The 144,179-nt window shown below is 32.8% G+C and overlaps 1 protein-coding gene across 1 annotated transcript; it reads left to right on the top strand.

Annotated features, from left to right (window-relative positions):
• Window positions 1-34,873: 34,873 nt before the first annotated feature.
• LOC118187022 (homeobox protein MSX-2-like) lies at window positions 34,874-104,168 on the top strand. The gene is made up of 2 exons (XM_035357206.2): window positions 34,874-35,560; window positions 103,330-104,168. Exons 1-2 carry the CDS (start codon window positions 35,038-35,040, stop codon window positions 103,770-103,772), a joined length of 966 nt encoding a protein of 321 aa, XP_035213097.2. The 5' UTR covers window positions 34,874-35,037; the 3' UTR covers window positions 103,773-104,168.
• Window positions 104,169-144,179: the final 40,011 nt, after the last annotated feature.

Genomic DNA, 144,179 nt, shown 5'->3' with positions numbered 1-144,179 from the left:
AAAGAAACCATGAGTAAATCACGAGGAGAAATGTTTTTAACCTTTTTTACAAACTCTATTGAATTTTTTATGGTGTAAATGTTATTGTCTAATAGAGTGGAGAATCTAGAAACTAAATATTTAGCTAATGGATACGAGGCAGTACCTAAATTTGATACAATAGGGCGGAAAGGAATACCACTTTTATGAATTTTGGGAAGAGCATATAATCTGGCACAATTCGCAACAGATGGGATAAGCGAATGTTTTAAGTTGCTTGAAATGATTTGCGAAGATTTGATCGCAGTTTTTATTTTGGATAAGTCCGAAGGTGAAGGATCTTTAGGGATCGGATTATATGGTCCTTCGTTTAAGAGTTTAGTGACACCATCACTAAACTTTCGTTTAAGAGTTTAGTGACACCGATGGTGTCACTAAACTCTCAAACGAAGGACCATATAATCCGATCCCTAAAGATCCTTCACCTTCGGACTTATCCAAAATAAAAACTGCGATCAAATCTTCGCAAATCATTTCAAGCAACTTAAAACATTCGCTTATCCCATCTGTTGCGAATTGTGCCAGATTATATGCTCTTCCCAAAATTCATAAAAGTGGTATTCCTTTCCGCCCTATTGTATCAAATTTAGGTACTGCCTCGTATCCATTAGCTAAATATTTAATTTCTAGATTTTCCACTCTATTAGACAATAACATTTACACCATAAAAAATTCAACAGAGTTTGTAAAAAAGGTTAAAAACATTTCTCCTCGTAATTTACTCATGGTTTCTTTTGATGTAAAATCATTATTCACCAATGTCCCAGTGGAGGGTACATTAAGATGTCTAGAAACCAGACTTCGCGAATTTCATTTTTCTTGCATCGAAATTGATGAGCTAATTTCTCTCACTCAACTCTGTTTGAAACAAACACATTTTGTTTTCCAAAATAAATATTACAAGCAAACTGAGGAATTAGCCATGGGAAGTCCCCTCAGTCCCATCCTGGCTGATATCTACATGCATTATTATGAATCAAAATTATTTGAAACTTTAAACTTCCCGGCATGGTTCCGCTACGTAGACGATACTTTTACCCTGTTTGAAAGTAATAAAGATGATTTAAATAGAGTTCTTTCAACAATGAATTCTATTGATCCTGCTATTCAGTTCACTTTTGAACTTGAGACTTGCAATTCTCTTCCGTTTCTCGACATTCTGGTCACACGTAACACATCCAACTTCAGTACTACAGTTTACCGTAAACCTTCATCGGTTTGCCTTCCACCACACTTTAAATCATGTCATCCGACTAAACAAAAGTTAGCTTCATTTTATTCCTATGTTTTCCGTGCTCTTCAAGTTTGCTCCTCCAAACTAGCCCTTGATGAAGAACTAAATTATTTAAAAGCAATAGCTATTGACAGGGGCTTTTCACCCAACATTATTAATCAAGCAGTTAAAAAATTCTCATCTCAACACACTAAAAGCCCCACTCTTATTTTAGGAGATTATAAAAATTCTGTTGTCATTCCCTTCTTTCCATGAATTAGCTATAAAGTTGCACATATTTTGCAGAAATTTAACTTTCGGGTTGTTTACTCTCCCATCAATAAAATTCCAACTTCTATACTCAAGGACCCCATTGAATTCCTGGGGTATTTATAGGATTCCTTGCCAGTGCGGTTTAATTTACATTGGCCAAACTAAGAGAGCCTTAAAATTTCGCGTCAAAGAACATGAGGCATATGTTAGAAAAAAGGAAACACAGAAGTCTTCTGTTGCTCAACATTGTTGGTCCGAAAATCACACTTTCAATTTTTCTGCTGCCAAAATTATTCAAAAAACATCTTCCATTGGAGAACTGGATTTTCTAGAGGCATTTCACATTCATAAAAATCTTTCTGTTCTAGTTAACGATCCTAATTCCAATCCAAATTTGCCTTCGGCTTTTAGAGAAATTATGTTTTAGTTCTGGTTTCGCCAACAGATGGCGCCACTTGCTTATTCTTGTCCAGGCTTTCTTATCTTATCTAAACATTATTTCCTATCTTGTTCATTTGCGGTTTTGCAGCTGAAGATGATGGTTCGGTAAAACCATCGAAACTAGTCCTGTGAAAATTTTGTAAATTAACGCTGATTTTTGTTGTTTGACTTCTTAATTAGTATTTATTCGGCGTGTTATTGTGTCTTAATTAATTCCATTATATCTCTAGAAAATAATTAAAATGATAACCATCTTCTTAAGATAACACTTTTCAGAGAGATCAGCATTTTCGAGAATATAAGCATTGGTACAGAACATCGTCTCTCTAACACCGCCACAACTACAAAGTTCTAGCTTGCAACTCTGCCATGAGTGCATTTTCGCCAAAGAATTAGTTTTTGCGTTAGTCACCTACTCAGATATCCCGAAGTCGAAAATTCCTAGAAATGTTACTTTCGACTGCCAATCATAGATAGCTTCCAGGTCTGACATTCATTGAGCTGCTGGTAAAGGTTCTTAAGATTGAAAGCATTAATTTCAACTCAGCAGATTCCAGAAGGGTTACAATCTGCTTTGTTAGAATTCTGAATTTGGATTTGTAAGTTATGTAGTTTGAGTTCATTCAGCGAAAAATAAATAAAAATAAAGTACCTGCGAGTGGTTTTTTTTTCTTTTCATTATTATTATTAATATTTTTTTTTAGCCCAAATGGGAGGTTACTCCAGAAGGGCTGTTTGTATCGAAACGGCATTTTGCGTCGTATCACTTTTCAAATTGTTGCTACCAACTATTATCGCCCTATATTATATTTGAAGAAATTAAATAACGAAGAATCTCCATGAATGTATGCATATTTCTCGCATTTTGCAAAAACAACGATACCTAGAACCATCAAATTTTGAATAACGTAGTCCTCCACCCGAGTATGGAAGCCCGAATTTTGAATTTCGAATTTGTTTCATTGTCTATTTCATATTTTGTAAAACTTTAACAATTTTTGGTTAAAAAGCTCAACGATTTCAAAGCGAGCAATAGCAACACTGTCAGGAATAAAATCTTTTTATCTCCAGCGTGAGACTGCCTATCGGAAATTCTATAGATATGCTGTTTTTAAATATTCTTAGCTCAGAGTGGCGTTAGCCTAATTGCTCTGGAAACTTGCATATGTCTGTAAATGCAAAACATGCCCACTTGGGCGGGATTCAGACTTTATTATTATTATATTTATCTATTTATTTATTTTTCTTTTTTTGCTGCGATAAACCTAAGATATGGTACGTTTTTTTTTTGGGGGGGGGGGTACTTCTTAACAAGTTTTTTTTTCTTCGCTCCCTCCGAAGTCAGCAGGAAGAGGAGAGGAACTTCGCTCGCAAAACTGCATAATAAATTAATTACTATTGTTTTTACTCTTTCAGATATAGTCTTTTCTTTAAAAAATAGGAGGGAGAGAAAACAATCTTTGTTGCCAGAATATTTGAACAAAAAACCTATTAAATAGAAAAAAATAAAAAGTGGTTCCTCCGGACATGCTTGCTCTATTGAAAAAGCCCCAAAGCTCGGAAGTAGAATATCACGATAGAGAGGGGAAAAAAAAATCAAGGCATGTCCTTAAAAATAAATTTTAAAAAGGCTCTTAACAAATAAACGAGCAAGCTATTATATTCCATACTTTGCTCAGGCCTTGAAAGGACGAGGGGGGGGGCGCTTGGTACCTAAGCATTATGCTGATAATAGCTCCTTTTAAGGATGTATGACTATAAAACGGTATTTTCATGTAAAAAGTCTGGATCCTGAATTAGAAGCAAAAAACGTTTACCGCTCAACTTTCATCCGGAATAGAAACCTGAGCATAGCTTAAATATATGAGAGGATTTTTTTAAAAATTTCCATATTTAAAGATTGGAAAAAAGAGCGTAGAATGTACATTCTTTCAAAAAGAAAACTAACATATGAAAAATGGATATAAAATCATAAAAGCATCACTAAGGGTAAAATATTTAAACGTATCAATTTGGTTATGATAGTAGCAAAATTCTGTAAAATCTTGGCCAGTGATGTTCTTAAGCATTCCGATGTATGTAAAGCTAAAAGAGTTATATAGGTAATGTTGCATATGTGTTATTTAGGTAAAACTTCAATTCATCAGCTTGCAAGAGAAGCTACAAATAAGTAGCTATAGGTGTTATTTTATTTAGATATCAATGTTTTTCCAGGAAACTAACAGTGGATTTTGCCTTGCTTTGTCTTGACTCACTTGAATTGATTGATGGCTGAGTACATGAAGAGTAGACATTTCATATTTGAAAATTGGGCATAAAATATGTTCCTGATAATATATGGAGTTGATTTTAACAAATTCTTCCACTCTCTTTATTTTTAATTTGCCTTTATTTGAAAAACCAGTAACAATCATATATCTCTTTGAAGAACTTTCTTCAGATTCTCTGAACCAAGTTTCAAGATTTTTTGTCTCCCTTTTGATGATGAATCTCTTTTTATTGAAGTCATTAAAATACACCAAAGAATTATCTATTGAATATTTTTTCCACTTCTGTTCGGATATATATTTTACGTAAAGAATTCTGCAGCGTGTTTTGCGTTCTACACTATGTCGTGGAGAGAGACGATGCATATTATGTTTCCAGCTTTTTGAAGATTCCATTTAGCATTAACCACTTTGCTTGTAGTTGACATTGAGCATTTTAAGGATTTTGCAACTGTCCTTTGACTTGACTGGCGAATTTTCTTTTAATATAAAAAATCGTACCATTGTAACATTCGAAACATGCCTTTTTTTCCTTGGATACGTATTTGGAATAATTTTCCCACATGAAGCCAAACTTTGAAGTTTCTTCCCTTTTTTATTGACAATATTACCTATCGTAGCTTCAGATATCAAAAAAGAGGTCTGATTTTGTAAGATCAGAGCATTTTTTAATAACTAGATGAGAATAATTTTCTTCGGAAAGAGAACAAACATAGCCTTATATCCATTACTTCTTTAAAAGTGCCATTTTGTATGAAACAAAACTGCCAAGAAGCAGACGATTATTTATACCTTCAAAAATATAGCTGCTGTTAAAAAATTAATTTCCAAGCAGTTGATTTTTTTTTGTAGCAAAACAAAATCGTCTAAAAAATGTGCGAACAACCTCTGTGTTCATTACACTATCGTATATGTTAAAAGCAAAACACTCAGTGTTTTACCCATCACAGAGAACTTTTATCTCCAAACCGAGTAACTTCTGTTTTGAAGTTCTTTCCTAGAGGTCTCAGTGAGTAAATTGACTCTATGATATTTTCTCGAATTTGGCACATAAAGCGCAATGAATTCCAGAATGTATTAAAATATAATGAATATTTTATTAGTCCAAAGGTACTTTCTTCCTGAAAGACTATTGTTTTCGTTTTGCGATTTTGCGTTGAATCACTATAAATGTCCGTTTCACTTTTCAAGCTGTTGCCACCAAATGTTAGAGTCCTACATTATATTTGAAGAAATTAAATAATGAAAAATCTGCATAAATGTATGCCCATTTCTCGCATTGTGATAAAATAACAGTACATAGAGCCATCGAATTTTGAATGACGTCATCCTCCTACGAATATGGGCATGTGGAAGACCCAATTTGAAATTTGGAATTTGTTTTATTATCGATTTCATATTTTGTAAAACTTTAACGCATTTTTGATTAACAGACTCAAGGATTTCAAAGCGAGCAAAGCTCTACGGGGGGAAAAAATCTTTTATCTCCAGCGCGCGAAACTGTGTATCGGAAATTCTAAAGATATGCTCATTTTAAAATTATTTTGCGACGTTGCTATTGAACTGAATTTTATGATTTAAGTGCGAAGAACGTGATGTTTAATCAGTAAATGCTCTGACAAATTTTCATTTATCGTTTTTGTTTTTGGAAAGTTTTGTGAATATAAGCAAGTCTGGTAGCAAAATGGATTCTATGACGGAAGGAAGTTTTATTTCCGATGAATAAATTTCTTACTGCAATATTTCTTTTCTTGAATTTAAAAAAATCGGAATTAATATATCCTAAACAATACAGAGTATTTTATTCACATAGGCAAATTATTAATAAATCTTCAGAGTTTCGGTTGATAGACAGTTAATTTCGCTTAAGATGAAATCTGAAGAACTTTTATGAACAAAGAGAACCATTTAATTAAAAAGACAGAAGAAAGACAAATCACGCAATTTTCCATTGTGTTTAAATTTCATCAAGACAATTCAGATTAAAAGTTCACAAAATAAAGCGATGCATTTTCCATGCTGGTTAATTAAAATGCAAGTTTAAAAAATTGAATACACACGTAACATTAAATAATATGACTTCAAGTATAAAATTTACAAATAGAATAATTAATAATTTGAATAATTGTAAAAACATTGAATACAGGTACTAAATTAGATAACTTGCTAGACAGAAGTTTAATTTCTCTATCACTATGCAGAAGCCGACCTTAAAAGGTAACTGTCAAACTTATTGAACTTCTAAATTTTTAGAGGCAGTTTAATTAAAAAATTCAGGCTAAACTTCTAAATTCGTAGTAATAACTTAATTAAAAAATTCAGAAATTACTTAAGGCCTTGGTGAACGCTATTCTTGAGCTGTCATCTCAAGAATGGCTTTAATTATAGACAGCAGCTTTTCAGAATTAAAAAAAAAAAAAGTTAAGTGTAGCAATACGGGCCAGGGCGATTGCCTTTAAACAAATTTAGCTTGTACTGGTTCTCGAAATATTTAAGACTAACTTTTGATTTGCATAATTCCGTTTCATGCGAGAAAAAACGTGAGTATGTGAAAGAGAACAATGATTGAGTATACAGGGAACAAAAATTTATAAATTAATAAATTTAAATAATCGCTATCATTCTTGTCTCACTAAAAGTGAAAGAATGACGCCAAATAAAAGAAAATAAGCTGGTCTTAAATAGGAACTAAGATGAAATAATTTGTAGAAAAGGAAAATCTTTAAATTCTTCCTTCAAAAATAGATCTTTTGAGCATTTGCCTATTACGCTTAAAACTATCAACCACGGAACTGTTGTCAGACACCACAATATGAATAGAAGAGATGCTGTTCCAATGTCTAAGGTCCTTTGACTTTCTAAGCTCAGGAAAATTGTAAGACATTCTATTTCAGCCTAAGACTGTTAAGCATTCAATCATGCCTTCCTCTAAATTCATTGTCCGCTATGAAGTTCCCGTTCCAAAAAATTCTCAAATTCAAAAGGAGAGGAGGGATTTAATGCAAAATTCTGGGTGGTCCTTCTCTCTCTTTGCCATTGACCGCAGCTTTGATTTAAAACAAAGTCCAGTAATCGAATTTTTCCTCTCAAAGTCAACCGACCATGGAATGCGATTACAAGAAAACCAAACGCCTGAATGGTCCCTCAGGTGTGATAGCCACGCGTTTGGCGCGAGTTGTTGATCATGTCACTTTCCTGTTTTTATACCCAGTAGGTGGGATGCGGGGCACTAAGCTCTTTTCAGTTTAAGACTACCTGCAGTGAGACATTGAGATGAATGAATGTGCACTTCCTAAAGACTAATTAAATACATATAAAGAACTGTCTGAAAAATGTTCAAAAGATTCAAAAGAAGCCAATGCAAATAGAAATACTAAATTCCGTTAGATGGAAAGTGAAATCTACACAAATATTTGAATTTTGTCCTATACAAAAGCTGTATTGTGAGCCACTCAAACTGTATAAAGAAGAAACTTTAAGAATGAATTGGCATGAATTGAAGTAGGAATGAGTATTTAGTCTTTAAGACTTAATTTTAAGAAGCAAAACCTTTAAGCTTATACAGTGTCTCAAAAAAGTGATGGGACACTTGTGCTTTACAAAAGGAAACTGCAATAAAATAAATTAAAAAAACATGTAAAATTTTTTGTAGGTGTGTTTCATACTTAAATTTAGTAACAATTATTACATAACATACATTTTCTCAAAATATTAAAATATTAATTTAATAAAAATACAATTGTTTAGAACGGAGCAAAAAAATGGCTCACATAAGTCATGGGACACTTACTTTTCCATCAAATATTTATCCAAAAATTCTACTTTTTATAAGGTTTTAATATTTTGTTGGATATCCTTTTACTTTTAAAACATGATTTAATCTTCTTGGGATGGTTTCGACTAATTTTTTTATGATTTCTGGAGTGATTTACCCCATTCTTCTTGAAGCACCGATTTTAATTGTTGTTTTGAAGAAATGGTGTGTTTGCGAATTCTTGATTCCAATTCTTGCCAAATATTCTCTATGGGATTTACGTCTGGAGAATTGTGGGGTTTTTTTATTATTTCAGGACAGTTATACAGCAGCCAGAGTCTAACGTTCAAAGCAGTGTGCTTGGGGTCATTGTGCTGGTAGAATTTAAAATCGTTATGAAAGTTCAATTTTCGCGCTGAAGATTTCAAATTTTGATTTAAAATGTCAATATACTTCTACTGATCCATTATACTGTCAATAAAAACAAGAGTATCAACTCCAGCGGACGACATACACCCCCATACAATAACTTCTCCTCCACCATGTTTTACTGTTGGCACCAAGTTCTGTTTTCCAAATTCTTCCCTGGGTTTTCTCCACACCAAGATTCTACCGTCAGAACCAAATAAGTTAAATTTACTCTCATCAGAAAATATAACTTCATTCCAGTAATCAAAATTCTTATTTATGTTGGATTTTGCGGAAGCCAGTCTGAGTTTTCTATTCTTTTCACTTACGAAGAATTTTTTCCTGGCTGCTCTACCGTGATATCCAGCAGATCGAATTACTCTTCTAATAGTCTCAGGTTTAACAATTATTCTATATAATGCTTGTAAATCAGCAGCAACTTTAGGAGCACTCATTCTTGGATTTTTTTTAATATTTCGAACGATAATTCGCTTTATTCCATTGGATAGCTTTGATGGTCGGCGAGGTCTTCTTTTATCCTGAAACATATGATTCTTTTTATATCGTTTAATGATATTGTAAACTGTTGAATGACTCAAGTTAACTGTTTCAGGAGTTTCTCTAATAGATTTTCCATGTTCAATATGCAAATTAATAACTAATTTTCGAATTTCAGGGAAAGTTTCTTTTCGTTTATCATTCATGGCCGCACAGAGCTAAAAAACACAAAAATTCCAAAACAAACTAGAGAGAAATACTGCAGACGATTTTACAAATTATTGCCAATTGCTTTTGAGTAAAAATAAAAACCCCAAAATTATTTTTATTGTAGTACGTAGTAGTATCTAATAGTGTCCCATAACTTATGTGAGCCATTTTTTGCTCCGTTTTAAACAAATGTATTTTTATTAAATTAATATTTTAATATTTTGAGAAAATGTATGTTATGTAATAATTGTTACTAAATTTAAGTATGAAACACACCCACAAAAATTTTTACATATTTTTTAAATTTATTTTATTACAGTTTCCTTTTGTAAAGCACAAGTGTCCCATCACTTTTGTGAGACACTGTACGCATCTACGAAATCATTATTTCACAAATACTGAAGCAGGTTTATTAGTTTATTTCAAAGAATCTTCCGTATAAAAAATTTCATTCCTTCTACAATAATCCTTATTATTAACTATTTTCAATAAATTACCACCGTATTTACTCCTATATTTTTTCCCAACACGTATTTTCTTCCCTAAACATGTTTAGAGTGTAATTTATGAACTTTTGATTCCTTTGCGTATTTTCAACTTTTCAACAACTTCTCAACAAGAACGGCTTGCTTTTAGATTTCTCAGGCTGATATTCCTTGAGAATGAATTTCAAGAGGATTCGTTTAATATTTTTGCAATTCAGCATCTCTTCCCATAAAACGAAAATGGAGTGGATAGAGATTATAAAGACAGCATCCTTATAATTACAGTTTCCAATACATGCCGATAAAAACGGTAGAATACATCTGTATACTCTGTTGAAATGGACAAATTTTTCTCCGAAACGCGCAAAGTAATTAAAGACAGTGAAACGACATTCTCTGCATTAACACCCACATTCAGAGACTTGTTACAATAGGGTATTCCTTTTACTTGTGATACTTGTTTTTATTCTGAGAACTCAAAATCGTCTGTTTTTTAATATAAAAGCTAAAGATTAATTTCTAAAATTTTTATGCGAAAAGCATACTAAATTTTCCATTTGAATCTTGTGTAAAATTCATGCACTTGGTCAAAATCTCTTGAAATTCTGGTAAATGATTTACGAAATCATTCATGCACGCAAACAGGAAGATTATACTCCATTTAAAATCCACATGAATATAACTTCTTCCTTCCCTATTCATTCTTTAAAATCCCATAAATGCACTTTATGTTCATAATATTAATAAAGAAATATAAAAATATATTTATAAATTAAAATTTATAGATATGCATAATTATACAATTAAGCAGTACTCTAAACATAATCATCGCAATTTTAATGGAGACAATGAAAAATGTTCTCATAATTTTCCTACAGTTTGATATTTTCGTGTAATTTTAAATTTAATTATTTTTTAAAAAGTTCTCAAGTCAGAAGCATAATAACTGGCCGTTATATACAGGTATAGTAAGTTCACAATTAACATAAATTTATTTAAACTCTGGTCAGCCAGTTAAAAACAATCAGCGGATGATTGGTAAAAGCCTCTGAATAATCATTGTTCGTTCCGGAGATCGAATCCCGGCGAATGGGCTGGATGCATGTGCGTTTTCGTAGATTTCCTGATGTGTAACGTGGATACGAGCCAGTTTTCCGGGCGAGGCACGTAATTAGTCAAAAAAGAACGCGGAAGAATCACATTTTTACGAAAGCTTAATTGAAGAATGAAATTGTCTAGAAAGCTTGTTAGACACATTTCCTTCTTAAAATTAATAAATGTATAGATAGATATGCTGATAAATTAATTTTCTATCATGCTTAAGCATCTATTTATACAGAATTGTATATAAAAGCATTTTACGTATATTTACTATATGTAAATGCAAACGAACTATCCGGCTCTTTAAATAGATATTTTTTCTATTTATTCTACCGCGAATTTTTACATGCGACTGGTTTCAAAATGCTTTTAAGAAATTAAATTTTCATAGAAAACCATAAAAGATGCGATTTTTTTTATTTAAAGGTACTTGACCCTTAAAATATCAACTAAAGTCATATTAATATCTAATTCATAAATACTTTTCTGTTATGTAAGTTTTTTTTTCTTTATTTCTCCGTTTGGAATTGGTAAAGAGAGCAAACGAGGCAAGATTAATAAATACGACAAATAACAATGTTATTTACAAAATTAATCCAATTTTAAAAATATAAGTATAAATTTAAAAATATAAAATATAAATTTAAAAATGTAAATTATTCGGAAGTATTTTAATTAGCATAGTATAATTATTAGTTTTATTGTAAGATTATCCTTTCTAGCACCTTGCACAGGTTAGGTATTTATTATATGTCATTGTAAAAAGTACTGCATTTATACTAAAAACTGATAGCAAATTTGGAAATAGTTAACAAATAACATTGCAAGGTTTTAGCCCAAAGAAGCTTTATCCCAGAAGAGCTAGTAGTCTCGAAGCAGCATTTAGAGTCTGTTCACCATAAATGGCGTATCACATTGAAATTGTTGCCACCAACTATTATCGCCCTATATTATATTCAAAGAAATTAAATCTGAAGAATATGCATGAATGTAAGTATGTTTCTCGCATTGTGGAAAAACGACGGTACCTAGAGCTATCAAATTTTGAATAATGTAATCCTCCACCCGAATATAGACACCTGAAAGCCCGAATTTTGAATTACGAATTTGTTTGATTAGCTATTTCATATTTTTAAAACTTTAACGAATTTTGATTGAGAAGCTCAACGATTTCAAAGCAAGTAGTGGCAACACTGTACGGAAAAGGCAGTTTTATTTCAAGCGCGTTAGTCTGTCTATCAGAATTTCTAAAGATATGTCGTTTTTAAATATTTTGTAATGTTTCTGTTGAATTGAATTTTATGTGATTTAGGTGCGAAGAACATGATATTTAATACATAAGATAACACACAAAACGTTAAAGAACGCCTTATAAGGTATTTCTTTCGCCTTCCTAGTAGTGGTCCTGCACGCTGGGCCGGTATTTCAGAGGTCCATAGTTCGATTCCCGGCAAAGGCGTTGTCAATTTTTCATCTTTCCTGCTACCAAAAAATACTTAATGTCTCTACAGCCTCTTTGGGAGTAATTTAAAATATGAAAGCTTTCCGACTTTTTTTCATTAGCGAATTACATATTATGTATTATGGCAATACTTTTTCTTAACCACTGAAAATATTTCTTACAGATATATCTTAAAATGCATTCATTTCAGACTAAACGAAAACGCATATTCATTCTGCAAATGCCGAAGAATAACCATCTTTCAAAGAAGAATCTGATTCGTAAAACACGTCCTCTATGGACAATACAAACAAGATTTAGAAAGCTGTAAGTAGATATCTGCCAAGAATAATCACCTCAAAATTCGCGACAAAGAAATATTTTTGGGATCGTGTAAAATAAATAAATTTCAAATAAAAAGGCTTTCCATTTTATACCATCCTTGTTCAGATAACATAAGCGCAAAGGGAAGAAGAAAATCCATAATATCAAATCAAAATGCATTTTTATTCTGTATATGCCAAAGAATAAGAAGCCTTTTTGGAGTACTTGGGGCTCAGTCATCTTTTCACAACTCCCGATGCAAAACATCTTTTCGTGTCGTTTTCATGGCTTCCGACATATGATGACAATTTTGGTGTCATCCTCGGAATGATTTCTTTTCAAGAGTGTCTCTCTCGCTTCTCGCCTTTCTGTCTGCAAGAAGTGGACCGAGTCGTGGACTGGGAAGTCGTTTTTTCATTTCCCTCCTCTTCTTTTCTTTTTGCTGATTCTAAAGAATGCAATGTTAAAAAAATGCGGAAGATAAAAAAGACGATGGACCTTGACTCCCGTTTAGCATGTTGCGGAAGTGAGTATCTCAGAGAAGAGCTTTTTAAACGGAGCGTTAATCCGTCTTCAGAGGTTCTCCCCTCCTATTGGATCCCATCCCTGTTCGGGGGACGGGAATCTGATTCAAAATAATAACAATAAAAAAGAGCTGAATAAAATATCTGCAACCATTATTTCTCAATTGATAATACGAACAGCTTTGTTCCGGAAACTCGCTGTGCTAACTCTTTATGCTAAAAGACCGAATTCCACTCCCAACTGTTTTTGAGTTCTTGCTCCTTCGTTTCTCCTTCATTCTACTATTATCTCTCATCTCTCAAGGAAAATATTTCATTAAATAAAGCGATGAAATATGCAGATTTTACCATTATATTTAGTTTATTAAAATATGGAAAGGAAATGAAAATATTTACATCTTTAAACGATGGACCAAATAAGCTGAGAATTCCACAAGCTTTGTGAACTTGATGATTGGCAAACTAAGCGATGCAGAACGAAATATTTTTGCAGCTGCGTTAAGACTGCTCGAAGAAATTAACATATAAGTGTAGGAAATTTAATTGAAGTCTATATGCATTTTGTTTTATCAAAGTGAAGGCTGTTAATTTTTCTCCAGAAGTGATGTAGAATCATTAGGTTAATTGGAAGCAGAAAAGATCAAAAATATGCAACCGCCTTCGCCGGGAATCGAACGACGTACCTCTGGAATACCGGCCCAGCGTGCTACCGTTACACCACGAAGGCACGCTAGGGAAGTGGGAGAAATAGCTTGTAGTGGAATCAGTCCAGGTATTGATCTAGCCAGAACGTCGGGATCCTCGGAGGAGGAAGCATAAAAACAGGTGATCATTTAGTTGTAACAGCTCGGTTCAGTACGGTGTTTATAGACAAGCACTTCTGTCTAGCATTCGCTTTTGCTTCTGAAGCTTCAGCATCGAGACTAACATTTTACAGAAGAGTTAAAAAAGAAAGCTCCGCATGCAGAAAGCCAAAAATTATGCTTTATTCCCTATTTCTCACAGAATCTTACTACTCTGAATTGTTGCAGGCAAAAACAGAAGCTTACAGCCGAGATGAGAGAGCTTATATTCTCTTCATTGAAGAGTCTACCTTCAGCTTAAAGTATGATTTTTGAGCAAGTGCTCGAGAACGGAGAAAAAGGGAATTTCACAACGCTTTTATATTTGTAAATGAAACTATGCTATATTTGTCAACCTATTCTGATGATACTGAGAATTGAGACATTCTATCAAATGTTGCGGAAACGTATTTTTTATTGTTAATGACCCTATTCATACATATTGATCATCTTATTGTTTTCAGATACAGACAGAAACTTTCGGCTTTGGATTATCAACTTCTTCATATATATAAAGCATGAAATCGATGAAGTAACTTGCTGCTTAGGATATCTGCTTGTAAACCACCTTTGAGGTGGTAATTACACTCATGTCCATAAATTAAGGATAATTCGGACTCACGCGGAAATCGAACTCTAAAATAAATATATCACCTGTAAAATCACTACACACATCTTCAAGAATCATATGCAAATTTCAGGAAGTAACCAGATGACACCGATGGTACGTCACAATGACGAGAGTGTAAGAGAGTGATATATAAGGAATACAGGCAAAGAAGTAAAATTGTTCGCAGGCGCTTTATAAGCATTTCAGTGCAATAACGGAATAGTTATTACACAAAGGACGCATTTAGATGATTTTTTTACGTGGTAGAATTATCGGCCGTCTGGAATGTGGGCGTACCCAACTGGAAGTATCAGATGAACTTGGAATTGCCCATAGTGTCATCTCCAGGCTTTGGCAACGATTCCAAGATGATGGTAATGTGAGTAGACGTTACAGCACAGGTCGCCCCAGGGTTACAATGCCGAATGAGGACCGGTATTTGGCAGTTACTGCCAAAAGAAACAGGCGGAGCACAGCCTCAGACTTGTCTCGTCAGCTCTCTTCAGCCACTGGTGCGACAATTTCAAGCCAGACCGTGTACAGACGCTTAGAACAGATTGGTCTATATGCTTGTAGACCTGTCAGATGCGTTCCACTTACTGCAACTCACTGTCGCCTGAGGTTAGCCTGGAGTAGATAGCATGCATTGTGGACACCGCAACAGTGGGCTTATGTGATGTTTTCCGACGAGTCCAGGTTTAGCTTGCAGTCTGATTCTCGCCGGACTTTCATATGAAGAGCTCCAGGTACCCGTTACCACCAAGAAAACATCATTGAACGACACCGTTACGGTGGTACAGGAGTGCTCGTTTGGGGTGGAATTATTCTGGGTTCCAGAACTGACTTGCATGTTCAAATTGGAACCATGACAAGTCAAATCTATCGAGACGTCATTCTGGAACAATATTTGTTTCGGGGCGCCATGGGCGCACAATTTGTTTTTATGGATGACAACGCCCGTCCTCACCGTGCAAACATCGTAAACGAATGCCTTCAATTGGAGGATATCACCCGTATGGACTGGCCAGCATTCTCACCGGGCTTGAATCCAGTAGAGCACGTGTGAGACATGCTTGGCCGACGAGTTGCAGCCCGTCAATCTCCTCCTACATGTCTACCGGAACTTCGGAGAGCGTTGCTTTTTGAGTGGTGTAATATCCCCCAAGATCAGATCGATAATTTGATACGCAGCATGCCTAAGCGTTGTACGGGCTGTATTGCATCGTCTGGGAGACATATTAACAATCATACCAACCATGTAATATTGGTTTTTTGTAAATAGGTTTTATTTTTGTAATTTGCTCCAGGGAGAAAAAATCGCTAATTTTTTTAATAATATCAAACATATAGCATCTTTTTTTGCTCTTTATCTTTTGTTTAATAAATAAGCTTTACAAATAAGAAAAATTTGTTTTGCTTCTAACTCTTCCTTTGCCTGATTTTGCATTATCCTTAACACTAGAAGCGCCAAGCTTTCTCCCTAATTAGAAGCGCCAACGGCAGTCAAATTGACTGCTCAACGAATTAATGTATATATTCAAATGTAAATTCGTTATAATGCTTTTAAGAATATTAATTACAGTTGTTGAAGAACTTTAAAGAATAACAGATTATTTTAATAAAAAATAGAGGATATTTTATTATAAATTTCAGCCTACCCTTAATAAAACACATTTTACAGCTTTTCGCAATTTTTACAAAACACAACTTTTTCAATATTGGAAGGGTATTTTCCACACACATAATATGAACATTTTTTACACACATCACTTGTTTTGTTGTTGTTACAAAGTCCAATCTGGCACTGATGTCTTTTCTTCGAAAGTCTATTGCTAGATTTGTAAATTTCCTGGGGTAATTTTGCGGTTTTTCTTCTGTTTAAATAAAGCTCTCTTAATTCCTCTGCTAATTGAAATAGGAAGTCGTGCCTTGTAATATTTTTATCACTCAATTTATGGTAGATAATGTAGGCATTCGTACTTGCTAAATCCAGCATATTATAAAAAACATGCACAGGCCATCTACGTGAAGCAACGCGAACAGAATATTTATGTGTCATCTTGTCAACGATATCAACTCCACATTTGGTTTTGTGTAGAACTCTACTGTTTCTGGAAGCTTTTTCTTATTTTGTGAGTCTATATTTCACTTTTGGATGTAAGGTACTTAGTAATAGGACATTTTTATTCCTTTTTCCCTGATAGACAGTGAGCGTAGTTTCACCATTCTTTAGCAAAACTGTTTCAAATAGCCGGGTTTTTGATTTCCTTACTTCATACGGAATTTCTTGTCGATGTCTTCTTACTGTGCCGACAAAACTTGTGTTTTTCATTTTAAGTCTTCTAGGTAATGATAGTGAGGAAAATAATTGTTCGTTGTCAAATTTCGACCTGAATTCAGATAATGGCTTAGAAGACGCATTACTACATTTTCAGGAAGACTTTCAGTTTCACTTCTTGATGTATTTTTTCCAAGATATGGAAAAGCATTGCACATATACTTTGAGTCTACATCGACTAACATCCAAAATTTGATACCGAATTTATCCGGCTTATTCGGCATATACTGTATAAACTTACACCTGGCTTTAGATGGAAATAACTGCTTATTCACTAGATTTTCTCCTGGTTTATAGGAAATCGCACAGTTCTGTATAAATTTATTCCAAATATCGGAAAAAAGTACAAACTTATCACTTTCTAAACGCTGAGTCCTAGTTGACTTCAAGTCAAATCTTAGATAGTTCATAATGTCTCGAAACGATTGCGAGACATTGTTTCTCGGAAAATAATGTAATTCTTCTGTAAAATAATGTAATTCCTTCTGTAAATAATCAGTGAATGAAAGGAATGTATATGTATATGGTTTTCCATATAGTTTCCAAGAAAAATATTTTCTGAGCGAGAATACCATATAAATCTACCCAGTATTACTAGCAGTCATTATGACTGCTCGTGGCGCTTTTAGGTATAACTAATAATATCTCCGTTAATTTTAATTTCATTCGATTTATATTTGGTACCAATAATTTTCGACATATTTTAGGAAAATACCAATGACTTCTTAAGATAAAGGGCTTTTAAGGAATCCAAGGTCAAATGACGAAAGCAGTCAAAATGACTGCTCTGGCGGTTCTAGTGTTAATTTATGGACATGAGTGTAGTTTAGGACTACTATCCAAATATACATCTTTAAAGCTCGAAGTAGCTGCTACAACATCAACTTACGAAGTCAACGTACCATTTCTGATAACAATCGTTGTCATAGCCATATAAGGAGCATTTATATGGTATTTAAAAAATTTCCTGAATTCCTAATTTTTAAATTTGCAGCAGGATTCGGAAAGTGAAACTAAAGAGCCTTAGAGAATGATAGGAAAGAAAGACAATGCAATCTCCATACTCCATATTATCTTTATGACAACGCATTTCATAATCTATGGATAATCTATGGAATCTTTGGAAGATTACGCTATCTTGTTATGGGATCTAATTATCTATTTCTGTTCCAAATATAGCTCACGTTTCGTTTTGTAAATCATTGCTTGCTAACAACTTTTAGCTTGAAAGAATTGTACATAACTCAGATATATGATCATGCGTGAATTCAAAGGCGTGTTCAGATCAGGCAGCGTGTTTAAAAAAAAATATACGCATTTCGAATGCATGTATATATTGAACTGTATGACATACGATTATGAAACTTTACACACATATGTACGAACCTCTCAAGTTCAGATTACAGATGTTCAATATGTCCTCCATCAGCGACACAACAATATCACATCGATACTCAAATGCCTCCCATACTCGGGCAAGCATATCCGTCGTCACGGATGTTATGACAGTACGTACGGATCCGGTTCTTCACCTCTTTCAGGTTCTGTGGGAGTGGTGGTACACAAGCGTTGTCTTTAATGAAACCCCACAGGAAGAAGTCTTTTGAATGTCAAATCCGGTGACTGTGGAGGTCAGCTGAGACATGCTAAGTCGCCAGCTCCAAGACGACCAATCCAACTGTTCGGTAGAGTTTCATTCAGATAATCGCGCACTTGGCCACACCAGTGAGGGAAGCCGCGTCTTGTAGAAAAATGAAGTTGTCTTCGTGCAGCCTCGGAAACAACCAGTTTTGTAACATAGAGAGATACTGCTGACCGTTAACCGTGTTACCATCAAAGAAGAATGGGCCGTAAACGAATGATCGGGATATCGCACAAAACACATTGATTTTGGTCGAATCTCGTACATGTTCAGTATCTGCATGTGGGTTCTGTAGGCCCCAAATTCGAAAATTGTGTTTGTTTACATGACTACTAACATGAAAAGTCGCTTGATCACTGAACACGATGCGTTGTGCGAATGTGTTATCGTTGTCAATAGCATCAATAATTTCGTTACAAAACGACAAATGTTTGCGTTTGTCATCAGGACGTAGAGCCTGTAACAAATGTAACTTCTACGGCTTCATAACTAACCGATGTCTCAAAACACGCCAAATTTTTGTTGTAGGCAGTTATAACTGACGACTGGAACGACAAGTTGATTTTGAAGGACTACGTAGTAACGCAATTTGAATTTGTGCAACATTTTCGTCGGGAACACGAGGGTGGCCAGGACTCTTTCTTTTACATACACATCCTGTATTTTACAAATTGTCAATACCATTTGCGAATGTTCCACCCATTCGGAGGATCACTTTGGTACCTCAACTTGAAACGTCTTTGCGCTGTAATCACGGAGTTGCACTTCGCAAACTCGAGAACACAAAATGATTTCTGGTGCGGAGTCGCCATTTTAAACACCTGACGGTTACCACGCAAAACGGAAGACAATTGACATCTAGCGGCTATTAATATAAACTATGTATTCGTTTCGCCAATAGCCGAGCCGAGGAGCAGTGGTCGATAGTTTGGACAAAATAACACTTTGTAACACGTATATTCTTTTTGAAACACTCTGTATATAATTAAAAAAAAAAAAAAAAAAAAAAAAAAAAAAAAAAAAAAAAAAACAAGGAGTTTAAATTAGCTTGTTAGCCGCAGTTCGGCCAGGCCTGTTCTATATACTTGAAAAATTAAAAAATATATAACGTTATTCTGTGAAGATATTTAATGATTTAAATTAGATATTTCATGAATAAAATATATTTTTATTTAAAGCAATCTAATTATAAATAAAAAAATAATGTCTTTAAGAACGGCGTCTGTTGTTTTTAAATGGCTTAGCTTGTAATCCATAACAGACAGATTAAATTTGAGAGATAAATATCTTACATTTTGCCGAATGGCAACAGACCAGAATGAAAAATTAAACACCGCATTTACAGGGGACGACATTTAAAGTAAAATCGAAATCGAGTTTCGAAACTAAGTTCCTTTTTTAGTTTTAAAAACAAAACTGATTTAAAAGAAAAGAGTACGTAAATTAAATGGCAAGAAGGGAAATAAAGGATTCAGATTTAAAAATCTTTAGTTAAAAATAAAGTTTTTGGTATCTCACGCGTCACCACTAAAAATTTCACGTAAGTGCGCCATTCTGCTTTAAAGCTTCTGAAATGTTCAGCATTTAATTTTCAAAACTTGTTCATTATGACCCCAAAAAATTATTAATTAAATCTCTAAAAAATGTCGCATTAAAAAAACGAAGGTGCAACGAAAAACTGTAATTAGCCGTTACGCACTCGTTTTAGGTAACTCATACTCTTTATTTGTTTGTTTATAAGTGTTTTTTGTGTCTTATTTTTTTTTTTTTTTTTCTTCCTGTTGTTGGGAGGAAGCAACTTCCCTTCGCAGTGTAAGAAGGGCCGGTCTTAAGGTTCAGACGTCCAGAGTGATGGGACTAATTTCCTGCAGCCATTCACTCGACTCATTAGCAGCTCGTACCCTGGGACTTCCCCCCCCTTACCATTCCGCTTCCTTCCTCCTCACATTCCCCACCCTTGGGAGTTTTCTTTAATGTCTCTTTTTTGGAAAAGAAAATATTTTTGTGTTGAACGATAGAGCAGTTTTGTTGATTTACCGGAGCCTACCCCAGTTACATAATAGTTAGAAGCACACACAACGTGCAACTTACTTGGAATAATTATGCATTGTTTCAATTTTTTTTTAGTAGGAGAAATGGCTGAAAAAATTCACTAGTACTATCACTGTAAGTTAAAACTCGATTTTATCACAATTAGCATTTTATCAGAGTCAAAACCTATTAACTAATAAAATGTAATTTGACATTGGAGGGATGAAGTCGAATTTAAAAGCTAATCCGAGTTTCAGAACATTTGTTATGCCTTAAAATTTCATTTCAAGCTGAAGAACTATCTGGTTTGAGAGCAGAAGAAAAATGAAAAATGTGTTTTTACCCCAAAAAGAGCATTAGCAAAAAAGGGCTATTTGTCTCGAAACAGCATTTTACGTTGAAACTAAAAATCTGAATAACTTTTCAAAAGGTTGCCACCAAATATTATCGTCCTGTATTATATTTAAAGAAATTAAATAATGAAGAATCTGCATGTATGTATGTATGTATGTTTCTGGCATTGAGAATAAACAACGATACCAATGATAATAACAAATATATTTTGAACAACGTAAATCCTTCACCCGAATATGGCAGTCTGGAAGTCCGAATCTTGAATTTCGAATTTGTTTTATAATTTATTTCATATTTTGTAAACCTTTAAAGAATTTTTGATTAAAAAACTCAACGATTTCAAAGCGAGCAATGGCAACACCGTAGGGAATAAAACAGAAATTCTAAAGATATGCTGTTTTTAAATATTTGTGATATTGTTGCTGTTGAATTTTGTGGTTTAAATGCATCATAATGAAATTATATTTACATAAAATTAATAATTTTTCATCTCTCAGTAAAATTAAGCTTATTAGCCAAAAGGGGCGTTAGACCCAAAGAGATCCAAATCTTAAAACGACATTTTGTGTCGTTTCACTTTCAGCATTGACTTACTTTTCAGACTATTGCCACCAAATATTATCGCCATGTATTATATTTAAAGAAACTAAATAATGAAAAATCTGCATGGATGTACGTATGTTTCTCGCACTGTGACAAAACAACGGTATCTAGAGACATCAAATTCTGAATAACGTAGTCCTCCTTTCGGATTCAGATTCCAGATATGGACATTTGGTAGCCCAAATTTGGAATTTGTTTTATTACCTATTTTATATTTTGTAGAACTTATGAATTTATGATTAACAAACAAGTATTTCAAAGCGAGCAATGGCAACACTGCATGAAAAAAAAAAAAAAAAATTATCTCAAGCGCGCGAGTTTGTTTATCGGAAATTCTAAAGATATGTTCATTATAGAATTATTTTGCGATATTGCTGTTGAACTGAACTTTGTGGTTCAAGTGCGAAGAACATGATATTTAATAAATAAAGGTAACCCACAAAACATTAAAAAAACACCCCTTTGGGCGTAATGTAAAATCTGAAAACTTTCAAATTTTTTAAAAAATTTTGAGAGGTATACAAATTTATAATAATTTACAAATGAGTAAATTTTTAATGTCTAAAAATAGTTGCGTGGCAATGAAAAAAGAGTAATAGTGACATTTCAGTCTATGTTGACGTGACTACATATCGTTTGAAAAACGAAGGAGATTTATCCAGGACACTGCAGAAAGATTTGGGTGAAGAGTTCCTGCAAGGAAGATTTCTGATTGAACACGAAATTTTCTAATCTATGTAACCAATTACAGATAGCAAGTTACATTCCCTACAGCTCGTAAGAAACAATCAATCAGCCTTATGATTTATTGACACGATTTTCTAAAAAATAGTGTCCCTTCCTGCTCAGACTTTTATATTTCTGATAACTATAATCATCTTGCTTTTGTGTATGATTTCTCGGAAACCACTAGTAAGAATTTGAAAACATTTGACCAACTTTATAATCACTAAGTGAGTTTAAAACTGGCAACTATAATGCCTCTCACCTAAAGATTTCAGGAATTATCTTTAATTATGTTGGAAAATAATTAACGTCCGAGTTAAGGAAGTAAAATAAATAAATGAAGTAATATTTGTTTTAATAAGATTCTGTTATTTTAACTAGGTCATTTTAATTGTACATTATTTGTTTATTTTGGAAAATAAATCAGCTAAAATACTGATTTTTTTTTATATAATTCTATGATAGGTCTATGATAAAAAGTGCATTTAAGAATATTTTAATATTTGAAATACAAAATAAAAGCAGCAAATGCATTATTGCTCAAATAAAATAAGTATACAAAATGAGTATACCAAGTAAATATGCCAAATTTCATGCTCATAAATTAGTTATAAAGATATTGTGCTTTAAAAGGCATTGTATTTTGGGGATATTATGATATTTTAAAGGTACCTGACTTCTTAAGGTATTCATCATTCTTTACAAGTTAATATAAACATTTTGGAAAAATTTAAATTTGTGCAATCCTGGAGTTTAAAATATTGTAAAGCAAATTAATACTCCAAGTTGCTGTTTCAAGTTATCGAAAGAGAATCAAGAAAAAGTGGTTTTATGCGGAAGTGTTACTGAACCATACAGACTGCTAGCATTCATTCAGCAGTTGATATTGCTTATGCGCAAGCGTCCTTGCTTTTCGATTTGTGCGTACGTGTCATTGCGCAAGTGTCAGTAAACCAATTTTATTACTGGATAACACAATTCTTTAATACATTACATGTGTAACGTGTATACGAGCCAGTTTCCCTTAGAAAGTCCTCCACGAAGGCATCCCTCCCTTTAGGCAGATAGCCCTCGTGTGCTTTGCCATAATTAAATAATCCAATCCAATCCTTTATTACATTACACATTATGGACGCAATATATACTTCATCATTTTTGTATGCTTTCATCTCAAGACATACAATGGATGATAGGCAGAAACGAGTGACGACATGTTTCTTTGATGCAGGCAAGTGGGAAAAAGTGTGCATTCAGAAGAAAAACGTGGGAGAGATAGGAAACGTTTTAGTTTTAACAGTAAACTTCAGTAAAGGTTTCAGTAATTGGTAACCTTTAACAGTAAAAGTTTCAGTAATTGGATAAGAGATGTCATGAGTCGGTAGGATTTTTCATTTGCCTCGTAAACCTTCAATGGAAAATTCATCAATGAAGAATGTCCTTACCTTAAGTAAATATGTCTTTACCTTAAGGGGGCTCATACACCTTAAACCCCTTAAAACTCTTCGAATATGTGACTATTTCAAGAATTGGGATATTTTATTTATTTTAAAAGCAATTACTTCCAACTTCTTACAGCTGAGTACATAATATAGCTGCTTTGGAAACTAGCAACCAGAAAGTTTGTGTTGCCACAAATATTTTTGTAATTTAATCCGCTTCGGGACAAAATTTTTCGTCATGTTTCCACCTTGCGCGCATGATATTTTAAAAATGGCTAATGGTACATACTTGAAATTTGATGGAGTTCTTTATATGGGCCCTTTTTTTAACTGAACCAAAAATCTGATTAATATTTTAATATTAAAAAAATTTATGGACGAAAACATGACAGATTTTTTAAATAAAATACACTTTATAAACTCCTCTCCAAATAAAATAAAAATTTAACATGAAATTCTTAGAATTTTTGCTTTACAGTAGTTTCCAAATATTATAAAAGCTATATATTAAATATGGAATTAAATTATGCAACAGAATGTTTTAAACTGTGCGCGCAAAGTGAAAACATGACGAAACATTTTGTCACAAAGCGGATTAAATTATAAAAATATTTGAGGCAACACAAACTTTCTGATTACTATTTCAGGAAGCAGCTATGTTATGTAAGGAGATGTAAAAGTTGGAAGTAATTGCTTTTAAAATAAATAAGTTATCCCGATTCTTGCAACAGTCACATATTCGAAGATCTTATGGATTTTAAGGTTTACGAATCCCCTTAAGTAAATATTCAAGTAAATATGTTTGTTAATCTGCAAGTTCAAAAGTTCTAACGTCCAGTGAAGATATTAGGATACTTATATTTTTGAAATTTATTTGCAGAGATCTTGTACTAAATACAGAAGCATAGGTGAAAACAACACCACTAGGCAGTCTACCCAATAAACACAGCATCCAATGGTTCTCGAACTTAAAAATTTTTTATATCATTGTATTTGCATAATAGTATTTACATTAATAAGGTGGACCAAGCTGCACAATCATATTGCGTAATGAACCGATGTGGGGTTCTTTATTTATTATTATTATTTTTTTTACAATATATAGCATTCACCTGCCAATATACTATGAACCAAAACTTTTTTCTTGCTTACATTCCATCCGCTGCAAAGCATCGCCATCTCTCTTCTCATCATTTCTTTTTTGAAACTTCCCACTTGTGAACTTTTGAGTTCACACAAACCGAAAATAAATCAATATTACTAAATAGACCACGAAGTTTTAAACAATATTTAAACAGTATCAAATAGCAAATAACAATAAAGCAAAGTTTAAAGACACTAAAGCAATTTAGAAGTTTAATTACTTAATAAGAAACGCGGAATAATTATACTGAAATCAAAATTCACAAATAATTATACTACTCAAAGATTCACGTTTAAGAACAATCAATAACTAAAATCAATAAATGATAGATATGCAATGAATTAAAATCAAATTACGGTTAATCTTTAAATTATGGTAACTTGGCGATTTTTTGGCGAAAATTTGGGACCAACCCTGCTACAGCAACCTACTAATTTTTGTTTGGACGCCATTTTGTTTTCACGAAGTAAAGGCATGTTTTTTTTTACTCAACATTTTTTTCCAACAATCTGCTAGCCGAATTACGCTTATGCTAGAACTTTTATGGAACAAAAGTGCTTACTGATGACGAAGATTAGGTGAGAAATTGGGAGGAAGTGCAGAATCGCAAACTGCTTGCTGCGTTTTTAAGAATTGCACATACACGGTATCCATGTACACGTCGACCTATTTTCACTTAAAAAAACATAACAGAATTGCACAAAAATGGTATTGCGCACACTCTTGACTTTATCCATGTACACTGCTAAAGTCCTAGCTAGTAACCTTTATCGCCTTACCATAATGTCGCCAAACTACCTGTTACCATATTCCAAAGATTAGCCCAAATTACTTACACAGGTGCCCTTTACTACTTGAAAAGAATTTTAAGCAACAGCTGTCGTAATTTACTTTTTAAACTTCAGACTGCTGGCATTTTGCAGTGAAGGCGAGCAAAAATTTTAACTGTTGAAAAATGGCTTAAATCTGCAGAAAATTAAATAGAAGAATAGTGCTCTTCCAAGACCTGGAAGGGTGGGGGATTCTGAAAGGTTCTGCTATTTGAGAACGTTTTGTGTTTTGTTTCCTATTTGTTTGATATTTACCTGAAATATTTATCTGCTTAATTTTCGGTAACAGGTCGCTTATAATATTGGAAACTTCGCGTCAAAGGTCAGATTCCATCTTCTTCTTCTTTTGCTTTTTTTTTCGGGGGGTATGTACATTAAATAACCTTTTGATTTAACTACCTCACACCATTATAAACTTAAAATTTACTTATTAATTCGAATGTGAAGACATTTTTTTATATCCGTACTATAAACAGGCATATAAATTTCAGAATCTACACTTGCAATTTTACAAGTCAATATGAATAGTCAAGTATGAAAAATAGTTCTTGGCACATCATCATAAAAGTAAATTTAATATTTTAAAATATTTAATTACTTTGTAGTGTTCCTCCCTTTATTCTACTAAGCGTATCAGGACTACTATTTCTTCTTATCGGTTTTTGGAAACATGTAAATGTCCTGAGTAGAACAGGGAGTTTAACTAAACTATGTTCTTTAAACTGTAGAATAATCGTACTTCTACGAATAATCGTAGAAGATATGACAAGAAAGAGGAAGGGTTTAACTACCCTTTATTCTTCACAATTCACAGGTGCTCTCGCACTTCGGGATACAAAGACCACCACTTGTGGTCTAAACATAAGAAAATAAGAGCTACAACTAACTAAATTTAAATAAGATCTAAACTTGAATACTTTACAAAGACTAGAAACATTAAGATTTGGCCTTTTAGATGTTTACGTATGTAATACCTAGAATGCAGGGAAAACTACATGTCTTCAATATCAAGTGGACTAAACCTCTGGCTTTATAGGCGGACAGCAACTGACTGAAAGCACGCGTGAAATAAAATGGCGAGAAGGCTTATTACTCTCTAACTTTCTCCTTGGCGAAAAACCACAACTTAAATACTTAAGAATTTGCAAGCACAATTTGGATATAAACAGACTAACGTGTTTATTCTGGCCGGAAGTGGAAAATGAGAGAGGACAATAAACTTTTAAAATAAAATAAACGTTAGTAAAACTTAAGATCCTTATAAGCGAATAATCGTTTAAGTCCAAGAACAAAAATGTAAACTCAAAAACGGTTAATTACCCTTTATTTGCTCCAAATAAAGATATACATTCGGTTCCTTTCTCAGGGCGTACAATAATGCTTCCACTTGGGCTTATACACATGTAATAAATAAGAACTAACTAATGACTAACTAAAGAGATTTAGCAGAAGCTAACACAGTTCTAAACTAGTTGGCCCGTAATATTAAATTAGCCAGCGAAGCTATCAAAAAGCGCGTAATACAGTCGAGCGTAGTAACAGCTTGGAGTAGCGCGCGTAGCTTAAAGGCAAACGCGCGCTATTCAAGAATCCTAACTCTCTCGAAGACAGTGGAACTTTCATTTAAATACTTTCTACTTCTCATTTGCATTTAACGCAATACTAAAAACTCATTCTGGTGCGGAATTGTAAGTTGAAGCTGGAAAAGATAAGAAAGGTTCATAAATTTAAAATAACTGTTATAAAATTAGAATATACGTTACAACTTACATAAATTAGCATTTACTTGTTAGATTGTTAGATAGCGTTGTTCGTAATACAAATCCTCATGATCCCTGTTTTAGAATTTTAAATTCTCTAATCAATATATGCTTTAAGATCAACACCAGAAAAATAGAAAAGGAGCATGACAACTCAAACAATAACAATTCAAAGAAAATGTAACTTTTAATCAAAATTGCTATTTATAAATGCTCTCTGTATATATCCAAATCTTCTGCACACTGGGCCGGTATTCCAGAGGTCCGTGGTTCGATTCCCAGCGAAGGCGGTTGCCTATTTTTCCTATTTCCTGCTTCCAATTAACCTAATGACTCTACAAGTTTATATAGGGCGTTTCAGCAAACCGGTTACAAACTTTCAGGAGATATAGAGTACACCTAGACGATGGAGAATCACATAGCAGTGCATGGTCGAAAAGGCTTTCCCGGCGCGGTAGTGACAACACAAAGCACAAGAAAGGAAGAACATGAACAGGGTGAGGAAACACCTTTATTATGCTTAGTACAGAAGAAATCAAGAAATAAGAACAAAAATATACAAAGATCATCAAAGAAGGTGTTCGAAATTACGACCCCCGGATTCTGATGCAGGCTTCACATCTCCAGCACATGGAAGATCTGATGTTCTGGAAAATACCGGGCGTGTCCTGGAGTTCCCCAGCAGTTGCGTGCAACAAGTTCTTCAGCACTTCTAATTTTGTACACCAGTGTCTTGACATACCCCCAGAGAGGAAGTAGACAATGCAAGTGAGGTCTGGCGATCTTGCTGGCCAATGCACCGGACCACCCCTGCCGATCAGGATAATTTCGAACACATTCTTTGATGACGATTTTTTGTTTTTGTTCTTATTTCTTGGCCTTCAACTGCACTAAGCATAATAAACATATATTCTTACTCTCGTGTCCTTCCTATCATGTGTATTGTGACAGTTTTAGCGCTTTTCCGACCATGCATTGCTACGCGTTTTTCCATCGTCTAGGTTTACTCGATCTCTCACTCGTCCGTAATCGATTAGCTGAAACACCCTGTGTAATGTCGTTGGCTTCGTACCCTACTAGAAGGTACTAGATCTGTTTGTTCAAACTCGGGTGCTAATTAGCAATACTTGTTCAAACTTTGGTGCTAATTAGCAATGCCTAGACTTACGAACTTAACTTGCTCCGACCATGCATTGCTACGCATGTTTGCATTGTCTATGTCTACACGATCTCTCCTGAAAGTCTGTAACCGAATAGCTGAATAACCCTGCATAATGCCGTTGGCTTCATACCCTACTGCAAGGTACTATATCTGTCTGTTCAAACTCATGTGCTAATTAGCAGTACCTAGACTCATGAACTTAATTATTTCCGTTCTTGGTTTGCATCTGGAAACCCATTTTTTTCTTTTATCTTATAGGAAACTGATTAATCCGTTTCCAGGTTTACAATTTAGGTAAAAACTGAAAACATATGTATTTATATAGAGATGAAATATAAATTTATATACAAAACAGTAACAGTATATGTTTATATTTATATAGAAAAATATGTTTTATCTGAAAAATCTTTGTCTTACAAATGATTTGTATAAAAAGAATTATTAAAATTAAAAAAAAAAAAAAAAATAAGAATAAATTTTAAAAATCAATTTTCTTGTGGCTGCTTTTATATTTTGGTTTTGTTGTGGTCAATTACTTCTTTTAGTCTCTTGAAGAAGGAGATAAAAGAAGTGTACCCAACAGTGACAGAATTTATCTTTCGTTTAACACCTTTCTAAAGTCCAAACTGCAATTTCTTTTATCATTGGACATTATATATAGAAAGTAACAACTAAATTACGATATGTACTGCGGAAGAATTAATACTGACCTCGTTAAAAATACAATCCATAATATACTAAATTTAATAAAACTATATTAAAGAACATACTATTATAATGACTGTTTCCATAACCCATCTTCACTATTAAAAAATAAAAAAATCTCTCTCTCTGTATATATATATATATATATGTTTGTATGTTCCTTACATTGTGGAAAAAAGGCCGCATACAGAGCCATCGAAATTTGAACACAAGTAGTTCTTCACCCGAATATGAGAAAACGTCGAAATCGAATTTTGAATTTCGATTTTTTTATTTATTTCATATTTTGTGTGAATTTAATGAACTTATTAAAAGCTCAGCGCTTTAAAAGCTATGTGTTGCCATTCTGAAATACGTAAGATATTTGTTTTGAATTTTGTCAGAAATCTCAGTGATATACAAGAAGTGTGTTGCCACTCAGCAAAACCCAGTATATTTGTCTTTCGAATTTAATTGCAATGTGAAAAAAAAGGCGAATTGTGAATTTCGAATTTGTTTTTCACGCATTTCGTATATTGTGCGAATTTAAAAAACTTTCGATTAAAAACTCAGCGATATAAAACTTTTGTGTTGCCACTCGCTAAGCTATATTTATATTTCAAATTTAATCATAAAACTCTGAGATAGGAAAGAAATGTGTTGCCACTGACCAATATAAAATAATTTAATTTTCCTAGCGCCAGTTCGGTGTTCATTTGGAAAAACGTTAGCTATTTAGTTTTTCTTTCACATTTATTCTGTAATTAATTAGTTAACAGACTACACAAATCCAAAGTCATAAACGCTGATTCATGGCAAATATTATTAATTATAAGCTGAATCAGAGAAATAACTTTAGATGGATTCGTCAGAATCATTAATGCATTTTTATTATTATTTTGTAATAACTGTTTTAAGCGACTAGTACAACAAAAGACTAGAAAAATACACCACCTATTATGAATTCTAGTTTCTGCATTTTAGTAGTTGAAAGTTAATTAACGAAGAACTTTGCTTAACTAATAATTATTAACGTAGATCTTTAAAGATTATCAAGAATAAGTAGTCTTTATCACATTACATATACGTATATAGTATTTTCAAGAAATAAATGAGGCACAATATATATTTTTATGAAAATGAGAGAAAATATTTTACAAATCCCTATTGTGATTAATACAAATAACGACATTAAAATGTTTCAAAGCTCTAGAATAGTTTCTGATCTAAAAGTCAAAATGATGTATAAAAAATTTCGTACCTCCAGTGTAAGTTCATATTCCACATGGAATGTAAAAAAAGGTCGTATCTCGAAGCGTTTGCTCATTAAGTGGTTCGTAAGTCAAGGTACCACTGCATATGTGAAGGAGAAGCCATTTTCTAATTTACTTGTAAGGTAAATCCTATGTTTATAACAGTTATTGTCAAGTTTGTTACACTTTCCTATCTCAGCTTACAATTCCTTACCAGAATGAGTTTCTAGAATAGCGTTAAATGCAAATGAGTAGTAGGAAATATTTAAATCGAAGTTCCATTGACTTCGGTAGAGAGAATTAGATTTCCTGAATGGCGCGCGTTTGTCTTTTGGTTACTAAATTGTTACTACGTTTACTTTTGGTTACTAAATTGTTACTCTAAATTGTTACTACTCTCGGCCGTATTACATGCCCTTGATAGCTTCGGTAGCTAATTTAATACTACGGGCCAACTAGTTAGAAATTGTGTTAGCTTCGGCTAAATATCTTTAGTTAGTCTGTAGGGATTTATATTTATTTTGAGTTACGCTTTCCTATAAGCCTTAATTCCCCTAATTGTCAATGACAAAATATTTAAATTTGGTAGCGCGAGTGAAGGAATGTTGAGGAGAAAAGGTTTAAATACCGAGTTCTAGAAGGGAAAGTTAGAGAGAGAGTGGGCAAGCGCTGTACCTTTGTAGCACGAGCTTCGGATTCTGTATTTATTTATTGCTGGTTAACATGGCGTAACAGATATAACTTTTGCTACCACTAGTCTTCGACGCGGTTTTAGGTAACAGAGTATCTGAGTCCTGTAAAGTAATTCTACTGTTTGTTGATATCTTCGAATTTTTAGTTTAGTTCGTGTTATTTGAGTTACCGCCCGAGCGAGGCGTAGTTTGTTAGCGTCAAATCGACGTATTGTGAGTTTTAAAGAGTTTTAACAACGGGTACTTTTTACCCTTTCCCTGTGTGGTTCCTACGCGTACTTCAGTTGTCATATCAAAAGCTATACAAGTAGATATTACAAGTGAGTACGTAAGTTCTTATTTCTTACATTTTTGAGTTTAAGCCTAACTGGAGACTTTGTTCTACGTTCTGAGAAAGGGATCGTCTGTACATCTATACTGTGAGCAAAAAAGGATAATTAACCCTTCTTGAGTTTTACGTTTCTGTTTCTGGACTTAAGCGATTATTCGCTTAGTAGTTCATTAGGTTCCTCTACACAGATAAAAGGTAGGCTCCCTATATACTATTAATGAATTTAATAAATTCGAGAAACATTTTAATTTGATGACGCATAAAAAACTGAGTACAGCAATGTTTATATTATTTGTGGGCTGCATTAAACTGATTATTATTCTTTAAAATGCTAATTAGCAAAAATCATTGCTTTAACTATTGCTAATTAGCAAAAATCACTACTTTAACTATTGCTGTACTACTAGATATTTAATCAGAAAACGTACTTTGTGAAAATGGCCAAAAATATAGAAATTGGTAATATGAGAAGTTAAAGCTATTTTCCTAGTAGAGTTGGGATTGGATTATGGCATATTCAGGCCTGATGGGAAATATGGAGAATTGTGTGAATAATATTTAAGAGAAAGGTGTCTCGTATTAACATTACATCTGAAATAAAAAATCTGAAAGGTTTCAGATTTTAAATTACGTCCAAAGGGGCGTTTTTTTAACGTTTCGCGTGCTAACTTTATTTACTAAATATCATATTCTTCGCACTTAAACCATAAAATTCAGTTCAATAGCAATGTCGCAAAATAATTTTAAAATGACCCTATCTTTAGAGTTTCTTATACACAGTTCCGCGCACTGGAGATAAAAATATTTTCTTTTTTCCCCCCGTAAAGTGTTGCCATTGCTCGCTTTGAAATCCTTGAGTTTGTTAATCAAAAATTCGTTAAAGTTTTACAAAATATGAAATCCATAATAAAACAAATTCCAAATTTGGTCTTTTCCACATGCCCATATTCGTAGGAGGATTACGCCATTCAAAATTCGATGGCTCTATGTACCGTTGTTTTATCACAATGCGAGAAACAGACCTACATTTATACAGATTTTTCATTATTTAATTTCTTCAAATATAATGCAGGACTCTACCATTTGGTGGCAACAGTTTGAAAAGTGAAACAGACATTTATAGTGATTCAACGCAAAATTGCAAAACGAAAACAATAGTTCTTCAGAGACAAAGCCCCTTTGGAATAAAAATGCTTTCTTAAAATTAAGAAATGATAGAGGGAAAGTTAAAATGATAAGTAATCTTATCTTTATTTATTTTTTATTTTTAGCCCAAAGGAGCGTCAGACTGTGTATCGGAAATTCTAAAGATATGCTGTTTTTTAATACTTTGTAATATTGCTGTTGAATAGAATTTTATGCGGTTTAAGTGAGAAGAACATAATATTTAATAAATTAAGATAACACACAAAACGTTAAAAAACGCCTCTTTGGGCGGAATTTAAAATCTGAGAGTTTTCAGATTTTATTTATTTATTTATTTATTTATTTTTTTTCATTTTCTACCACTATAGGTTTGGGTTTAATGTAAGATTGGTTCATTATATATAATAAAGCACTCGAAGGCTAATAACCTAGGCAGAAATATTTTCTCTGTCAATTTATATTCATATTACACAGACTCAAAAAGTATCAGGTGCGATATATGTTTGTATAGATTCCGGTGTATTATTTAAATGATCGCAAATAAATACAATTGTTTACCTATCGTGCGAAAAAAAAAAAGTTTCATAATATTTTATCTCAGTCGTAATACTGATAGCTTTTGCAGTTTATTTATAGTCCTGAAATGTACAGTTCATTTATCTTAAACTCATATTTCTTTTTCTCTACTCAACTGAATTACAAATATGTTCAGCTTTCAAAACTTTAGCTATGAACTTGAGAAAATTTATCAATTAAAATAAGTACGGACTATGAGAAAAATTAAAATTTAAACAGGTAAGTACTTTATACGTTTTAATTCGTAATAAATAGATTAAGTCTATAAACAGCGGTTTGTCACAATAGGTTGATGGAACTTAATCTATCACGTAATAAAGTCTATAAACAGCGGTTTGTCACAATAGGTTGATGGAACTTAATCTATCACGTAATGAAAAATATTTCCGATAGAAAGAAATGAACATACCTTATCAATCTAACTTAAAAAAAAAAAAAAAAAAAAAAAAAAAAAAAAAAAAAAAAAAATCTGAAATGTTTCAGATTTTAAATTACGTCCAAATTAAATTACGTTGTTTTAACGTTTTGTGCATTACCTTTCTTTATTAAATATCATGTTACTCGCACTTAAACCATAAGATCCAGTGCAACAGCAATATCGCAAAATAGTTTTAAAACGAGCCTATCTTTAGAATTTCCGATACAGAGACTCACGCGCTGGAGATAAAAATGTTTTTTCTGCACAACGTTGCCATTGCTCGCTTTGAAATCCTTGAGTTTGTTAATCAAAAATTCGTCAAAGTTTTAAAAAATAGGAAATCGATCCTAAAACAAATTTCAAATTTCAAATTTGGTCTTCCACATGCTCATATTCGTTGGAGGATTACGTTATTCAAAATTCGATGACTCTATGTACCGTTGTTTTATCACAATACGAGAAATATACATACATTTATGCAGATTTTTCATTATTTAATTTCTTCAAATATAATGCAGGACTCTAACATTTTGTGGCAACAGTTTGAAAAGTGAACCGACATTTATGAGTCCGACGCAAAATGCCAAAACGAAACTAATAGTCCTTCGGGATTCAAATCCCTTTGGACTAAAAAAAAAAATTAAAATTAATTACTCTTGCTTAAATAATGCACTAGGGCTGAAATAGACACTTGCGCAATCAGAAAAAATCGTGTTGATGACAGCATAGATAGACTAGACATTGAATATAATTGAATCTAAATATACATTTCTCGTACATGTCTAATACAGCTTGCTTAGAGAAAAATCATAATGCCGCTTTTGCAGTATTTTCCTATTGTAATTATTTTCAGTCATCAATAGCAATCCATGTCCCTGTCACCGTTCACGAAGAGTTACTCTAACCTGTAGCTCGTTTTCCCGTCTCTGCAGTTTCAATTTTCGACGTCTTACTTGACTGCCAGGAAAGAAAAACGACCTGTCATTTGCAACAACGGGCGTTTTACTCAGCCTGCAACGGAAACAGATCGAAAAAGGGGGGAGACGCTGTGATGTGTTAATTAAGAGCACTTAAAATGTACACGACACCTGACAAGCTATCTTTTCTACTTGCCCGAGGGCTGTGGCATAGAAGGATACTATGAGGGGGTTGTTTATTCGCCCCTCCCATTTGGAGGACGGCCCCCTCTGCGCACTAGTGCGTGTGTCACGATCAATAGCCAATGGGAATGGCGAGCTGAGTGATGTTACCACCTCTTTCAAATGCCGCCGGTGCGAGGGGATTCAGATGATACTAGACTACATACTAACATCGGTAACCCTCGACTCGTTGGGCCCCAATTTCGAAACAGTTTCGGTTTCTGTCGGACTTTTTGGGCGTGTAGTGATCATGCGCCGAATTCGAAGTCTCGAATACTCAATTGGATAAGGAAAGTCTTCCTGTTGTTACAGAGGTATACTTTTATCGGTGTTCTGGAGATGCAGTTAAGTTGTTCTGTTGTCCAAAATATGGCAGAAGTTAACATGCCGTCACCGATTGCATCTTCTCCGTCTCCTCCAGTGTCGGGACACTTTGATGATACGGATGATTTGTCACACAGTCCTTCACCTCCTTATAGAGTTGCGAATGATCGTCTACAACCCCCGCGGGGTCCTGAGAAATATTATACTTCAGCAGTACCTAAATCATGCATTTCATTCTCTGTAGATTATCTTTTAGCTGATAAAAGTCGAACATTTAGACGGTCCCCGTCGCCTGCAGCTCTTAGGCCTGTAGAACAAGCACCTAAGAGATTTACGGTTGATGGTATCTTAGACTCTACCGATGACAATAAAAGACTGCAAGTGACTGGGACTGCATGCACTGTTGGACTAGGGTCTCGGCCCATTACTCTTCAGTCTCAGAGTACAGCAGTACCTATTGCTGCCCCTTGTTGGGCACATCCACTGGGATCTGCTTTTCCCTGGCTTCAAGCATCTAGGTCGCTTTCCCCACCAAACAGTAAGTGATATTTTTGTAAAGATTTTGTAATTATGACTTAAGTATTTTTGCTCACGCAAAATACGATGTTTATGGACTGAGTAAAACAATATTAATACTATTGTACCTGCAAAAGGTAAAGACAAGAAGAAGATAGCAAAAAGTAAAGAAAACAGAAAATGCAGTCCCTTCTGTCCTAATTCCTTCCTCCTAATGTAATTAGGCTAAATTTATTAACCTATAAATTTAAATTATAGGCTAATAAAACTGCGTTCTGCATTACTTTTGGGATTGTTTGCATATCTTTGACTGTTCTCAGCAGTTAAAAAACTGACTCCATTTATTATTTAACTCTTTCAACTGCTAATTTTTTAGATAGTTTAAGAACAGAGAGTTTAATTGTAACAAGAATTATGGTTTTAAATGATAGTTTTTTTTTTTTTTAAACCTAAATGAACCAAATATCAAGGTGCAAAAGAGTAAATTTGTATAAGTCACAATTAATTAAGAACAATATATGAGTAAAATTCTTTCTTTTTATTCTTTTTTTTTTTTTTTGAAGTAAACTCAATTTTAGTTACCAAAACCCAATGTTCCAAACGTCTTTTAACAAAAGATGAATTAATTACTAATATTAATGCCGATTCATTTAACAAAATCATGAAACTATATACGTATTCTTTCGTATCTTGTTTTTCATCTACAGTACATATAACAAGATTCCAGAGATCTTGAAAAATGAGTTCTCTTGATGAGAAAAAGACATTAATAAAAAACAGCGATAAAAACATTTAAGGAAGATTTAGAAGATAGATTATTATTGAAGAACTAAGGGTTACCTAAGTTTCTGATTAACTGCACAGTCTATGTTTTACATATTTACATGCACAGAAGTTATTAAAACATTCAAATTTGTTTAAATAATTTTTGTCTTCTATACTTCTTTATGTTATCATAGGTATTATGCTAATTATGGAGATATATAAGAAAAGTGTTATATTGTCATTATTGCAATTTTCAGCGTAAAAATACACTTTTCAGAGTAAATTTAATTAATTTTTTTTGGTCTGCTATATATCAACGGATTTCAGAGATGCGAATTATAACAAAAGCCTACTTTTATTATTTAAAATTATGCAAGATATCATAATTAAAAGGAAATTAGCAGTGTTAAACAGTTTCAAAAGTTTACAAACAAAATCAAGAATTTATACTTCAGCTGCACTTAAATAAATAAATGAAAATGATTCGTGAATAAAAATAAGAGTAATGGAAATTACTTTTATCTGTATTAACGGAATTTAAAATTCTTGGTTGCTCATATTTGACTTGGTGTAAAGAAATCCCCTCTGTAGCTCGCAATGAAATATTAGAACAGAGCTTTATATGAACAGGGTGGTTATGACTGTTCAGTTTTTAAATCTTGTAGAGACATTTTGGAAGCAAGAGCAGTGAAAATTGAGCAATCGCCTTCGCCGGGAATCGAACCGCGGACCTCTGGAATACCGGCCCGGCGTGCAGAATCACTACACCACGAAGGCACGCCAAAAAGGTGGGAGAAATACCTTATAATCTACCTAATAGAATTTGCTCTCGCAATAGAAGTTTGGGCATTTTAAAAATAGAAATGCTTTGGATTGATGTTATTTTACAACTATGGAAGAAAAGCATTGCATTGCTAATCATAAGCAAGAAAGAGAAGCTGAAAATTCAGACATTTAGAAATCAAATATATAATTTCCTATTTAAAAAGGTAAAATAAATGACGTCAGGAAACTAAATCTGGACAACTTTTTTATTAAGAAACTAGTCATAGTACAGGCAAAATAAGTAGCCTTTACAAATTGTATGTTTTATATTTAATACATAACCGATTGATTAAGTATTTTAGCAAAAAAGGTAAAGCTTGTTAAATATGCTTGTAAAAAAGCTTGGTAAGTGGCTTATTCAGGGGCTTTTGTGTTTGTCAATATAAAATTTGTGCCCGAGAATAGCAAAATTTTGATAATAAATTCATTTTTTATGTATCGTTAAAGACAAGGCTTAAGGTTTATGCCACTTCACGTGCACTAATGTGTTTGCTGCCTTCCTCACGATTCTTAAAAGTAATACGTATATTATAATTAAAATATAAGTTTTACAATAGTAAATACAATTTTTTAACTATATTTTTCATATTGCAAATATTTTAATAAAAATCGGCTTTTTCTGCAAAATATAAAAAGTAAGGCATCGATTTCTTTTCCATTTCATTTTCTTTTCTATATCAGTCATTTTTTTAACCCAAAGGGCGTTAGCCCTGAAGAGCTATTAATTTCGTTCCGGCATTTTGGGTTGGATCAATATCAGTCTGAATCACTTTTTAAATTGTTGCCACCAAATATTAGAGCCCTGCATTATATTTAAAGAAATTAAATAATGAAGAATCAGCATGAATATATGTATATTTGTCGCATTGTGATTAAACAACGGTACCTAGAAACATCAAATTTTGAATAACGTAGTCCTCCACTCGCATGTGGGCGTCTGGAAGTCCAAATTCGGAATTTTTTTTATTATCTTTTTCATATTTTGTCAAACTTTAACGAATTTTTGATTAACAAACTCAATGATTTCAAAGCATTCCATTAACATTAACAACATAGCGTGCATGTTCAAGCTCGGATATTTTATGCGCGAGGTTTCTTTACATTTCTTACTTGTATTACGCTGGTAGCATAACAAAGACGTTACAATGTCTAACGGTGTTCTGCGTTGATAATACTTCATTTTTTTTAATATTCCTCATAAATTTTAATTTCTGTTTTTCACGCTATAAGGCTGTTAAAGGCTGATCAGACAGCATGTTTCAGACATAGATGTTCTTACGTATTATAAATAAATTTTAATACCTTTATGAATATTATTTATTTACATCTATGGATATCGGATTCATAATAAAACATACGCTTTGCATACGCTTTGTTTGTTATTTTCATTCATTTATTTAAATGATTTGCACACAATGCCATAAGACAAAAGTATTTTTTTAATAAATATAAAATTTTCCTATCGTCAGTAATTGGACAGCTTATAAGTTCAGATAAAATATACAAATTAATTCATGAAGCATTTCTTGGCAATTCACATTACGGCCCTTTGTACAAAACTTTATTTTTATTTTCAAAATTTTATTTAGAAACTTCTGTTTCAAATTTAGTTTTGTTCAAAAGTTCGTTTTTTCAACACACGCTAAAAAATGCAATAATCTTCTGCGGCATAAATATTACTAATCTTCTATGAAATCTAATAATATTCTATGAAAAATGCACTTATATCTAAAATGTGGAAAATTTCTGTTTAAATCTTTACTTTCAGTTTAAAATAATAAATGGATTCATAAGAAATTACATTTGAAGGCGAATCGTTTTCATTCTTAAATACGAAACAGCATCAGAAGATTTTGCAGATGTTATTTTTTGACTTCACTTTGAAATACTTAATTCGATGCCACCTAAAGAGTATCTAATTCGATCTAGAAATGTCTTTGTTAAAAGAAAAAATCAAGCAATATTTTTTATAACTTCAGTACCAAACTGACTTTTTTTTTAAAAAAAATGTGAGTGTTATATTGCAACAAGAAAATTCGAATTTATTCCCATTTTTAGAGAGAGATTCAGCTCCATGTTATGAAGTGCTTTTTCTAGTGATTTCGAAGTAATCTGTGATAATGTAGATTACTTTGGACGAGCTCGAAAATGCTCTAACAGCATTAGTTCTGGGTTCCATATCTGTTTGACTTCAAATATTCAATTGAAGTTGAATAAGTTGGGTTTCAAAGACATTTACCTGCCATCTAAGTTTTACAAGAAATTTTTAAAGAAATTATTTGAAATGTGTAACACGGTGTCATTGAAATACTCTATTTTATTTTCAATTAGACAAAATTTGTAGTAATATAGTTAACAAAATGTCACTAAACGGAGTTTAAAAAAGATAGCTGATTAACTATTAATTGGTAGACTAAACTTTCAAACCTAACATTTTTTAGAAAATATCTTCTTTGGCATCGCTTATTATGGGAAATGTATGTCATAGTTATTTAAGTTGTTAAGTACCTTTAAAGTACAAAATATTTTAAAGATAAATATATTTATAATTTACTGATTTATGATAGTGAAACTTTTTATATTTATTTTGATATCCTTAATATTGTATTTACATTTCACTTTTTTCTCCAAATATTAAAATATTTTAAATAAAATTAAAAAAAAAAAAAACATTTTTTATCATCGTCATGAAATTTCCATATTTACGAAGTGCAACATTGTGGATAAACAAATCACTGTTTTTAACTGATTTTTTCCCTCCAAATTAGAAAGCAATGTATGATTGAAACGACTTGCTTTATAAATAATAGCATTATGTTTTAATGGAAAATAACCTTTTGTTTTTGAAACTTCCTAATCGATTGTGATTTTGCATAAAATTAAAAGAAATTTCTAAAACTTTTATGCGAGAATCATAATAAATAGTCGGTCGTTTTACACTGACATAGGATTTATACAATTGGGCGAAACTTCTAGAAATGCTGACCCATGATTTTAGAGAAATGATGATGGAAAACAGGAAAATTACAGTTTTTAGATATCTTAACTTATAGGTATAATTAATTACCATCAAGTCATGTAAATGCGTGTTGTTACTTTCTTAAAATCATTAACTATACAGATAGATATGCTAATAAGGCTTTTCTGTAATATAACTTTGTATTACAGTATAACTCAAAAAGGAATTATTTTTTAATAAATTATCCTATCTGAGAAAAAGTGTGTAAAGCCAATAATTGTGTCTAGAAGAGAAAAATTTTTTTAAGCCTGAGATGTAAACCAAATTTTTGTTATGAAATCGGGGAAAAAAATGTAAGAAGTGGTGTAAACAATTAAATTAAAGAATCATAAAAAATAAAAAGACTGTAAAGAAACTATTAGTCACCTTTTTACTTCCTTGTACGGAGTAAAAAGGAAGTATTGTAATTGCGAAAAGTTTCAGGCAGCATATTTCAACGAAAATATCCATTTTGAACACTTTCGAATGCAATTTAACGATGTTTTTGCATGATATCTGTAGTAAGGACAGAATAAAAGACTCTTTTCCTCCAAAAAAATTATAAAACTGCTTTAAAATGAATTCTGAAGAGAATTTTTCGTGGCGTCTGTACGAACGTATGTACGTACGTATCTCGCATAACTCAAAAATGAGTAGCCTCAGAAAGTTGAAATTTTGTATACAGGACTACTATAACATGTAGATGTGCAACTCGTATTTTGGTTTCAATCGGCTGCGCCAAACGTATATAAATATATTTATAAATATATCCACTCTGTTACCCGACTCAATGATCTCATTTTCTTTACTCTTATATGTTTGTAAATTGTACATTTTTTGCTTCAAAAATGATTGAATTATGTTGTTCTTATCTTCTGGTTAAGGTTTTTATGTCTTTAGTAAATCTGTATGCAATATTTTTAGAATTATCAATAATTTAAAAGTTGTTTAAGTGCCGCTAAGCCTAATAATTTTTTTTGATTGCTTGTTTACATTTGAAACAGCAGGGTAATGAATTTGTTGCTAATCTACAGAAACGTAGCTTCGCAACAACAAAGATAACGCCTTCATTTATTATTGCGATTTAAATCATGCTTAATCCTTTCTGAGATTTTTTCGAGGAAATAAGTGTTTAAGATTTACTTAATTTTTAATATTTTAATTTTTAATAATTTAATTTTTAATAATTAGTATTTTAATTTTTAATAATTAGTAATTTTTAATACAGATATTTTGGGTTTTTATGTATTTTTGCCTTGTCGCAAAGTGAGAACTGAATTAATTGAATGACAAATACTCAATCGTCTGTAAAAAAACTGTTTCTTTTTTTTTTTTTTTGCTTAATTTCTTTTTTACATTGTTCTAGCTTTATTATAGTATTTGAATAGAACATGTGGCAACGATTAGATAATTCTTTAAATGATATAAATTTTGTGCATTCTGAGTTATAATAGGAACAAAATATAATACTGTTAAGTGAACCTAGCGCTAGAGTGTCGCTATGGTAAACAAATACTAGAGTGGATTTTAAAGAATGCCTTTATTCTATTGTGGTTTATGCGCTGTCGGCGTAGATTTAATTCCATCCAATAAGTTTAAATGAAATGCAAGAAAAAATGCGTATAATTTAATATTCCGTACAAGGAAGTCATGTGGTGTACACATCAGATTTTTTTCAATGTTTAAAACAGAATTTTTCAAGTGGTTAGTATTTAAAACATTAACCCGGGACGATTAATAATATTAAAACATAAAAAAGTACGATTTTTTTGCCATTTATTTTAGTATAAAACTAATATTATATTTACCATTTATTTTAGTATAAAACTAATATTATGGTATTAGTTTTTTATGTATATTAAACATAAAAAAGTACGATTTTTTGCCATTTATTTTAGTATTATAGTAATTAAAATATTAGTTATTTATGAATGCGTCGTATATTTAAACATTTTAAATCATGGCCTTGCACTGAATATATTTGTTCTATTTTCCTCCTATTATTAACACGATCTTTAAGTATAGAGTAATTATTACAATTTTTGAAAAATTCAATGTCATTACGCCTAATGTTCAACATATATTTAACCAGTTTCTTTGCAATTTTCTTGTCTAAACAATAGCCCTTAACTTCTTTATCCTTGATACCTGGTACGGGTTTATTTTACATCCTATGAAATTTTGGCAATAGTTTTCAAGGAGATATCTTTGTCATAGTCGTGTCATATTACAATACTGACATTCAATACAAGACGTTCTTCTGCTAAGAATCTATTAATTGTAAATATTCGTTGTAGTGCAGCTTGTTAGTGAAGTTTCAGCACTTATTAAACATTAATGCTATAAATTGCTTTATATCATTTATCTCTGTTAATCTATTTATTAATTCAAGGTAATTTGTTAAGATGTAGAAATGATTATTCAAAGTTTCAGTATCGATGAAGAATGTTGAATATGTTATATTTAAAAAGGAAAATAAAAATAGAAGAAATTTCGATTTAAGAATTCCGCGTTGCTGAATCAAGAGCTCCAAAAACTACCACTCAGTGTTACTTCCTTGTGTGGAGTAAAGGAAACATTGATATCGCGAAACATTTCGAGTATCATATTTCAATGGAAATGCTCCCGAATTCATTTCGGCGATTTTTTTGCATGACGTCTGTACATACGTTCAAAATAAAGGATTATTTTTTTCAGAATGGATTATAAAATGGATCCAAAAAAAGGGTTTCTTCGTAACGCCATATATACGTACGTATGTGTTTATGTATCTCGCTTTACTCCAAAAACGATTAGCCGTAGAACGCTGAAATTTTATGTATGGTAAAGACTGAATTATTTTATATATGGTATTGGACTGCTAATAACAACTACCGTATATACTCGCGTATAAGTCGATACTGCGTATAAGTCGACCCCCCACTTCGACATAAAAAATTCGTAGAAAATAAGAAACCCGCGTATAAGTCGATCCCCCACTTCCGAAATCGATCGAGAAACTTCGAAAAAAATTTTTCAAGTACTACATTTATTCAAAATCATCTGAGAAAAAAAGTAAATATACGATAAAAAATACCTTGGTAAATAAACAAAATCAAAATCCTTCAACGTCTGATTCATGGTCAGATTCGCCAAACATTTCATAGAACTCTTCTGTCGTCATTGGCTCGTCATCATACATATTTTCAGTCTCGAACTCTGTATTGTTACAATCACTACTACAGCCTTCGTCGTCATTTTCACTTTCAAAAACAGCATCATCTTCCGTGCCGTCTAGTTCGTTGCTAATACAACATTTTTTAAAATGATTTTATAATCATTCAGAGGGTAATTCGCAGGCATTCGCATTTTTCAGGGGCAAAAACATAAAAATTTCCAAAAGTGTCCACAATTTTGGCCACCACTGTAGTTCGTCACATAATTTAAGTCATGAAATTACTTCAAGTAAGTGACTTATTTGATAAGTCGTCCAATTCGAGTGCGGGAAGAAAACAACTGCATTATACAAAGAAATTTTTGAACTTCCGATTCTTTTAATTTTTTATGGCCCCGCGTATAAGTCGACCCCCCCACTTTGAAGTCTTTTTTTTTGCCCAAAATATCTCGACTTATACGCGGGTATATACGGTAGTTATGCACCTCCCTTTTGTATTGCAATCAACAGTACGAAAAGTGTATGTATACATATATTGCAGAGTCATTAGGTCTTTTTTTTAAGCAGGAGAGGTAAAAATATGCAGTGGACACACCGAGACACGAACCTGGGTCCTCTTGAACACAGGTCGAGTATGCTTCCAATTATACCATGAAGGCACGCGGAAAAAAGGGAGAAAATACCTTCTATACACCCCCTTTTAAAGGGCGACTGGGAATTAGGAGACTCACTCGCCAAATCCTGGTGGCGACGAATTATTGTCCACCACCTTTGAGTTCGGGCGCCACTTGTGGCGTCATTAGGGATTTTGATGCTGGAGACGTGAAAAATGTGCAATGCCCTAGTCGGGAATCGAACTCCGGACCTTCCGAATACGCGTCGAGTGTGTTTCCACTGAGGTATGCGGAAAAGAAGGGAGAAAATACGTTATAATATATGTGTCATGCATAACGGCTCCCTTTCCCGGCTTTTATTTTCGCAATCGTTGGTCGTAGTCATATACTTCCAATTACAGAAGTGTTTTAAAAGACAAAAATATTCACGTTTTATTAATTTCAAAATAAAAAATATAATTTTCGACAAAAAACAAAATCTGTCTTTTAATAAGATTTCTCGGCTCATATACTCATATTTTGGAAAGTTTTATATTCATTATGAAAAAATAAAATTATAAAAGTATTACTCACTTACGACAAAAATTGATAAAATATTTAATTTACAAATTTTCCATTTTTGATCTCCTTTTCAACTTGTCTTGAAGGATCGGTTAATTAAATTAGAATAATGCGAGGAAATAACGTTAAACAAAGTGCAGCAAAATGTGAAAATGTGTATAATGTAAATGTGCATAATTTAATAAGAAGAGTGTGGTGTGGAAAGAAGCCATATAGTGTCCCCATAAGATTTTTTATAAAGTTGTTAGGACTTGTTTTTTGTAAAGTTTGGCCACAAAGAAGAGCTATTAAATTTATTGATTTATGTGGTCTTTATTTCTTATTTTTTTGCTTTGTGCAAAATAGAGAGTCTATCGCATAAGCAGTTGCTTATTTTTCTTATGCTTTTTGAAGCCTCATCAATATTCTGTAATACCTTTCTTTATATCATCAGCTTTAGTTTCAGGGATAATTCATTAAATTTGCTTATTCACTTTGTAGGGTTTATATTTATTTTAACTAACATTTATTTTAAGTTTAAACTATCTTTCCTGCCAAGCCTTACTTTCCCCTAGAATTGCCAATGCCAGAGTATGTAAATTTTAGTAGAACGCGCAAGGATTCAAATTGTCAGCGGAAGTAATCTAAGTTAAATAGAAGGGAAACGAGTTCGAAGGTGTGCTTTCTTGCTTCACGAGCGTGGAGGTGGCTAGTTAGAAATTGAAGAACCACGCGTTTCGGCCTGTGTGTTTGCCTCGGCAGATTGTTAATCTTTCAACGTATTATTCAGAGTTTGCTGAATTATCAGCGGTATTTTAGAACGCGGTGAGGTTAGTTACGTTTAGAGAGCCTCGTAGTTAGTCACTTGTTATTATCTCTTTTCAGTTTCTTATTTTTATTTTACCGCCGGGTCGGCGTAGTTTGTGAGCGTCAAGAGCACGCATTTGTAATTTCTAAAGTTGAATAAAAAGGGATTAAAACCCTTCTCAAGACTTTGGTCTACTTCCAGTTCTTAGCAGTCACCACTATTGTTGCGTGCAGGTTGGAAGCGCGCAACGTTACAACTTCTTTTTTCAAAATTATAAAATTAGAAGAGTTCGATGATTAATAGCGACAGTAGCAGTAAATTAGTTACGCAACAATTTCAAATTAGCATTAAATTTTAATTCCCGTTTATAAATAAATCTGAGCTAAACATAAATGAATTTTAAAAGCATTTATGGCAGATATTTCGAAATCGATTTTTACGGTATTCGGCTAGAGATTAGTGTCTCTGATTTCATCGCAATAAGACACTCTATTTTGAGATTATACAATAAATTTCTTCGCATTTATTTGGCATCATAAATTTTACAGAATGTGATAGAGTACTTTGATATAAACCGCAAATTAATATACCTTTGATCAAGAGAGTACAATGTTGATATAGCTATATATTGTGATGTATTGGATGATTAAGGTTTTATGTTTTTATACTGATAAATCTGATTGAATTTATACTGATCTTTATACTGACTAATTTTTATTCCTCCGTTTCTTAAGAAAAGAGTAAATAAATCCTTAATGAATATTTTCTGTATACTCAACGTCTTTTATTGCCCGATCTTCTGCGAAATCACGAATGTTTTGTAAAAGTTATCAATTACAAAGATTAGATTGAAGGATCGGGATTGGAAAATACTTTTTAAATGAACTACACGGATATTCTTGATGAAATACAGAAAAATCACAGCAACTATACAAGCGAATAAGAATTGAAGCCATTTCCAAAACTTTAACAGTCATTCTGAGAGTTTGCTAAGTGGATATTCTTTTGCAATCATTTTTATCGTTACTCGTCAAGTCCAAGCATAATTTAATTTGATTTTGTAAAATTAATTTGGTTGATTCTGAGGGACAAAGTTTTTTTTTTTTTTTTTCAGAGTTTTATCAGAAAAAAAAAATTATACCTCTTTCTGAATTGTGTATTGAGATTTTCCTTTCACTAAATGACATTTTTAGATTTGGAATATGGAGAAGATGAATTTATAATTCTGGTTTGACGATTCCCTACAAGAAATAAGTTAGCTCGGAGTTAAAAGTAATACGTGATTAAATCTATCAATCAATTAATGCCATTTTATTTCAAAAGGAATAATGTTCAAAAATTTACATAGCGCCTTTTTACTTATACTAATGCGCCTTTTGTGAAATTCAGAATTAAAGCAATAAATAAATTAAAAGATTATAACGACAACCAGGGTTTTATTACTACAGTGCAAATTGTGGGCTCCATGAAATAATTTTAGGATATGTCATAATATTTTAGGATGTCAGTTTTAGAGATAATTGAGCGAAATAATAATCTCTTTTTTATCAATTAATTAACCATGCATAGATTGACGACAAATAAATTAAGATATGAAGAACACTTAAATTTTCGAATTTCGAAACTATAAAATTCGTAAAAATGCAAGTATTTTGTAAGTGTTCATAGCAAAGGGTAAAATTATTCTGTTCTCGTAATTTGCTTCCATGTTCAGTAGCTGATAGAAGCAGCTGATAACAGAAAATTTTCGAGATTGTCTGGGTGTCAGACAATCTCGAAAATGGGAATACAGAATCAAGGTCCTTAAAAAGACCATCACGAAAGGCACACTTCTAAGAGAGATAAATGGACTTTAGAATAATTTTAATAATCTAAACGAATACCTATAATATCACATTAATAAATATGATAGAAATTAAGTCCTGGTGTTTAGCTTTATAAATGACTATTATTTTTAACAGCCAATTTTGTTTCTGTAAATTAATTTGGGTTGCTCAAGTAAGATAATTATAAAATATAAATTATATAAAAATATACATTTTCCCTTAATTACCAAAAACTTTGAATAAAAATCATTTGCAACAAAATTTGATATTTATATTTGAGATCTTATCTAAGTACTACTTGTAAAACTAATTGTTTTATATTTAAGACAATATGAGTAAAATATCGTCTGTAAGTATGAGTTAAATAACAAACTGAAATTTTTTACAATGCATTTTATATGACACGAAAGACAAACTCCGGCTGGTCATAAACTCCGGTTCACTAATTTCACAATACTTTGATTCTACTGATTTTATACCGAAGGCCGACTTAATTTCTGATACTTATCTGTAATTTTTTTTAAATTAACAGAAATTAATAACACAGCAGTACATCAGCTTATGAACTTATTTTTCTTTCCTTGTCAGTTATATCTCAAAACAGTTATATCTCAAACAAGTTATATCTTCGTTACACAGACAAAACAACATAAAAAACAGTTATGTCCTCGCTCGTATATAACAAACAGTTACATCCTCGTCAGTTATATCTCAAAACTGAGGTTTTTTAAAAAAATCTTGTGGAAAACAATTAATTCGATTCATTTAGAATTTTTGGAAAAAATTAAATAAAAACAATGTGATTTTATATAGAAGTTAATAATTTTATTCATATAATCTTTGCTTAGTGTTTTGCATAAGAAATTCAATCTTCAATTCGAATTCCGTTTTTTTTTCTTTCTGCATAAAAAATTGAATTTTCTTCTTAGTTTTGTTGTCATCGGTTGTTTTATTCTCTCTGGAAAATGAGATTTAAAGAAAAAAAAATCTATTCAATGATAACCCTGTCATATTTGTTGAATACGTTTCCAAAAACATTAAAGACATCTTCATTGATTATATTGGTTAGATATACCATCCATCGCGTATTAGATAGAAAGTAACAACCGAATTGCACTATACTTTAAGGAAGATGATGTATTAAAGTGCAGTAGGCCACGATACTACAAACAGTTCCACAATCCACACACAAAACGAGCAGACAATGCACTACCTGCTGTGAATTCAAGTTTCGGCACTTTTGGAGCGGAAAATTAAATAGCAAATAGCTTTATATAACTAGCAGTTATGACATAGATTTTAAAATATTATCAGACTAAGCGGTGTTTATCATATTAACCGTTACACATACATCTTTATTTTAAAAAATAAATGAGATATGTATTTTTATGCAACTTATAGTTAATATTTTACAAATCTATATTGTAATATTAAATACTTATTATAATGTTAAAAATACTATAACAATTTTTATCTCGGTAATAATTACGAATCTAGGGGCCGAAATATGATGCAGTTCACATTTCGGACACAAGTTCTTGTCTCAAAAAGTTGCATGTAAATCGATTGGAAAGTCGAGGTGTCACTGTACTGACAAAATGCTGCTTTATCACATTTTGCAACAACACGCATTTTAAAATTTTACTTTACAATCGCTCGTTTTTCAAAGCATCTGGAAGCAGTCTATAATAATAGCCATTTATTTATTTATACAAATGGAAAACATTTGGCCACTAAGCCATTAACCTTGATCTTGCTTCCCAATACTTAAGAAAAAAAATCTATTCAATGATAACCCTGTCATATGTGTTGAATACATTTCCAAAAACATTAAAGACATCTTCATTGATTATATTGGTTAGAAATACCATCCATCGCGCATTAGACAGAAAGTAACAACCAAATTGCACTATACTCTAAGGAAAAGGTTTAACAATAGAATTAAAAGATAATAGTGCAGTGCACTGATCAATATGCTCCTTATCCAAGGATTGTCCAGACTTACAAAGAGTACATACAGAACAATCTTTAAGTCGAATTTTAAAAAGATGGCATTCAGACAATCGTGCCCAGTCAAAAGACGAAATAACATCACAGCTACAGAGACCGAGGAAAATCTGGAACCACTGGCTTTGAACTAGAGAGACACTCTGGGCCTTTCCCTTAGCTTCGTTTGATAGGTATAAGGCAAATCTTCCCTTAAAATTCTATTTTAATTAGGAGTTTTGAAGAATTAAAAGCCATATGGTTATTAGTAGCTTGCTTTCTTTGCCAGGAAATCGGCTCTTTCATTTCCCTCAATGCTACAATGAGCAGGAATACACTGCAAGACAATTGAGCCAGCCAGAGTGTTTAGAATCTTTCTACGTTCGTAAAGTCGTTCGAAAGTGCAAAATTTATTTCTCAAGTCATTATAATAATAGTTTTTTTTTTAAGGAAAACTGCTTTCTCTGAGATTTGTTTCAGCCACCGTTTAGTAAAGAATCGAAAATAACGTGTTGTTGAATAATTACTGGTGAAAGAAGGAATGGCCGCTCTCCGAATACCCGGTAATAAAAGTATCCTATTCACCAAATATACAGGATATCGTCATCTGTAAGGAGCCGTCGCGGCGAAAGCTTTTTAAACTACGAATGATGTTGTATTCAAACTCTATTCCCTTGACGGCTAAGTGAAAGGATATCATGGCAGGAGGGGTTGTCAAATGACACTTTAAAACGTCAATAACTCCAGAAAGGGGAGGCAGTGTTATGTCAAATGTGGTGCCAGAGGTGTTCCGGCGGGGAGATTTATGGAAATACCTCTTTGGAGCCGCGGTCCGCCTTTGACCGCTCCAGGCGAAATGAGTAATAGAAGATAGATGTATCGCCGTATAGCTCCAACAATGATATTCGCAACTTCCCAAGTAGATCGTGCTATTGAATAGTCTTATAATATACAGTGAAACAGTCTTATAACAGCATCATTAGCTGTAACTACTACTACTAATATTATTAGTTATTAGAGTTCTTTTTATACGAAGAAATGGTTTACTACTGCTATTACTAAAGAATGGTGTACTAAATGGTATGAAAACTTTACTATTGTAGTTTACTCTCTATTATGCTGGCTAATGCCAGGGAAGCAGGTCATAGATCACTGGAAACCCTTGATAATCCAAGTTAGCAATTTTCATGTATATTATATGCATTTATTTCTTAAAAAATCAGTAATTACTTTGTTTTTGAGAACGTTTAAGTATCTGTCGGGTTTCACTGTGTATTTTTCGAAATACTATTACTTTATTTGAATCTCATTTCGTCGACGAAGTCCAACAGTGTTTCAATAGAAGTCATTGCTGTCTCAGAACTGATATAATGAATTGCCAGGATCTTTTTATCTTCTATTTTCAGTGTCACTCTCTTCTATTCTTGTAACTTTTGAAACGATATCCGCATCACTCTAGCATTGAAAGTCCAGCTCAATCGAGCATCTATCGAAATATTTCTCAGTTTTTCTTTCTAGACATTTTCGAAGAATTTTATATTTTATATTTTTTGGTATACAACTTTAAAAAATAATAATAATAAAAATATATGCTATAGAAATAACTTTGGTTATTACCTCAACTTCTTCACAATTAAATAAATCTCCGATTTCTACATTAAATACAATATTTCTTCTCGCTCAGATTTGCACGTGTTTGTTTTTTACACACTCCGGCGCATAGGCGTTAAGTGTACGAGCCTGGCAGAGGCTACCCGCAAACCGGATAATCCGCACCCAGATAATCGAGAGTCCACCGCTATCTTATTTGTGCATATGAAAAAGAAAAAAGAAGAGGATGGTTTCGAAATTACAGTTTTCTTCTTATTTCATGATTTTATTATGCTTCTGTTAGAATAAATCAATGTCACTTTTACAAAATAAAACTTGGCTACGTCAGAAAAACAAATGAAGCACCAAGCGCTATACATACAGTGGCTCCCAAAAGTGTTCGTACACTTATGATTTTCATTGAAATAGGGCTCTATCCATTAATTAAAAATAAACTTTCTGAATGAGATTTTAATAATAAGATCTATAATCTATTTGTAACAAAATTAGATGAAATATTTTTTAAATATAGCGAAACTTTATTTTTAAGAAATTAATAATAAAAAAAATGACATACATTTTATTTAACAAAAGTCTTGTGTACACTGAAATATTTTGGGATAAAATCAAAATTAGAATTATCGTTTGCCGCTTTTTTTAATTTTTTACATTGTGGTGGCATTTAAAAAATCGTTTGCTTTAATTTTTTTATTGTTTACTTCATAATATTCTATTTATTATTAAAAAATAGCTCGCAGTCGTAAAGAAATTACAAAGAGCTTTCGAAAATTGATAATTTTTCATAGTAGTGGTAAATCAATTCGAAATATCGCTAAATTAGTTAATTTATCCCATTCTACAGTGCAGTATGTAATAAAACGCTTTAAAGAAGAAAATCGGATTGAAAACAAGATAAGAAAAGATCGACCAAAAACGTTAACTAAACGTGATGAGAGATATAGTATCATTAGAAAATTTGTGAAAAACCCACATTTGAGTGCTGTAAAAGTTTCTGCAGAATTTAATGCAAAGTTTGTAAGGATCTTAAGTTTTACTGACGTTTATTTTATTTTAAATCTTTACTATCACTTCTTATTTTCTACTTCCGGCCAGAATTAAAAGCTTTAACTTATTTATGCAAATTTGTCTTGCGAACGCCAAGTACTTAAGTTGTGGCTTTTTGCCAAGCAAGAGAGAGGAAGGAGTGATTAGGAGCGGGCCGCTTGCCATAGCAGTTTTACTCGGTTGCTGGTTGCCTTCCAGGCCAGAGGTTTAATCCTCTTGATAATTTTAAACGTATTGTAGTGTTACCAGTTCTCTGTACTACATACGGCTTCCTGTTAATATACGGCCAATCTTCAAGTAGGCACTTGTTTATTAATCCAAAGTTAGTTTAGTTAGAGTTTAGTTAATATTTTTATATTCTTACGTTCAGACCACAAGTGGTTGGTCTCTGTATTCCGAAATCCGGAAATCATTGTAAAGAGAGAAAAATAAAGGGTTTCGTATACCCTTCTTGTGTGTATTGTCTACTTCCCACACTTATTGAACATAGCTTTAGTAAGCTCCCTGTTCCGAGTCAGGTCATTTAATGTTCCCAAAGCAAGTAAGGAGGAACACTGAACCTGATAAGTTTTCTACTTCAATTTTACCTGAAACTGTTCGACAAGTTCTCGGTAAAGCTGGATTACATAGACATTCTACCCGTAAAAAATTTTTGTTAGTGAGAAAAAGAGAAAGCTTAGGCTTTCATTCGCAAAATCAATAATAAATACACCCGAAACGTACTGGAATAATGTCCTATTTGCTGACGAAAGCAAATTTAATATTTTTGGTTCCGATGGTCGAATAACTGTATGGAGAAGAAAAAATGAGGAACTTCGTTCTAGGAACTTAGTTGGAACAGTTAAGCATGGTGGTGGGGGTGTTCTTGTGTGGGGGTGCATGGCAGCATCAGGACTAGGTAATTTGGTATTTATTGATGGCATAATGAATCATTCTCTTTATTTAAATATTTTAATAATAAGTATATAAGTATAATGAGACAATTTAAAATTATCAGCCCAAAATTTGGGTATTGGAAACAACGTTATTTTTAATCATGATAACGATCCTAAGCATACATCGCTGAATGTTCGCCTGTGGTGTCTCTATAATTGTCCACAGGTTTTGAAAACACCACCTCAGTCGCCAGATTTAAACCCCATAGAACACATTTAGAAAGAACTGGAGGTCAGAGTACTGAAACATGACGTCAAAACGAAAAGCGAATTCAAGACAGTCATGATGGAAGAATGGATGAACATTGATACAGAAATTACAAAAAAAACTAGTAAAATCTATTCCCAGACGTTTAAAAGCTGTTGCGAATGCTAAAGGATATACTACTAAATATTAATTTAACGAAAAGTGAAAATATTTACTAATATGTCGAGATTTGTTTGAAATGTACGAAGACTTTTGTGAGATAAAATGTTTGCCATTTTTTGATTATTAATTTCTTAAAAATAAAGTTTCGCTATATTTAAAAAATATTTCATCTAATTTTGTTACGAATAGATTATACAGCTTATTATTAAAATCTCATTCAGAAAGTTTATTTTTAATTAATGGATAGAGCCCTATTTCAACGAAAATCATAAGTGTACGAACACTTTTGGGAGCCACTGTATATTGGCGAGAGAGGATTCTATTTACGTTCAAATGCAAAAGCGTTAAAATGATTTTGCACTTACGTTACACTTATGCTTCATTCTTTTCAGCATGTTAACCTTCTTGCATGGAATATACTCCTAATAATATTGCTTAATAGGTAAGCCTAATGCTATTAGAAACTTATAAATGAAAGTCTTGTAAGTTCTACATTTCAACACGTCGATTTAAATGTTTGTAAAGACTGTTAACTTTGATTTGTATTCTATTTGTGTTCTATCTGAGCTAAGCAAACTCTCCAACTTGTCCAATAAAAATTTCCTAGTTATTTTAACTTAGAATTCTTTAATAAAACTGTGCTAAATAGAGGATAGTGTACTGAAAGTTTAGTTTTGGTCCCACTCAGCAAACAGATACTGACTTAATTCACTATTCTATTAAGTTTGAAATGTAAACTAATTGCGGCTTCGTTAGGCTTAGCAAGATTTGAACGATATTAAAATTGTTGATATTCTACAACTACTGCATGCAGATTAACTAAATCCTAAAAACTTTAATCGTAACACATGAGCAACATGCTTCAATCTCTTTTAATGCAAAAAATGCAAAATTTACCAACATATAAGAATAAAAAAAAATCTTAGTTCACCGAGCCGGGTAACAGAGTGGGTATACATGTATGTATATTCATACATGTTTGGTGCGGCCGATTGCAACTAAAAAGGGAAATGCACAGCTACATGTTATAGCAGATCCATGTACAAAATTTCAAATTTCTGAGCTACTCGCTTTTGAGTTATGCGAGATAAGTAAATATGTACAGACGTCATGAAAAAAATCTCTTATGAATCCGTTTTAAATTCATTTTACAATACGTTTTGGGAAAAAGAGGTCTTTATTCTGTTCTTTACATATACCCCTTATTAGCATCCTTAAATTGCACTCAATAGCGGTCAGAAGGGACTTTGAATTTCGTTGAAATATGATTACAAAACTTCCTGTACTTTCTACCAGGAAATAGTAAAAAAAGAGTTAAAAAATTAGCGGCCTTTTCATATAATGAGAAAAATTACTTAACAGAAAAATACGTAATAAAATTGCGTTAAGTAAAATTACGTGTGCTGTTGATCGAGATCTTTATTAGTGACTAAGATCTTTTATAAATATTTATTTTTCAGTATATGAAAATAAATCTAAAATAACACATCAAAGAAGGTCAAATTACCTTAACTTTACATTTATCTTTTCAGAAGTTTCTAAGAATTTTGTAAAGTATGACATCAAACTATTTTAGAAATTGATTTATAAAATCAGCACTTTCAATAAACCATGTATTCGTAGCCATTTTTGCATTTTAAGATACTGTAGTCATTACTTTTCGTGTTATCTTCTTCTCAATGAAATATACTGCATCAGCTCTCCATGCATAAGAATTACTAAATAAAACATTGACTTGAGTGGAGTTCTGAGCTAATTTGACGCAAATAGCAGCAGGTAAACACGTTTAAGAAATAAAGAAAATTAACGAGAACTGGCAAGTTCGTTTTGTAAAGAAGGAGGTTATCTTCCCAGAAAGCTTGTTGTTACATAATCGCTAACTATTCACTTACTCGACAGGCTGCTTCATTACAAAGATGCAACTAAACTGGAAAAGAACAACTTCCTGCGTTTATACATCAAAGCGCAGCTGACGTTCTTTTTCAATTGTTGCCTCAGGGACACTTTTGCAGAAAAAGGAATAAAGGCTTTTCGCAACTAGTTGCCGATAAATAAAAGAAGCAGAATATGTGCAACAAGTATGTTACGCATTAGTAGTTATGCTAATGCGTACGTTACTATACGTATGTTATATTCTCTCTATACGTGTACGTCTCTATACATTGTATACGTCTCTGTACATTCTATACGTATGCTAAAGAAGAAGAATTGTGGTATCCTTTTGTAAATAGTTTTACACTATCTCTACCACACTGTTGCATTGTTTTAATGAAGAATTACTTCAAGAGCTGCATTACGTGTATATGTATATGTAATGTTTTCAGTTATTCCAACACATCGTGGGCGAATGGTCAGGCTATTCCATTATACGTTCTGGCAGATGGTTGACGAAGCTGGGATGTTTGAAGCATGGAGAAAAATGAAGACTCAGGACTTTTCACTTTTAACAGCAAACATATCATTATTTTAATTTACAGCAGATGACTTTTTCCAGATGAAGTTAATCAAAGAACTTATTCAGTAATTGAACTATTAGATACGACTGACTTTAAACTTTAATACGTCATAACGGTCTAACAAAGAAAAGAGGAGCATAGCGGAAGCGTTAGCAGGACGAAGGCGAGAAGGCATCTGTTTAGGAGAACTTATGACGCAGCATTTATATGAAAGGTTATGTAACAGAGTAGCTTCTAGAAAAATGTAGAAAAACTTATGACGCAGCATCTATATGAGGAGGTTATGTAATAGGTGCGAATGTTCTAGAAGGTACTGGGTTAGGGGACGATCCTGAATTGCAGAAAATTAATTAAAGGTTGCTGGTTCGCAAACAGCAAAGCCATCGTATTTTTTTTATATTTTACATGTTATTAATTAGTGGACAGGATTTATCCTCTACGTGGGAAAAAAGCTCCTGGATTTATTTCTAACGAGCTTCTAAATTCAACAGTGGGTCAAGGACAGTGTGTGATCGTCTTATGCTTTCGTTTCTTTTCCGGCGATGCTTAAGTGTTTTACCTCGCCTCCAAAGTTATGCGTTTTATCAAGTGCTTCTAAAGTGATTGATTTTAGTGTTCAAATTGATGTGTATGTGAACTCTTAAATTCAAGATTTTGTGATTGGAATGCTAACACGCTCAAAAACGGCAAAAATGTCAACTGATAAGCAAGAATCCGTAGCTATTGTGGATACAGTGAAATTTCAATTCCCTATTTTTGACGGCACAAGTACAAATTTTCCAATAGACAAATATCTTCTATTGTTTGAAGAGAAATGTGCCGCAAAGAACATTCCAGAAAAGGAAAAGAAATTTGTTTTCTCAGAGTGTATTAGAGGAGAGGCTTTAGCCCTCTATTTACGTGATTGTTTACATAAAGACTGGAATAACATAAAGGATGTTTTCGAGACATACTTCACAACATCGGAATCTGTTACTTTCAGTGATTTTGTGTCTTTAAAATACGAGAAATTTAATAATATTGATATTTATTTTCGTAATAAGTTGAAATTAGGAGCCAGCTTGAAACTAACAGATTCCACAATGGTGGAAGCAGTTACGGAAGGACTTCCTGAGTCTCAAAGAATGCTGTTAACAGTGCAAAAAATAGACACACCGAAAGACTGGATTACTCTTGCTAGGAAACTGTTTCCAGTTCAGATGCCGTTGGATGGTCTAGGAAATAGTAATTACCAATTTGTTTCTCCAAGACAAACTGTTCCGAGGTGTTATTATCCCAGACCAGTGCAAGCCACTCCTTATCAAAGTTTTCGTAGTGTGAGACCTTTCAGTTATCAACAAATGCAATACCGACCTCTACAGTATACGTATCGGCCAATTCGATATCCACAATTACCTGCTATTAATTATAACACGGTTCCTAAAAGAGAAGTTAAAAAATGATATTACTTTACTTTAAAGTGAATGCCCAAATTGGACAAGAAAAAATTCCCAGTATTATTGATACGGGATCGCAAATTAACGTTTTACCGTTAAAAATTTTTAACAAAATTGGTGATAAATTTAGATAAATTTCAGTGAAATCCCATGATAAAATATTTTCAATATCTAGTCAAGTTCATATAGAGAAGATTAATTAAAGGTTGCTGGTTCGCAAAGAGCAAAGCCTTCGTATTTTTTTAATATTTTACATATATCATACCTTATTTATAAAGAAGAGCCATTTTGTTTTAATGCGAAAGTAGACAGTGACGTACGAAAGAAATTTTCGAAGTAATTTTCTCTTTTTTACTTTACCCTCCATCATACCTTCGTTGCGTTAAGGTTGAATATTCGGCGCGTATTCGAGAGGTTCAGGTTCGAGAACACTATACATTTTTCACGTCTCCAGCATCGAAAGATCCTAATGTCTACAAAGGGCACATAAATAGGGACTAAAAGGTGTTGGACACTAATTCGTTACAACCAGGATTTAGCGATTGGGTTTCCTAATCCTCACTTGCCCTTTAAAAGGGAACTAGTATAAATAAAGCATTTTGACTCTTCTTCCATCATGCCTTCATGGTATAACGATAGCATACTCGGCGCATATTCAAGAGGTCCAGATCGAGTGCCGGCAATGGCGTTGCTCATTTTTCACGTCTCCAGCATAAAAAAATCCGAAAGGCTCTACAACTTTTTCTTTCTTTTTTCTTTATAAAAAATCTGAATCTGTACATCATATGCCTTCCTCGTACGGTATATTAAATTATACGCATTTTCTCTTGCATTTCATTTAAACATATTGGATTGAATTAAATCTACTTCGCCGACAGCGCATAAACCACAATAGAGTAAATGTATTCTTTAAAATTCACTCTATTTGTTTAACATAGCGACACTCTGGCGCTAGGTTCACTTAACAGTATTGTATTTCGTTCATATTATAACTCAGAATGCACAAAATTTATATCATTTAAAGAATCATCTAATCGTTGCCACAGGTTCTATACAAATACTATAATAAAGCTAGAACGATGTATAAAAGAAATTAAGCAAACAAAACAAAAAAGAAACAGTTTTTCACAGACGATTGAGTATTCTCATTCAGTTAATTCAGTTCTCATTTCGCGACAAGGCAAAAATACATAAAAACTCAAAATATCTGTATTAAAAATTACGAAGTAAATCTTCCTCGAAATTTATTTCCTCGAAAAAATTCCAGAAAGGATTTAGCATGATTTAATTCGCAATAATAAATGAAAGCGTTATCTTTGTTGTTGCGAAGCTAAGTTTCTCTAGATTGGCAACAATTCCACTATCCTGCTGTTTCAAATGTAAACAAGCAATGGCCGCCATCAAAAAAAAAATATTAGGCTTAGCGGCACTTAAACAACTTTAAAATTGTTGATAATTCTAAAAATATTGAATACAGGTTTACTAAAAGCATAAAAACCTTAACCGGAAGATAAGAACAACATAATTCAATCATTTTTAAAGCAAAAAATGTACAATTTACAAACATATAAGAGTAAAGAAACTGAGACCACTGAGCCGGGTAACAAAGTGGATATATATATAAATATATTTCTATACGTTTGGTGCGGCCGATTGCAACCAAAATACGAAGTACACATCTACATGTTATAGCAGTGCTATAACATGTAAATGTGCACTTATGTTATAGCAGTGCTATATACAAAATTTCAACGTTCTGAGGCTACTCGTTTTTGAGTTTTGCGAGGTACGTACGTACATACGTTCGTACAGACGCCACGAAAAATTCTCTTCAGAATGCATTTTAAAGCTGTTTTATAATGTTTTTGGAGGAAAAGAGTATTTTATTCTGTCCTTACGTACAGATATCACGCAAAAACATCGTTAAATTGCATTCGAAAGTGGTCAAAATGGGATATTTTCGTTGAAATATGCTGCCTGAAACTTTTCGCGATTACAATACTTCCTTTTTACTTCGTACAAGGAAGTAAAAATTATTGAAAGAGCCCCTTTTAAAACACAGCATAAATATTTAATGACTTAAATTTAATTTGTTTACCTGCCAAATTTGTGTCTTACCGTGTTAGAGTATGAATTTTCTTTTGAAATATGGAGATCTCCACGATTTGTATTCATACCTATTTTAATTTTGCTAAAAGTAACCCGTGCGAAAAATTTAAAATCCTATTGTTTTGAATTTTGATCTGCTTATTGCCAATTCCTTCTTTATAATAGTAGTATCTTCATATGCCGTCCAATCGAAATAGTGGCTAGTGACCTTGATTAAAGTAGCGATGTCCCCCCGGGCTTGAATCCCAGAGAAGGCATGGTCGTAACTGTGGGTCCCTTCATAGGAGACCACGGTGACCAACTATTAGAGCTTTCGTAATGAAATGGCGACCCCTTCCAGCCTTGTAGTGGCGCAAGGCTAATGGTTATTAAATAAAGCGCGCAGCCGTTAAAAAAAGTATATTCATATTCGCCTGTGATAACGTTTTGGATGGTTATTACCTCTTGGTTACTGTTAGGGTGAGCATATTACAATACGATCTGCATTTGAAATCAAAAAATTATTCTCATAATTACCGCATTTTGGAAATACAGTGAAACCTCGCTAAGATGACAATCCGCATTTCTAGGCGATTCTGGTCTTCAATAGAGACGATCGCCTTGGAGAAGTGCTGTTTAGCACCTACGTTTATTTATATTCTAAGAAATATTTGTTACTTTCAGAGATGGTCATCCACAGAAAAATGATCTGTATGAGAGGTTTCTTTGCTTCTAAATTCAGATATTGTTATTCTTACATATCACTGCTTTGAAATCTTATAATTAACTAAAGACTTTTCCAGACAAACAAAGACTTTTGCAGAAGCCTTAAAATCCAAAGGTCGGTTTGTAATTAATTATTAGAATTAAGAGACAAACTTCAAAAGAACGGTGTGCACAATAAAGAAATTTGTATAAAAAATAAACGAGAACATTACCAACTCATTCTCTGTCTTGATAAACAAAACAAAACAAAAAAAATTAAAATGTCTACAAATTAAAAAGGAATTAAACTGATACCTTATTATGCCACTTTCATATGCGTGCCCCGTTTTAATGAAGGCAATGCGGTTAGTAGGCTATTCCGAAGGCAAAAGCCTGGCATCTAAATTTAAAAGTCAAATATGTGCTGAAAAGTACTTATCTTGAAATAATTTCAAGCTGATTTGGATTGAAATTCCATGATGAACCATTTTATATTGATAGCTCGAAACAATAAAAAAATCTGTATAGAAGCTTCAGTTTCAGAACTGAAGTGAGTCAAATGTTAAAGATAGTACAACTGCTAGCGTTACAAATTCTAAAGCATTTAAAGTTGGTGGTACGACCTACAAGTTTTGACGTTTTAACTTAATAAAAACGTTCATTACAGTTTAATGAATGAACGCTTTTGCAACGACATCTTTAATTCAAAAAACAGTCTGTGTGGTTTTATAATGAAGTGCTGATACAGTGAAATGACGGTAAAATGATAACCTCTTAGCTGCTACCCTGGTTTTAATTTAAATCTCGAAAATCCACGAAGTTCTTGAATATGGAAGTATACTTACTTAAGTACATTCTCTCGTCTGTACATTTCATTAATAAAATTGAAAGGTGTGGTGTATTTAATTATGGCGAAGCACACTAGGGCTTGCCTAAGGGGAGGGATGCCTTCGTAGAGGACTTTCTAAGAGAAACTGGCTCGTATACACGTTACACATGGGGAAAACCAACGAAAACACCCATGCAGCCAGATCGTTCGCGGGATTTAAACCTCGGACCGAACTATTACTGCGACTTCGGAAAGCTTGAAAAAAGAAAATTTCAGGTATTTGTAAACTTAGCCAAGAGTGTAAAAAAAAAATGCAATTTGCATCGCCTTTTGCTGTTTAGAGTAAAAATCCGCTTGATGAAACATTTCTTTAAATAAAATGGCGAAGAAAAATATGGAATTAGAGTCACGTATATTTATTAATATAACATATAATCATTCCGAAAAACCAGTCATATATATTATTATTATTTTATTGTTTCCCTTGCTGTCTCTATTTTAGAGGAAACACACAATTTGTGAATTGAGCAATTGGTCTCGGCATATTATTTTCAAAAACAATGAATTGCGAAACTTCTGCCCAGATATACACTTTCACAGATGAATCATGTCAATTAAAGGCCGACTATTGGTTATCCGGAAAGGGAAGGATGTTATTTGAATCTGCTGTGCTCCAATTAGTTTAGATAAGTGGGAATGTATTGTACTTGTATTAGACAACTATGTATTAGAAAGATTTGATTCTATTAATTATTGTTAACCACAGTTATAAACCTCACTTTCTGTAAGCTCAATAAAATTTTATACTTTCCCGCTTCCTTAATCATTTTAAGATTATCTTTATTGTGAAGAATGCGAAAAATCAATTCAATTTTTAACGCATTGCAGGTGTATTTCCTTAAGTGAATAAACCACTAGGACTAGACCACTGGTACTAGTTCATCCATAAATTGGGGTTTCGGCCAACTGGTTAACTGGACGGGACTTTTGTGGCTTTCCCCGACTGAAAACAAGTTCTGAATCAGTTTTTTTTTTTTTTTTTTTAAATTAGATCTTTGTAAGGACAAGCAGCCCTTCCAGTGTTGTGCTATAATAACTCACCTAATCTAATTCATACAAACTCAAAATAAATAAATAAATAAAATACTGTTTTTAAAAAAGGAAATTTATTGCTACTAAAAATAAACTTTCAAAGCAAAAGTCTTATTTCTAACCAATTTTTTAATCATATCATTAAGAATATTGCGATCCTAATTTAAAGCTTATCATTTAGTTCTAGTTGACGCTAATATTTATTAAAATGATTGCTTAAAATACTTGCAATTAAAATATTAGCCCAAAGGGGCAATTTGCCCAGAAGGGCTATTAATTTCGTTTTGGCATTTTGCATCGTCACTATAAAACGACGTTTCACTTTTCAAATTGCTGCTTGCAAATATTAGAACCCTTAATTATATTTCAGGATATTAAATAATAAAGAATTTACATGTATGTATGCATGTTTCTCGCACTATGAAAAAACAACAGGGCCAAGAGACATCAAATTTTGAATAACGAAGTCCTCCACTCGAATATGGGCGTTTGAAAGTCCAAATTTGGAATTTGTTATATTATCTCTTTCATATTTTGTAAAACTTTAACGAATTTTTGATTAACAAACTCAACGATTTCAAAGCACTCAATGGAGAAACTGTGCAGGAAAAAATTAAATGAAAAGATTAATAAAAATATTTTTAGCGCGCGAGACTGTACACTAGAAATTCTAAGGATATGCTCTTTTTAAATATTTTGTGATACTTCTGTTGAATGAATTTTATAGTTTAAGTGCAAAGAACGTGATATTTAATAAATAATGGCAACACACGAAACGTTGGAAAAGAAAAAAGGCCTTTTGAGGGTAATATAAAATCTGAAAGTTTCAGATTTTCCACTTTTCTTTTATTTGCTTATATATGTATAAAGTAAATGCACCTTTTTGGTTTTAACTCTGTAAAAGTCAGACAAGTGCGAAACTGCAGCAATTGATTTTTTTCTTGCTTGCTTGAAGTTCCTGCTTCTTTAGAATTGTTCAAATCTACTGAAAACAAGAGCACGTTTAAATTAAAATTCTACCGTGGAAGATTACATTTCCAGCGTGTGTATTTTAACATACACATTCAAAATATTCCCAGAAAAGTTTTTTTTCAGCTCTTATATTATTCCATGTTGTTATGATATTATTAAAAATAGTATAAAACTAACTATTGTAAATCAATACAAGTAAGTTTTCACTTTTTTATGGTATATATATAACAGGGGCCAGTAGTTGGCTACGAAAAGAGTTATTGGAATAGGTTACTAAAATATAGGAAAGCATACGAGGGCTATCTGCCTGAGGGGATTGATGCCTTCGGGGAGGAGAAGGGAAACTGACCCCCCCCAAATAGTTAGTAATTCATGAAGGAAAATCTTAAGCTGGAACATTGGAACTTGTCGTCATTTGCAATATGTCTGTTAAGGTGAAAGATAAAGCATGGTTGAGAGTAGAAGAGGTTAAGTTTTTTAAATATCTCTTAAAACTAATTTTAGATCCTAGATACTTTCTATTAATCTAGCTTCCTAATATCTTTCAAACAAGATAGGTTTATTCAAATTTCTTACTTGGAAAGTTTAATTTGTTTTATGGACATTTAAACCCCAGTTAAATGAAAATGATCACTAAAAGGGATTTCATATTTCTTTCGCCGGCTAAAGCTATACCATTAATTCAGTTTAGTTTATCATTATATCTTCATTTTCATCCACCAAAAAAGGGCAATAAACATTAGAGGTGTTATTTATAAAAATAAAGTAAGTTGATTGCCAGTTAATGTAACCGAATTACCTTTCCTATGCTTAAAGCCATATAGTACACAAGTTATTATCATAAATATACAGTCATCGGAAAAATCAGCATTCAACTGTAATTCAGTTTAACCGTTTTGAAATGGTTAACAAATGTTTATTAAAACTAAGCAAATGAACTTTAAGATATTCAAATACAACTAAAACATAACTGGGACTATGACGTCAGAAAGTACTAACTTTGTTTCTTCTTATTTTGTTTATAATTGTTATAATTTCATAAAAACAAATAGTAAAAAAATTATAAGATAAAAATTAAGTGTTCAATAAATTAACAGATCTATGAAGAAAAAACAAGAATATAGTTTTCTAGTTATTCGGAACTTGATGTTTGGCTTTCTTTAATTTGAAGTGCTCTTTTAATTCCGTTTTAATAAAATCATGGTGTTTCTTTTCATCTAGTATCCTGTGATAAGTGCATTAATTAGAGCGAAGTATTATCATTTTTGGCACATTACATCAAAATCTCAATGATGTGTGTAAATTTTAATCTCTTGTCGAAGAAAATCAATCAATCAATAGTTCCAATGATCCTTTGATTTTCCTAAACTTTCATGACATCATTCGTTGTTTTCTAAAGTTAATATTTCATATGAAAAAAATTCACAGCCGAGACCGTTACAGTGAAATTTCATCGTACCATAGAACCAAGTTAAAAATGTTAGAGACACGAAGAAAACATTTTATTCCTTTCATCTTTAAAGGATAATACATAACTGTATTATTTTAACAGGGAAAAAGTACTTAATAAGGTATTATCATACTGTTTCAAACTTTCGCGAAGATCTTGCTTGGAATCATGTGGAAAAAACCATAATGCAAAATAAAAAAAATATAAACTTAAATATATAATAACTGATAACTGAAAATATATAATAACTGAAAATATAAACTTAAGTTTTGTAATTGACTCAAATTATTGAAGCAAATTAAGAAGCATTTAAATTTTCAGATCTTGGGAGATAATTAAACAACACTCAATGACATACCTTTTTAGTCTATGCACAGTATCTGAACATTGATTTTCGCAATATTTCATTGTTAAAAATTTTGAGAAATCCTAAAGCTGATAATATACAGCTTCAACCTTTAAACTTCTAAAGAATTAAAGTATCAATGTAAGGCAAGGAGAAGAATTTTCTTTGGCAGCCCAACCGGGATAGTGGTTAGCGTGGCTGACTACCATGCAGAAGGGCTCGGTTTCGAAGCCCGAGAAAACAAGCGCCTGGCCCCAACCACCACCCTAAGGTCTTATTGGACACGACTTCTGATGTCATACAGTGACGAAAAGAATTTTTGCAGCATTTTTGTGCGCCAAAAGCTTGAGCTCGAGGTCATTTTAGCGCTGAAACAGGCGAAGCAATGGAATAATTTGCCATATTTGCGAAAAAATTACAAAAATAAAAAGTAGCTTCAGAAATATATTGTTAATATATTGTTACGAATTTGGTATTTAAAAAGCTAATGTTAGTTCAATTATAAATTAAATGGTTTTATTTCTCGCGCAGTGCAGCGCGTGACGAATATTAAAAGAAAGCTAAGCCGGAAAAATTAAAAATACAAGAGCGCGTGCATTAAATAAATAAATATCTCTTTTTGATTTCGAGAAAGTACTGGAAAATTCTAGCGCGTGATTTTAAAATCTTATAAAAGGAGGAAAACATCTCAGTTTGTGAGTAGTTGCTTAGTTTGTTGTTGTTTAGAAAACTGCTCCTGTTGATTGTAGCGAATTCGCGGATTAGCGTTCTTTAGCTGTTTTGAATTACGTTCTATTGGATATTTGAGTAGTTAAAAGATAGCTACTGTGAGATATTGTAATACTGCATGATAATTTGAGAAAATTTAAGCATTTTTGTTGTGATAATAATAAATTTTTGTTCATTTTTCATCGGACTTGTGCATTCATTTCATAACGAACCCGTACGCACGCAACAATTTTTGGTGTCAGGAGTGGGGTTTGAATGCCAATAACAAGAGAGATGGAAGAACAATTCAGGCAAATGATGACTGCATTTGCTGCTTTCCAAGAAAAGATGGAAGGGGCCGTCAACTCCGTTAAGGAAGAAATGAAATTGGGCCAGGAATCCGTTAAGGAAGAAATGAAATTGGGCCAGGAATCCGTTAAGGAAGATATGAAATCGGGCCAAGATTCCGTTAAAGGAGAGATGAGATCCGTTAAAAAGGAAATGGAAGCCGTTCACGAAAAGTTGGAAGCTGGTCAAGTAACTCTTAAAGAAGACATAAAAGCTGTACAAGAAAAGATTGAAGCAGGTCAAGTCGAAATGAAAAGAGAAATAACCTGCGTAATAGAAAGTAAATTTGAGGCTATGGAAGACAGAATAGAAGCTGTCGAAAATAAAGTCGGGCAAATTGAAGAAAAGGTTTCTTCTGTCAAAGATGAAATAGAAGATAGAGTGTCGGCTGTGGAGCAACGAGTCGAAGGAAGAGTTTCGGCCTTCCAACAACAAATTGAAGAAAGAGTTTCTGCCGTCGAACAACAAATTGATGGTAGGGTTTCTGCTGCCGTCGCCAAAGAAGTTGACAGCCTAAAGAAGTGCATAGCGACGGTAGGAAACAATTCTGAAGGTTTCAAATTTTTATCGATGCCTGCTCGTTCCGTTCTGAAACCATCTACATATGATGGGAAGACCTCCTGGCAGGTGTATAGGACACAATTTTCTATCGTTGCGGATGCGAATGGATGGGATTCCCAAGCTAAGGCCTGTCATCTCGCCGCTTCTCTGAGAGCAGACGCTGCGGATATCCTGCAGACGCTTCCCGAAAACCAGAGACTAGACTTTGAAGCTCTATCCGGCGCATTGGAACTACGCTTTGGTGAAAAGTGTTTGAAAGACTACAGCAGGCTTCAACTAAAATCCCGTCAACAGAAGCTCACCGAAACGCTTCAGGAGCTCGCCACGGATGTTGAAAGGCTGTCAAATCACGCCTTTTCGGAGTGCCCGACAGAAACAAGGGAAATCCTGTCCCTGCAATATTTCATCGATGGCATCCGGGACCCTGAAATACAGAAAGCACTGCGAATGGCGGATGTAAAAGATTTGAAAAGCGCTCTGTTGTACGCCATGAAGTTCGAGGCAGCCCAGGAAGCAACTAATAGAGATCGCTACCCAGTTAGAGCTGTGCGAGTCCATGAGCCAGTGGATCAACTGATGGCTCGTTTAGATGATTTAGCCAGACAAGTCGAAGCTTTGATACGAAGTAGGAGCGAGAAGAAAGTGGCTCCAAGGTGTTGGAGATGTGGTAGTGAAGGTCACCTAAGACGGAATTGCAGAACGCCCCAGGGTACGGAATATAAAGCAGATGATTTTACCAGACAATTCAGTGGCTTGAGACGGAACAGAAGTGAAAAGAAACTAGTTCTAAAGTGCTGGAACTGCGGAGTTGAAGGCCACATACGAAGAAACTGCAAAACACCCCGAGGTACGGAAAATAAGACCATTTCTCAGCAACGACGCAGTAAACAAATTAGTGACCATATCGAGGAACGGAGGTTGCCAGATAATGAAAAACCTTGTTTTAAAGCGCTTAAAATTTATACAGTGAGTGGCAACAGTAACGGACTGTCCATTAATGGGAATATCGATGGAGTTCCTTGCAATATGATCATTGACACAGGAGCTAATGTTACCATCATTAGGAAAGACTTAGCTGAACAGTTTAAAGATAAACTTATTTGGACGCCATCCTGTGTTACCCTTCAGACTGCGTCTGGTGATAAGATCGACATAACTGGGAAGTTAAACGTAAACATCACGTTTGGAAGTGCCGCCTACCATCACACGGCTTATGTGGCGGATATCACAGATCCATGCATACTCGGATTGGACTTTTTAAGGAAATACAATTTTTCCTTAGACTTCAAAAACAACAAACTGCTTTCAGCATCTGGTGACATGACTATCCATCCTCAGAAGAGATCCTCACTTGGAAATGCCGACGCCTTGTCCGAAAGACCCAGCTCGGGAAGCCGCCGAAATCATGCTAGGGTCGAAAAGAAACGCAAGACTACCAGCTATTCTCCATCTCAGAAGCTCTTCGGTCGAGACCTTAGTCTGCCTTGTGACCGCCTGTTTGATCGCCGTACGGATGCGCCTTCATCGCCTGAGGAACACATCCAAGATGTCCAGGCCCGTTTTGAAGTGATGCCCCGTTTCGCACGAAAGCGAGTGAACTTGGCGACGGAGAAAGTGAAGACCAGATACAACACGAGAGCTACTGGACATAGATCCAACAAAGGAGACAAGGTTAGGTTGTGGAACCCGATTCAACGAAAAGGACTCAGTCCGAAATTACAGTCACCTTGGGATGGCCCGTATACAGTCCTAAAAAGACTGAATGACGTCGTGGTTCGGATTCGTAAGTCTTCGAACTCTAAACCTAAAGTCGTTCATTACGACAGGTTAGCTCATTACTATGGCCATAGTACGTAATGTAAATAATTGTAAATAGTATCAGACCATGGTCCTTTTTGTTTATAAATGTGTATTTGATTTGATTTGTATTTAGTATTTGATTTGCATTTAGTATTTGATTTGTATTTAGTATTTGATTTGTATTTAGTATTTGTTTTGTATTTAGTATTTGATAGCATTTGATTTGTTTAAGTTAGTTATTGCATTTATTGTTTATATTGTTTGATATTGTAATGTAATGTTTATGCCTCAGTTGCATTTATGCCACAGTTGTAAGTTTAGCTTCCTGTCCAGGGATTGTACTGCCCCGGACGTGCAGTCCTTGGGAAGGGGGCAGTGTTACGAATTTGGTATTTAAAAAGCTAATGTTAGTTCAATTATAAATTAAATGGTTTTATTTCTCGCGCAGTGCAGCGCGTGACGAATATTAAAAGAAAGCTAAGCCGGAAAAATTAAAAATACAAGAGCGCGTGCATTAAATAAATAAATATCTCTTTTTGATTTCGAGAAAGTACTGGAAAATTCTAGCGCGTGATTTTAAAATCTTATAAAAGGAGGAAAACATCTCAGTTTGTGAGTAGTTGCTTAGTTTGTTGTTGTTTAGAAAACTGCTCGTGTTGATTGTAGCGAATTCGCGGATTAGCGTTCTTTAGCTGTTTTGAATTACGTTCTATTGGACATTTGAGTAGTTAAAAGATAACTACTGTGAGATATTGTAATACTGCATGATAATTTGAGAAAATTTAAGCATTTTTGTTGTGATAATAATAAATTTTTGTTCATTTTTCATCGGACTTGTGCATTCATTTCATAACGAACCCGTACGCACGCAACAATACATAATATTAGAAAAAAAGGTGCAATTCGATGTGCAGTCGATAACCGTTTAGCAGTATTTTGGTCATTAGACGAATATCGAAGTCATTTGACAATAAACACTTTTTATAAGATATAAAAGTTAAGAAACAAAACAATAATACATAAAAAAAAACAGAATGATAACTCCAATTGACAAAGTCAAATAAACGATATTATAAGTATTTTACGATTTAAAAGTATCTTATCACTTTATCTTATTTTTAACCATAAATGAGGAGAAATTAATGCCTAGGATTAGAAAGTAAAAAATTAATCTGACTACGAACAATTTTGATACCAAACAATCTCTATACAACAAGCAATAAATGAAAGGAAGGTAATTTAATTATCAAACAGTTCATTTTTATAAAGAAATAACTAAATTTTACATTTATATCACTTTTAAAAACACTTTTCTGCAAAATAAACCGCTAATTCATGAAAACTGCGGCAGACATTATTTACACAGTAAGAGTTAAGTGCTATTTCTTGACATTGCTGACGAAGTAAATCTTGTTAATGGTCTCCTTTTATATGAAATTATAAAATACATTTCTTAAATATCAGTATAGCGCTATGAATTGCATTGAATACAGATTGCTTAGCCAAACACTATTTACGCATTATAAAGTTTTATCTATCCCATTAACATGATTAAACAATTTATATAAAAAGTGCCGACATATTTTCTTATACTGTTAGGTTCCTTTTAGTTGCAAATATTCTGTTACATTGCACAAATTCACATTAACACAGGAGAGAACCAAATCCCAAGTAGTTATAAGTTCCCCTTGACATAACTCAAACGAAACAGATAATGGAATCTTTTCAGCCTGACGTCATAAACGGCAACCAATAAGAACAGGGGTGGTGGCTGGGGCCAGGCGCTTGTCCCGAGAAAGGCTTGAATGTTTAGAGTTATAGAGTCTGACGGGCTGGCTGCATGGGCGTTTTCGTGGTTTTCTCCATGTGTAACGTGTATACGAGCAAGGTTTCTTTAAAAAGTACTCCAGGAAGGCATCTCTTCCCTTAGGCAGATAGCCCTCGAAGCTTTATCTTGATTATATAAACCAAAAATCTCCCTACCATTTTAATGTATGCACGTGCGTATGAAAATGTGGAGAGTTTTCACAAACTAGCTATTAATGAAAATCCTACACACTAATAACTTTGTAGGGTTTATATTTATTTTAACTAACATTAAGTTTAAGCTATCTTTCTTGTCAAGCATTTACTTTCCCCTAGAATTGCCAATGCCAGAGTATGTAAATTGTAGTAGAGCGCGCAGTATATTCAAATTTTAGCAGAAGTAAGTTGAGTTTAAATAGAAAGGAAACGAGATTGTAAGTGTGCTTCTTGAATCGCGAACGTGAAGGTTGCTAGGTAGAAATTTAAGAACCGCGCGTTTCGACCTGTGTGCCTATCTGGGCAGTTCGCGGAATATTTCAACTGCTTAATCAGCAAGCTCGCTGAATCTCAGCTGTATTTTAGAACGCGGTTATGTTAGTTACAATTTCAGAGACTCGTAGGTAGTGATCTAGTTGTTTATTCATCCTGTCATTAATTTTTAGTTTCACACTTCTGTTTTTGTTAAAACGCCGGGTCGGCGTAGTTTGTGAGCGTCAAGTGAACGCAGCTGTTATTTCTAAAGTGGATTAAAAGGGATTTTAAACCCTTCTTACGTGTTTGTGTAAATTTACAGTTCATAGCAGTCATTAACACAGTTGCTGACAAGTTGGGACTACAACTTAGACGCACTAGTTCTCACCAACACTCTATTTCAAGATTGTACCTAATTTTCTAACCGTAGTTTTCCTTTAATCTTATAGTGTTTGCTGAAGAAAACTTTAAACTTTTTAATTCACCATGCTAGCTTTTGCTTTACTTCGAAACATTATGGATTACTAACTTAAATTTTAGGGAATTATTTAATGGTATGGCATTTTATGCGCCACCCTATGTGTGTGTGCAAATATATATATCTAAATGTGTATTTATATAAAACTGATGAAAGAATGATGAGAATTTTGACATTAAAGGGGTTATCGTGTTAATAGAAAATATTGTTAGTTAATAAGATTGAAGTTACAAAATTCTCGGTTGAGACTCGGAATCAGCTTACAAAGCGAATTCTATGATAATTACATTATGCATTCTATGTTCTATGTCTATTATTCTATGTTAATAGACTACAGAAACCTAAAGGAACAAAGAGAAAATAAAAATAAAATAACTCATCGAAACACAGCCAAAGTATTCAAAATGTAAACGAAATGTGTGTCATAAGTGAAAACCGTGCTTAATCAAATTAAAAATAAAAGTTTTCTTCACTAGGAAGCTCGAGGCTAGGCGTATGGAAATACTGATGCTGTTAACAGGAATTTTATTCTATGAAAAAGTTAGTTTATTTTATTTTTATTTTCTTTATGTAAGTGTCGGTGGTCTCTGTGCATATTGCAGTTAATATGTATGCATAAATAGAATTTTTAAAAATTCTTTTTATTCAAAATTTTATCTTCTTTATTTTCGAAACTAAGCAAGTTTACATTTCCGTTATTAACTTTCTTTAAGAATGCCTGAAATTATTTTCCTAACTTTTACCTTTAATACATGTTCATGGCAATCTAAGAAACTGAATCTTTAGCCAGCTACTAGATAGTGACTTTTCCCTACAAATAATAATATGGATTAATGCCAGATTTTTCTACCAGAAATAATGTAAACTGCACAGAATGCGAATCGAAAACAGCTCGAAGAATTTCTTTCCTTTCTTTGACTGGCGAGAAGTATCATAGCGCTACTGTTTATTCAAGTTAGAAAGCGCTTAACAGAATACCAAATTTTTATTTTTATTAGCCAAAAGGGGGAATTTGCCCAGAAGAACTAATTTCATTTTGGCATTTTACGTTGGTTCACTATAAACGACGTTTCACTTTTGTTGCCATCAAATATTCGAGCTTGTATTATATTTAAAGAAATTAAATAATGAAGAATCTGCATGAATGTATGTATGTTTCTCGCATTCTGAAAAACCAATGGTACCTAGAGACATCAAATTTTGAATAACGTAGTGTTCCATCCGAATATGGGCACCTGGAAGCCGAATTTGGAATTTGTTTTGTTGTCTGTTTCCTATTTTGTAAACTTTAAACGAATTTTTCATTAATAAATTCAGCGATTTCAAAGCGAGCAATGGCAACACTGTACGGAAAGAAACATTTTTATCTCTAGTGGTCTATCGGAAATTCTCAAGATATGCTGTTTTAGTGTTTTTAAATATTTTCTGATATTGCTGTTGAATTGAATTTTATGGATTAAGTGCGAAGAACATGATATTTAATAAATGAAAGTAACACACAAAACGTAGGAAAAAAAAAAAAAAACTTCCCCTTTGGGCGTAATACGCTTTTTTAATTATACTGTATGTACGGGTATTTTTTATTTCTTACTTTTTACACAGATATTTGTTTTATGATGGTTATATTAACTGTTTCAAGTTAAGTATTTGCGGAATCAATAACTCAGTAAGCAAATGATTGGTAAGCAAACCAATTTTCTTGGGGAATTTTTTTTCAGGCTTATGTAAACAAAAGTTAGGCATTTCTCGTATGAACACCAAAAGCGAAGAAATTTATCGGTTGTCTGGCTAGCTTCAACAGTGGAAAAATTTGTTGAAAAATGGTAGTTTTTTCTTGTACGTTTACTAAAATGAGTTGAGTACTACAATCTACACAATACAGAAAACTTTATAAGTTTTACGTGTTAAATTATAGCAAAACAGATTCGCGATATTTGCTTAGAGAAGATGGTTTTCATGAAAGGAAATTTACAGAAAATCGACCAGCATTTGTATACGAAAGGAAACATAGCAAATTTTTCGTAACCTGTTCCTTCTATTTAATACCAAGAAACATCTTCTTTCATCCAATACACGATGATTTCACCGCTGTTAAACAATTTTACATAAGTCTGGCCTCTATCTGTAAGCGTCAGAATTCGACTTCTAAATTTAGAGTAACCCTGATTAAAAAAATTTTTAAAAGTAAATTTCTTCCGTTAAATTTCGAAAATTGTTTTCAAATACGCAGGAAAAAAAAATTGTAGTAATTTTATATATACTTTGCAGGGGTTTATTTTAATTTCCTAATAGTTATTTTCATTTTTGAATAAGCTTTCCTTTAAATTCCTGTTTTACCACATACAATTCCTGCCGGAATGAGTTTTCGGAATCGCATTTTATGTAAATAGGTAAAATTAATAGGTAAGGTGAAGTGTCCATCAATTGAGTAGGGGAGCTTAGAAGTCCGTAGTAGAACGGTTCAACCGGTATAGCGGTTAGCGTTGCTGACTGCCGTGCTAAAGGCCCTGGTTCGAATCGTGGAGAAGGCATGGGTGTTTGTAAATGTATAGTGTCCGTGCGGCATGGGGTATCCTAAAAATGCGCCGAGCCGAAAGTCATCAGGAGAGGTTGGTGGTAGGGGAAGAAGGGTGGGAGCTTTAAGCTCTAAGCAGGCTCTTCAAAGCCATAAGTTTGAGTATATTGATATCCTAGTATTTTTACACTCTGATTTGATTTTAGTAAATTACACCAAAGCTATGGAAGATTATCCACCTGAGGAGAAAAATGTTTTTATGAACGACTGTTTGAGGAAACTGACTCGTATTCAATTTCATAAGCGGAAAATTACTAAAACGGCCATGTAGTCAATATTCTTATCATTTCCGAGGTCGAACTACCAGTGCTCAATGGTCTTAGTCACTCGAAAAATGATGGGCTTTTCGAATTCGTAATATACTGCAAAAATATCAACCCATATTAATTTAATCAAGGTTTTACATGATGTATCTGACAAATACTTACTGGAATATTTACATTTGAGATGTTGACTATTGCAAAGGGTTTTGCAAAGTATACAACTAGTGCTTACTGGAATATTTACATTTAAGATGTTGACTATAGCAAAGGGTTTTACAAGGTATCCAACAAGTGCTTACTGGAATATTTACATTGGAGATGTTGACTATTGCAAAGGGTTTTGTAAGGTATCCAAAAAGTGCTTGCTGGAATATTTACATCTGAGATATTGACTATTGTAAAAGTTTTTGCAAAGTATCCAACAAGTGCTTACTGGAATATTTACATTTAAGATGTTGACTATTGCAAAGGGTTTTACAAGGTATCCAACAAGTGCTTACTGGAATATTTACATTGGAGGTGTTGATCATTGCAAAGGGTTTTGCAAAGTATCCAACAAGTGTGGAATATTTACATTGGAGATGTTGACTATTGCAAAGGGTTTTGCAAGGTATTCAAAAAGTGCTTGCTTGAATATTTACATCTGAGATATTGACTATTGTAAAAGTTTTTGCAATGTATCCAAGAAGTGCTTACTGGAATATTTACATTTGAGATGTTGACTATTGCAAAAGTTTTGCAATTAAATAAATACTATGAGGATCTGCAGACCATTTCACTACTTGCTTCACATGCCATTAGTGTCCCGGAGAATCCTATGTCAGAAATAAGATTTCATAAACGTTTAAATATCGGTTAACTTATGCGGCTCACCAGTACTTTAAAGTTTCAAATCTACGAGAACCATGCAGACTGTCGTCCCGTCTATTGCAACTCATGTCCCGTATATTTAAAATAATTTTTTTTTTATTTACTCGGTAACCTGAACTGTATACTATAAGATATTTTCTCCTTTTTTTCGGCATGCCTTCGTGGTGTAATTGGAAGCATACTCGACGCATATTTGAGAGGTCTAGAGTTCGAGTCCTGGAGAGGGCATAGTCCAATTTTTCAAAGTCTCTGCATTAAAATAATCTAATGGTTCTACAAGTGGCTCCCGAACTAAAAAGTGGACGACGACAATTCGTCACTGTCAGGATGTGGCGATTGTGTCCCCTAATTCCGAGTCGCATTTTAAAAGGGGGGTATATAAGGTATTTTCTCCCTTCTTTCCGCATGCCTTCGTGGTGAAACTGGAAGTATATTCGACGCGTATTCGAGAGGTCCAGAATTCGATTCCCGAGGCTGGCATTGCCTATTTTTCACGTCCCTGCTTCAAAATAGCCTAATGACATCACGATAGAAAACTCAAAAACCTAACAGAAAATGATCTTCGCAGCTTGCGGGAAATTCAAAGCAAATGGGCAAGTCAGGTTTGAAAGTGAAATCAAAATAAAGGCTCCTGAAAGCCTTGTCTCGGCTGTAAGTATTCGATAAGTATATATGGCATGTCAAAGTCCCAAAATATTCGACTGGTCGAAGCCATTGCCGATAAATTCAATTCAAACAGCAAGGAAGAGTAGTAGAGTGAAGTTCAGCAAATGCTGCTAAAACTTCTCTCTTTAAACTCAGCAACTGTGCGCTTATTTATAGTTTAACTAATTTGCCTTCTGGTGAGAGTTGTCGAAAGTAAAAGTGAAGGTACATCCAAACTAATAAAATAATTGAGTTAGTTAACATAAAAAATCTTATCAACTTAAGTTTATTAAGCTCACAATTTGTAATTTTAACTAAAGATAATGTACAAAACAAGAGTGAGTTACCGGTCGACAGGAGCGGGCCTCGTAAATTTACACTAACAACTTAAATCGATAATTCCACTTATTCCCTAATGGTGTTTTAAAATAACTGGCAATTACAACTCATGAAACAACCACACATTTTTATCCCCAATTTACCAATATGCCTTTGTATTCAAAGGCAATCTCGCACGTGCTGCAGTTAAGGACTGCTGTGCTGCAGTTAGACTCACAATATTTAATCCCGCATGCGGTGACTTCAATATGCATAACATCCTGGTTTGAGAGAAATATTATGTTGGAAAGCAAGAAATGATAAGGCAGGCTACAATTCATGCTGAATAAAAGATATTGAGATAACTGACACAGCGTATCCCAGTAAAATGAATTGCGGAACAAGAGAGAGTATTAATTTTACATTAATACGAGAGAGATTTATCTGAGAAAGAGATTTATTTGAGAGAGATTTATCTTATCCAAAAGAGATTTATGTGAGAAACTCTTCGATTGTTGAAAAAACTGTATAAAAATAATTTAGTTTTAATTACACAGTAACAGAACGCATCACAAATAGACTACGCATCAATTATTAGTGATGAGTTTTCATTAGTCGTTTTAAGCAAGTCATATATCCTAAATTCGAACCAAATTTTGTAGCAATTTGTGTGGTTCCAACCTTTTGTCTAATAGCTAAATGGGCAGGAACAGATAAGCGAATGAACAGAAACAGATCAGAAACAGAAACTTAAAACTCAAGAAGGGTTAATTACCCTTTATTTCTCAAAATAAGCACTTAAAGTCGGCTCCTTTCTCAGAGCATACAGAAAAGCCTCCACTTGGGCTTGAACTTAAAGTAATAAGAAGTAAAACTTAACTAATGCTGAACTAAAGAGATATAGCCGAAGCTACCAAGATTTCTAAGTAGTTGGCCCCTAAATATCAGATAAACTTATAGAGACATTAACTATTTTTGGAAGCAGGCAAGATGAAAAATAAGCAAGCGCCTTCGCAGGGAATCGAACGATGGACCTCTCGAATACGCGCCCAGCGTGCAGACCACCACACCACGAAGGCATGCCAAGAAGGTGGGAGAAAAACCTAATAAGCTGGCGAAACTATCAAAGGCCTGAGATACGGCCGAGCGTAATAACAGCTTAGAGAGAGAGTAGCCAAAAGGCAAACACGCTCCGATCAGAAACTCTGGCTCTCTAACGAAGTCAGTGGAACTTCGACTTAAATACCGCTCTTACTAATTTGCATTAAAAGCCATTCAAAAATCACATTCTGGTAGGAAATTGTAAGCTGAAACTAGGAGGGACAGGAAATAGCTTTAACTAAAGATAACTGTTAAAAATTTAGGATGAAACCTTACAAATTATTTGCAGGTTTTATTTGACACTTCATCTAAAATTCTGATTTAAAACAACTGTTCACAATCAGGCTTCTTTTTCCTTTTACAAATTGTTTTAAACCAAGCATTTCAGATTTTTTTAGAACAGTTCCAATGTTTAATTTTTAAATATGTAATAGCCACATTCTGGGTAAGAAACAACTTTATTATAAGATACTTTAGCACATTTTCCTCAGTGGCACGGGAGAAAAATGGTAGTTGAAGATGGAAGCAAAGGAAATTAAAAATGTACTAGTACAAATAATTTTTTAGATATTTAAGAAAGTTTAAGAAACAAAACTCTCAGAACAGTATTTATTTTCATGTTAAGAAGTTCAGAACTGAAACAAGATATGTGTACTAAGATACAGAATTTTGAAATTCGACATCTGGTTCTCACCGAGACAGATAAATTTGTTCAAACACCTTTCCTCAAAAACTAATCGGTATATGGAAGTCATGGTGTTTTTTACGATTGTGATAAAATTAAGGAAAAATTGAAAAGTGTAAGAAACTTGATGTAATATGTCTGCCTCTTATCTTCATGCTCAGAGGTTCTAAATTTGATGATTTGTTAATAATTAATTTAAAGAACGTTTTCTTAAAATTTTAATTCTTGACTTTCAAAAAGGAATATTTTTCTCACTAACTGAAAATAAGAGAAAAGAAATATATGCAGGAGTTTTACTGTAATACAACTACAATATTCTCAGCGGCTTGAAAATAATCTATCTTACTAATATATTAACATCTTTTTTAACAGCTCATAATATTCTCATATTTTATATTCTTGCTCAGAAAACTCACATTTGTTGTACTTTTCGACTAATATTTCCTTCCAGGCCTTTACTTTTATTTCTCTCGATCACACCTGTTTAACGAAGCGTGCCGAAAACAGCTAGATTCTAATTAATTTTGAATTTCCTTCCCCCAACGTTTGTGTCATTCTTTCTAACGATGTAGTTTTCGAACTGCTAGTTAGAGTATTCTAATAATAGTTTTATGCGAATGTGAAATCCCATCTTGTTGGACATAGGTGTATAGACTGATTGGCTAGAGAACGTTCTTATTTTTAAATTCGAGGTTCGCAAATAAAATTATAACAGCTTTATTTTCTCATCTATGTTAATGAGTTCTGTTTTGATAATCACGCTGTGAAAATGTAATATTTTGTTACTTATATTAAAAACCTTAAAGTGATTTTTCATTCAAATAATACTATTAGCCCAAAGGGGTTAATAATATAAGTCTAAGGCAAATAATAGCCCACAAGGGCTATTAATTTAATTTTGGCACTCTGCGTTGAAAACTTTAAACGCCCGTTTCACTTTTCAAATTGGTACCACCAAACATTATCGCCCTATGTTATAATTAAAGAAATTAAATAATGAAGAATCTGCATAAATGTATGTATGTTTCTCGCATCGCCATGAAACAATGATACCTAGAGCCATCCAATTTTGAATAACGTAATCCTCTACCGAATATGGGCATCTGGAAGACCTAATTTGAAATTTTTAATTTGTTTTATTATAGATTTCACATTTTGTAATAATTCAACGAATTTTTGATTAACAAACTCAGCGATTTCAAAGCGAGCAATGCCAACACTATACGGAAAAAGAAACATTTTTATTTCCAGCGCGCGAGACTGTGTATTGGAAATTCAAACGGTATGCTCATTTAAAAATTATGTTGCGATATTGCTGTTTAAATGAATTTTAGGGTTTAAGTGCAAAGAACATGATACTTAATGAATAAAGGTATCATACAAAAGGTTTAAAAAAAAACTTTTGCAGGTTGAGGCCTAATTTTAACTTGAAACTGAAAAAACTACCTTTAAGTTTTTACATTAGAAAGAAAACAAAAGCAACAATAAATCACATTGTTTTTCCTAAGTTCAAAGGAATGCTGGTCGCTGACTAGATAATTGGTGTTAGTTCAAATGAGCTGTAGACCAAACTTGACGACTCTATAATACCTTCATTAATTATACAAAAATGTTTCCTCTTCTGGTGGGGCTGCTAAAAAAAGGGACGTAAGGTGTTTCTATAACATAGCTATTTCAAATACGAATTTTTCCTAACTCTTAGTAATGTTATGGCCTATGCATCAAATACCTTCTTAAATGGACCACCAGCGCTGAGCGGTAAAGTCGCTGAACACCGGTAGTTCGGCCCGAGGTTCGAATCCCGCGAGCGGGCTGGCTGCATGGGGTTTTTTCGTGTTTTCCCCCTGTGTGACTCGTATAAGCCAGTTTCCCTTGTATAAGCCAGTTTCCCTTAATAAATCCTCCACGAAGGCATCCCTCCCCTTAAGCAGATAGCCGAGTGCTTGGCCATAGTTAAATAAACCAAACCTTCTTATATGAAGAGAATAACAGCAAGAAAACAGTGATGTTTCCAACAAAGTTGAATAATAAATCAAAACTTGAGGGACTATTTTAAGAAGCTATCCATATTTAGCTTGTAGAGTTTTTATTTTAATTTTATTGTATTATTAATTTAGTTTGTATTGTTTTGAGGAACTTTCTAATAGTTGCTCAAAACAATCTGTGAAGTTTTTATTCATTTTTCAATAACATAGCTTGCAGTTTTATCAAATTTTATGATCCAATAAATTTAAAACGTAGTTGTTGATTGGAGTTGAGCAAATGATCTACAAAAAAACTAATGGCGTAATTGCAGATACAGAGCTTAATATTTTAAAAATTGCAGAGGGGGGGAAAAAGGGGAAAAAGGCATGGCTTGAAAAAAATTAAAGCAGTATAGGATTAGGACAATGAATTATTGATATAACATCTGTAACTCATTTTACAGAAGTTGTTTTGGCAAGTATTAATACTAGTCGTTAATAGAAATGTCAAATTCTACATGGCAACTATATGGCGCAGTATTTTTCACTGGTTTGTGAGAATAATAGGTTTGTATGTCAAGGGTGATAAGATGTTGTAGATGAGATTTCAAGAGACTTAAAACTGTTTGTTTTCATAAAGAAAAATGCTAAAAAAGGTTTAAGAAAAACACAAAATCCAGATATGTGTTAATATATTACTGGTTATTAAACTCGAATAGACTGATATGCAACCACTCGCCAGCCAGTACGATAGATGAACTTTGGTATAGAGTTGAAGCCGCGTGGAATGATGTACCCATATACATGCAAGTTCATTTCGACTGGACCCCAGCCGGAATACAGTTGTTCTTTTTGTCCATTGTACACTTGTACACTTGTTTTGCACTTGTCCATTGTACACTTGTACACTCTTTTGTACACTTGTTTTTTTAGCCATTGTCAACCCCTGGCACGACAAGCTTTCCAGTGTTGGCTGGATGTGACTGTATGCTGCTCACTGCAGCTTCGCAGATGCTCTCCGTCCATTCTGTCAGCCTCACAGAGTGGGCATGTAGTGCTGTCCGTTAAATTAAAGCGGTGCAAGTGTGCTAGCCGTTAAATTAAAGCGGTGCAAGTGTGCTAGCCGTTAAATTAAAGCGGTGCAAATGTGCTATCCGGTAAATTAAAGATGCAAGTGAGCGGTGCAAGTGAGCTTGGAGATAATCATGCCCCGTGCACAGCTCTTTGAAACTCCATACCATATAGTTGAAACTCCATAGCTAAACGTTCTGCATGTTATGTACCCCAAACTACCTGCAGATTTAATTATGTCTTTCTCCCGCTACACTGCATATGTACACATTTATGCACAGTAAATACGATTCTGTTATCTTCTTTCCTTCCTGGCTTTGAAATTTTGGTAGCCACTAGAGTAGTGACATTATAGTATTTTAAAATATGTAACTGTGAAATAAGTAAAATAAAGATTTTTCAGCGATTACGCACTCAAAACTGCTGAATACAAGCAGCTCCGATTCGAATTTTCCCAAAATGGGTTAGCTAGGTTAAATTTACTCTATTTCTTTCTTGTATAACTTAAAAGCACGTCTTTTAGAAAGCCTTTTTGAAAGACACCTTTTCTCAAGGACGGTTCTTGTTTTATCGTACTATCTATTGAGTTTAATTACGTGGAAAATTGAGATATTTAACTTCTAATCACTAGGTTTCCTAAATAATCATAATCAAGTAGAAATAATTTGATTTCAACTTTAAAAAAAATAGTGATTTTCTTTCTTTTCGACAGCTGAAAAGCCAACAATTTATTGCCTTTTCTATCAAATCTTAGAGAACAGCTTAATCTTTATCATAATCACGTTTGCTTTCTTTTACTTTACAAGCAGAACTACAGAAATGATCAATTTTTTAAGAGTTCGTGAGGTTGCCTATAAAATGAAGAATCACGACAAACATTATTTTAAAAATTAAATAATGTGTTTCAAATTTAACAAATATGCGAAATGTTTAAAGAGTTACGAAAAAAAAATAAATCGATTAAACAAGAGACAGTAACAGAGTAAACTGTAAACTAATGATTAATTAAGTTTATAAGCACAACTGAGATCTTCATATATATGTTACGGTGAAACACCGAAATCTGGAAAATGTCGACTTTCACCGGTGAATGTCAACATTAACATAGTCTCTTGGTGTATGTCCGAAATATTTTCCAAATACTCTTATTTCTGACTTACACCGGTCAATGTCGACATTCACCATGTACTAATGGTGAATGTTGAACATATAACAATATTATATTTTCTTCTCCGTAATTCAGTCGCGAATAAACGCACTTGAAACTTGAAATAAGAACTTAAGAACATGAGAACCTAAAACACACAATACATTCAAAACGAGAAAGGAAAACAATAGAAGTTAAAAACTTACTTAATTATACAGTACGTTCTAAATGAGAAAATAAAATAACAGTAATAAAAAACTTACTAAATTATGTGATTCAAATATTATTTATTGCAACAACTTAAACTATTATGGCATTTTATGACCTCTCTTTTCGACTTTCACCAGAGCATATCTGTGATTGTCGACATACACCGGTGAGGGTCCGAATATACAAGAATGTAGTGAAATATTCGGTCTTTCACCGACGTATTTGGTTAATGTTGATATTCTCTGGTGAAAGTCGACATTCTCCAATTTCGGTCTTTCACGGTAACATATGTACTATAATACCAAATGAATTTGCAAAGTTTTGAAAAAAAATTCAGTTATTTTACTGAGTGAGATAAATTAGAAACAAATGCTAATTTTAGTGATGGAAAGGACTGTAATAAAATAATGATAAAACAAATATTCTAACATAAAATTGCGGTTCTTTATAATTGGTGGAACAAAAGATTAAAATCACCAATAATTGCCATATTTCAGTACTTTTTAAAATTCAAAATAATTAAATTTGAAACTCTTTAATGGTATGAACAGTTTAGCTGCTTATCAGATAACACTTTGTTTTCCGCTATTCGTAAAAAGAATTACTTCGAAAAAAATCTTCTGAAATCATTAAATAGCCGAAAAAAGATTTTATCTTAACGGAACGCGTAAAATATGACAGCTTAAGCCAAAATGCTTTAAATATTAACTGCGTTTTAATATATAAATTGTTGCAGCTTCATTTTATGACAGTGGAAGATAAGTTTCTCGTTATTGATAACGTCAACACGTTTCAGATATTTTTAATCATTTTTGTTGTTTCTTCATGAAAGCCTGACAGCGTGTAATAATTGTATTTCAATTCATTTTGCAATATATTTATCTTAAGCAAAATGGCAACGAAATAAATTTAATTTTCACTAAATTTTTGTGAAACTTTAAAAATGCAACGGAAAAATAATTTTCTGCATTCAACATGTAACTTAAAAAATTTAAATTTTTATATCGATATGTATATGTGTGTAAGGTCTATACCGCATTATAAATTGAGCAAAATGAAACCGCTTCCTAAATGTTGCGAGCTTCGGAGAAAAATCTGCGCATTCTTTTGCAGTAATCTCTGTTTCTTATATTCGTTGCCTTGAGTGAGTCCAGAGAGGCATATCGAGTGAGTGTATCATAGTGAGCGTATAGTACTCTGTGGTTTCGTTGCCTAATATTTCGGTGTCCCTAATAACCACTGGAGTTTAGCCTAAAGTTGCTTGGAATGCTGATTAAGAGTTTTTGATGCCTACTAGCTGAAGGTTGACTCAAAGAGCTGTTGCTAATGGCAGCTATTTCTAACCCCAAAGTATGGGAAAAAAATAATAACTGTCATATTTTATATTATGCCCAAACGGGCGTTATTTTAAAGTTTTGTCTGTTACTTATTAAATATCATGTTCTTCGCACTTAAACCACACAAAATTCAATTCAACAGTAATATCATAAAATATTTAAAAACATCATATCTTTAGAATTTCCAATAAACAGTCTCGCGCGTTGGAGATAAAAATATGTCTTTCCATACACTGTTGCCGTTGCTCGCTTTGAAATTGTTGAATTTGTTTGTAGAGACATTAGGATTTTTTTAGAGGCAGAAACGCCTTCGCCGGGAATCGAACCACGGACCTCTGGAATACCGCCCCAGCGTGCAGAACCACTACACCACGAAGGCACGCTAGGGAAGGGGGAGAAATACCTTATATACTCCCCTTTTTAAAGGGTGACTGAGGTTTTAGGGGACCTAGTCGCCAAATCCTGGGTGGCGAGAATCATCATTCACAACCCTTTTAGTTCGGGCGCCGCTTGTAGAGTCATTAGGTTAACTGAAAGCAGAAAAGATGAAAAATATGCAACCGCCTTCGCCAGGAATCGAACCACGGACCTCTGGAATACCGGCCCAGCGTGCAGAACCACTACACCACGAAGGACGCTAGGAAAGTGGGAGAAATACCTTATAGGTTATTCAAAAATTCGTAAAAATTTTACAAAATATGAAATAGATAATAAAACTAATTAGAAATTCAAAATTCGGGCGTCCAGGTGGAGGATTATGTTAGTTAAAATTTGATGGCTCTAGGTACCATCGTTTTTTCACAATTCCAGAAACATACATACATTCATGCGAATTCTTCGTTATTTAATGTCTTTACATATAATACAGGGCGATAATATTTGGTGGCAACAACTTAAAAAGGGAAAATACACTACTATTTTGACTAAAAAACTATATTCACTTAAAAAAAAAGCATTTCATCAGATTTTATTTACATATAACTTTCGTATAATGTTTTCTTCTGCTAATACAATTCCTATTTTGGACCTTAATGACCTATTCTATATGTGAACGTTATAGTTTTAATATAGTATTCTTTCTCAGGGTGTATATATGTGTGTAATATGCGCATATATATATATATATACACACACGCACACATACACACCATGCTTGATCCAAAATTAACAGAAAAAGTATCAACAAGATTCAAATTTCAAAAGTACCAATAGTAGCTTGATACGGTTTTCACAGAAATTTGCAGAAAGACGTGAGATTGTCTTTAAATAACAAAAACTTTTATTTCTTTTTATGAAGTCTTGGAGGCCTTTCAGTGTATTTGCGCAGACTAACACCGATTTCTGATATTTTGCTTCCTATTTGAAACTGTCCTGAGGACGTCTAGCTCGAAGCTTAATCTATATGGAGCTTATAAGCTTAATCTATATTTCTATATCTGTAACCTTAATATGTATTGATAAAAATGTCTTCATATATGGATAAATTACGTAGAGCTGCATCAGAAATTTGATAGCTTCATAGCGATAACAAGAAATTTCAGTCTTTCTGCTCGAAGTTTCATGACAGATGTGTTCGTGAAACTGGAATCTAAAGAGAAATTCAGCATTTATTTTTCGCCAGTAGGTAAATAATCAGTAAACAGTAATTTCGCTGAAGAACAAATTCTGACCCACAGAATTCTTTGGTTAAATTTTTTGAAACTTGTTATCCGCTTTAGCCAAGTTTAGAATAATATGCTTTCGTGCCGTTGACAACAGAATCGTAAACCACGAGTCCCCTTTTTATTCTTTGGAATTTTCTAAGAAACGAAATAACCATAATTTATAATTGCCTTTCTGAAGTTTTATTTTTATCTAGTGAAGGGTGTTGTATGTCTACTCTGTCTGTTTATATATATATATATATATTATGTACCAGCTTTTGTCCGGAATAAATAAATTGGTGAAGAATCATAGATGTAGTCGTAGCTTAAATTATCGGACGATAAGTTTAAAAAAACAGTATCCATTTATTATTGGTCAGGAGAAATAGTAGTTACAAAATCAGATATCCGGAGTAAATAAAAAGAATTACTAATAACTTTTTGTATGAAGTTTACTGCATCGTGACATTTAAGAAAAAGCCCCCGATATTCTTTTGCGAGTCCTTTTATAGCCTCTGAAAAGGCGGAGCTTCCAATAAATGACGTCAGCCTCGTCATCCAATCCAGTTTGCTTTAAATATTTCCAGAACATTCTATAACTGTACGTGTAGAAAAAGCGGGAAAAACAACTTGACTACGGGGCTGTGGATTTAATTCCACGTACTTTCAAATAACCATTAAAAAGGAAAAGAATATACAGTTAGAATTTTGTATTCTTGACTATGGAATTTTATTATATATATATATATATATATATAATCTTACCTCAATTCGTACAGAAGAAGTAAATTAATTTTCTTTTGAGAATTCGGAATGGAAGAGCTATTTTATGCTTTTTCTGTTTCAGACTGCAAAATATTTTTATGAAATTAATGGTCTGTATTGTTTTCATCAATATTACTTTCATATTTCCTAATAACTAGAAATACTTTTTGAAGACTACAATGGAAGACATTTGCCATTTGAGTAACTTTTTTGATACAACCACATTATTATACCTGCCAGCAACGTCGCGGATGCCTTTAGAGTAAGCTATTTCCAAAATGTAAAAATCGGAAATATAAAGCTATGAAAAGCAACAAATATGTCCTGTACTAGTGTGCGAGCCTGCCATGTGAGCAGGCTGCGGCCAAAGAAAAATTTATTAGTTCTATGTACATCTGAAAAGAAAATGTATAAAAAACATTTCAATATGAAATGTTTCAGCTTTATCTTAGTCTTGACTAACTTCAGCTTTATCTTAGTCTTGACTAACTTCAGCTTTATCTTAGTCTTGACTCATTTCTTTACTGAAGAACCTCCCTGTAAACAATATTTTGTGTGAGTGCTTAAAAAGAGGTTGCGGTAAATAAATTCCATTTTTTTCAGTGTCTGTTTCTGTGACTTATTAACAGTTATATAGAATACAAACTTGACAGAAAACTGTCCTCTCTGGAGCTGAAAGGGGAGGTTTGAATATGAAGGCGAAAGTTCAATACGTGGAATGAAAACACTTATCCAGTATTCTATCCAGAGATGACTTCAGAATCTAAAAACTTTTCGCATAAATTCTCTTCACAATAACCTTGTTTACAAATTTTTTTATTAACAAACTCTACGATTTGAAAGCCAGCAGAGGAAACACTTTTCCAAATAAAGCATTTTTAGCTCCAGCCCGCGAGATTGTTGCCATTCGGAAAAATGAGCGTGAAAATTAACGTTTTCAGAGTTTTTAATTAATATTTCGTCTGATTAAAGTCGTTCGAAGATGACGATGGTCGAAATGGCATCCCACGAATTTTTGGAATCGGGAATAATATATTTAATGTTTCGAAATGCTATTTTTATTTCATATTTTGTAAAACTTAAAAATTTTTTATTAAAGAAGTCTAGGATATGAAAGCGAGCAATGGCAACACTTATCGAAATAAAGCAGATTTTTATCTCCAGCGTGTGAGACTGTTGCCATTCAGAAAAATTAAAACGAAAATTTGCCGTTTTTAATTAATATCTCATCTAACTAAAGAAGACTCTCATCTACGAAGACTGAGAATGATCTATAAATTGCTTCCTACGAATTTTTGAAATTCAGGAGTGGCCCTATCGAAACTCAACTCCCCGCCGCTCCGCGGAAGAGATAATGTTAAAAAAAACAAACAGACAGGCTCGCACCAATTTTAATAGCATAGATTATTTTCGATTTGAGAATTCGCTGCAAAGCAAAATGTCTTCTAGGATAACGAGGACGGAATTACCTCATCTAACAAATGCTATCTATTAACTGCATCTTATTTCAATCACCACATCTAGCTATACAGCAAAATATTTTTCAATGCATTGATGAATTGCTTCTATAAATTATTATTATTTGTTCTCGAGCTTCTATAAGCCGCCATATTGTTGGAAAAAGGTATGATATCCAGCTGACTTTTTGCTTCATCAACTTTTGTTGATTCATTTTATTGTCTAATTTTTGTGTTATCTTTCTTTTAGGATTGATCTTTAAGTTTTTATTTCATGTTGATTTTTGATTTGTGACTTCCTCATTTTAGGTTGCTTGTTACATTTCGTAGGTATGACTTGTACCGTCATATATAATATCATATACGTTTATTGTTAAAAATTTCCTCATTTTAGTTCCTTCTCTTATATTAACAATATTTAAATAGTTTTATTGATATTTTTATAAACGGAAGGCTTACAGTTAAACAGAACGGCTTACAGTCATAAGGTATTTCTCCCGCCTTCTTAGCAAGCCTTCGTGGTGTAATGGCCAGCACACTCGGCGCGTACTCAAGAAGTCCGTGGTTGAAGCCCCGGCGAGGGCATTGCTCATTTTTATCTCTCCTGCTTCAAAATAACCTAATTTATCTACAAAGTTATTACATAAATGCTAACATAATAATAAAGAGCAATTTTTGTGAATGTAAAATATGGTAATACATTTACCAGAGGCGTAGCTAAGGTTTTCAGCGCACGGAGACAACTAAAGATTTTGCGCCCCTTTCTGTGTTCCAGGAATGGAAAACATATCATTCTAAAATTTGTAGCATCAATTTGGCGCCCCTTGGATGCTGCGCCCGGGGGACAGATGTCCCCCTCAGCTACACCACTGACATCTACATTATGAAAATACACTCTACCGAATACCTCAAAAGTTAGGGTTCGACAAAGAGGTGCTAATAATACATGAAACAAGCAAGTAGTTTAATATTAAAAAAATATTGACAAGCATTTGCCAACTATTTAACTCTGATTTATTATTAAATCTGTTTCCTTCCTCGAAGAAAGGAATCGCAGTTTAAAGACTGGCTTAGGAGTGCAAGATTGCTCCTGTCATTGGCAATAGCCTTGAGCACGACTTTGATCAGTCCCCCCCTCCCTGATTTTGAAGAAGAACACCACGGAGAGACGGGTTTGAGAGTCTGCTACTCCTCTTCGCCTACCAGCAACCTCTCCAGAGGAATTTCGGCTCACCGCATATTAAGAGTGCCCCATGCCGCACAGACACTGTACTTTTACAAATATCTACGCTTCTCTGGGATTCGAACACGGGCCCTTCGGGTTTGCAGTCAACGTCGCTAACCACTAACCCGGTTGGGCAGTTATTTTCTAAAGCTGGCTAATGCAAAATAATTTACGTTTTACTAAAGCAAAGTTCTAGATATTATTTAAAAATCCGATATCTGTAAGTATATTAGACACTAAAACATATTCACTGGCACAGTTTGTTTTCTATTTTATTATTAGCCCAAAGGGCGTTAGACCCAAAGTGCTATTAGTCTCAAAACGGGATTTTGCGTCATTTTACTTTCTGCCTTGATTCACTTTTCAAACTGTTGCCACCAAATATTATCGCCATATATTATATTTAAAAAAACTAAATAATGAAGAATCTGTATTAAAGCATGAATGTTTCTCGCTTTGTGAAAAAGCAACGGTATCTAGAGCGATCAAATTTTGAATAACGTAGTACTCCAACCGAACATGGGCACTTGGAAGCCCGAATGTTGAATTTTTTTTATTATCTATTTCAAATTTTGTTCTATTTCAAAGCGAGCAATGGCAACACTGTACGGAAAAAAAACATTTTTATCTCCAGCGCGGGAGACTCTGAATGAGAAATTCTAAAGATATGCTGCTTTGTGTTTTTAAAATATTTTGTGATATTGCTGTTGAATTATATTTTTTCTGGTTTAAGTTCGAAGAAAATGATATTTAATGAATAAAGGTAGCACCACACAAAACGTTAAAAAAACGCTTTTTTGGGGCTGAATTTTTTTTTTTTTTTTTAGATTCTTTATGTCATTTTTTGTGCTGTCGATTTTGTGATAAATTTATTTACTAGGAATTGTTTTCTGTTTGCCAACTTTGATCACGTTTCACAAACGTTAGTACAATTTAATATAAGCTTAAACGGAGGGAACAAAATCAATCCGCTCCTCTCACACCATCTACTGTTAAGTACTCAGTTGACAGAAGGACTTAACGGAAACAAATGTGGGAAAATGTGCTAGCATTACAATCCTAAAAGCAAGTTTCATTACTTAGCTTTCCAGTCCAGCAAAGTTGACAGTCAATTACGCATAACCACCTCGTTCAGTGTTGTACCAGTCTGATCACCCATGGTTACGCAACCATGCCCTAATTTAATTGTCTGTAATGCGTCGGATTTGTTTCTGGTAATTGCTCTCCAAACCCTAGTGAGAGCTCTGTCCACTCCCATTAAGCTAATCGTGGCTCTTGTGGGTTTAGAAAATGTTCGAAAAAGGGGGAGCACATATCGGGGTCCTGAAGCGAGACCTTGCGTGCCAGCTCCCTGTGCTTGCAACTAATGGTCCGTCCCAAGTGCCTGGCAATTCGCTGAAACAGCAAACCCGGCCGGGCCATTAAAAGAATTGAGTCCAATCGAGTTTTACTGATCGCGCGAATATCTATGTGAATACATATCCATATGTATATGTGTATGTATAATGTTTTGTTTAATGACTGGACGTTTATATAAGCGAAAAAGCGTTAGGGTTCTTAAAAACAAAAAGGCCTTTTTGCTTCCGCCCCTTCCTATCCAGGATCTCGCGTGCTCTATTCCTGTTGACTTGCTTTTGTGTAAATATTCTCACTCAGTCGTAGAAAAGTTAGGAAAAGAAAGCGGGAAAAGGGGAGGGGAGCTTATTACGATTTTCGGGAGAGTATTTCTGCTATTTCTCTACGACTCTGTAATCAACTATAAAACTGCATAACATGCTATCCACGTGTTGTCGTTTTGGATAATGATCAACATTTGAGGGGAGGTTTTACCTCCGTCTCCCTCCCTTATGTCTTCCCTTCTTTTCTCACAGGAGAGATAACAAACTAACCCCAAGGATACGACAGATAGAATAAACGATTTCATTTAAAGTTTGGGCAGTTATTTATATGATTTTCCAGTTTAAAATTAAGGACACGGTTATTAAATCGACTCTGTGAGTAAGTGGTGATTATCGGATGTTTGCTACAACATTGAGTATTTAATTATATTCCAAAAGATTTCGAACATATTTCGTTCTATTTAAAGCTAGATTTAAATATAATCTGTACCTATTTATATTTGCATCCATTTTAAATGTTTATAATAATCTGAACTACTAGATACGAATATACAAATAGAAAAAGAAATAAAAAAATCTGAAAGCTTTCAAATTTAATATTTTCGGGCGTTTTTCTTTTCATTTACACACACATGCACGTTTCGAGAGCATTTGGGCTGATGTCCCTTTGGGCTAAAAATATTTAAAAATAGCACATCTTTAGAATTTCGGTAGGTAGACAGTCTCGCTTGATGGAGATAAAAATTTTTTGTCCTACAGTGCTGCAACTGCTCGCTTTGAAATCGTTGAGTTTGTTAATCAAAAATTCGTTTAAATTCTACAAAATATGACATAGGCAATAAAACAAATTCCAAATTCGACTTCCTAGTGCTCGTACCCGGATGGACGACTACGTTACTCAAAATTTGATGGCTCTGGGTACCGTTATTTTTTTCACAACGCAGATTCTTCATTATTACTTTAAATTACAATGCAGATTCTTCATTATTACATATTACTTTAAATGGTATGCGGTAATATTTGGCGGCAACAATTTGAAAAGTGAAACGGACATTTACAGTGATTCGACGCAAAATGCCGTTTCGAGACTAAATAGCTCATCGGGGCCCTTTGGCTAACAAATTTAGCAGTTCACTTAAATGTTCTAAATTATATATACTATATAAGATTTAAGTAAACAAGGTTAATTATTTGTAATAAATCAGAATATAAGAGTAACATATTTATAAGACTATTATATATATATTTATAAGAATTAGAAGATATTTCTCCCGCCTCCTTGGCATGCCTTCGTGGTGTGGTGGTCTGCATGCTGGGCGCGTATTCCAGAGGTCCGCGGTTCGATTCCCATCCGAAGGCGCTGCTAATTTTTCATCTTTCCTGCTTCTAAAAAAATACCTAATGTCTTTACAGAATAAGAATTATACATTCTGATTTCAAGATTGCATTTAAAGTTTGAAAGAATCACCGATTTCTTACTGATTTTTAATTAGCCATTTGAATAACTTATCTTTCTTGAAAGCTTTTTAAGTCTTGATTCTTACTTGAAAAAAAGAAGAAATACTTTCTCATTTATTAGTTATTGACGAGAAGTTCGTTTGTTCCCCTTGAAAAGTTAACTAATTTCCGGTCAATGACGATAATTACTTAGTCTGTTGGTTGCATTTTCGATAATTCAATTTAAATATACTAATGAGTAAATTCACTTCAATAGAATTCTAACTACCTTTTCAAAGGTGATAATAAATAAAATAATCTACTAGAACATATATATGTGATGTACCAGCTTTAGTCGTAGCTTAAATAATCAGACGATAAGTTTAAAAAACAATATCCATTTATTATTATTCAGGAGAAATAGCAGTTACAAAATCAGATATCCGGAGTAAATAAAAAGAATTACTAATAACTTTTTGTATGAAGTTTACTGCATCGTTGCATTAAAGAAAAGCCACCGATATTCCTTTGCGAGTCATTTTATAGCCTCTGGAAAGGCGGAGCTTCCAAGAAATGACGTCAGCCTCGTCAGCCAATCCAGTTTGCTTTAAATATTTCCAGAACATTCTATAACTGTACGTGTAGAAAAAGCGGGAAAAACAACTTGACTACGGGGCTGTTGATTTAATTCCACGTACTTTCAAATAAGAGACCGTCGCCAGTAAAAATGAAAAGAACATACAGTTAGAAATTTAAGTGTATTTTTGACTATGGAATTTTATTATTACATATATATATAAGCGAGGGACAGAGTTATCGAGAATATAAAGGGAATTATCTTCTAGGATATAGGAAATGAAATTTAGAATATAGCGATAAAAATACAGCGATAAAAATAGCTGGCACGTCAGCATCTGGCACGTCAGATTTCTAAAACAATTTAGAAATCTATTGTGCGCTTTTGTGGTACTAAATAATTGGAATTTATAAACTCATTTGAAGCCAACTATAAATTAAATTCAGATTGATTCTTTTTCAGATTGTGAAATTAAAATAAAATTGATCTACCAATAACTTTTGAAATCAACCAATAATTTAAGGATTATTACGAAATTTATAATACACTGCTTATCAACTGCTTTTAAACTTTATGAGAAATTTTCGATTGAATTTTCGAAAGGAAGAAAATCATTTTACAAGGTAGTGGTCACACAGCTTAGAAGACAGACGTGTTCATATATCAAACATTTTTCAATGTATTATTACAAGTATTATTCATGCATTTAAATGGTCATTAATTAAATCATTCCATTTGTATTTAAAGTTTCCCAAATAAATGTAAAAATTAAATTCTATATTTTCAATCTTTATGTGAGTACTAATTGATCTTTACAGTCTAACACAAGAGATACTATAAATGAGACGTCTATTACTATACGATGTATGTCGTAAAATAGAAATTTAAAAGCAAGATGCAGAAGGGAAGAAATCAATTTAGAAAGTCTCGAACATTTCAAAAAATATCCTTCTTGCCACCTCTTCCGCTGCAGGAAATGAGAGACATTTCGAAATTTTACTACTAGAAATTCAAACACTAGATCCTTCCTTTGGCAGTTCATAAATTCAGCTCACAATATGATATTAGAATATAGCAAATGGCTATCTTTGACGAATGAACTACAAATGTATAACTTTTTTAAAAAGGTAATTACTTGAATGAAGTGTGATAATTCTCAACTGCACCTACTAAAGCTGAGAGGCTAAATTTATTCTTGCTTGAAATATTTAATATCAGAACTGAGAGTGGTAATCAAAATGAATGCTTTTCTATGGTAACTAAAAAATCCCTGAATCTTAATGTGCGTTTGTGAAAGATATTAAAAAGTTTAGCCATAGCAGATTTATATAAGAGCTTTCATGATTAAATAAAAACACTCACACATTTCTCATTAAATATACTTATCGTTTCTTTACTGTCTCTTCTTGGAACTTCCAAGCAATATATATTATTTTATTTGGTACTACATTATCCGGAAATCGATATATGAATAAACTGAAGTTATCTGAAATTCTAAAGTCATAATAAACGACGATATACCTTCAAAACAAAGGACTTAAAACAGATTCCTCTTATGCCTGCGCCCACCAGCGGCCGAGCGGCAACGTCGCTGAACACTGGTAGTTCGGTCCGATTTTCGAATCCCGCGAACGGGCTGGCTGCATGGGCGTTTTCGTGGTTTTCCCCATGTGTAACATGTATACGAGCCAGTTTCCCTTAGAAAGTCCTCCACGAAGGCATCCCTCCCCTCAGGCAGATAGCCCTAGTGTGCTTTGCCGTATTCTCAATACACCACCTCTTATCCCTGCTCGTCTTATAGGATTCTGACCCTGTAATAATATTAACTCAAATGTCTTTCAGACCCTAGTAAATTGAAAAATGAGTTAATAAATAAAATGGGTTAGTAATCACAATAATAAATATAAATGCAGCAAAATCCTATGAAGGGTTTAGTAAAACCTTTATATTTAACAGTTGAAACAGAAGACACCATTTGTGTTTTAAAACAAAACTTCGCAGTTTGCGAGTAGTAAGGTAACGTAAAGTTGAAATTACAGTTTAAAAGTATCGTTGGGGACTACACAGATTTGGCCTAAGCTGTCTCAAAACTTCAATGGCATGTTTTAAGGGGACTCATACACCTTAAAACCCATAAGATGTTCGAATAGGTGACTGTTGCAAGAATTGGGATAACTTATTTATTTTAAAAGCAATTACTACGAACTTTTTACAGCTGACTACATAATATAGCTGCTTTCTGAAATAGTAATCAGAAAGTTTGTGTTGCCACAGATATTTTTATAATTTAATCCGCTTTGTGACAACATTTTTCGTCATGTTTTCAACTTGCTCGCACAGTTTAAAACATTCTGTTTCATAATTTAATTCCATAATTAATATATAGCTTTTATAACATTTGGAAACTATTGTGAACCTAAAATTCTAAAAATTTCATGTTAAATTTTTATTTTATTTTGATTATTATTTGATTATTATAAACTCAACACAATGAGTTTTTAAAATGTATTTTCTTAAAAAAATTTGTAATGTTTTCGTCCATAAAATTTTTCAATATTAAAATATTCATCAGATTGTTGGTTCAGTTAAAAAATAGTGCTCATGTAAAGAATTCCATCAAATTTCAAGTATGTACTATTAGCCATTTTTAAAATATCATGCGCGCAAGGTGGAAACATAGCGAAATATTTTGTCACAAAGAGAATTAAATTACAAAAATATTTGTGGCAACACAAACTTTCTGGTTACTAGTTTCCAAAGCAGCTATATTATGTAGTCAGCTGTAAAAAGTTGGAAGTAATTGCTTTTAAAATAAATAAAATATCCCAATTCATGCAACAGCCACATATTCGAAAATCATGAGGGGTTTAAGGTGTATGAGTCCCCTTAACATCAGGTATCAAAATGGATAACGGACTATTAATAGGCACACTTGGGAGGTCGAAAGCTGCTAAAAGCTCTGTATCTAAACCATTCTAAATACCTCACCTTAAATACTCTTCAATCTAATTTGTATCCTGATTAGGGCTAACGGAAAGTAAAAGTTGTAGTAAAGATTTAAATCATAAATTTGGTTAATTAACATAAAATACCTTACAATTAAATCTGCAAAATTTAACATTTACCTTGGACAAATCTGGGTCATAGCTTTACAAACTATTCCTAGAAATTTTTTATATGGCCGTCCGTATCTTGATAACGTCTGGACACAGTTGCTCAGCATATACTACCTCCATATTTTTCTAGCCTACTTAATAATCATATTTAGAATTAAATACACAGAGGCTGTTCTCACATTTTTAGACGATTTTGCTTTTCTGTAAAAAAATCGTCTACTAGGATTTTTTAGCTACAACTATATTTTTGCACTTTAAAAGAAGCAATGGATTGCAGGGTGATACTTGTGCTCTTTCCGAAAAAAAATTATTCGTATCCTAATTATTAAAAATTAAGTTGTGAAAGCCATGGTTTTTCGATATCTAAAGCTACGATAGGTGATACTGTCGTTCAATGCTGTTGTTTACCAAGAAAAAAAAGCTCAAAATTTGACTTCAAGTGGAAAAATTGTTCCATATACATAGCCAATTAGAAAACGGGATGTTTCGAATACTGCAAAGATAAGATTTTTAGGGACTGGGATTAAGTCTGGAGGATGGTTTGGTTTATGCGATTACGGGAAAGCCTCGAGGGCTACTGCCAAAGGGCAAAGATGCCTTCGTGGAAAACTTTCAAAGGGAAATTGACTCGTATACACGTTACACATGGGGAAAACCACGAAAATGCCAATGCAGCTATTATGACCGGCCGCTGGTGTGCCTAAGATTTTTAGTGTTAGAAGAAAATCCGCCAAGTCAAAGGACAGTCAAAGTCAAAATCACTGAAATGCTCAATGATGTGATAAAACATCGAAAATAACAGCAGTAAATAGATCAGGGAAAGCGCAGAAATTAGGCAAATCATCCTTAACACACAAGAAATACCATAGATTACCAATATTACTCTGAAACGCTGTTAGATAAGTCTTTGAATCGTAGTCTTTCTGAAATCATCCAGAACTGACTAGTAGTTTACTGGTCCTGGGTAGTCATGTGTAAATAATGTTAACAGGCCTGTTGGAAGCTTCGGGAAAACTTGCTGTTAGAACTTCCAAACTCCTTTTTCCAGAAACTTCCATAAAGTAGCCAGTTTGTCAAGAAAGTGCCACAGTCGCCAAATTGGCGAAAGTTCGTTGTTAATGCCATCAAGGGAGTTTTGTCCATATTTGGGGTTGTTGAACTATTTTCACAATGAAATGTTGTTGGACTTAAAATCACAACATTTACAATTCTATGCAACAAATAAGTATTATATACAAAGTGTGCGGCTATATATTTAATTATGCAAAAATACACCTTAAAATTGCTACCTAAAATGCAACAATTAAAAAATACAATATTACAACAAAGACATAAAAATAATTAGTCAGTCAAATGGATTCTAATATTTAAACTTCAAATATTATAATGCGTTTCAAATGCATGAATCTTAATTTGATTACCCACTATTCTCACGAAAACTAAACAAAAAAAAAAAAAAAAAAAGTCTGATATCAATAGTACGTAATTTCGATTTTATAAAGATTGAATTCCAGGTTTTATTGAACTTATTAAACCTTATGTTACCCTGCGATCTGAATTTACATAAAATTAATTTTTTTTTCTTTGTTTTATTTTAGTGGATGTTTATACTTGAAAACGGTAACTCCTACAGAAATCAGCAATATGATAGATACTGCATGAGGTTTCTAATCCTTAAGAGACGAAAATATTTAATATATCGACTTTCACTTAAGGAAAGGAAAATAGGAATATCAATCAATAATAAACTAGAAGTAACTCAAAAGAAGAAACCAAAGCACCAAATAAGCAAGGTTTGCATTATGAATCACCGAACCAATAACTAAAGAAAAACAAATAAAAGATTCTTCTGAAGGAAAACAACATACTTCCGTGTAATGCAAGGAAAAATATGCCAAAAGAAATAAATTCGCATAGTTCATAAAAATATGGGAGAGATTAATATTATTGATTTGTTTACAGTAGCGTCAGCAGAAAGACTGTATTATACATCAATCAAAAAGACCTGAAAAGCAGAGTTTCTGGCAATTTTTCAAGAACAGTAAGCCACGAAATTGAAAATTCCATCATTAAATAATCTCATAGAATTGTTGAATCTTGATTTTAAAATTTTGAGCTTTTCATTTCAAGTTTCTACCACTAACGGATCCAGAGTTATATATTCCTTCATAGAGATTGTGCCTGTAACTAAGTATCACTTAAGGCAAATCCTTGAACAGACGTGTAAGCGATTTATCGCTATATCTCAGATAAATTAGAATTTAAGAAAAGTGTAAGAGACCCTTTTACTCAGAACCCGAGATAATTTAAAAGAAGGCACTTCTTGTGCTTATAAAACAGGCAGCATTTATGGCAAAACTGAAAATGGTAGAAAATCAAATTATAACTAGGTCGTATGTTAACCAAAGGCCTACGCAGAAATGATTAAAGCGCAAGTTGCCTCAAAGCAATACCGGCGTTACAAGCAATATTGGCAAGAATAAACAATGCCGAAGACAGAAACACTGTCGCAGAAATTCAGTTACTAACGTGGCCTTCATAAGGCGGAACACGCTTTGACTAAAACAATCTAAAACTTCCCTTTAAATACTATCTCTTTCTACCTCACTCATCTGAATATGCGGGAACTAAAATTAACATTATGGCAGGAAAGCAGACAGGGAAACTGGTTAGATTAAAATAAATAAATCCTTACACCGTCCATGCGAGAAATACAATATATAGTGGATTTAAAAATTAACGTGCTTAGTTCATAAAATGGAAAAATGTATAACCAACATACATAAAATAGATACCAAAACATTTATTAAGAGAAAAAACAATAAAAAGAAATAGGAGTAAAATAAGGAGAGATAAAGGAGTTTACTTTTTAATATCTCTTTATTCAGGCTGCTTTTGAATATTGTTTTAAGATAAAATTTGCATGAGTTCCGAGTGCAGGGTAATGCTTAGAAAAGAACTTTTGGCGAAAGGGCTATAGCTTTGGCGAAAGGGCGAAAGACGAAAAATTAAAATGACTTTTTATATTATACGCAAAATAAATATTGATTGATTATAAGTTAATATTCTCAGATGTTAAAACTAATCTTTTCAGATATATCAAGAAGAAAAAGCTAAAAAAGGCTTGCTTTTTTTTATTGACAAAGCATTTAGCGTATTGTTATTTATCAGAGTTTCAATTACTAAATATAATTCAAAGGGAAGAACTTTGCAATTATCTAAGTAGAAATCAGAAAGAATGAGGTTAGAAGTTTAGAAAAGTAAGCATATTTTTTAATTCTTTTAAGTAATTAAATTCATCCTCTAAGTTTCTAAAAATTTCGAATATAACTATTCGAACAACTAACACTTTTGAAAAGAAAAATAAATCGGAAACAGCATTAGCAATATTTGCGCATTAGTAGGGATATCAGCGATCGGCAAAATATTTTTTAAATTAATTTTAATCTAATTGCTAAATAGCCCACGGGAAGAACCGTTGTTGAATTTTTAAGCTCATCATTAATAAATGCAGGAAATACTGCATGAAAGAAGGCTTAGATAGATTTCTAAGTGAAAAGACTTGTAGGGAATTTTAGAGTCATAAAGAATGAATACTTTCAGTTTTAACTTTACTTTCAGTTTTTTTAGGATTTTCATAATACATTCATCATTTTTAATAATCAAGTTCTTCATGAATTTTCTCGTGTGTGATGTAAATACCAGTCAGTTTTCCCCCACGAAACTAGTGATGAGTCGGTACTACCGAACCGGGTATTTTGTAACGGGTACTTAGTTGTAAAGGGTACTGAAAATCGGTACATCCAAGTACCCGTTACTTCAGTACCAAAATCGGTACTTTCCGGTATTCGTTACTTCTGTACCGAAACGGGCACTTTTCGGTATTCGTTACTTTTGTACCGAAACGGATACTTTTCGGTATTCGTTACTTCTGTACCGAAACGGGTGCTTTTCGGTATTCGTTACTTTGTAACGAAAATATGCGTCTCTTCTCGGTATTTCGGTATTCGTTACTGGAGGATCGATGAGGGTTCAGCTCACTTCGGTTTTGGTACGAGGACAGTAGTATCTGGTTGTATTTGCGAAATGGTGATATGCGCTCCTTGTGTCCATGAATGGTCTGCTCCTCAGACACTTCCGTAGTTGACATGTTTTCTGATATTCAAAATCTTACTCCGTACAGATAAAATCAAACACGTGGTGACGTGGCAGAGTTCCTTCAGCGCGCAAAATCGTTAGCTGCGTATTTCGGTACTCCAAATCGTTACTAGGGCACTTCGGTACTCCAAATCGTTACTAGGGTACTTTGGTACTCCAAATCGTTACTAGGGTACTTCGGTACTCCAAATCGTTACTAGGGTACTCCGGTACAGCAAACCGTTACTAGGGTACTACGGTACAACAAACCGTTACTCCGGTATTTCGTTACTTCGGTACTCCAAATCGTTACTTGGGTACTCGGTACTTGAAATCGGTTTTCGGTACTTTTCAAAGTAACGGTTACTTGAGTAACGGGTATTTTGTACCGGGTACTTGTCTGTACCCGTTACTCTGGTACCGGGTACAAGAATGTACCGAAGTTGCCATCACTACACGAAACCGTGTTTACAATTCTTCCATAATCAGATAACTCTCTAATGCTCTTCTGTAATCAAATAACTCGATCCATTTCATTTAGTGTGCAATGAAATGACTAAACGAACTCCGATTTTATTCTAATTCCGCAATGTTGTTGTTTTTTTAATCAGCTATTAATTCTTTAAAAAGTTTTTTTTTAACGTTAAAAGAAAATTTATTTCAAAAATGCTTAAAAAATAGAAAAATGATTATATGATTAAATTGATATGATTAAATTTTTGACTGAAAAAGATCTTAATCCGAAAGAAATAAAACGATACTTGGAGCATATGTATGGGGATTTATCTTCAGCCTTCTATTCATTCTACAGCGAAAGAATAAGTAAAATAATTTTGGCATGGGTCAAGAATCCGAAATATTATTCCCGTAAAATTCAGACATTGGCGGCAGTGACATAAAAATATTGCTTGTGCCCACAAAGAAATATTGAGTGAAAAGAAATTAAAAGTCAAGGAGATAACAGCATGATGGATCTATTTAAAACCGACGTTTTGTGCACTTTACATGAATAAATCTCTGGAAGATGGTTATCTCGGATTTTTTAGAAGTTTAGAAACAGCTATATGTCAAAGTTTCGTATTCTGATCTATCGGTGATGGGATCAGTATTTACAAAAATACAAAAAGATTATATATATATATACATATATATTATATAGTATATATATATATATACTATATATATATATATATATATATAATATATATATATATATATATATATATACATATATATTATATATATATATACATATATATTATATAGTATATATATATATATACTATATATATATATACATATATATATATATATATATATATATATATATATATATATATATACTAGTAGCTTCGCTGCCAGCCTTCGTCTGGCTTTTAAATGTACCGGAAAAATGGCTGAAGGGAACACCAAACGTTAAATTTAAAAACTGCGCAGAAGTTTACTCTGCAGAACAACTTCATAAAAAAAAAGTTATTACGTATAACAAAATTACAATGAAATAAGCAATATCCCTTAATACAAATATTAATTATCCTAATAAATAAATTAACCAACTTCCCTTTGCAAAATCTTAAGAACTCAAATGGTATAAAGGTGGTTAAGAACATTGTTTCCTAAAAAAATCTCTCAAAATTTTTCAATATCTTAAAAACAGTGAAGTGAGAAATAAATAACATAAAAGGATACGAAAAACAAAAAATTCTGTAAAGCAAAGTATAATTAATGATATTTTATCTTATATTTTCAAGAGAAAAAAAATTACAGTGAAATAAGCTAAGGAAAAATGACAATGAAATATGTCAATCTCTTAAAAACAGTGACATAATAAATACGATGAAAAATTGTTGCCAAACTCATATTTCTAAAAGAATGAAACTATTCAAAATGATGCGATTTCAACAAAAATGTATCAACAACAATAAGAGAGGAAAATTGTTGCCAAAATCACATTTTTAAAGATGTGAGATGTGAGAAGTGTACTCGGAAGCTTCATTTAATTATTTTTTTTTAAAAATATAAAATATTATAATTTTTCCAAAATTCTTTTTGTAAAAGCAGTCGCAAGGATGAAAGTTTAACGTGTCCAAAAATCAAAGAAAAATAAACTGTACATTTTTAAATATAAACTTTTTTAGAAAAAATCCCGTTGAAAATGTGTTAAGCTCACTTTCTTAAATAAATTCGTATTTAATCTATTTATTGAAACACGAAATTTATTTTAAGTTCGTAAAATAGCTAAGTGCCTACCTTTCATGACGATGTGAAAATGGAGTGTGTGGAGTAAAATCTCGCTTTCTTATAGTCCATTATGTCTCAAAATGACGCGATTTCGTCACAAAACATAAAACAACAACAACAAAAAAAAAAAAAAAAAAAAAAAAAAAAAAAATAATAATAATAATAATAATAAAATAAAAAAAAAATCTGAAATGTTTCAGATTTTAAATTACGTCCAAAGGGGCGTTTTTTAACATTTTGTGTGTTACCTTTCTTTATTAAATATCATGTTCCTCGCACTTAAACCATAAGATCCAGTGCAACAGCAGTATCGCAAAATAGTTTTAAAACGAGCATATCTTTAGAATTTCCGATACAGAGACTCACGCGCTGGAGATAAAAATGTTTTTTCTGCACAACGTTGCCATTGCTCTCTTTGAAATCCTTGAGTTTGTTAATCAAAAATTCGTCAAAGTTTTAAAAAATAGGAAATCGATCATAAAACAAATTTCAAATTTCAAATTTGGTCTTCCACATGCTCATATTCGTTGGAGGATTACTTTATTCAAAATTCGATGACTCTATGTACCGTTGTTTTATCACAATACGAGAAATATACATACATTTATGCAGATTTTTCATTATTTAATTTCTTCAAATTTAATGCAGGACTCTAACATTTTGTGGCAACAGTTTGAAAAGTGAACCGACATTTATGAGTCCGACGCAAAATGCCAAAACGAAACTAATAGTCCTTCGGGATTCAAATCCCTTTGGACTAAAAATAAAAATCTAATTCGAATTTCGAAAAAATCGCTTCGAGGTACACTGGCTCTTGTCTAGATGCACCTAGGTACTAAATTTCTTAGCCGTGGGTCTATTAGCTTACGCGCAACGCGAACGAAAGACACACACACACGCACAGACAGACTCTTTCTTTTATTATACGTAGAGATATCTTAATATGGTAATAGAAAGGTGCTGCCATTCAAGACTTCCAGTTTTAGCAAATAGCAGTATTATTTTTCAATCCTAGCCATCATTTGCGCTATGAAATTTATTGAAATTCAGATTATAAATTTCTACATTTCTTAAATGATTATTTTAGAATTTTAAGAAATGGATGCTGTTCTCGAATACTGCTCATCAAGTATTCAATAGCTGTTCATCAATAACTGCTCAAAATTTAAAGCAAATTGCTCTGTACATTAAAATATTTTTAAATAGGATTTATATAAAGTCTCTTTAGTTCAAATGAATCGCAGTTTAATATAACTACCTCTACTTTCAAAAGCTCGAACTATCCCTAATTAGCATATCGTGAATGGCCCATGCATCTCAAAGAATAGCAATGTACACTTCACTGCATTGGCCTATCTTATCTACAGGTCGTACTGTAAACAACCGTGTTTAAAACAGAACAGAATCAATAACAATCTTTTCTGTGCGTGGGAACAGGTAAAAATTAGAAACAAAAATCTGAAAGTTTTCAGATTTTATATTACGCCCAAAGGAACTTTTTTAATGTTTTGTGTGTTATATTTATTTATTAAATATTATGCTCTTCGCACTTAAAACCACACAAACAGCATACCTTTAAAATTTCCGATAGACAGTTTCGAGTGTTAGAGATAAAAAAAGTTTTCGTCTGTACAGTGTTGCAATTGCTGGTTTTGAAATCGTTGAGTTTGTTAGTCAAAAATTCGTTAAAGGTTTAAAAATGTGAAATAGGTAATAAAAAAAATTAATTCCGACTTTGAGGTGCCCATGTTTGAGTCGAGGATTACGTTATTCGAAATTCGATAACTCTAGGGACTGTCGCTTTTTCGCAGCGTGACAAACGCACCTACATTCATGCACATTCTCCTTTATTTGATTCCTTTTATAATAATACAGGGTGATAATATTTACTGGCAACAATTTGAAAACTGATTTAGCCTTTTACAGTGATTCAAAGCAAAAGAAAATGCCGTTCCGAGGCTAATAGCCCTTCTGAGCTAACGCTCCTTTGGGCTAATAAAATATTAAAAAATATACTTCCTCTAATCAATCTTTAAAAAATTTATTTAATTTTTTTAAATTTTCTGCTTTAAAGACGGTACGAATCTTATTGTCGTAAAACTCTGTATGCAAAACGTTTCCAGGTGCGGCAAGATCATCGTAAGTTAATGCATTGTTTGTTAAAAATATAGTTTTAGTGGACAAAAAGTGAAACCTATTGCATATAATAGACCATTATGCAAACGTGATTCCAAATAATGAAATTTCAGCTAATTACATTTAGTTCTAGTAGTGTTTTCGTTTAAAAAAATCCAACTGAATACAATATTTTTAACATTTCTTTAGTTTGAATGTAATTACTTAACCGCTCGTTTTTTCTCTTTTAGAAGCTGGAGAGCCGCCGAAACTACCTGCTATGAAGTGCCAGCTTCGAAAACACAAAAGCAATCGGAAACCTAGGACACCTTTCACGACGCAACAGCTATTAGCATTAGAAAGGAAGTTCCGATCGAAACAGTACCTATCAATAGCAGAGAGAGCTGAATTCTCTTCATCCCTCAACCTCACTGAAACTCAAGTTAAAATTTGGTTCCAGAATCGAAGAGCTAAAGAAAAACGCCTCAAAGAAGCGGAGATTGAAAAACTTCGTATCGCTACTCGTCCCTTGCTGCCGTCCTTTGGTTTTGGAATGACCGCCGCAGGTGCCTCCCATTTCCTGCACGGTGTTCCAGCCCATTTCGGAACAGCAGCAATCAGTCGGCCTCTCTTGGGGCCTCTCATGACTCCTTATCCTATATACTCTACACCCTCGACAGTGTGCCCACAATGATCATCATCTTTTCTCCAAGTCCAGAAGTCAGTTCCTGGTGATCACGATTTCAAGACAAGGTCCTTGACCACGTCTAATGTTCCTGGTGGATGCCGTAGCTGGAGCGTGCCTCTTAACTCTAAGACTAATTTAAGCAGCAACCATCTGAATGCTGTTGGAAAAGCTCTTAGCTTGAATATTAAGATGGTTGCTCAATGTATAGTAAATCACTGATCATAAAGCATTTCATTTCAACACAGAGTTTTTCTCATTTTGGAATAGAGTGAGATGATGTGTTAGTTATGCTTGGATTTGCTAAAAATTATAATATTTTGAAAACAAAATTGCCAAATATTTATGTTAATCTACGTACAGTGTCTCAAAAAAGTGATGGGACACTTGTGCTTTACAAAAGGAAACTGCAATAAAATAAATTTAAAAAACATGTAAAATTTTTTGTGGGTGTGTTTCATACTTAAATTTAGTAACAATTATTACGTAACATACATTTTCTCAAATATTAAAATATTAATTTAATAAAAATACAATTGTTTAGAACGGAGCAGAAAATGGCTCACTTAAGTGATGGGACACTTACTTTTCCATCAAATATTTATCCAAAAATCTTACTTTTTAAAAGGTTTTAATATTTTGTTGGATTTCCTTTTACTTTTAAAACATGATTTAATCTTCTTGGGATGGATTCGACCACTTTTTTTGTGATTTCTGGAATGATTTTACCCCATTCTTCTTGAAGCACCGATTTTAATCGTTGTTTTGAAGAAATGGTGTGTTTGCGAATTCTTGATTCCAATTCTTGCCAAATATTCTCTATGGGATTTAATTGTGGAGATTGTGGGGGTGTTTTTAGTATTTCAGGACAGTTATACAGCAGCCAGAGTCTAACGTTCAAAGCACTGTGCTTGGGGTCATTGTCCTGGTAGAATTTAAAATCGTTATGAAGGTTCAATTTTCGTGCTGAAGATTTCAAAGTTTGATTGAAAATGTCAATATACTTGTACTGATCCATTATACTGTCAATAAAAACAAGATTACCGACTCCAGCGGACGACATACACCCTCATACCATAACTCCTCCTCCACCATGTTTTACTGTTGGCACCAAGTTTTGTTTGCAAAATTCTTCCCTGGGTTTTCTCCACACCAAAGATTCTACCGTCAGAAAAAAATATATTAAATTTACTCTCATCCGCAAATATAACTTGATCCCAGTCATCAGAATTCTTATTTATGTTGGATTTTGCGAAAGCCAGTCTGAGTTTTCTATTCTTTTCACTTACGAAGAATTTTTTCCTGGCTACTCTACCGTGATATCCAGTAGATCGAATTACTCTTCTAATAGTCCCAGAATTAACAATTACTCCATATAATGCTGGTAAATCAGCAGCAACTTTAGGAGCACTCATTCTTGGATTTTTTTTAAATATTTCGAACGATAATTCGCTTTATTCCATTGGAAAGCTTTGATGGTCGGCCAGGTCTTCTTTTATCCTGAATCATATGATTCTTTTTATATCGTTTAATGATATTGAAAACTGTTGAATGACTGAAGTTAACTGTTTCAGTAGTTTCTCTAATAGATTTTCCATGTTCAATATGCAAATTAATAACTAATTTTCGAATTCCAGGCAAAGTTTCTTTTCGTTTAGCATTCATGGCTGCACAGAGCTAAAAAACACAAAAATTCCAAAAAAAAAAAAAAAAAAAAAAAAAAAAAACTGGAGAGAAATACTGCAGACGATTTTATAAATTATTGGCAATTGCTTTTGATTAAAAATAAATACCTCAAAAGATATTTTTATTGCTTACTTCAGACGATTTTTGTTGCATAGTACGTAGTGTCCCATCACTTAAGTGAGCCATTTTCTGCTCCGTTCTAAACAATTGTATTTTTATTAAATTAATATTTTAATATTTTGAGAAAATGTATGTTATGTAATAATTGTTACTAAATTTAAGTATGAAACACACGCACAAAAAATTTTACATGTTTTTTTAAATTTATTTTATTGCAGTTTCCTTTTGTAAAGCACAAGTGTCCCATCACTTTTTTGAGACACTGTATTTCATTTTAATACACATAGCAGGAAATCTGCTTTATTAAAAGGTTTTGCATAGCCTAAAATCGTCTGTCGGGAAAAGTTCTTTATTTACTCAATAAACTTTTATTGATGAAAACTAATTAAAGAACAGAAGCACCAGAATCTTATTATATGAAAATTAGTTGAGAATTTCAATTAGATTTTGTAAAAAAAAAATAAATTCAAAAAAGTTCAAAAAATTCTAATCAAATTTGTCTCGTTTTAATTTAGCAAAGGCTGTTTGAATAACCTGATTAGTAATTAATTATAAATTAGCTTCATTATAATGGATGATGATAATCAAATTTCAGACTGAATATCCGACTTAAATTTCCTTTAAAATTTGTTCTACCTTTCAGATTTAATAGAAATATAAAAATATAAAGGCTGAAATTAATAACGGAATACAATTTAATGCTCTATTATTCCACCAAACTTTCTTTTGTTAAATTATCTCTTTTTAATTTGATAAAAAGTTAATACGCTTCTTTATAAAGCTTTTCCATTAGTTATATAATAACAGTTTTATTTATAATGCTTTCTTTTCAAGCTTAAATATTAGAAAAATCAAAAATTTACATGAACATTCTTAGAAAATTTTCAAAAACATGAGTTTCGGAACCAAAATTGGCAACAGTTCAGATACTTAAAAAAGACGATAAGATGCTCTAGATTTCATAAAATAAGCTTTAACGAATGCATGAATAGAGTAATGTTACATATGAAAAAAATGCTAAGTGTTATATATGAAACGGAGTAGCAGATCCAAGCATAATTTTCTAAATCGTTTCTTAAGAAGCGTTTTCCGATAGAACTGGAATTGTTCATGTGTAAATATATTATTCTGAATGATGCTTTTACGTGTCAAAGTTGTGCTTTGAACACTCACTGGAATTTCTTCTACCACAGAGAACTTGATGAAATGAACTCCTTTTTTTCCCCTCAAAAGAAATTGCACTAACTCGAAGTAGACAAGAAATCCAGAATTATATTTGCATATTGTTTATTAGAGTATCTTAGAAAAATTTAGGTCCTGCACAGCTTCTTCATAAAATACGATAAATATCATTTACAATTTGCTCAAATCTTCAGGATCGAAGCCATTAAAACACAGCTCTGCAGATGGAATACATTATATCAAGAAATTGCAATACTATTGGATTCTATAGTTAGCGCATCAACTAATTTATATTTTATGAATAAATATATTGTTTATGTTTGTCTTTAATGTTCTAAAATCTTTGAAATATTACCAAAATGTAACTTGTGTTTTTGTAAAATTTCTGCATAGATGGTTACGCACTGTATGAAGTTATTCAAGGTAGCTTGATTTGGCTAAAAATGTTTGCAAAACGTTATGAGAGCTTACGTCGATGAGTTCTTTGCTATAATGTAATGCCTATTTTAGATGTCCTACATTTTTTGCAGCATCCTGTTTTCCCTTTTCCTACTTCCTTATAATGTGACATACGACATTATGAACAACCTAACTCAAGATTTTCGAAGTTACGTAATACTTCTATTCACAGCTTCCTAACAATTCCAGATTTATTATGGCTGACAAAATGGCTTGTTATCTAATGGCATTTCGATACGCATAACCAAATTTAAGCAGGTGTAAGGATATACCCCATTCAGTGTGTTTCCATCACAAGAAACAAAATTAAAACTTTTGAAAATTATAAATGTAGTAATACTGTGAAATTTTACCAAAAGCAAATGTTTAGAATAAATAGAATAAATGTTGACCGAAATCTTGCAATAGTAAGTTGAGATTGTAAAGTTTGGAAATTTGCCTATTATTGAGATACAGAATGGTAGCTTGTCCCAAAATTCTTATTATTTATGTAACTTTAAGTAAACAGGAAAAAAATAATTTGTGCATTTAAAAAAAGCACTTTTAGTGCTGTTTGTATTTTTTTTTAAATTTAAAACTAATCAGATATTACGAAAAAGAAAGTGATAAAAATCTTATACAGCATCTGTTTAGTTTTCTGTAAATAATGAAGTAACTAATTAATTTTATTTGATATTCCCTTCAAATAAATGACGAAAACATTCGTATAAAAGCTTTTGCCAATTAATGTGAATCTTTCATATCGTTTAGATAAAAAACACACAGAATGTCCACCACTTTTTATTGAAATGAGAGAAAAGCAGTTTCTTACATTTATTGTAAAAGTAGATAAGAATTAGGCTATCTGTATTTTATTTGAACTAAGTTTTATCGACAGAACTTCCTCGGAAAAACTTACGCATCGTTCCTATACAGTACCTGCAGTATGTAGTATGAAAAGCTAAACAATGGCTGCTGTTTTTAATAACCCGTCTATTTCAGCGTACATTCGTATATATTACTGAAATAAAATTTATTGTTCTAGGCTGACATTGTCTTATCATTTTCTTCAATTGTCTACACTGGCTTATTAGTTTCAGAGATTTTCGTCAATTACTGGCAGTAACCCAATTAGAAGCGTTGGTTAGAGACAAAGGATTCAAATGAGGAAAAAAGGAAACTGATGTTTTTTTTGGGGGGGCGTTTTGCAAGAATGGGGGAAAAATACGCATCCTTCTACTCGCGTTCTATATTCTTGCCACACAATTCTTTTTTCGGAAGTTTAGTTATTTTTATTATCTGTTAAATAACTCCATAAATTACAAACGGGAATGTTTTGGCGGGAGGGGCCTCATGGTACTTAAAACAGCAATCAAATATTGTCTGCAAAACTGCTTGAATATTTGAAGAACACCAGATCAGAATATTTTAATACATTTTACGAATAAATGCTAAAGAATGCGAACCAATGAAACTGTCAGCAAACATTAAAAAAAAAAAAAAAAAAAAAAAAAAAAAAAAAAAAAAAAAAATCTTTCTCTAACCAATATGCTAAGTTTAAGCTTTTCGTAATAAAAATATTATTACTATTATTATTATCGTTTTAAGGAAACAATCTGATTTGCATACCACTTGACTTCCTTGTATGGCTTATTAAATTATACACATTTTTAATGCATTTCACTTAAACTTATTTCCTCGAATTTCATTAGAGATATATTTCTCATTCAATTTATTCAATTCTAACTTCGCGGCGAAGCAAAAATACACAAAAACTCAAAACATAATTAAGACACAAACTCAAAACATCAACTAACTTAACTTAATCTTCATTCAAAATTGTAAAATACAGAGAATAAAACATCAAAAGCACCAAATACAATTAAAAGATTTCAAAAACAATTTTTACAATTAAGATTAGCGTTTCTTTGGAAAAAAAAAAAAAAATCAATTCGGACAACGGGCATGGAGGCAGATTTTTCGGTGCACAAAACTGAAAGTTTACTTTTAGTCTCACTCCGCAAAAAGATATTAAAAGTGCAGACACTAACTTAATTCATTATTCTACTGAGTTTCAAATGTAAACAAATATAGGTTCATTAGACTTAACTCGCCACTTAAACTTTTAAACTGTTGATAATTCTACAACTATTGCATGCATATTAGTTAAAGGCATAAAATGCTTAACCAGACCATAAAAACCGCATAATTCAGTCCCTTTTAAAGAAAAAATGCACATTTTAACAGCATATAAGAATAAAACAACTAAGCTCACCGAGCTAGGTAACAGAGTGGGAATATATATATATTTATATACGATTCTTATATATGATAATATATGATTGGTGCAGGCGTTTGCAACGAAAAAGGGAGATGCACAAATACATGTTATAGAAAACCCATATGCAAAATTTTCAACATTCTACTCGTTCTTGAGTTATGGGAGATACGTACCTATGAACGTACGTGCAGACGTCAAGGAAAAAATGGCTTCATTTTAAATAAATTTTACAATCCATTTTAGCAGAAGCAATCTTTTCTGTCCATGCGTACAGATTTCAGGCGAAAACATCGCTCAAATGGTTTCGAGAGCGGCCGCAATGGATATCTTCATTGAAATATGATACCTGAAATTTTTCGCTATTACAATACTTTACTAACTTTACTAAAAGCATGAATGTGAAAAAACGAACTCGCATAGTATGTCAGAAGGTAATATTTTGCAGATTTTAAGCTATTTATGAAAGACAATAGATTTCAAATTGAAATGCTTTTGAAAGAGATGGAATTAGAAATAAATTAGCTTCTTAAAAAGAAGGGACAAGAACAAAAAGTTTTGCTTACATGTAAGTAAAATCTTGAAGAAAGCGAAATTCATGCTTAAAAATAATCTATTTAAAGACATTCAAGAGTTTTTTTTTTTAAATCTTTTAATTTTAAATGGTGGCAGATAAAATACTGTAAAACTATGCGAATGGTGATCAAAACAACGAAATTATAATTCGCAAAAGAATATTAGTCTTTATTATGAATGCAAATTTTAAATATTTTTTAATCATCTCTGAGGACTGAAACTGAGGAGCAGAATTTAAGGGCTGGAGATATTTGTAGTTACTCAATTACAAAATTGAAAATTGGCTTTTCTGCCTTAACAGTTGTTAGGTTGAAAAGATACATATACAGAAAATTGAATTCAGTTCTTTTACGTCAGAATAGGAAAGACATGGACCTTATAAGAAATAGACTAACCCAAACGGGTTTTCTCCCTTGTCTGAGGCGTTGCCGGTTGTCACCTTCATCACATCCGGAGGAGTAGGGACGACTTTCAGAAATTTACATTGATTGCCTATTGCAGCGTGTATAATTGTCAAGAAAAAGCTGGTTTAGCGCCTCATTTCACAAATTAGAATTTCTACATGTTTTTATTTTTGAAATTGAGATTAATTTTTAAAAACGTAGCATATTTATCGAGCATAATTAACATTCCAAATAATTATAAAGCTATTGCATGCTTTCAGGACTGGATATTTTTTTTTTAGCTTTTCCTATGCTGTAAGGAGATTTGTAACTACTTCTTTTAGAAAATAATATTTTAAATCTAACTAATAGAAAATTTCAAACAAGCAATTTTCTCTTGCAATTTTTATGCTTTTTATTGGTGTAAATAAGTAAAAAGTATTAAAATATTTTAAAAAAATTTTTCAAAGTTTTGTTTAAAATTCTAAATTGTGCTCCTTTTTTAAAATTATAGATGAGTATCATAGCACAATTTCTATAAGGGAATTTTATTTCAATTATATTTCATAATACATCATAGTGATAAACACTTTTGACTCCTTAATCATTTTTATACATTTAATTCTAATATTAAAATCGTATTTAACCGTAATAATTAATGTTGTTTGTATTTTATAATGATTATTTTTTTAAATTTATTTTTAGTTCTGCATAAGATTTTTTTTTATTTATTGTTAATTTAATTTATTAGCCCATGCATGAATACATGTATGTTTCTCTCACTGTGACAAAAACGACAGTATCTAGAGCCATCGAATTTTGAATAATGTAATCCTCCACCCGAACATAGGCATCTGGACGGCCGAATTTCGAATTTGTTTTAATCTATTTTACATTTTGTAAAATTTTAACGAATTTTTGATTAACAAACTCAGCGAGTTCAGAGCGAGCATTGTACGGATATTCTGTTTTCAAATGTATGTGGTTTACGGGCGAAGAACATGATATTCAATAAATATAGGTAACACACAAAACTTTAAAAAAAGAGTGCTTCTAGATTTTATTTTGTCTTTTTTTTTCCTTAATTACGCTCAGAAAATTTTATGCTTCGAATTTTATGAATTATTAAAATAACTAATCCACTTTAATGTTAATAATTTAATGATCATATAATCAAATAAATATGATCGTTTTTAAATGTTATAGTTTGGAAAATCACTGCCTGAAAATGCTCATTAAATTTTAAAAAAAATTATCAGATCTTGTTTAATTTTACCTTATTTATTTCAAAGCATCGCGTACTATCAATCTCATTTAATTTTACTTTATTTTTTTAAACAAAATTAAGCTCATAAATTTTGTGCTTAGAGGTTTTAGTGTTTTACCAAAGTAAAGATGTTTGTACAAGAATTACGCGTGAAAAAAATGCGCGAAATGCAGTAAAAAGTGCTTTAATGAGATATATTAAATCCTATTTGGAAAAAACTGTGGCTTTCATAATCTCATCACTATACAACGTATCACATTTAATAATTAAAAAGAGTTATGTGATACAAACGCCATAGGCTTCAGTGTTAAAGTAAAACAGATCGTCCCTACTCTTTCTTGCCGACATGTCGGTGACGAGCGCCCCGCCCACTGGGTTAGTTTATTTCTTATAAGGTCCATGAGGAAAGAAGGTTGAAAATAGTTCCTCAGATGCACAGTACATTAACAAAAATTTAGCATTGAAATAATAAAAAGCATTTGGATTACAAAAAGTTTGCTGCTAGTTCTTCTTTCAAAATGAAGTGAGATTTCATTATAGAGAACAGAAAAGCTGTAATGCTAAACTCGACGAGTTTAAAATGAGACAACAAAGCACAATTACGTACATATTTTGTCAATGAACTGCTTAATGATTGATTTCTCTGCAATAAACTACTTCAATTGTACGAAGAAAATTTTATTATTTCTCATTACATCTTTGAATTAACAATACCAAATACATATTGTACAAAACTATATAGAAAATTCTATGCAAATGTCTTTCACTAATATAAGTAAATTATAAAGATACCAAATAGAGATGTGTTAGTAATCACTACCTCAGTGGTAGCTTGAATATTTATTAATGTAACTAATTACAAAATTAAATTAATTACTAATTTATTAGAATTTAAAGAGGCATTAATTCTAATTACTGTAAACTACAGTGTACACACTACAGGTACAAGGGTTGCCAAGGTAATAGATACAGTATTTAAAAAAAAAGGTAAATTTGTTTCCATCGATTAAACAGTAACTGTTAAAAGTATTCACCACTTTTTTTTACACAATTCTGATATTTGCGTAAATTTGTAAATTTAGTTAATTTGCGAAGAAAGCGAAATTTATACTTAAAGAGCCAGAAGTATGTTGAAAAAGATTGCTATATCAAAAGACAAACTATTACGAATTTTCTGCTTTCTCATGACATGCTTTTGTGATGTAACCGGAACACATCCGGCTGGCAGTCGGTAGGTCTGGAGTTCGAATCCAGGCGAGAGCATTGCTTATTTTTCGACTGCAAAAACATCGTAATTGCTTTACAGTATCGCCCCAATAAAAATGAGGTGGACGATAATTCGTCACCACCTGGATTTGGCAATTGGATTCACCTCCTCTTCATGCTACCTTTAAGTGGGGGAAAATATTGAAAATTTTCCCCTTCCTCACTGCATGTTCTTGTGATGTAATTAGAAGCACGTCTGGCTAACACTACAAGGTCTGGAATTCGAATCCCTGCGAGGGCATAGCTGATTTCTGACTCTTCCCGACTTTGGAAAATTCTAAATGTTCTACAAAACTGCTGTAAAAAACTGACTGCTGACCTTAAAATACATCTAAGAAACTTAGATTTTATATATACAGTACGAAGAGAGTCACATAAGTATAATATTTAAGACAGAGTTGCTACTCCTAACCCTGTTGTTTCACAAAATGTGAAATAACGCTGCAGTAGTGCCGGGAATATATAAAGCGTTACATGTTGATCAATGAACACAACTACTGGTTCCCAATGAGTTGATCTTCACACTATTTTCAGGACGAATTCATCTATGGAGAAATCAAAGAAAACCTACGATCCAAACTATTTGTTTTCTCCAATAAAACACGCTGGTGATTCAGTTATGCTTTGGGCTGTTATATCCTGTCTTAAGCAGGTTAAATCCTCACCTGATAAGAAAAAATGAACATCGTTGACTACAGAACAAATTTAAGTGGTCATTTCTTATCAATGATGCTGATACTCTCTCTCACAGGTAACTGCTTCTTTTCAGAATGGTAATGTCCCCATTCACCGAAGTCAGATTGTTTATTCGCATTTTAAAATAGGAACAAAAACTTATAACATGAACAAACGGTTCAGAAAATGTGATCCATAAAACAGTATATCAACGAAGAAGTTCTATTCACTTAGGAACTATTTTCATGAAAGATAATATTCTCTACAGAAAAGGAAAGTTAATTGCAGGGATTGACTACAGGAATAATAAAGTAATATCACAAATAATATAAATAATTGACTACAGGAATAATAAAGTAATATCACAGCTAATTGTGAGAATAGAAATTTTTCACACCACGCAGTTCATCAGCATGGACACTATCGTAACATTAATCGGAATCGTAGAATTGCACTTTCATATAAATACTCACCAAACAGGTTTTTCTCTCTCTTTGCTGACGTCTCGAACGAGTATAATGTCTTTTTGATGGAGAAGAAGGAGCGAAGCAGCATGAGAATTGCACAAATTATCTTGAAAGATTATGTTGAAAATTAATCCAGCTATGACGTATTTATGCTAAAATTTAACCCTTCTTGAAATAACTTGCTAATGTGTGTTTCGCATCAAGAAAGAAATTGCTGCTATTGTCATCGGCTCCTCTCCTCGTGGTCATTACCTTGTGCTAACCAGAAGAACGTGTGTAAAAAAAAGAACTATCTAAGCGTATATAAAGCAACATCTGCAATGTGTGTAGATAACGTGGAAATATTTCCAGTACGAAAAGTGAACGATGAAATAAGATATAAATTTTGCTTTCCATCTTCACTAGACGGCGCCGTTTCTTATATTCTTGTGTTTTTTGTGTGATATGTTATCAGATTGATATATTTAATCCAGATAATGTTTAAATAATTGAATAAAGAGGGATTGAGAACAAAAATGTGTCTCTGCATATGTGTTTGTGGGTAAGTGAAGTAATTTTATTATTCTCTAGTCAAGGGTTACAACGCAATGTACGAAATATCGTTTTTAGGGCCAGTGAATATTGGACACATGTAACTTTGATTTGATACTTGTAAGTATCTAGTTAGATAGTGATTTACACACAACACCACTCTAATATAAATAATTGACTACAGAAATAATAAAGAACATCAGAAATAAACAAATGACACTTTAAAAAGAAAGCAAAAGCAAGAAATATTACAGGGACAAAAGTACTTTCAAGATTTGTAACGTTTTTCTCCCATGTAAAAAAAATCTTTGAAATTTTTTAATATTATTTATAATGTATCCATCACACATCATACGAAACATTTATTTACTTAAGCTGAAAATAGTAGAAATCAACTAATTATACTTCTTAATTTTCAAGAGAGGAAGAATATTTTATGTAAGCGATAGTTATACATTTAGAAAGAAACTCAATCAGCGAGTCGTCTAAAATCTCCAACAGCGAATATAGAAAAAAAAATCATTGTGTCTATTTGGCACAATAATGGGTGTAAGATTATGTAAAATTTAAGATCAACATTTCTATGAATACTAAGCCATCTACGCGTGACGACTTTTTTTAACCACATAAAAAAGATATTTTGTCTAAAAATAAAGCTGAAATTATTCAATGACTGATGCAATTAGGGAAAATAAAAGGTTGGTTCTCTGTAAGAAGCGGGCATAAATTTATGAGAGTACCAAAAATTTCATGAAATAGTTTGTTATTCTCTTTAGTCATTTAATGCGATTTATATGGCATAGAAGTCAGATGAATATTCGCACCAAGCTTTATTACCTTTTGTCTGAGGTTACACGAGAGTATTTCGAAAGGATTGCACCAACTATTACTCTTAGCTGATTGATCATAGACGTATAAATTTTGAAAAATGTATGATAAAAATGAATTGAAGAAGACAGGTCTATGACAGATATAAATCTGCTTTTCACAGCAGAATTAATATCCGGGAACTTCTCATGTAATCAAAATTAACCGAGTTTTCATTAATCTTGAGAAATCGTATGCAAACATTACTGAAGATAATTACAAATATAATTTTTCGAATTCCAAAAGGTACAGTTTCATAAGAAACAAATGTATCGGTCTGCAAAACTTAAGGACAAGATAGGTTTTCCATGCAGCTTGTAAGGATTTACTTTTTCTAACCAATTATTTTTAGTTTGGCTTTCCTTTCCCTCCTGATTTCAGGTTCTTTACAAAATGTAAATTTGTTATGACGTATTATTCAAATTTAAACGTGTTTCAGGATCAGTATTTAAGTTACGTGTCAAGAGTTCAAGAAGAGTAATAGAGGACTTAGTTCCGATGTTTATACTGCGAGTATGAAAGTAGCTCTCTAGTCGGTGTTCGCCACTCTTCAGTTTATACTGATATTTCTTTGCTGCTTGTTTATACTGATATTTCTTTGCTGCATGCAGCCTAATTAGCGTTAGTTAATAAGATCCGGTCATTAGCTATCTTAAGTGCACTTTACGCTCCTATTATCTGTTAATTTAGAAGCCACAAGTGGTGGTGAATTGTGAGCACCAACCGCGTGCATCTGTTAATTTGTAGTTAAAATGAAAACTTATTTAAAACCTTCGTTTGCAATACTTATTGTCAAAGACATAGCGAGAATTCGTTACTTCGCCTTTGTTGTATTTGAGATTTTTGTTCTTTAAAGGGTCTTGAGAGTAAAACGCAGTAGTACATGTAGAACTGAGGTTCATTGTTGCAGAAGTAAAAATTGCACAAAGTTGGAAACATAAGATTTAATCGGTGATTTGCCTTTAAGTTTAACAAAATAGATGAACATATCATGTCAGACTATGACACATTAGTGAAATCATACGATGGATAACATACAAACGTACTTGACTGGTACAATAGGATTTGAGCATGTTTAACAGTTCATTGAGATAGGTACTTGGCGATGTAGAAGCGTTATCCGGAATACTTGGCTAGATTCCTATTACATTAGTCTTCCACTGCGCTGTTCCATGTTAGGACTCTATGCATCCCACTGCTGCACACCACGCTCGAGAGAATCACGGCTACTGGTCGTGTAGACCAAACACCTCGGATAGGCATAGCAGGAAGGACAGTCTTCAGCACAATCAGAACCGGGAGAACACACAGTCGACTCCACACACCCTTTCTCTCCGTCGGAAGGATTCTTCTGCGTAATTCTATAGTTCACATTTTCTGCTCAGCGCAGTCGCAAACGGGAGGAATGCAGATTCTAACAGTCTTTAACGGAGAGTCCACATTGTATGCTACCAAAAAGAACACGTAGACTCCACAAGCTTTGCTAAGCAGTATTTCAAGATCATAAGATAACATAATCGAGTTGTAAAAGCAGTTGAAAGGGAACAGATTGTATCAAGAAAGGAATCCAAAGGATGCGAAGGACCTTTATTGAATAGTGAGTTTCCAGTATAGTAGCACATAAAAAATCAAAGGCCATACGTCAAGTGGCAACAGTACTAAGTAGATGGATACAATCACCTCCTGCCCACTCTCTACTTATTCTCAACACAAGATCGTTGAAGAACATTTAAGGAATGCTAATTTATCTTGTAGTACTGACCATAGCGAAATCGTTGCTGGTGGCCGAGAACTTATTTTTAAGCACCTCCTGAGTATGTTGCACCTGTTCTCGATTGTATTTAGGTCCGAGAATTGTGCGGAATAATCCATGCGGTGAATATCTTCATTCTTCAGCATCTCAGCGTGGCAGCATTATTATACACTGTTGAACAGCTTCCATTGAAAAACTGAACGTATATCGCATTTGTGTTCTATATGTTTTATCAAATTCTTCCTTACCTTACTGGGTCTTAAGCTATCTCCTGTCTGGTATTTCGGTGGATTCTACCTGTTCATCCCAATGTTATATTAATTTCTTCCAATGTTAAAAATAGGTATGGGTACAGAGATTTTAATCTTCATGTAGAAAATGTAAAATTTGAAATTACTTTATCTAAAGAAAATTAAATTTTTATACAACCCTTAGAATCGATGTTTCGATCATCTTTTTATGGAATAAAAATAGTTTTAGATAAAACGTTGGCATTTATTTACGGAGCCAATTTGACTTACCGCATATACTTTTCCTCATAACGAGACACAACTTATTTATCAGAAATTTTTATATAGAAAAATCATCTAATTTAAATTGAGTGAATAATGAAACTATCAGACTATTCAGAACTACATCATAAGAAATCATCAGACCATTCAGAACGAGTGATAAGAAACCATCAGACCATTTAGAACCGCATCATAAGAAACTATCAGACCATTCAGAACAACATCATAAGAAACCATCAGACCATTCAGAACAACATCCCAAGAAAACATCAGACCATTTAGAACAAGTAATCGCCGAGGAAAACTTTTGAGTAAAATCAGATCATTTGGAATAAAAGAACAAATTTCAATACCATTAACAGTTGACCGAATAACTAACGAAAAGGAAGAACGGAATAACAAGAATTAGAGAGAAGTTTAAAATAAGGAAGATAGCACTGGACCAGATTAATACCATGCTTTTGCACTTGAGGAAGACCATGTAAATAAACAACCGTACGCTTAAGCCCGTTGTATTGATGGAAAAGCAATTTCTTTGGAAAAAAATGGTTATGAATGAATTTATTCATCTTCCTTTTAATGGATTCTAACGAGTCTTTAAAATGAGTTGATGAACGCTGAGCTTTTTTTAGCAGTTGCGTTTTAGCTTTTTTTTTTAGGTTCTGTTTGTTCTTAAGCTGTCAATTTTCCTGGTGACAAAATATTGAGCTATTTCTTTCTTAGGTATGATATTCTAAAAGAGTACTTAAACAAACTTTGCTTGAAATATGTCTGAAATTTACATAGCTCAACGATTCTAAACATTTTTTACTATTCTGTTCGGCGTGAAAATAAGGGTATGAACAATAGCATTTACTATTATAGCAATATAATCGATTTTCAGACATTTAAAATGGAACCTGATAAAAAACAATATTCCATTTCCGTAAGTGTTGGTCATGCATAGTGGATATATTGATATTTGCATCTGATTTGCAGGTATCTGTGAGTAGTAAGTTTATCACGATCTCTTTTGACATAAATCTCAGTTTACTAAATTTTCCGTATCAGGTGAACAAAGGCTTCGTGAATTCTACAGCTTTAATTTTTAAATAAAAAAGCTACTAAGATTAACCAATGTTGTGTGGAACAAACGAGTAAATCTCGCAGCCTACTCTTTATCATTCTATCTGATAACTGCATGGAAAGCAAAACTTTACGAAATACGAATTTACATTTTCAAATGCAATATGTCGACATCCCTTTCGCTTTTGCGATTAACCAAACTGTTTTAAAGCTGAACACTTTATACAAAAACATATAGTTTATATTCGAAACTGAGCTCCAATGTTTTCTTCGTTTCTTGGAAATACTGGTTTCGAAATACAGAAATGAATTCCTCACAAATGCTTTTCGCAAACCGTATTTTCAAAGATATAGATACTTCTGAAGATTATTCTCTTATTGCAACCAACATCGTGCATAGTAAATTTTCCAGACTTCCTTTTCGCTCAAAGTAAGAAGTAAAACCATCTCGAAGACTTTACTTCTTACTTCTTTTTCACTTTTCTTTGTTTTTACTTTGTTTTTCGCTTTCTATTTAACTTACTTACTTTTCTTCTTTTTTATTTCTTTTCGCTCAAACACATTTCCATAAAGTCATTTCACTTAGAATACTTCGATTAATAAAAATCACAACTTTCAGTTACTTAAATGCAAGCTCACATTAATCTCTCCCTTTGTATCCCCTTCTTTTTAACAAGCTCCTGAGTTCTTTTTGTTTATTTGTACATACCTATAACTCTCTTGATTTGATATTTCATAACCTGTACTAAATTTGGACTTATAAGTGTTATTGTTTTCTTGAGTTCATATGTTACCTTCTGGCCGAACTACCTAATGTTGGCATATCTTCAACTTTATCTATGTTTTTCAGCCACCAATATACTGAATTCAGTGTATAATAACAGGGACAGCCACTATACCCCGTAAATATTGCTGAAGAATCCCATGAAAAAGGAAAAAATATTCCATATTATTTTATTTAAAGACTTAGGTGAACAGGTCACTTGTTCTAAGCTCTTTGGCATGAGCCTCATCCTGTGATGAGCGACGTATAATAATTCAAGCTCGTATCGTTATTATGGCTATCATTGTTAGTTAGCAGAACTGAGAAAGGTCTAGGCCTAATTTCATGATATTAGTTGAGTCGTATAGTCTTCCAGATCAGTTGTGCGAAGTTACCATGTAGTTGCATGAGCAACAAATTGTTTTAAACTGAAAGGAAAGTCCAAGTAATCTAGGCGAGAGAATTGTAGCAATATTCTAAACTACAGAAATAGCAGACAACATTTTCCTCCAATAAACGTGATGTGCAATGTGCTTCATGTATTTCAAAGTAAAACCGCACGAAAGCATGGATTGAAAGTCAAGAACAACAGCAAAAGTTATTGTTAAATGTTGAGAATGGTTAGATTGATGACCTATTTTCTCTTACTAAATATCCTTTTTCACTAAATAACAATACTTATTTAGCAACATAATTTTATTACAAGTCATATCACATACAGTCTAAAAAATATATCTTAACAACAGTTGCCCAGATATAGATACATTTTCAAGACAGGTCCAGTTACAATGTACGTCAAAATACTCCCACATTTTGATTAATAATAGCAATCAAAATATCAGCTCAAAATGATAGTTCATTTTAAAAGTTCTATCTGGAAATCTTGGATATAACTTAATAGTCCTTTTAGATTTTTAATAAACATACCCATTTTTATAACCATCCTTTCATCATTGCAATTATCATTTTCATATATTTATATTCTTTACATTTATGAGTTTTCACATGCTTATGCAACGCAGCTTAGCTGAAAACTTGTTATTAAGCAAGTAACTGAATATCGTGAATTGAAGTCTTACGTTCATTTTCTACTTTCAGTTGACAAAGACTTTCTACAAGTATTTTTACCGTACAATATTAAATTCTGTATAATGTTAATACAATTCTTGGAATAACACACAAAGAAACTACGCACTAATAGACGACATTTGTAGCCTTTATAGCAAGAGCGAAGGCGGAAGAATAAAACTTTTATTGCCCCTTTTCACACCCTACCCCTTCAGACAAACACGCGCAACAAAACGTGGCGTTTGAGTTACCACCTACAGCAGTCCATTTCCCTTGTGTTCATTCTAAATGGTTGCCATTCGTGGCTCCGATCAGAGTCGATCTCTTAGAGAGATGTTAATTAAAAGGAAAGCTCAGCGATTAGGATGCCCAGGATAGGGCAATAAAGGGCTAATTTTAAACGGCGTCTCGCGCAAACCGTTTCTGCATTTGCTGTAAGGAATGGTCGATTTGTCGGCCGTTAGGTTTCACGAGTTTGGAAGTGTTTTGAAGTTTGGCGGCCACAGTCATTCAGCTTCCAGAAACAATGCGTGCGCAATAAATTTGTCATAATTGGCCCTAGTCGAGGGATAACGATACCTCATTTGTTCTCAGAATAGGGACATTCAGTTTTAATTCGTACTCTTTGACAATTATACAGATGGTAAACGCATGCGATAATCGCACTTAGGAAGTGTAAATTTTTTAAACGAATATTTATACGTGACGTCGGATTTCTGGTAAGTTGCAAGACATACTTGTATTTCTACGACCTGTATATATGTTTGTGCAACTTCCCCGAAATTTCAGTGTTGCAAGAAACGAAGGTTCTATGAACTTTTTTAATAATGTGCAGGAATTTATTCTTTCTGATTTTACTATGATTTGAAGAACTTAATAGCCAGACAATTTTAAAATGCGATTCTTGGCTGGTGTTGCAAATAATCTATAAATGTTGATTTCTCTAGATTATATGTTTGTTAATACAGATTATTTATTTATATTAATTTGTATTACTAAGCATTATTTTGAATCCCGGAATATAGAAATCAGTATCGTTCTTTTAAAGGAGATTTGCAATTTGTGCCATATTTTTACAAAGTACTATATTCTGTTTTCATATCGTAATTGATGTATTACATTAGAATTTTTCAAACTGGTAGAATTTCAAGAACTGCTACGCAATCCAGTTCTTATAACTGCAGCCTTAACACTGATAAAATGATATATAAAATCCTCGTATTAAACTTACGTAATATAAATTACAAATTAAGAGCATACCAAACGGAACTTGATTTTGAACTAGAAATTGAGATAGTTTTCTTTCTCATTGTTGCTCTTTAACATATAGCATCATTTTCAATTTTAACTTTTCTAAAAACGTGAGAGAAATTAAAAGAATGAAAAGTGAGAAGAGAAAGTTTTTTCCAACAATAAAGTTCATAAAAAACATTTCAATAAAACATTTTCCATAAAACAACTATTATAATCTGTGAATATAAAAAGAAGAGTCTATGTGTGTGTGTCTTTTGTCCGAAGTGTAAGCTAACAGACCCAGGGCTACGAAATTTGGTACATAGGGTGCATCTGGACAAGAGCCAGTGCACCTCGAAGGGATTTTTTCAAAATTCGAATGACATTTTTTAAATTTATGTTTTTGATGATTTAATCGATAATTCTCTCTCATTATATCAGCAGCAATGACACGTAGCCATTGTTGCTGATATATCACAGCTTCCATTGTTGCTAATATCAGCACTGTTGCCACTCGGAAAATTAAGGGTGATAATTCTGTGCAGTTTTTAAATTTAATGTTTCCCTTAGATACTGGACGTTTGTAGAACAAAGGCAACGGGAAGTTGTTTAATTTATTTATTAGGATAATTAATATTTGTATATAAGGTATATTGCTTATTTCATTGTAAATGTTTTTATATGCAATACATTTTTTTGATAACGTTGTTCTGCAGAGTAAAATTCTGTACAGTTTTTAAATTTAATGTTTGGTGTTCCTTTTAGGGATTTAGGGATTTTCCGGTATATTTAAAAGCCAGACGAAGGCTGGCCGCGTTACGGCTAGTAATTAAGAAAATAATCAGTAGTGCCTATAATTGAATTTTTTACTTAAGAATAATTAGCCATTTAAATTCGGATAAAAATTCAGTTAAAGATAATTTCATTATCATCTTATAATGGAAAAATATAATGAGGCGAAAGTATCTGACCATTATGTTTCTGTTTGATAACACTGAAATCTAATTAAAATATACACTCTAGCTTCGTCTAGTTTGAGTTCTCCCTTTCAAGTTGCATGTTCATAAATTTATGATTTGGAGGAGAATTTTTTTTAATTAATGAGGAAACCATTTAAAAAAAAACTCTTCTAATGTCAATTGGTTCTAGTTCCAAATTCTTATGTGAAATGTGAAGACCGATATCGTTTGTATCATAGCGTCAGTGCGATCCTTGTTATGGCAATAAAACTCCAATCTCTATAATATACTGTTAACTTAAACATTAAACTCAAACTACATAGAAAGAATTTAATGATACGTATAAATTGCTTTCTGAACCGCATTCCAATCGACGGCCCTCATCCGCGAGGAATTCTAACAGGCATCCGGGAGTATTGTTTCAATGAATACCATCCGTAAGGAAGCACATCTGCTTGGTTTTCATAATCGTGCTGCTGCCCATAAGCCTTTGATCACAAAGTCCAACCGCGCTGCTCGGTTAATGTGGTGCAAAGCACATCGAAATTGGACCGTAGATCAGTGGAAACGGGCTCTTTGGAGTGACAAATCAAGGTTCACCCTTTACCGTTCGGATGGCAGGGTCTGAGTCTGGCGTCTACCTGGAGAACGTCTCTTGCCAGAATGCATTATGCCAACAGTCAAGTTCGGCGAAGGTGGAATTATGGTCTGGGGGTGTTTCTCCTGGTATGGGCTGGGACCCTTGGTCCCCATTCATGGTAAGCTCAATTCCGATGCCTACTACACTATTTTGGATGACAATGTGCTTCCTACTTTGTCGCAGTTTTACAGGTTGGACCCCTGTTACTTTCAGGATAATAATGCCAGTTGTCATGTTTCGACGAATGGAACTGGCCTGCCCAGAGTCCAGACCTAAACCCTATCGAGAACCTCTGGGACGAGTTGCATCCCCGAATTCAGGGGTGCACTATTCGTGCAAAATCTGTGAAGGAACTTCTATGTCTTCTCCAAGCGAGTGGAAAGAAAATACCACTAGCTGTCATACAAAGACTTGTGGAAAGCATGCCCCGGAGGGTCCACGCTGTAATTACCTCTCGTGGAGGCTCTACCAACTATTGATTTTGAATAAAGTTAGTTTTTCTTTTCTATCACAGGTGCCCAAATACTTATTGGTAGTCAGTGTAGAATTTGCTTATAAGTATTTCACAACTGTGTATCATTTGAATGAATTTAATACGTCGCTTGATACATTACGCAAATTATGTAATTTAAAAACAATATTAGTCTTTTTCTGGGAGAGAAGGAAAATAATGAACTTTGGATTTGTTTCCATAGCAACAAATCTCTAATGGGTAAGATAATAATAATACTAAGAAGTAAAAAAAGATAATAGTAATAATAAGCATTCCACAGGAGAGTGGATAAAAATCGTTTTCGGACTGGAAGAAATTTTCAATAATTTTCCTGGCAACACACTTAGAAAAGTAGAAGTAATAATTTGAACTTTAGTGAAATAAATTGATTTGAAGTTATGCTGAACAATTTCGAACTAATAAGATATTTGTTTCTTAAGCCACAAATTATAACAAGAATGAGAAATATATTATAATTTAATAATACAGCTCTTCAAAAGAATGATGAAAGTAATAACATAAGAGCTTTCCAATTCGGGTATAATATTTGAACTTTTGTCTTAAACAGCAGTGTTTATAGCCCAAAGGGGTGTTAGATTCAAAGGGCTATTAGTCTCAAAATGGCATTTTGCATCGTTTCACTTTCTGCGTTAATTCTCTTTTCAAACTGTTGCCACCAAATATCATCGCCCTGTATTATATTTAAAGAAAGTAAATAATGAAGAATCTGCATGAAAGTTTTTCGCACTGTGAAAAACAACGGCCCATAGAGCCATCCAATTTTGAATAATGTAGTCTTCCAACCGAACATGGGCAATTGGAAGCCCGAATTTTGAATCTCGAATTGGTTTTATTATCTATTTCAAATTTTGTAAAACTTTAACGAATTTTTTATTAAAAAAACTCAACGATTTCAACGCGAGCAATAGCAACACTGTACGGAAAAAAAAGCATATTTTTCCCATAGCGGGAGACTGTTTTTAAAAAATTCTAAAGATATGTTGTTTTGATGTTTTTAAATATTTTGTGATATTGCTGTTGAATTGAATTTTATGTGGTTTAAGTGCGAAGTACATGTTATTTAATAAATAAAAGTAACACACAAAATGTTAAAGAAACACCTTTTGGGTGTGATATAAAATCTGAAAGCTTTCTGATTTTCCTTTTTTTAATGTGCCTTTAGAATATTACTGCTGTGCGGATTTAAGAGCTTTGGAGCAGAATCGTCTGTCAAATGACGTCACGCTCTCAGGAGTTCGTTGTAAGGTTTCACTTGATCTGATAATGTTAATTAGTCCAAGGAACCTAACAAACATAAAGCGAATTATCGCTATGAAACAACGATAAAGTCGTGAGAAGGATAAAAATAATCTTTTTATTTAAACAGAATTTAGAACACACAGGCACTCTCTTGTGCTACAGTATAAGCCACAACTCGTGTTAATACAACTAAACAGAACACACAAATTTAAGTTGAACGCGCAGAAACAGTCAATAACTGCATAATTAATTACTGCACGAAGCTGGCTCTACCGGGACTTCAGAATTTTAAGTGTCGGCAACGATAGAACGCAAGGTCTAATAACTACAACTATCAGAGCTGGCACGAAACTAACTCGTAGCGTAAACACAATGCCACAACAACACTGTATCGTAAAATCCCAAAACATTAGTTTAAATACTGGCTACTCATTAGTATTCTATTGATGACTACGGAAAGGAGAAGTTATAATAAAGGCTGAAATTATAAATAACTGATAAATTAACACAAAATACCCTACATATTCTTGAGTGGAAAGTTCTGGTCAAGAAAAGCAAGTGTATGAGTAACCTTGGTTTGAAGCATCGATAGAAAGATTCTTTTCGCCCGCCTCTGTCACAGACTAGTGTAGTCTCATTTAGAATAACTTATTTTGAAACGTCAGTAAACGTTTACCTCATCGAACTATTTTGAAACGAACAGTGTCACAAGAGAAGAAATCTGACAAACTGTGTGATTGCGACATGACACATCAGATATTTATGATCAAAGAAACTTGATCAAACACATTTTTTGATCAGGCAGTTCTGATCAAAACAATCCAGACTTCATTGTTCAAATTCTCTTTGCTGAAAATACTGCATCACACATCACACCGAATGATTGAAATATACATTGACTCCGCTTGCATTACAGCATAAACTTGTCTGCGATGATGTTACTTCCTAGTACAAAACATGCACCAATGCTGTCTGGCAGATAAATTCAATTATTCCGTTATAAGGTACTTCTCCCTCCTTCCTAGCGCGCCTGATGTAGTGGTTCTGCACGCTGGGCCGGTATTCCAGAGGTCCGTGGTTCGATTCCCGGCGAAGGCGGTTGCTCATTTAACCTAATGTGTCTGCACCGTGTTTCAGACACATAACCTGACTTTTACGCGAACTTTTTAAAGAGAGTGAGATTGTATTTTCATTAATGCAAAAATATTTTTAACATTGATTAAGAATGTGATGACTCATATAAAACCTTTGCATTTTAAGAGCCTCAATATTATTGTAATTAGTTTATAAGGTATTTTTCCTGCCTTCCTAGCTTGCCTTCGTGGTGCAATGGTCAGCACACTGTGCCGGTATTTCAGAGGTCCGTGGTTCGATTCCCGGCGAAGGCGGTTGCTAATTTTTCATCTCTCTCGCTTTCAAAAAAATCCTAATGTCTCTACAAGTTTTATGCTTTTAATTAATTTTAATAATTCTAATAGTTTTTGCTTTCGAAGCATTTTTCATAGAGATAAATTTAAAGTATAAAAAAATTTAAAATGGAGTCGTTTGGAAACTCCTGTAGCATATGAAAAAAAAATTAATTTAAAACTTAAAAATTTTTAAAGTACTTTCTTAAATTTTATCCCTTTTTTTAGTCTCTGTAAGTCTCTCTGTTGAAGTATTTAAAAACTTTAATTAGGAAATATATTTATCCTTCCTTTTCCTAACGCTTTTCCTCATCATCCAGTCTCAAAATTAAAGTTTAAGTACTTTCCCTTAGAAATTATCTTTAAAAAAAATCGTACGAAAATAGCTTAAAAATTCTAATTACAATTTTCAAATTCTTCTTTGGGTTCATTTAACATGCCTATGTAATTAGCAGAGGAAAAAACAACTTGCAGGAAATAATACAGTTTCGAAATGCTAAGGATTTGAATTAGCAAAAGCAGCAGATCCTTCAAAAGAAACCCGATTTTGATTGGACAGGACATCGTTTAAAAATCTTCCTCCGATAATTACTAAAAAGAACAGTTTTGAGTAAATCCCCAACAGTAACTCTCGACTTCCGCCCATTAAGGCCATAATTTAACAATTTCGGCCGCTTACTGATCGAAAGGAAGATAAGTACCTTTTTTATTGAAGTAATTAATTTCCGTAAAGGTAATACTCGGTGATTGATTATCTCTCTGAAAATTAATTACTTAGTTAATTAGGTACACTAATAATGCCTGTCTATAAAGATTTGGTGGACAGTTGATTTGTTGCTGTCGACGTTGCGGAAGGTTTCGCTTTCAAAAAGTGCTGCGCATGACTGTGGGCATGACGCAAAACTGAGATTGGAATTAATGCAGTCTGTGGTATAAAGAAAATTTTGCAGATTCTGCTGGTGAAACGTTTGATTTTTTATAAGCAGTACGAAACTCTGTTGCCGAAAAATGTGGTTATCATTCTCTCTTTTCACGCTAATTTTAGTTATGATGATTGATAATGTATTACTATAATTTTACCTAATTAATGTTCCTAATCTGATTTTTGCGATCAGAAATAGCTTTAGAAACGTTATATAAATATAAAATTATAAAAAATTATGAAAATATTTTATATAAATTTTACAGTTTTATGGTAATTATAAAATAAGTAATTTTGGTTTTTGCAACATTCTGTTTTAGCTGCGGCATGGCATGGTAGTTTTTATTATTATTTTATTACTATTACTTATTATACTCATTATTATTACTTATTAATATTAGTCCAAAGGACTATTGTCCCTGAAGGACTATTGTTTTCGTTTTGCGATTTTGCGTCGGAACCCTATAAATGGCGCATCACTTTTCAAATCGTTGCCACCAAATACTATCACCCTGTATTATATCTGAAGAATCTGCATAAATGTATATATGTTTCTCGCACTGTGATAAAACAACGGTACCTAGAGCAATCCAATTTTGAATGACGTAATCCTACTGCGAATATGGGCATCTGAAAGCCCGAATTTAAAATTTGGAATTAATTTTGTTATCGATTTTATATTTTGTAAAACGATTAACAAACTCAACGATTTAAAAGCGAGCAATGGCAACACTCTACAAGTGGGGGGGGGAGGACTTTTTATCTCCAGCGCACGGAACTGTGTATCGGAAATTCTAAAGATAGGCTCATTTTAAAATTATTTTGCGACATTGCTGTTGAACTGAATTTTATGGTTTAAGTGCAAAAGACCATGATATTTAAGAAATAAAGGTAACACACAAAACGTTAAAAAAACGCCGTATTGGACGTAATTTAAAATCTGACATCTTTCAGATTTTAATTTTTTTAAATTTATTATTATTTTATTGTTTATTATTTTTAGCATAGCATTATAGTAATTTGATTATATTAACCATGTAATTAATCTATCGTTAATTACATGGTTAATTACTCCGTAGAATTTTATATTACCGTTTTAACTTTTCATATATTGCCGTTAATAACCCTTTTTATGAGAAGCTCTTTTCGTAATCCTTACCAGAATGCAAATTAGTTGTTTGTGCACTTAAGCAAGGATTTGGATGTTTTAGGCTTAGAGCTTCTGGCAGCATCGTCTCGCTGTTGCTTAGTTACTCAGAGTTCAGCATCTTGCTAGCCGAAGTTTAAATACTCACCGTTAACTATCTTAAATTAGCTTCGGGGTCTACCTTTATTTGTAGTCTGAGACTAAGTTACCTACACTGGATTTTTACTCATCTTAAGTTAATTTTTGTTTATCTTATATATCTTATTTTTTAACAATAGCAGGTAGAGCTACCAAATTTTGAACCCTCCACACGAAATTGTGCACTTCGAAGTCTGAGTTTTGAATTTCGAATTTGTTTCCATTTATTTCACATTTTGGGCCAATTTAATGGCATTTTGATTGACAAAACTATTTAAAACTTTGCGTTGTCTTTCTGCGAAGCGTAAGATATTTATGCTTCAAATTTAATAAAGAAAATCAAGAATTTAAGGGAATGTGTTGCCACTGCCCGAAATAAAATATTTTTTATCTTCTGTACTTCAGTGTGTTGCTACTCCACAAAGATAAAATATTTAATATTAAGGTATTTACTTATTTTTAATTTAATCTACCCGTTTTTGATTAACAGTTTAAGTAATTTTAAAGGAATAAAAGCAGTTCTAACTTTGTTATTAATTACTAGCTGAATTCTCTAAATTACACACAATAGACTCGTTAAAATCATATATATATATGATAAAATGAATTAGAAGTACTGAGACGTAGAAACGCAGAAATACTGATATCATAAATGCATGATACTTAGAACGCAGAATTCGTAATGGCTAAGAAACTTGGCAGTCGAGGCGGTTTTGATTCCATTTTTATTTAAATTCACATTTATAGCCATAGTTCACTTGGCGCTGTAATCGTGCCTATTTCAGAACAATTACATTTTTCAGTACTATTGCGATAGGAAAAGTGTTCTTTTCGAAATGAAATGGTGTCCAGGCAGCAACAGAGATACAATCGAAGTAAGCATTTATCCAATATGGCAGCTCACGGAAGAGTAAGGTTTTGGTTTACGTTAGAAAGGTTACAGTTCGCAGAGTTTAGGTTCCGGAATAACTACGTCATCAGCGATACGCAAGTTTATCTAGAAATGACACAGTCCAGAAATGCTATTTTTTTAGAATAAAGAGAAAATAACCAAATTTAAAAAGAGCAATTAAAAGGCTATTAAAATCAGCTTTATAATTTAAAAAGGCCTCTTAATTGCTCATTTTTAATTTGGGTACTTTCTCTCTAGTAATAACTTTCTCGAAACTGCGTCAGTTTCTAATCATCTGAAAACTAATTCCGTATTATGCCATCTTAAACTTCTGCATTGCCTTTTAGCCAATCAGATTAACGAAAAATATTACTATAAATACAGTTGCAATCCAACTACCCTCTCTCTTTCTCTGCTTGCTAGCTAAACGACGACTCTTGCTTGGCTGTTTCTGTTAAATATGTAACTCTCGTCATCATCAAAATTGTGGAGTGCAGATTGACCCCATTATGATGTGTCATGCCATAGGTCAATTAGCAAGTAAAAAGGAGATATTTTTATTATCAAGTTATTTTGTGATTCTTTAAAAGTTCTCCGCATCTTCTACTACGTAACTAATATTTTCAACGCTCTTATAATCTCAATAAACTCGCGACTGCAAAATAATATCTTCCCTAGTCAGGAACTCATTTCATATCAAATTACCGCAAGGAAATAAATTATATCATGACATATATATATATATATATGTATAAGTAGTAAGTAGTAAATCAGAAAAAATCTGAGACCTAGTTGGTCAAAAATCTTTTAGCTAAATCTAAATAAAAAATCTGATGTGTACACCACATGACTTCCTTGTACGGAATATTAAATTATACGCATTTTTTCTTGCATTTCATTTAAACTTATTAGATTGAACTAAACCTACTTCGCCGACAGCGAATAAACCACAATAGAATAGATGCATTCTTTAAAATTCACTTTGTTTACCATAGCGACACTCTGGCGCTAGATTTACTTAACAGTATTATATTTCGTTCATATTATAACTCAGAATGCCCAAAATTTATATCATTTAAAGAATTATCTAATCGTTGCCACATGCTCTATTCAAATACTATAACAAAGCTAGAACGATGTATAAAAGAAATTAAGCAAACAAAACAAAAAAGAAGCAGTTTTTCACAGACGATTGAGTATTTCTCATTCAATTAATTCAGTTTTCACTTTGCGACAAGGCAAAAATACATAAAAACTCAAAAGATCTGTATTAAAAATTACGAAGTAAATTTTAAACGCTTATTTTCTCGAAAAAATTCCAGAAAGGATTGCATGATTTAAATAAAAAAATGAAGGCGTTATCTTTGTTGTTGCGAAGCTAAGTTTCTCTAGATTGGCAACAAATCCGCTATTCTGCTGTTTCAAATGTAAACAAGAGCAATGGCCGCCATCAAAAACATTATTAGGCTTAGCGGCACTTAAACAATTTTAAAATTATTGATAATTCTAAAAATATTGCATACAGATTTACTAAAGGCATAAAATCCTTAACCGGAAGATAAGAACAACATAATTCAATCATTTTTAAAGCAAAAAATGTACAATTTACAAACATATAAGAGTAAAGAAACTGAGATCACTGAGCCGGGTAACAGAGTGGATATATATATAAATATATTTATATACGTTTGATGCGGCCGATTGCAACCAAATTACGAGGTGCACATCTACATGTTATAGCAGTCCTATATAAAAAATTTCAACGTTCTGAGGCTACTTGTTTTTGAGTTATGCGAGATACGTACGTACGTACGTACGTTCGTACAGACGCCAAGAAAAATTCTCTTCAGAATTCATTTTAAAGCAGTTTTATAATTTTTTTTTGAAGGAAAAGAGTGTTTTATTCTGTCCTTACGTACAGATATCACGGAAATACATCGTTAAATTGCATTTGAAAGAGGTCAAAATGGGATATTTTCGTTGAAATATGCTTCCTGAAACTTTTCTCGATTACAATACTTCCTTTTTACTTCGTACAAGGAAGTAAAAATAGCTAAACCTAGGCTCTAGCTATTTTTTACCTCTCCTTTTATTTCAATTCTATATATATGTTTATATATATATAGAGAGAGAGGAAAATAAAAGAAAATTACCAAATGGAAACTTCAATCCTTTAAAATGAAAAAAAAAATATCTAACTTAGATGGACGATTATTTTATAGGAAGTTTCAATGCATTTCCACAAAAGACACAGTGTCTTTTTCCTTCGAGAAACATAAAGATATTACGAAATACAAATTGCTTCTTGGAAAAAAAAGGGACTAGTGACCTTCATACATAGAGTTTTCTTGTAAAATCTATCTCAGTCTGAGGTTGAATTTTCTTAAAATTCAAATAGAGAAGCTTCTTTTCAATTATTTCCAAGAAACCGATAAAATTTCTAAAAACTTAAGAAGAAGCAAAAACCAGAAACGAAAGAAGAAAGTGCGGTGTCGAAACACAAGTTATTGCCAGATCTCATAAATACAGAACACAGAAATCATTCGGAAGATTTTGGGCACAACTGTTTGGCGAGATTTAAAGAGACCACACCACTACTTGTTGATTATATATTAAATGATACCAAGCTAACGCTGTTTGTTACTCTTGACTCAAAACAGACATGGTATAATAGTAGAACACCGGAACGAACTCAGCAGGAAAATCTTGCTTTTACAAGACAAAGCTCCATCCTACAAAGTTCAGATTCCCCCAGGCTGTTATTCAACTATGCGCATTTCATCTTCCATCGTATTCACCAGACCTAATACGACATGACTGCTCTTCGTTTAAAAAACTAAATCAGCATTTGCATGGTTGACGATACAGCACAGATGATTTCTGCTGAAATCCGATGCTTAAATGGATAGTTGTACCAAGTGCATTAAAGTGGGATTATACCAAAAACTCAAAGTAACGTGAAGCATTAATCTTGTGTGCCAAGTGATAGAAAGATTTTTTTGAATGTAAAACCCCTCCAGAAAATCTAATTCACCAATGTAAGATGTTTTTTTTTAAAATAATTTTGGCTGCTGAAAAATGAAAAATGTGATTTTCGGACCAACAGTGCTGGGCAACAGAGGACTTCTGTGTTTCCTTTTTCCTAACATATGTTTTTTAACGCAAAATTTTCACTCATGTTTTTTAACGCAAAATTTTCAGCTCTCTTAGTTTGACCAATGTAAATTATACCCCACTGGCAAGGAAGCATGTAAATTCCCCAGGAATTCATATATGGAATGAAGTCCTTGAGTATGGAACTTGAAATTTTAATGATAGGAGAATGAACGACCCAAAAATTAAATTTCTGTAAAATACGTGCAACTTTATAGCTAATTCATGAAAAGAAGGAAATGGCAATAGAATTTTTATAATCTCCTAAAACAAGAGTGTACCTTTTGGTGTGTTGAGATGAAAATTTTTTAACTACTTGGTTTATAATGTTGGGTGAAAAGCCCCTGTTAATAGCTAATGCTTTTAAGCAATTTAGTTCTTGATAAAGAGCCAATTTGGAGGAGCAAACTTGAAGTGCACGGAAAACAAAAGAATAAAATGAAGCTAACGTTTTTTTAGTTGGATGACATGATTTGAAGTGTGGTGGAAAGTAAACCGATGAAGGTTTACTGTAAACAGTAGTACTAAAGTTGGATGTGTTACGTGAGACCACAATCCAATCCATCTTTGCCAAGTGATAGCTGTGTCAAGTGTATTAAAGTGGAAAACACTCATTGTAATGTGAGGCATTAACTTTATACAAGTGCGTTAGTCTTGAAACACATTGAATGCAGTTCGATTGTAATCGCGAAAAATTTCAGGCAGCATATTTCAACGAAAATATCCATTTTGACCGCTATTGAATGCAATTTAATGATGTTTTTGCGTGATATCTGTACGTAAGGACAGACTAAAAGACTCGTTTCCTCCAAAAAAAAAAAAAAAAAAAAAAAAAAAAAAAAAAAAAAAAAAATTATAAAACTGCTTTAAAATTAATTCTGAAGAGAATTTTTCGTGGCGTCTGTACGAACGTATGTACGTACGTGCGTACGTATCTCGCATAACTCAAAAATCAGTAGCCTCAGAACGTTGAAATTTTGTATATAGGACTGCTATAACATGTAGATGTGCACCTCGTATTTTGGTTGCAATCGGCCGCACCAAACGTATATAAATATATTTATATATATATCCCCTCTGTTACCCGGCTCAATGATCTCAGTTTCTTTACTCTTATATGTTTGTAAATTGTACATTTTTTGCTTTAAAAATGATTGAATTGTGTTGTTCTTATCTTCCGGTTAAGGTTTTTATGCCTTTAGTAAATCTGTGTGCAGTATTTTTAGAATTATCAACAATTTTAAAGTTGTTTAAGTGCCGCTAAGCCTTTTCTTTTGACGGCGGCCATTGATTGTTTACATTTGAAACAGCAGACTAGTGGATTTGTTGCCATTCTAGAGTAACTTAGCTTCGCAACAACAAAGATAACGCCTTCATTTATGATTGCCAATTAAATCATGTTTAATCCTTTCTGGAAATTTTTCGAGGAAATAAGTGTTTAAGATTTAGTTCGTAATTTTTAATATAGATATTTTGAGTTTTTATGTATTTTTGCTTTCTCGAGAAGTGAGAACTGAATTAATTGAAGAGGAAATACTCAATCGTCTGTGAAAAACTGTTTCTTTTTTGTTTTGTTTGTTTAATTTCTTTTATAGATCATTTTAGCTTTATTATAGTATTTAAATAGAACATGTAGCAACGATTACACAATTCTATTCTTTAAATGATATAAATTTTGTGCATTATGAGTTATAATATGAACGAAATATAATACTGTTAAGTGAATCTAGCGCCGTCGCTGTGGTAAACAAATACTGAGTGAATTTTAAAGAATGCATTTATTCTATTGTGGTTTGTGCGCTGTCTGCGAAATAGATTTAATTCAATCCGATAAGTTTAAATGAAATGCAAGAAAAAATGCGTATAATTTAATATTCCGTACAAGGAAGTCATGTGGTGTACACATCAGATATTTTATTATTAATAATTTAGCTTAAAATAAAAATACATAAATTGTATTAACTTCAACAGACGATTACACAGGAAAATGTAATTAGTACATTAAAACTTGGTAGATAAAAAATCGAATTAAAAGTTACATTTCTGAAGCTTTAAGTTTTCTCATCTCTCGAGATATATAAGTTCATTAGTTCACTTGGTTTCGAAATACTTTCTCAAGATTACCGTGTCTCATTTTGATTATATTTTATTCACTACTTTTCAATTTTATCAGCCACTTTTTTCAGGGTAAAACCTCTCAATAAATAACTCCCCGGCTACTTCTTGAATGGACTTGGCTAGCAAATTCGGAAGTTAGGAAGATAGAACCGGATGGACACCGCAAACCTGCCCCCATCCCTACTTCGCGCTCTCAGAAGACCCTTGATTAGAGTTCTTTGGGTTTCTTATCGGATCCGGAGCCGTTGCGGAAGAAAAGCGGATACCGGTTGCAGAGATAAGTGAGGGAGCGGATAGCTTCTTTTATTTGTTGGTTATTTGTCCCTAAACATCCACGGGCACCGATGTGCGAGAAGAAAAAGTTTGCAAGATTCAGACTACCATTTCACTCTTTCAAAAACCTTCAAGATTCATGTGGATATTTTGATAATTTCTCCGAAAATCTTTCAGTATCTTATAACTAATTTTCTGAACAAGGACATGCAGTGCTTTTGATATTATCACAAAAGCTGTAAGGATGTGTACTTATCGTCTACTTAGAAGATGTTAATAATGCATTTTTTTTTAAACCAGGAAACTTTGTTTGGATCGAATTGCGCAAACTACTAAAAGAAATGTGCAAATTATTTAAATATCTTTCCTTATATTTGACTTTTTCTTTTTTAAATAAAATTAAAAATCTAAAAAAAAAAAAAAAAAAAAAAAAAAAAAAAAAAAAAAAAAAAGATTAATAAAAAAGATAAAAATCTGAATGTTTTCAGATGTTGCATTACGCCCAAAGAGAAGTTTTTTAACGTTTTCTTTCTTTGTTACCTTTATTTATTAAATATCATGTTCTTTGCGCTTAAACCATAAAATTCAATTCAAAAGCAATATCTCAAAATAATTTTAAAATGACAATGTCTTTTAGAATTTCCGATACACAGTTTAAAATTTTTTTTTTTTTCCGTACAGCGTTGCCATTCTTCGCTTTGAAATCATTGAGTTTGTTAATCAAAAGTTCTTTAATGTCTGACAAAATATGAAACAGATAATAAAACAAATTCTAAATTCCAAATTAGGGCTTCCAGATGGCCATATTCGGTGGAGGATTACTTTATTCAAAATTCGATGGCTCTGGGTACAGTTGTTTTATCACAATGCGAGAAACATACATACATTTATGCAGATCCTTCATTATTTAATTTCTTAAAATATAATACCGGGCTGTAATAGTTGGTGGCAACAGTATGAAAAGTGAAGCAACACAGAAAGTGAATCAACGCAAAATGCAGAAACGAAATTAATAGCCCTTCTGAGCTAACATGCTTTGGGCTAATAAAGTTGATCTATGGAAAGTAAAAAATCTTATCACCTTATAGCAGTTTCCGATTCTTCTTTCCTGAAAGAAGTGAAAGAATTATAAAACAAATATGAGATGCAATAAATTTATGCTTATTTTGATTGTGTTTAATGTCTTATTTTGATTGAAACATAGCATGCAGATAGAAGATACATGTACTTTTAAACTCTATTCTAATTAAAAGCTCATTTAGAATGCTCACTTATAAAGAATAACCATATTTCCCAGGGCTTGTTTTCGTGACGTAAATGGTTAGCCTATCTACCTGCCAACTGAGAGATGCATATGGAATCGAATCCTGGCAAACGCACAGTTTTTTTCACATTTCCTGCACAAAGAAGCTTACTGAGTATCTACAGTATTGTCTGGACTACGGACTGATAATGCGTTACTATTTCGAATTTGGTATACAAGGTCTCTTTCCGAATCTCCCTCTTCCCTTATGAGAGAGTGTAAGGGATAATCACATTTCTTCACAGTTTTTTCTGATAATGTAAGTGGTTAGCACGTCCAGTTAGCAAGTCAAAGATCCGTGGTTCAAGTCTCGGTAACAGCACAATTGATTTTTTCACATTTCCCGTTTGAAATTCTACATCTCTGATAAATATAATACAAATTTACGTTAACTTCGGACTTACATTCTTATATATGCACTTAATGTTTCGTATAAGAGGTTGTGTTGGAAACTGATGTAATACAAGCATATGTGTATTTGAATTGAAGGATCATAACATCATAGCGAATCACATTTATGATTTGCTCTGATTTGAGATTGATCTACTAGTCACAAATTTGATGAAAAACAGTTATAGTTTTTGAAAAATTATTGAATATTATTTCGCATTACATCTTAATTGATAAATTATGTTTCGATGAATAAATATAGGAACAGGTAAAAATCAAATAAGTATCCTATAAACAGTAGAGTTATGGGATGTAGTTGTAGAGTTATTTAGGTTATTTTGAAGCAAAAGATGTGAAAACGTGCAATAATTATCCAACAGCAGTAGAATTATGGGATGTAATTGTAGATTTTTTTAGGTTATTTTGAAACAACAGATGAGAAAAATGTGTAAAACCCTCGTTTGGACACGAGCCTGTACCTCTCGAATACGCTCCGAGTGTGCAACCGTTGCACCACGAAGGCATACTAGAAGGAGGGAGAAGATACCTTATATACTCCCCCTTTTAAAGGGATAATGGGGATTAGGGGACCCAGTCGTCAAATCTTGATGACGATGAATTATTGTCCACACCCTTTCTTTCTTTCTTTCTTTTTTTTTTTTTTTTTTTTTTTTAGTCCAAAGGGATTTGAATCCCGAAGGACTATTAGTTTCGTTTTGGCATTTTGCGTCGGACGGATAAATGTCGGTTCACTTTTCAAACTGTTGCCATAAAATGTTAGAGTCCTGCATTATATTTGAAGAAATTAAATAATGAAAAATCTGCATAAATGTATGTATATTTCTCGTATTGTGATAAAACAACGGTACATAGAGTCATCGAATTTTGAATAACGTAATCCTCCAACGAATATGAGCATGTGGAAGACCAAATTTGAAATTTGAAATTTGTTTTATGATCGATTTCCTATTTTTTAAAACTTTGACGAATTTTTGATTAACAAACTCAAGGATTTCAAAGCGAGCAATGGCAACGTTGTGCAGAAAAAAACATTTTTATCTCCAGCGCGTGAGTCTCTGTATCGGAAATTCTAAAGATATGCTCGTTTTAAAACTATTTTGCGATATTGCTGTTGCACTGGATCTTATGGTTTAAGTGCGAGGAACATGATATTTAATAAAGAAAGGTAACACACAAAATGTTAAAAAAACGCCCCTTTGGACGTAATTTAAAATCTGAAACATTTCAGATTTTTTTTTTTCTTTTATTTATTTATTTTTTTTTTTACTTCGTGCACTATCTGTAGAGTTATTGGGTTATTTTGAAGCAGGAGCGGGGGAAAATGTACAATGCCTCGTCGGGACTCGAACTTGGATCTCTCGAATACGATCTGAATGTGCTACCGTTACACCACAAATGCATGCTAGAAAGAGGAAGAAAATATCTTATATAATTATAGTGGCTGGGTTCTGAGGAAAAAGATTTATTTGTTACGAAACATTTGTTTATGAAAGTTACGACTAATATGTCATTTGATTTCTTTCATATAAATAATGCCGCTTTAACTCCTTATACATAGCTAGCGGAAAAGCGATTAATATAACGCATTCAAATGAGATAACGGAAATGAATTCCGGCCTTTAATTATAATCATATTAATTACATTTTCATTCAATTAGCTTTAATTTTGTAAATCTTTATCTTCAGCTGAAAAAACGCGAGCTGAAATTCAATATTCAGATTGATGAACGGAAATGAAGAAATCCACGTGTCATCTCCCCCTGCTTAAGGCCCGACTCTCGTAATTACAAGCAAGATATTCCAGCACGACCGCATTTCTATTCGTTGATGGAGATCATTTCGAATTCAAAAGTTATCAATCAAGAGCTGTATCATAAAGTTCTTTAAACTTCTTCCCCCGAAGTCAAAGGCTCCAAAAAATATCAATTTTATTCTTGTCTTCACACTAAGAAGAGTCAGGCCCTGCCTTTTTATTTTATACTTATTTATTTACATATTTTTTCCACCAGCCTGTCACAGAAGTTACGCAAACCAAGCAGGAGCTATGAAAGCATGTGCAAAACCTAGTTCTTGATGACATGCTGAGGTTTTTCAGCAAACGGCGACAACGGGTTAAAGAAGCCTCGGGATCTGTCGCCAAGGGATTTGGACGACATTATAAATGGTTATGTGATGATCGGCACGCTTGCATTTCGAGAGAAACACCCAAAGCAAAGGCTTAGTCCGTGCAGGGCCAGGAACTGCTTTGCATAGACACGCATTAGGGGAACGTGCATCAAAATCGTCTTCGAGGGATTCAGGGCACCTAGTTTAGATACTTGTCTCGCTCTTTTTGGCGACACCTCATTTTTAAGCGCTTCTGTTTCACTTCTTTTGCAATATATTTTGGCGTATAAACCATTTTTGCTTTTGTGCTTTCTTTATATGATGATAGTCATCTCTAAAAGAACGAAGAAATTTAACAAGCTGGTAAAGATTACAGCCAGTTTTAAGAAGAATATGTCTAAGTAAGAATTAAACTCTCAAGCACATCTAAATCTTTATATATATACAGAGGAAAATCTGTGTGTTTGTTTGTTCTTTAATAACTCACCCACTACTACAGCTATCGTCACCAAACCTTCCTACAATTCTTTTTTGGGTCCTGGAAAAAGTCGACGTCCACTTTTTTCCAAGAAAAAATAGCTAAAATCAGAGTTATTAATTAAAAACTCGGAAAAACTATAATTTTCGCTCTCATTTTTCCGAATGGCAATAATTTCGCAAGCTGGAAATGAAAATCTTCTTTATTTCGAGAAGTGTTGCCACTGCTCGCTTTCAAATTCTAGAGTTTGTTAATAAAAATTCTAAGTTTTACAACGAAATAAAAATAGTATTGTCAAACATTAAATTCATTATTCCCGATTCCGAAAATTCGTGGGAAGCTATTTTGACTATTCTCATCTTCGTATGACTTTAATCAGCCGAAATATTAATTAAAAACTCTGAAAGCGTTCATTTTTCCGAGTGGCAACAGTCTCGCGCGTTGGAGATAAAATCCTTTTAAATTGAAAAGTGTTGCTACTGCTGGCTTTCAAATCGTAGAGTTTGTTAAACAAACATTTGTTTTTAATTTTACAACAAATTTACAAACATTGTTAAAATTTTACAACAGTCTGTACGTATAAATAAGAATGTCTGTTTGTGTGTTTGTTTATTCGCGTTATTGATTTCTGATCACTTATGATGAATTTTTTGCTACATTTAATCCACTAAAACTGAATATAGGTGAAATAGTGGATAGAACTTGAGCTTTTACCGCCATTTGATTAGAAAGACGAAAATCATTAAAAACTGCGTTCCACTGTTGCTGATATCATGAGACAGAATTAGCTTATTTTTCTATCGAAATGTTTTTATGTTGGTTCCATATCGCATCAGACTGAAAAATGTATGACTCTGAATCGAATTTTTTGAATCGTTGTTAGAGAAGGATTACAGCAGTATCGTTCTGTCTGTTGTTAGATGCATTAGTTTCAATCTAACTTAACTGGCATCGGCTACTTCTGCTAGTTATGAAATAAAAATCATTTTATGACAATTTATTTAATGAAACTACCATTTTAATGTAAAAAATAATTTGTGTCCAGACTTGCAATGTTCACAATGTTCAAAACGTGAGACTTTTAACGAGAATTCCATTTTTTAAGTTCATAAAAACAAACGATTACAAATATTCAAGAACAATAACACAAAATAATTTAAAAACAGTATATCTTTGGAATTTCAAAAACACAGTCTCGCGTGCAGGAGATTAAAATGTTTTTTTACTTCCTTGTACGAAGTAAAAAGGAAGTATTGTAATCGCAAAAAGTTTCAGGCAGCATATTTCAACGAAAATATCCATTTTGACCGCTATCGAATGCAATTTAACGATGTTTTTGAGTGATATCTGTAGGTAAGGACAGAATAAAATACTCTTTTCCTTCAAAAAAATTAAAAAACTGCTTTAAAATAATTCTGAAGAGAATTTTTCCTGGCGTCTGTACGAACGTATGTACGTACGTATCTCGCATAACTCAAAAACGAGTAGCCTCAGAACGTTGAAATTTTGTATATAGGACTGCTACAACATGTAGATGTGCACCTCGTATTTTGGTTGCAATCGGCCGCACCAAACGTATATAAATATATTTATATATATATCCACTCTGTTACCCGGCTCAGTGATCTCAGTTTCTTTACTCTTATATGTTTGTAAATTGTACATTTTTTGCTTTAAAAATGATTGTATTATGTTGTTTTTATCTTCCGGTTAAGGTTTTTATGACTTTAGTAAATCTGTATGCAATATTTTGAGAATTATCAACAATTTTAAAGTTGTCTAAGTGCCGCTAAGCCTTTTTTATATGGCGGCCATTGATGTTTACATTTGAAACAGAGACTAGTGGATTTGTTGCCAATCTAGATAAACTTGATAATTCTATTCTTTAAATGATATAAATTTTGTGCATTATGTGTTATAATATGAACGAAATATATAAGTTAACTGTTATATAATTATTGGATTATATAACAGTTAACTTAGTTTCCGTTATATAATTATTATATAAGTTAACTGTCATATAATTATTAATACTGTTAAGTGAATCTAGCGCCAGAGTGTCGCTATGGTAAGCAAATACTAGAGTGAATTTTAAAGAATGCATTTATTCTATTGTGGTTTATGCGCTTTCGGCGAAGTAGATTTAATTCAATCCAATAAGTTTAAATGAAATGCAAGAAAAATGCGTATAATTTAGCATTCCGTACAAGGAAGTCATGTGGTGTACACATCAGATTTTTTATTATTAATAATTTAGCTTAAAATAAAAATACATAAATTGTATTAACTTCAACAGACGATTACACAGGAAAATATAATTAGTACATTAAAACTTGGTAGATAAAAAGTCGAATTAAAATTTACATTTCTGAAGCTTTAAGTCTTCTCATCTCTCAAGATATATAGGTTCATTAGTTCACTTGGTTTCGAAATACTTTCTCAAGATTACTTTATTCACTACTTCTCAATTTTATCAGCCACTTTTTTCAAGGTAAAAACCTCTCAATAAATAACTCCCCGGCTACTTCTTGAATGTACTTTTTGAATGTGTACGCATCAGATTTTTTTTCGTACAGTGTTGCCATTGCTCGCTTTGAAATCGTTGAGTTTCGTAATCAAAAATTCATTAAAGTTTTAAAAATATGAAACAGGTAATAAAACAAATTCTATATTCCAAATGTGGGCTTCCAGATGCCCATATTCGAGTGGAGAACTACGTTATTTAAAATTTCATGTTTTCAGATACCATTGTTTTTTATGAATGCAAGAAACATACATACATTCAGAGCTTTAATATTTGGTGGCAACAATTTGAAAAGGGAAACTCCGTTTATAGTGAATCAACGTAAAATGCCAAAACGAAATTAATAACTCTTCTGGGCAAATTACCCCTTTGGGTTAAATAAAAGCTTGCTTTCCTCTTGGTAATGTTTTCAGCATATAAATTTAACCTTTATATTAGCAAAGTGTTTATAATTAATATAGTTGCTGTTAGTTAGATTTACATGTCGTTAAATTTAAATAAATATTCCAGTAATATAACTGGGAGGCAGAACAGAATGTGCATGTTATACTTACATTCAAGTCCAAAATTCAAATGATACAACGGATTGAAGTAGCTACATTACAGATTGCACAAAAAAGCTACTTTTGTGTATTTTGTTCACTTTAATTTATTTATCACTTAAAACTTATTATATTTTGAAATAATATTTGCCAAAAACATGATAAGTATATTGAAGCTGATAAATGCTCAACTTGATCTTTGAATATATTTTGAGAAACATATGGAGCTGCGTTAGTTTACTATGTGGCAGTTGCTGTTTCCTTGCTCTTTTTAGTCCAAAGGTGCTTTGTCCCTGAAGAACTAGTATTTTCGTTTTACGATTTTGCGTTGAAAACATTAAAAGGCTATATTACTTTGTTGCCAGCAAATACTATCACCCTATATTATATTTGAAAAAATTAAATAATGAAGAATCTGCATAAATGTATGTCTATTTCTCGCACTATGATAAAACAACGGTATTACAGCCATCCAATTTTGAACGACGTAATCTTACTGCGAATATGGGCATCTGAAGCCCAAACTCGAAATTTGGAATTTGTTTTATTATCTATTTCATATTTTGTAAAACTTTAACGAATTTTTATTAACTAATTCAATGATTTAAAAGCGAGCAATGGGAGCACTCTAAGGGGGGGGAACCCCTTTTTATCTCCAGCGTGCGGAACTGTCTCAGAAATTTTAAAGATACGCTCATTTTAAAATTATTTTGCGACATTGCTGTTGAACTGACTTTTATGGTTTAAGTGCAAAGAACATGATATTTAATAAATAAAGGTAACACACTAAACGTTAAAAAATCCGCCTTTTTGGAAGTAATTTAAAATCTGTAACCTTTCAGAATTTTTTTTTAGTCCAAAGAGGCTTTGTCCCTGAAGGACTTTTTTTTTTTTTTTTTTTTTTAGTCCAAAGGGATTTCAGTCCCGAAGGAATATTGCTTTCGTTTTGGCATTTTGCGTCGGACTCATAAACGTCGGTTCACTTTTCAAACTGTTGCCACAAAATGTTAGAGTCCTGCATTATATTTGAAGAAATTAAATAATGAAAAATCTAAAACATAAATGATTGTCTATTTCTCGCATTGTGATAAAACAATGGTACATAGAGCCATCGAATTTTGAATGACGAAATCCTACTGCGAATATGGGCATCTGAAATCCCAAATTTGGAATTTGTTTTATTATAGATTTTATATTTTGTAAAACTTTAACGAATTTTTGATTTACAAACTCAATGCTTTAAAAGCGAGAAATGGCAACGTTATATATAAAAAAAAAATACTTTTATCTCCAGCTCGCGAGACTGTGTATATCGGAAATTCTAAAGATATGCTTAATTTAACATTATTTTGCGATATTGCTCTTGAACTGAATTTTATGGTTTAAGTGCAAAGAACATGATATTTAATAAATAAAGGTAACACTCAAAACGTTAAAAAACCGCCCCTTTAGACGTAATTTAAAATCTGAAAAATTTCAGTTTTTTTTTGGGGGGGGTATTGCTATTTTGCGTCGATTCAC

This window comes from Stegodyphus dumicola, chromosome 8, assembly GCF_044657685.1.
Source record: "Stegodyphus dumicola isolate Sdum_Otavi_A_Nest chromosome 8, ASM4465768v1".
NCBI classification, from domain to species: domain Eukaryota; kingdom Metazoa; phylum Arthropoda; class Arachnida; order Araneae; family Eresidae; genus Stegodyphus; species Stegodyphus dumicola.
This window is presented reverse-complemented; position numbering and strand designations above follow the sequence as displayed.

What these genes read in the sequence shown, in the direction of transcription:
- LOC118187022 (XM_035357206.2), top strand. Translation starts at nt 35,038, where the DNA reads ATGCAGTTAAGTTGTTCTGTTGTCCAAAATATGGCAGAAGTTAACATG. An exon ending in GTCGCTTTCCCCACCAAACA is followed by an intron (nt 35,561 to 103,329) that starts GTAAGTGATATT and finishes TTTCTCTTTTAG; the next exon opens with AAGCTGGAGAGCCGCCGAAA.